Source organism: Schistocerca piceifrons, chromosome 2, assembly GCF_021461385.2.
Source record: "Schistocerca piceifrons isolate TAMUIC-IGC-003096 chromosome 2, iqSchPice1.1, whole genome shotgun sequence".
In the NCBI taxonomy this organism is placed as follows: Eukaryota; Metazoa; Arthropoda; class Insecta; order Orthoptera; family Acrididae; genus Schistocerca; species Schistocerca piceifrons.
In genome coordinates this window covers 276097599-276241777 of record NC_060139.1, presented here as the reverse complement: position 1 = coordinate 276241777, position 144179 = coordinate 276097599, and the positions used below count along the sequence as shown (strand labels likewise).

Below are 144179 nucleotides of genomic sequence, written 5' to 3'. Positions count from 1 at the left end.
ACATTTTACCCAAGAGGATGCCATCATCATTTAACCATACAGTAAAGCTGCATACCCTCACGGAAAATTATGGCTGTAGTTTCCCCTTGCTTTCAGCCGTTCACAGTACCAGCATAGCAAGGCAGTTTTAATTAATGTTACAAGGCCAGATCAGTCAAGCATCCAGACTGTTGCCTCTGCAATTACACTTCAGGAACCACACGTTTATCTGGCGTCTCAATAGATACCCCTCCATACGGCTATCTGTATCCCTGAGGCACGCAAGCCTCCCCACCAATGGTAAGGTCCATGCCTTGGTTTGGGGTGGGGAGAGGGGGGGGGGGGGGGAAGTTTACCTATCTTGCACCACAGAATGGAAGCCACACAATGTGTTGGTCCTCTTAGCTTGTTTGAACGGCATTATGTTTTCGTTTCCTTGAAAGTGTTGATCTAATATCATGGATAGATACATTCTGGTGACCACTTTCTTTTGGTGTGGTGGAAATTATTGTGAAATGACTGATGGAGCAGCCATGGGTTCCAGTGCCACCTTCCGACCATCATGCTTCTTCATATATATTTACGATGCAGTGAGACGATGCAGCAATTCGTTGATCATTTTAGCAGTGTTCATTCAACTTAAGATTTGCAGTGGACGTGGAGGGGAATGGGAAATTACTTTTCTTAGATGTGTACAGAAATGGATGTATACAGGTCTCTGTCTCAAGAGACGTAGCTTTCACCATACAGACCAGAAGAGACCTACGCTGAACACCTCAGTACACAGAGCCAGGACTATTTTGAACAAGGACCACCTCGGTTCCAAGATTAAACATCTGACAACAATATTCAGAAGTAATGGGTATTCCGTCCATGATACTAGAGCATTGCTGTCAAGGAAACTAAAGATGTAACTCCATTCAAACAAGCCAATACAACCAGCACACAGTGCAGCTTCCATTCTGCAGTGCAACTACTAGCAAGATAGGGAGAGTTGTAAAAACAGGCAAAGAATCAGACCAGTTTTCTGGCCACCTTGAAAAATTAAAGAAATTTTGTGACCAGTTAAAGATAATTTTGGCCTGAGAGTTCTGGGAATTTTTAACATTCCTTGCGAGTGTGACAAAAGTTTTGTGTGCTAGTCTATACAGACTGTCGCCGATTGCTGCATCGAGCATCAGCATCACCTTAAATGCAGGTACGTAATAAATCAACAGTTGCAGAACACAGACTGTTATATAAGAATAAGATTTTTTTAGGACAAATGAGAATGCTTGGTCATGCATCAACCTGTTGGGACCTGTAATTACAGGAAACAGCTGAAATTGGATTTCATGAATATTGCTTCAATAAAGACACTGGCTACACACTAATCAATACATGGAAGTATGCACTTGATGCAGGAAAAGCAAAGAGGAAGACATTTTGCAGTTTACTGCCTGATACGATGAATGGTGCTGCAAGCAACATTGGATAGAGACCACAAACAAAATCTGTGGACGTAAGGAGTGCCATTCAGTGAATGCCATTTCCTTGATATCATCATGACATGTTCAGTCAGTCGGATGCCATCGTGAGGCTTAAACGTGGGAGCCTTGCCATAAACAGAATTTTCAAGGATTCTGTCACAAAAAACTTTGTAATCATTTAAGTATCTTTCTTCACAGTTGAAATAACAATATGAACGATGCAGGAAAGATATATTGCTACTTAACTGTAAACATGACCTGTTATGTTCCAGACAGGCACAATTAAAAAACACTTACACGTAAGCTTTCAGCCACAGCCTTCATCAGAGAAAGAAAGAACACACACCAATCAGTCAAACAGGCCAAGCACACCCTACGCACACATGACCGCCACCTCTGGCAGCTCAGACCAGAATGCAACTGTCACATGGAATGGAAGCAGCAGTCTGGAGGGAGTGGTGAATGGGAAGGGATAGCAGTGTATGGGTTGGGAGAAAGAGGAGTGCTGTCTGGAGGAGTGTGCAGGGACTAGACTGCCAGCAGGTGCAGCATTGGGGGGTCATTGGACAAGGAGGTGGGGAAAACAGAGCAGAAAAGGACCATAGCGGAGAACGCTGGATGGGTGCACTGGTAGAGTGTAGCACACAAAGTGGGGTGCAAAACAGAATGCAGAGAAAGTGATAGGACAAAGGGGTTGGAAATTGCTGGTTGGAGGATGTAGTGGCAATATGTTACCATAGGTTGTGGCCATGATAATTATTGAAGTGGAGAACGTGTTTTAAGGATAACTCCCATCTGCACAGTTCAGAAAAGCATGTTGTGGAGAAGAGAATCCAGACAGCTGGGGAATGAAACCATATAAATCAAGCAAATTATGTTCAGCTGCGTGTTGTGACAGATAGTGGTCTATTTTGCTGTTGGCCACAGTTTGGTGGACAGCTGGTTGGTAGTCATACCAATATAAAAAGATGTGCAATGACTTCAGCAGAGCTGCTATATGACATGGCTGCTTTCACTGTTGGCCTGGCCTCTGATGGGGTAGGATAAGCCTGAAACAGGATTGGAACAAGAAGAGCTGAGTGGATGGATTGAGAAGGTCTTGCACCTGGGTCTTCTACAAGGATATGATCCTCGTGGTAAGAGGTTGGTATTGGAAGTGGTGTAGGGATGGACTAGGAGGTTGGCTGGTCCACAGAACACCAATTTAGGAGATATAAGAAGGATCTCTGGTAGAGAGCCCCTCATTTCAGGGCATGATGATAGGTAATCAAAGCCCTAGGAAAGGATGCGGTTCAGTTGTTATAGTGTGGAGTGGTACTGAGTGATGAAGGGGTACTCCTTTGTGGGTGGTTTTTGGGTGTGGTGGGAGGATTGGGGGTGTGAGGTGAAATGGTGCAGGAGATCCTGTTGCGCACTAGGTCTGGGGGATAGTGCCTATCTGTGACGGCCTTGATGAGGCCCTCAGCATACTGGGCAAAGGAGTTCTTGTCACTGCAGATACACTGTCCCTGGGTGGCCAGGCTGTATGGGAGGGATTTTTTGGTGAGGAAGGGATGACAGCTATCGAAATACAGGTTCTGTTGGTGGGTATAATGTGGATAGAGCCATCAGAGAGCAGGTGGTCAACATCTAGGAAGGTGGCACATTGGGTTTAGGATGACCAAATGGAGTGGATGGGAGAGAAGCTATTCAGGTTGTGAAGAAATGAAAATAGGGAGTCTTGCCATGAGTCCAGATCATGAAGATATAATCAGTGATCCTGAGCCAGACTAGAGTTTTGGAATTTTGGGAGGCTAGGAAGATCTCCTCTAGATAGCCGATGAACAGGTTGGCAGAGGAGGGAGCCCATGACTGTGACATGGATTTGTTTGTATACTGTCCCTTAAGTGGAGAAAAGTTAGTAAGGTGTATGAGGAATGAGTCTGGAAGTTGGGAAATGTAGTTTCAATAGTGATAAGACAATGGCCATGACAAATGTTGGTGTACAGGGAGGTGTTGCCAACAGTGATGAGTAGGGATCCAGGAGGTAAAGGCATGGGTGTGATGGAGAGTCAGTGAAGGAAGTGGTTGGTATCTTTGATGTGGGAGGCTAGACTATGGTCAATAGGTTGAAAGTGTTGGTCAATGAGGTTTAGAATTATTTTAATGGGGGCATGATAACCAGCCACAATGGGGCACCCAGGATTGTTGGGTTTCTGGATTTTGGGGAGCATATAGAATGGGGGTGTCATAGGGGTGAGGAGAGAAATGGATTCAAGGGGGAGGTTCTGGGAAGGTTGTTATGAATCACAATGGCTGCCTGGTGCAAGGCCTGTGCCAGTTAAGATTCCTCCACCTGTAAACTCTTCCAGTGTGATGCCACCTCAGAAGTCCAACACAACCTCCAGTTCCTGCTTAAAGCCATAGGCCCTCCCAGAGCATCTCCCCTAAATTGATGTCCCTCCTCACCCCAAGCCCGCCTTCTACATGCTTCCTAAAATCCAACCTTACAATCATGGACACCCCATTGTGGCTTTTTATTGTGCCCACACTGAAAGAATTTTAGCCCTCACACACCAACACCACCAACCTATTGCCAGTAATCCAGCCTCTCACGTCATTTACTCCACTGACACTCTACCACCCCCACCCTTTCACCACCTGGATCTCTAGTCATCACTGTTGATGATACCTTCCTGGACAACAACATACATCATTCCCATTGTCTTACCGCTATTGTACACTACCATTCCCAACATCCTTCATACACCAAACCCACTACCCCATTCCTCATACACCTTACGGACTTTATCCTAACTCGCAATTACTTCTCCGTTGCAGAGAAGGTATACAAACAAATCCATGGCATAGCCATGGGCAACCTCCTGTGCCAACATGTTTATAGGCCATCCAGAGGAGACCTTCCAGCCTCCCAAAATACCCTAGTCTGGTTCAGCTTCATTGGTGATATCTTTATCATCTGGATCAAGAGCAAAGACACTCGATCTTCATTTCTTCACAACCACAACACTTGCTCTCCGCTTAACCTTGTCCTCATCAACCCAGTGTGCCACCTACCTAGATGTTGAGTTTCTCCTCTCTGATGACACCATCCAAACCTCTGTCCACATTAAATCCAACAACCATCAACATACTTGCGTTTTGACAGCTGTCAGCCTTTCACACCAAAGTCCCTCCCATACAGCCTGGGTACAGCTATCTGCATTGACGAAAACTCCCTCACTGAGGGTCTCACCAAGGCCTTCGCGGACAGGCACTAGCCCCCAGACCTAGTCTGCAAACAGATCTCCCATGCCATTTCCCGTCACACCCCCAGTTTCCCCACCATCTTCAAGAACCAACCTCAAAGGAATGCCCACTTCATCACTGAGTAACACCCCAGACTGGAACTGAACCACATCCTTCGCCAGGGCTTTGATTACTTATCATCATAGCCTGAAATGAGGGACATCCTACCTGAGATACTTTCCACCTCTCCTAAAGTGGTGTTCTGTTGTCCACCCAACCTCCACAACATCCTAGTCCATCCCTATGCCACTCCCAATCCCAACCTCTTGCCACAAGGATCATATCCCAGGCGAAGACCCTGATGCAAGACCTGCTCAATCCATCCACTCAGCTGTTCTTACTCCAGTCCTCTTACAGGCTTATGCAGCCATGTCATATACCAGGCTGCAGTCATTGCACAGCTTTATATATTCGATTGACTACCAACCAGCTGTCCACCAGGATGAATGGCCACTGCCCAACTGTGACCAAGAGCAAAGTAGACCACAATTTGTCACAACATGCAGCTGAATATAACGGGCTTGATTTCTATGGTTTCACCACCCGACCCATCTGGATCCACCACCTGCTTTTTTGAACTGTGCAGATGAGATTTATCCTTCGCTCCTGCAATTATCCCTGTCTCAACCTACGGTAACATACTGTTCCCATATCCTCCACCCAACAGTTTCCGACCCCTCTGTTCTGTCACCTTCTCCCCATTCTTGTCTCCTACCTTCTTTGTGTGCCACCCTCTCCCAACATACCCTCCCAACTTTCCCCGCTGCTCTTTTTGTGTTCAATTTTTCCTATCTCCCTGTCCACAACCTCCTCACACTGGGACTGCTGACAGTCTAGTCCCTGCACAATGCTGCTCTGTCCCCCCACCCATACACTGCTATCTCTTGTCCTTCTCTACTTCCTCAAGATTGCTGCTTTGATTCCATGTAACAGTTGCATTGTGGTCTGAACTGCCGGAGTGGGCAGTCGTGTGTGAGAGGAGTGCTTGCTTGTGTGAATGAATGATGTGTGATTCTTTTTCTGACAAAGGCTGTGGCCAAAGCTTATGTGTAAGTGCCTTAATAGTGCCTGTTTGCAACTTACATTTACAGTAAGTAGCAAACTATGTTTTCCTACATTGTTGATATTCCAATCTGAAGTTTCCATTGTTTTGAACAATAATATGAGTTGGATAGATTGCTATTCACTGCATAAAAGAAGTGTTGAGCAGCAGACACACATTTAAAAGTAAACTGTGAAAATATCAGCTTCTGGGCAAAGTCGTTCATCAGATGAGAGACAAAAACGTGTGGCCACTGTCACCTCCAGGTGCTTTGGCACCACTGGGGTGGGTAGTGAGGGTCCAGAAGAGGCATGGAGCAGGGAGGAAGAGGAGGGATAACAGTGTAGGCATGGGTGAAGATGCTGTAGTGCTGCTTGTAGGAGTGTGCAGAGGCATGGGGTGTAAGGATGACGGGCTGCTAGCTGCAGCGTCGAGAGAGTAGTGTGTTTGTGTATGTGGGGGGGGGGGGGGGGGGAGGGGGGGTAGGAGAGAGAGGAAAATGACTGTGCAGGGTATAATGTGGGGGTACAGAAGGCATGTGCAAGGCTGCAGTAGGATTAGGAACGAGGACAAAGGCAGGCAGGTGAGTGGGGGAGGGGACAAGTAGCAGAGGTTGAGGCCTGGTGGTCACAAGAACTAAAAATATATGAAAAGGTGAGGTCCCACCTGCACAATAGAGAAAAGCTGGTGTTGGTGCAAAGAATTCAGCTGTCGTGGACTGTGAAGCAGTCGTGGAACTTGAGCACATTGTGTTGCTTGGCATACTCAGGAACAGGGTGGTCCTGCTTTGCAGTTCAGTACTCAAAGTACTTGGCACCTTGTGGAGTGATTTAACATTCATTGAAACAGTTTCAGTAGCATCTAGTTCTATTCACAGCCTTATGATACAGCTCCATCAAGAACAAATTCCATAATAACAAAAAGTCAAGCTGAAGTAATCCTACTAGTTTCATACATGTACAGAAACTAGCGACCATCTGCATTGTGAATCTCAGTACTATGTTGACACTTGGGGAAAACTGCGTTGTCCTGATAGTTTTGATGATGTGTGTCAAAATACCAGTACTCAACAAGCTTCCAGGCACTTGAATATTCAAAAGAGAAGAAACATTCTCAAATATTTTATCTTACATTGATAGTTACATGTCTAAATGTGTGACACACACGTAAACTTGCACACACCTGGTTACTGTTGTCTGCAGGGGATAGCAGTGTAGGGTTGGGAGAAGATGCTTTAGTGCTGTCTGTCCCATACTGCAAGTCACCTAAATGTGTTTGGTGAAAGCAACCGTAGTGGAATTTAAATGATTCCTAAACAGTGCCTGAGGTGTGTGTTGATTTAAATAGACTAAAGTACGGACAGCTTTGGCAGCACAATTACGGAGAACATGTATGAAATTATTCTATGATTTTTTTTTTTTTAATGGAAATCTGTGTGTATTATATTTATGCAGGGTTGCTTACAATACTAACTTTCTCCACGAAGTTTGTTGGAAAGAATGAATAATATTAAATTGAGGTTTCTCTCATGTTCTTGTATTTCAGATACATTTGTATATTATCATGGAATGAACTATGAATGGAGGTACAGTTTGATGTGCATCTTTTGTAGAGGGATACTGCTTGCTGCATCTGTAGCATTTGATAAGCCACTATAGTTGAATTCTTTTATCTTGGCGGCTCGCGCATGCCCGCCCAGACACGGGAGATTGCTGCGTTGCCAGTTGCACACGACGCACGCGCCAAGAGAAGCAGCGCCATAGTATAGTAGAGTTCGCAAGCTTACGTTTAGGGGGGAGCGTGCAGTTTATGAAGTAAAGCCACCACGGCCGCATTAACCCTTTCGCTGCTACAGATACGTGCTCCCCGCATTCCGCGCTGTGCGCGATTTTGTCACTGCACTGCTCGCCTGTGCTGACACGTGGTGTTTCCGAGTGCTTTGACACACTTATCATTCGATTCCACAAAAACTATTTGCCCCAAAAATTAGATTTTTTCACATCTTCTTGACTGATACCTTCCCCCCCACTTCCTTTGACTGATTGAAGTGCTTTAAAATAAAGCCAAACGCGCCCGGTGTAAATAAAACTTTTATTACAGTCGCGAAAGACGGAATATTTCTCAATATTTCATACGACACCTATGTGGTACTTAAATTAAATGAGATTGTTATACAGTAAATTTTTTATGAAATTTAGGTACCTTGTCCACATTTCATTCTCAACATTGTGGCAACTAAAATCGACCATACGGAAAGTATACGCTATGGACTTTTACCTCTGCAAACTCTTCAAAATTTCGTGCAATGGTTTACTGCATTTAATGCTGCACAATAACTGGGTTGAACATCGAAACAAAATTAAGTCATTTATGGGGGGAAGGTATCAGTCAAGAAGATGTGTAAAAATCTAATTTTTGGGCAAAATAGTTTTTGTGAAATTGAGTGATGAGGGTGCAAAGCAGTCGGAAACACCATGTGTCAGCACAGGCGAGCAGTGCAGTGATGACAAAATCGCGCACAGCGCGGAGCACGTGACTGCAGCAGCGAAAGGGTTAATGAAGAGACAAAGCACAAGAAATTTCAAAAAATTGCATTCAAACGAATAAAATTTGTGAAGTAAGACACTTCGATATTGTTTTTAAATAAATAAAAGATTTAGCATTGCACAAGGTTTGATCTCGTTACCTTTCGCTTTCTAACCCAACGCCTTCACCGTTACGCTAGCGCAACTCGTACTGCAGTGTATCTTCATAAGGACTATAACAAGTCACGCAAAATGCTGACAAACACTGTTGGTATGCCTATGAATTACTCGCACTTCGTCGAAGCACAATAGGAAATAAACAATTACCGCTGTTCTTTATTGCGAAAAAGCGGTTCGTGAAATTGATACAAACACCTTTCCTTGCTATCGCCTGAATTAAGAGTCTTATTGCTTGTTTGGTTTAATTAATTAATAGAAAATGAAGCAATTGGTATAAATAATGGTTTTTCCAAACTTTCAAAAAACTAAGTCTGCTATCAAGACATTGCTTTTGTTATATTACTTTATTTATGACTGAACGTTATGACTGAACGTTTCTAAAACTGAAGACACTCGTCCGTGCTCTGCTCTGCAGTCGAGATCTGGCAACGTCGTTCTCTGTTCATTGGCTGACTGTATTTTTTGACGGCAGATGCACAGAACGAACCTAAACTCGGCCGCCAACATAAATGACGCGCACTTTAGTGGCTCATTGTGCTAAATTCTATGTGCTTCTTGGAACTCTTAGTGTTAGCTGGATACAGGCTTGCTGAACTGATGGCTGCTATGTGTCACAGTCCCATATAATGGCACACTCCTTTGACGTCATGCTCTACCGATGGCAGAATAGTTTTTGTGATAAGGATTGAAGGATCACAGCTTAACTGTCCAAAGGGAATATTTTAATATCTAAATAGCTTATGAGATATAATCTCTGAGAACAAGTATGAATGCTAAACCAACACCACAAACAGAAACCTAGAAGATTGCTCAGGATGAGACTTGAGTAAGTTACAAGAAAGCCTGAACAACGTGTCAGAATTGAAGGTACAGACAAGTGCCAGTGCCGGTGCCACCACCAACAATGTTGTATCAGTTTTGAGCTCACCTGCAAACATCAGTCATTTGTTACATCTCTCTCCCCCCCTCTGGTTCAGAGGCCTTCAGCATCATTATTACTATTTCAGTAATTTAAAGTTCTCGTGTATATATCATCCTGGCTGTCAGTTTTTAGGACTAACAGAACAGTGGTTTTATATATGTTGATGTTTGTCCAGTGTAACAGGACTTGAGATATGCTTGTATTTTCTTCGTAGCAGGCTTGCAGGTACTTGAATCTCTCCAATGATTTGGAACATTAAAGTACCTTACCTCACCTTGTGTCAAACAATGGTGGTGCCTCAGATCTCTAACTTCTGGGACTCAATCATAAAAGAACTGTTGCAATAGAATTGGAAGAAAGCTTTTGAAGCCTTCGAGGGACTGCACTGGGTGACCACCTCATCTTAGTGAGACAGAATCCATTTCCCCATGGGTATGAATGACATGCCATCATTTTTCAAGTTCCTCACTTGAAAACCCCATCTTCACATTTCTAATTCCATACTTTTCACCAGAATATGTTGTACAAGGCTGATTGAAACTTCCTGGTCGATTAAAACTTTGTGCAGGACCAAGACTCGAATTTGAGACCAATCCAGCACAGTTTTAATTTGCCAGGAAGTCTCATATCAGCACACGTTCTGTTTCAGAATCTGATTGAAGTTGTTCTGCAAGTCTGAAATCTTCGCAAAATCATCTGTGTTCATGCTGTACACAACCATAGGTATCCTCTTCTGACACTTTTTCAGACCTCTTCCCATTCCTTGGGTGAGAATACATACTGACAATGATTCTGAACATACTTCCCGGCACCAAAATCGTGAGCAGAAGGCAACATTGTACACCCTACTTGCAGAAATGTGCGTGAGATAGATTCGAATCTGTCATCTGCTACAAGCTTCAACAATGGTCCACTTGTTTTGGCCTCTGCTATTGCCAGATGTGGCTATCAACTTCTCTCCCTGAGTGGCATGTCACTCTAAGTGCTCAGTAAACAACTGCCAATTTCATCTGCTCCTGTGCCACACACATAAATACCCTTGTTTTTCTGAACAAAAGCAGCAGTGGTACGTTTGTACAAAGGAAGCAAGATCCTGAAAGTGTAGTTAGTAGAGTTTGCTGGAACCACAGAAGTTTTGGTGCACAGGCCACGAGATGCACATTGCCTTGTTCATTCCCAAATGGCTACAGCAGTCTGCAGTAGGCACGGCACTAGAATGCCAGAGTAGTGACAAAGATACAGGCATTACAGCAACAGAGATGGTGATGTGATCTAAGGCAACCAGGATACAACACTCAAGATTGGCACAGTCATTCAGGGGGATTCTTTGTACATATACAGATGTCTAAGATAGCTTGCCCACTTGCATTGTCACATTGGACAACTGACCAAATGGCGCCGAGTGAGGATCGCGAGTGTGTAAAGTCCGGAAAAAAGTGTAAAAATAGCGAGGAAAAGTGTTTATCGTGCAATATAGTCAGTGTGTATTGAGAAAACTTGTGCATGCGATGCTACATAATAAAAAAAAGTCACAGAAATAAAACTGTGGAACCACAAGAAGTAATAAGGAGAATTACACATGTGGAGCATCTACATCGTCTTTCGGGGAAACAAGTGTAACATTAGGTTCAGATCCCTGCCACTGCAAAAAACCAGAGACGAACCTGTGCAAAAACTTAATAAGATGGATTGCACAAACAATATCATTGCAGAGTTAGTGGAAGAGAGACGCATTTTACAACACAAGTGCAACAAATCCCCACAGCTGAACACAACGGTCGTAAATAAATCGTTCAGTGAACCTCTCTCAGGAATCATACACTATAGTAGCAAAAATACAAGACATAACGTGTGTAAAAAGTACGGGAGAGTAGGCGGTAATGGTGTATGCGAAACAGTTTCGTTCTTTGTGTGCTAAAGTTGATCCATTGCTGAAAACACACGAAAAATCAGCGTCAGAATGGAAATATGATACCAATGTCTACAGGGTCAGACTAAACCCACCTATTCAGCTACTAAACAGGTACGAAGTGCTAAGCGAAGTAAGTGATGATAGTGCTTCAGAAAATATTTTTGAAAATACGCATGTACATGTTTCAGCTGTTGCTGCTCCCGCTGCAATCCATGTCAACATAAGCCTAGGTCACAGCAAAAAATACATAATCACATGGGAAAACTGCACATTTTAGCTGATAGCCACGGATGCGCAATAGCCTCTCTTGATAATGAGGCATCAGTTGTGATATCCACGAGTTATGTCAAGCCTGGGGCTTCCCTTTCGGAGGTAATTAAGAATGTTTACAGTGATGAAATTATCAAGTTGACTTCAAAAGACTTTGTAGCGTTGTTTGGTGGCTCTAACAATGTGTATAAAAATGAAACCTCTACAGCCTGCTCAGAATTGAAAAAATTCTCTTTGTCAACATTCCACATCGCTATGATCTGCCACCCTGGTCTTGTGTGAACAAAGAGATTAGTATTGCTAATGAGAGTTTTTCCAGTATATGCAGTCAATTCGAAAATGTTTGTATTGTTGATAGTAGTGGCATTGGTTGGAGATTCCACACTTCTCATGTTCTTTACTTGGATGGCCTAGGGAAGAAAATTGTAGCACAAAAAGTAGTGGATGAAATAAAAAGGCACCAGCAAACATCTGCAGCACCATCGACAACAGTAACATCACAAAAATCAATAATAGCAGGTTCATCCCAGGTAGCAACAACAAAAGCAATAGCATAATCAAAATCATCACCAGTAGCAGCAGTAAAATGATCACAAATGGTCAAACCACTGTCAGCAACAGCAACAAAACCATCGGCAGAAACATCAGCAAAACCAACAGATACTACAACAACAAATCCACCATCAACAGAAATAGTGCCAATAAAAAAAAAAAACAAAGGCAGCAACTGGATGAAGAATCCTGTCAGCACCACTACCACTACCACCTCTGGCTGCAACAACAACAACAATAGCAGCTACACAGCGCTGCTTAAGGAGGAGTCAAAGACAAGGTACATCTACATAATTAAATAAGGATTTTTTTATGGCTTCAAACAAAGAAAAAGAAAAAATTGTGACAAACCAGCAATAAAATTTGCAGATAAGTCACAACTACTATGGAAAAAGCAGCACATTACCAGGTAATGACAAAAGAAAAAAATACTTGCAAACCAGTTAGGATAATGTGTCAGAATATTCAGTGCCTCAAAAACAAAGTGCTAGATCTAGAAATGGCTTTAAACAATCTTGCTGATGTCTCTTGCATTTGTTTATCTGAACACTGGTGCAAGGCTAGTGAATTAAGTCTCATAAATATAAGCAACTTTAATTTAGCATCGCATTATTGCCGAAGTGTTTTTAAAGATGGTGGGGTATACATTTACTCTAGAGTAGGACTGCAGTTCAAAGTGAAAACAGAATTGGACCATCTAAATACAGAAAAACATTTTTAATCATGTGCCATAGAGTTAAAAACTGAGGAGAAGAGTGAAAAACTAGTTGTCATAACAATATATAGATCACCAGTGGGTGACAAAAACATATTCTTAAAAAAAAGAAAAAAAAATATAGAAGCAGCACTAAACACTTTTTATAGTAATGAAGTGAAATTATTGTTATGTGGGGATTTTAATATTAACCTGTTAATTGAAAGTGATGAAAAAAGACAGCTTTTGAGTATACTAAGCAGCTTTCACATGAAACCAGAATAACAGAACTGTCATCTTCTCTCTTAGACAATATTTTCACAAATATGGATAATGGTATCACAGGCATTAAACGTAAACTTAGGTCTTTTGGATCACAATACACTAATAGCATACATAAATTCCTCTGTACCCAAGGCAGTAAAATATAAGTGGGAGTACAAAAGGCACTTCTATACGGAAAAAGTGAATACTTTCATCCAGTTGTTAGCTAATGAAACCTGGGAAGATGTCTTTGCACAAACAACAACTGAAGAATCTTTCAATGCTTTTTCTAGTACATTCATGTCCCTATTTGAGATGTGTTTTCCACAAAAGCTCACAAAGTTCAATTTCATGCCTAAGAACACAAGCCAGTGGATAACACCTGCTATTAGAGTATCTAGTCAAACACTAAAACGTATCAGTCAACTCAAAAAAGACAACAAAGATGAACACTTCACAGATTTTGTTAAGACATATAAGAAAATTTACAGGAAGGCCATCAAAAAAGCCAAGACAGTGCACAATGACAGTGTAATTGCTGGGTCAGCAAACAAATCGAAAGCTATATGGAATGTAATTAAAAAAGAAATAGGCCCAAGCAAAAATGTTAGAAATCTAGATGACTTTGTTTTAAAAGATGATCAAGGTGTGCTAGTCAGAAATCTTACTTTAGCAAATTACGTTAATGACTACTTCATGAATAGTCCAATCAATCTGAGTAAAAATTGTTGTAGGATTAGTAGAACATCAATGCTAGGAGAACAAAGTGTTAATTCAATATTGCTACCTCCCATGAACGAATAGGAAGTTAATTGAATAATAAAAACAATGAAGAATAAAATGTCCTCAGGGATTGACGAGGTACATTGTTCAGCCATGATGAGATGTGCTACAGTCATATCAGATCCACTCTCACACATCATAAACATATCATTGTCAGAAGGAGTCTTTCCGCAACGTCTAAAAATTGCAAAAATAAAACCATTGTATAAAAAGGGCAATATACATGAAGTGGGAAACTATAGACCATTAGCATTATTATAAGTATTTTCAAAAGTAATAGAGACAGTCATGAAAAACAGAACGGCAAATTACCTCGAGAAATTCAATCTATTGTCTGTAAACCTACACGGCTCTCGCAAAGGAATGAGTGCAGAGTCAGCCATCACCCAATTCATTGAAAATATTGTAACAGGGCTAGATAGGAACAACAATGCAACAGGAATAAACTTGGACTTATGAAAGGCATTTGATACTGTCCAACATGACATCCTGCTAGACAAATTACAATATGTCGCTATACGAGGAGTGGCAAAAAAGTGGTTTCAGTCATATCTCCCTAATAGGAAACAGGTAGTAGAAATTGCAACAATAAACAGTAAAAACCATAGTATTGTTTACAGATCAGATAGTCAGACTGTGCCAATTGGGGTACCACAGGGGAGTGTTCTAGGACCTCTCCTATTTCTTCTTTACATAAATGATATCAAGATTCCAGTAAATGGTACTCACATAACCCTGTTTGTGGATGACACAAAAATTGTAGTAACTGACATAAACCGGGTATTGCCAACATCTGCAACCAGAGTTATAGAATATTTGCAGAATTGGTTTGAAATGAACAAATTAACCATAAATATCTCTAAAACTAATTATAGCCATTACAGGAAAACAAATTCACACTCTGATCTGGATCTCAGAATACAAAATAAAGAAATTGTGAGAGTTGCTACCACAAAATTCGTAGGTATACATATAGACGAAAATTTAGACTGGAAATCCCACATCCTGTATCTCTCTCATAAGTTAAGCTCTACTTGCTTTGCATTACGTGTTATTAGCTTTGTATGTAGTAGGGAATGTAGCAGAACTGTTTACTTTGCTTATATACATTCTGCTATTACCTATGCCCTCACCTTCTGGGGTCATAGTAGGAAAAATCTCAAAACCATCTTCACTCTACAAAAACGAGCTGTTAGAATAATTACCAACAGTTCAAGGCTAACTCCTTCAAAGCAACTATTTCAGCAGCTAAATATTCTACCCCTACTGTGCCTCTATATACAAAGAAGCGTAGTTAATGTAAAAAGAAATATTGACAATTTCCAGTCCAACTCGGATCTACATACTTACAACACAAGAAAGTGCAATGACATTCATATTAAATGAGTTAATAAGGCTTTGGTTCAGAAACAAACAAACATACAAGGAAGTAGATTGTATAACAAACTACCAGTAAATATAAAAGAAATTAAAAAAATTGTGTTCATTTAAAGAAGCAGTATTCTAATTTTTAATGATCAACTGCTATTATAGTGTAAACGAATACCTAGAATAGCTTCATACAAAACAATTAGATCTATGTACTCTGTGCCAATAGAAATTGTTATCCTACTGTTGCTAAGACCTAAATAAATAATATGTACAAAATTGTTAGAATTATTATGTGTTACATCTAAATATCAACTATGTATTCCATGTGAAAAGTCTTTCTCATACATTAATGTAATTAATCAAAATTGCACATGCTATTTCAATGTGGTCTGATGTGTAGTCTACTATGCACATTTGTATTGTGTAGAGCATTGTTCATCCTTTATGTGTGTATATATACACTTACTGTGTATTTTTTGACAAAATCCATGCAATGTACATTGTCTCTGGATGAATGAACTACTACGACGACTACCACTACGACGACGACTACTACTACTACTACTACTACTACTACTACGACTACGACTACGACTACTACTACTACTACTACTACTACTACGACTACTACTACTGCTACTACTACGACGACTACGACGACTACTACTACTACGACTACTACTACTACTACGACTACGACTACGACTACGACTACGACTACGACTACGACTACTTATATGTGACACACAAGGGCACAAATCAGTTCTACATGATCGATTTTGGCTCAGACATTAGTGTACTTCTGTTGGAGCAGAAACAGTAAGAGGCAGTAGTTACAACACTCAATGTAAACGCCCCTAACAACTCACCCCATGGGGATGTGTGGGGAGCAGAGGCCATGGATATCACATCGAAGAAGAATTTTAAATGGAGATTCATGCATGAACCAATTCTTGAAGGAGTTTTCATATTCCGCCAAAAGCTGGGATTACAGCTAAGCCCAGCACAAGTTTGGTGGAGAATTGAAGTTGTGTTGGGCATGATACGTAGGCGCTGCATTACCAGAAGAAGCAGTCTCACATGAGATAAAACAGAAGGTAGTATGTAAAACTGTGCATCATATTGAAACTGCTGTGGGCCAACCAGTCCTCCAATGGTTTGCTGAGGTGAAGGTGGAGTTTCACAAAATGTTGCAGGTAGGAATTGTATGAAGGTTAGATAACCCGAGTACATCACCACTGCATCTTGTTAGAAAGAGATGGCACATGGAGACATGATAGAGATTACTAGGTGCTTAATGCAAGAACAATACCTGACAGCTATCTAGTGCCAAACTTGTGGGATTTTACAATAAACTGCAAAAAATAGTATACTCAGATTCTGGTCACAGAAGAAGACATTCCCAAGATGGTCATGATAATACCTTTTGGACTGTCTGAACTCCACCATATGCCATTTGGATTGAAAAATGCAGGTGAGACCTGGCAGAGATTTGGAGATGAGACTTGAGGATATGGTTTCTGCTGTGTTTATTTTGATGACATATTAATATTCTCTAGGACATCTGAGTTGCATGAAGAACACCTTAAAGCAGACTTGACAAAATAAGGAAATTCTGCCTAGTGGTACATGAAACAAATGACATTTCTCAGGCTCAACGTATCAGCTGTGGGTATCCGCACTATCAAGGAAAAGTTGGAGGTGCTACATGATATTCTGTGACTGACAGATTTGCAATTGCAATGATTCCTAGAGATCAGCAGTTTTATAGGTGTCATCTACCTGGGGAAGGATAGTGGGCAGGACATTTCTCATTTCAGGGCAAGATGAGAGGTAGTTGAAATCCTGGCAGAGAATGTAATTCAGTTGCTACAGTCCTGGGTAGTACTGACTTACAAGGGGAGTGCTCCTTTGTGGCTGGACAGTGGGATTGTCTGCCACCCCACCATGCTATCCCTCCCCCTCCCACCCCAGCTCACAGTGTGAAGTTAATGGCCTAAAGTATTATCAGTTAAATCATAAATAATTGTATATTGTTTTTAAAATCGCTGTCACCGGTACTTAAAATGTGAATTATGCTCATCAATATTTTCTTTCTAAAAAGTTGAACAATTTCAATAACATTTTTAATGGAGTTAAATAAATTACCATTGTCACAAAAATCTGTGTGGAGTTTCAATTTTATAAAATATTTTTACAACATCATGTTCATTTGTCAATTTTGTATTTTATGTGGAAGCACCAGGATAATTGTCATAAAAGCATTGAAAAAAAAATATTTTGGCATCTTGCACAATTTATGAGGGGCGATTGTTTACAGAAAGAACGTTTTTTATTTAAAAAAATGATCTGTTGAAAAGTATTCTTGGTTGGCATTCCTGAAAACTTCTCTTTCATCAGAAGGTCTGGGAGCATACCAGGCATATTGGATCATTTCCTAAAAAAATGATTGCATTTTATACAGTCTTCACGAGAATTTATTTCCCTATTACTTTCAATAAGACAAGCGCAATTCAATTTCGTTTATGCTTTATCAGATTTTTTTACTTGTGTGTAAAAGTAGATGTCACATGACTGAACAAGTGGAGTACATTTCAGAGGAATCACTTTATTTGTGCAGGCTTGTGATTTCCTGTAATGCTGAAAGATTTTGTCGTATAATTCAGGCTTTGCTTGTCCATCCCAAGAGTCAATAATTGACAGAAACTGTTCTTGACTCGCATAAGACTTCAAACACCGGTTGAGAAAATCAGTATACAGTTCTGTAATTAGCTTCACACATTTGGAAGATGTTATTACAACGTTTTTATAATTCTGCTCATATTCTTTCGCTCTTTTTTGAACTCGGGGACCAAAGTTACCAGTTGCCTCTTGCAAACAAAAGCTTGAAGTAGGTGGTTTCCAGACAGCGTAAGAGCATACTGAGCGATGTATGTATGCGTCACTTTATTGCTGTGGTGTCTTTTGACGAAAATAGTTTTGCCTTTTTTTGGCAGCCAGAGTCCTGTTGTACAGTAACTCATACTGACATCCTGGAAAGAAAAACAACCGAAATTTCAATATTTTGTTAGAGAATCTCAAAAATAGAGAGCAAAATGGATTTTTGGATACCCTTCAATAAATATCTGTCTGGTCAGTGTTGATAACAAAATCTTTGTTGAAATTCAGTATCAGTTTTAACGTTTGGGTTCAAAAAGTGTCTGCAGCAGTCAAGATTTCTTCGATCGTCATTATTTCTCTTCTTGAAACAAATCTTGTCACTTTTTGCTGCCGAAGTCCATGTATTTCTCTCTCAATCTATGAACCCAGCTGTCGGAAGCTTTAAATTCAAAAATATGTAAACTCTTGTGCTGTTGCTAATTGTAAATTCCGCGTAGTCACTTGCTGATAATTCTTCCGACCTTAAACAAAACGATCATACGTACAGAAACTGATTGCTGCATACCAAATCGATTACCTCCTTTTTTATTTCTCCTTCCCGTTGGGATTAATATTCCTTCTTTCTTAATCGGCTGCACCCTCTTTTTTGTAGTTCCACGTGAGGTGAGCCATTGCGATATGAACAACATCAATTTTGTAATCCAAAGAAAGATGCCCTACTTCTCTTGCTTTCTTTTCTTCAGTTTCATACACTCCTGGAAATTGAAATAAGAACACCGTGAATTCATTGTCCCAGGAAGGGGAAACTTTATTGACACATTCCTGGGGTCAGATACATCACATGATCACACTGACAGAACCACAGGCACATAGACACAGGCAACAGAGCATGCACAATGTCGGCACTAGTACAGTGTATATCCACCTTTCGCAGCAATGCAGGCTGCTATTCTCCCATGGAGATGATCGTAGAGATGATGGGTGTAGTCCTGTGGAACGGCTTGCCATGCCATTTCCACCTGGCGCCTCAGTTGGACCAGCGTTCGTGCTGGACGTGCAGACCGCGTGAGACGACGCTTCATCCAGTCCCAAACATGCTCAATGGGGGACAGATCCGGAGATCTTGCTGGCCAGGGTAGTTGACTTACACCTTCTAGAGCACGTTGGGTGGCACGGGATACATGCGGACGTGCATTGTCCTGTTGGAACAGCAAGTTCCCTTGCCGGTCTAGGAATGGTAGAACGATGGGTTCGATGACGGTTTGGATGTACCGTGCACTATTCAGTGTCCCCTCGACGATCACCAGTGGTGTACGGCCAGTGTAGGAGATTGCTCCCCACACCATGATGCCGGGTGTTGCCCCTGTGTGCCTCGGTCGTATGCAGTCCTGATTGTGGCGCTCACCTGCACGGCGCCAAACACGCATACGACCATCATTGGCACCAAGGCAGAAGCGACTCTCATCGCTGAAGACGACACATCTCCATTCGTCCCTCCATTCACGCCTGTCGCGACACCACTGGAGGCGGGCTGCACGATGTTGGGGCGTGAGCGGAAGACGGCCTAACGGTGTGCGGGACCGTAGCCCAGCTTCATGGAGACGGTTGCGAATGGTCCTCGCCGATACCCCAGGAGCAACAGTGTCCCTAATTTGCTGGGAAGTGCGGTGCAGTCCCCTACGGCACTGCGTAGGATCCTACGGTCTTGGCGTGCATCCGTGCGTCGCTGCGGTCCGGTCCCAGGTCGACGGGCACGTGCACCTTCCGCCGACCACTGGCGACAACATCGATGTACTGTGGAGACCTCACGCCCCACGTGTTGAGCAATTCGGCGGTACGTCCATCCGGCCTCCTGCATGCCCACTATACGCCCTCGCTCAAAGTCCGTCAACTGCACATACGGTTCACGTCCACGCTGTCGCGGCATGCTACCAGTGTTAAAGACTGCGATGGAGCTCCGTATGCCACGGCAAACTGGCTGACACTGATGGCGGCGGTGCACAAATGCTGCGCAACTAGCGCCATTCGACGGCCAACACCGCGGTTCCTGGTGTGTCCGCTGTGCCGTGCGTGTGACCATTGCTTGTACAGCCCTCTCGCAGTGTCCGGAGCAAGTATGGTGGGTCTGACACACCGGTGTCAATGTGTTCTTTTTTCCATTTCCAGGAGTGTATTTATCCGATGATCTCTGGTCTTCTTACTTTTCGATAGGTTCACCTTCCCAGTTTTCATTTTTTCGTGAGCAAGTTCATCCTCAGTCAAAAGTATTTTTCAGACAACATGTCCATAGTACGTCTGCAGATATCTTCAACCATCAACTGTCCTTCACGAGAAATTGTCGTTGAAGATTCCGATGCAATCAAATAATTTGCAGCAAGCAAGCTTTCGTAATAAAAAACAGCATCTTTTAACATTGCTTCCGACTCTTCACTGTATACTGAATCTGATGCGTCTCATACTTGCGCGATGTCTTCAGTGACAGATATTTTTAATCCACAATATTGTAAAAATTCTGATAATGTTTCACAGTACACAGCGCTCCAGTCTCTGCGAAAATCAGGAATGAAGTGGCACTATAGCAGGTAAGGCCCATTCTACAATTAATTCCGTGCGGTCCTTAACACTTCCTGACCGTCTGCCTGTTTGTATACACATAGGGGAACAGCTATATTTTGCTCTTCCACAAAGACACCGCCGGTCCCTCGAATTTACAACTAATATTTACATTTCCACGTCTTATAATATAGCCCAATTTTGTAACAACATTGTAATGACAATGATTAACGCTTTAATCCACCTCCATTAAAATGCATTCCAAATTGTTCAACTTTTTAAGAAAAAAGTATTGACAAGTGTAATGCATATTTTAAGTAGCGTGTGACAGTCATTTCATAAACAATATAAAATTATTTATGATTTAAGTGGTGATATTTTAGATAATTAACTTTATCTAAAAGTTGTTACAATAAAACAGTTAAGAAAACAAGATAAAATCGATTCGCTGTATGACATTCTGGCATGTAACTGACTGAGTCATTTGACCTGCATGATGCAGTGCTACTTCTGACCGTATATGAGGTCCTTACTGAGCTGCACTTAAAACTTTATAGCCCTTTTTCTCGGAATTTTCTGGACAGTGCGCTTTAAGACTTCAATGAGTGGCTATTGGAGGGATACTGTTAATTGTTAATGGCTGTGAGCAGGTATATATGCTGGCCAGAAGTGATTCTGGATGGGGATATATCAACAGAGACGACAGCAAGGACATTCTTGACTACATGGATTTCGAAATTCAGTTGTCTCACAGATTTCACAACAGCCTGGGGGTGACAATTTGAATCAACATTATTTCTGGGGCCATCTAGATTATGTGAATACCAACATCACCATACCACAGGTAGCGAATGGTGGAGAGATGGCGTAGAACTCTGAAGGTTCCACTTCTGTATCATGATAATTGTTGGACAGCAGCACTGCCACTAGTTTTGTCAGGGCGATACATAGCAGTTAAACTGAACTTGGGGCTTCAACTGATGAAATGATGTACAGAGATAAGTTACGTCTGCCATCAAAGTTCTTTCCAGATAAAACAGGTGTCTATAGGACCAGAGCTGCTGTACGTGTTTCAGCAAGTGAAGCTCCAAATAGTCAAGCTACACCCGACCCCACGTTGTGCAATTCAGAAGGAGCCTGTACACAGGAACATTGCGACGTGCTCACGTGCAAAGCTGCGAATCAGTGCTGCAAGTGCACCGCTGCAACCTCCATACTCATGACTATTCTGGGTGTTACGATACAGTGAGCATACAGTTCAAGTAGAGTGCAATGACTAGCCATTGGCAGTGTCCTGGGAATGGGTTAAGTCTTCAAATGTTCTCTCTACCGACGTGCCTACGCAATATAGTGGCCGGCACGAAAATACGGCCTCAAGGTCATCTCGCCTATCTTACAGCATTGCCAGTTTTTCTTTTATAGGAAGAATTTAAAATGTACGTAAAAAATAAGGAAAATATTGGGCAACTATATTTTTACTCCAGAATATGATGGAGTACTTCCTAAAAGAAAATTCTCACTAGCTGCTAGGAAAAAAAAAATGAAATCTAATGTTAGAAGAAATTTAGGAGGAAAATAATTTTTTACTTCAACCTGTGGTAGTAACAGAATCACTAATGTAAATAGACTGAAAAAAATATATGAACATCCTCAAAGTTTACAGATGCATATGCTGGTCTTTTATTTCGTAAACATAAAAGTATTCTGAGAGAAAAAATAAAATATTACGTAAGGTGTGAAACTGTGCCGACTGCATAGCGAAAAATGTTGTCGCTGATGAATTTTCGCGCTGTAGGACTGCGAAGAAATTTCGCGAGAGAAAATTGTTAGGAAAACTACAAAATTATTTTTGATGACATTTCAGATATCATTATTGTATCATATCACGTACAGAGGCAAATTACTTCCGCGATATTCCGTACGCAGCAGCACGCCAGTCGTTGTAGGCTGTCACCAAGAGTACGGCTCGCTTCAATATGATCGAGAATATTCTCTACTTCCCGAAAATGTTTTACTGGCAGTTAATACATAATCTACGTCATTGCATCATCACTCAAAACGCCAATATAGGCTAAGAAAAAGTTGTTGCTATTGTGGTCTTCAGTCCAGAGACTGGTTTGATGCAGCTCTCCATGCTACTCTGTCCTGTGCAAGCTTCTTCATCTCAAAGCACCTACTGCAACCTACATCCTTCTGAATCTGCTTAGTGTATTCATCTCTTGGTCTCCCTCTACAATTTTTACCCTCCACGCTGCCCTCCAATACTAAATTGGTGATCCCTTGATGCCTCAGAATAAGCCCTACCAACTGATCCCTTCTTCTTATCAAGTTGTGCCATAAATTTCTTTTCTCCCCAATTCTGTCCAATACCTCCCCATTAGTTATGTGATCTACCCATCTAATCTTCAGCATTCTTCTGTAGCACCACATTTCGAAAGCTTCTATTCTCTTCTTGACCAAAATATTTATCGCCAATGTTTCACTTCCATACATGGCTACACTCCATACAAATACTTCCAGAAACGACTTCCTGACACTTAAATCTCTACCCGATGTTAACAAATTTCTCTTCTTCAGAGACGCTTTCCTTGCCATTGCCAGTCTACATTAAATATCCTCTCTACTTCGACCATCATCAGTTATTTTGCTCCCCAAATAGCAAAACTCATTTACAACTTTAAGTGTCTCTTTTCCTAATCTAATTCCCTCAACATCGCCCGACTTATTTCGACTACATTCCATTACTCTCCTTTTGCTTTTGTTGATGTTCATCTTATATCCTCCTTTCAAGACACTGTCGATTCCGTTCAGCTGCTCTTCCAGTTCCTTTGCTGTCTCTGACAGAAATACAATGTCATCAGCAAACCTCAAAGTTTTTACTTCTTCTCCATGAATTTTAATACCTACTCCGAATTTTTCTTTTGTTTCCTTTACTGCTTGCTCAATATACAGATTGACTAACATTGGGGATAGGCTTCAACCCTGTCTCACTTCCTTCCCAACTACTGCTTCCCTTTCATGTCCCTCGACTCTTATAACTGCCATTTGGTTTCTGTACAAATTGTAAATAGCCTTTCACTCCTTGTATTTTACCCCTTCCACCTCCAGAATTTGAAATAGAGTATTCCAGTCACCATTGACAAAAGCTTTCTCTAAATCTACAAATGCTAGAAACGTAGGTTTGCCTTTCCTTAATCTATTTTCGAAGAGAAGTCATAGGGTTAGTATTGCCTCACATGTTCCAACATTTCTATGGAATCCAAACTGATCTTCCCCAAGGTCGGCTTCTACCAGTTTTTCCATTCGTCTGTAAATAATTCGTGTTAGTATTTTGCAGCTGTGGTTTATTAAACTGATAGTTCAGTAATTTTCACATCTGTCAACACCTGCTTTCTTTGGGATTGAGGTCGTATTTTCGTTCCGGCCACTATATTGCGTAGGCACGTCGGTAGAGAGCGCATTTGAAGACTTAACCCGTTCCCAGGACACTGCCAATGGCTGGTCATTGCACTCTACTTGAACTGTATGCTCACTGTATTGTAACACCCAGAATAGTCATGAGTATGGAGGTTGCAGCGGTGCACTTGCAGCACTGGTTCGCAGCTTTGCACGTGAGCACGTCGCAATGTTCCTGTGTACAGGCTCCTTCTGAATTGCACAACACGGAGTCAGGTGTAGCTTGACTATTTGGAGCTTCACTTGCTGAAACATGTACAGCAGCTCTGGTTCTATAGACACCTGTTTTATCTGGAAAGAACTTTGATGGCAGGCGTAACTTATCTCTGTACATCATTTCAGCAGTTGAAGCCCCAAGTTCAGTTTGACTGCTGTGTATCGTCCTGACAAAACTAGTGGCAGTGCTGCTGTCCAACAATTATCATGGTACAGAAGTGCAACCTTCAGAGTTCTACGCCATCTCTCCACTATTCGCTGCTTGTGGTATGGTGATGTTGGTATTCATATAATCTAGATGGCCCCAGAAATAATATTGATTCAAATTGTCACCCCCAGGCTGTTGCGAAATGTGAGAGACAACTGAATTTCGAAATCCATGTAGTCAAGAATGTCCTTGCTGTCGTCTCTGTTGATATATCCCCATCCAGAATCACTTCTGGCCAGCATATATACCTGCTCACAGCCATTAACAATTAACAGTATCCCTCCAATAGCCACTCATTGAAGTCTTAAAGCGCACTGTCCAGAAAATTCCAAGAAAAAGGGCTATAAAGTTTTAAGTGCAGCTCAATAAGGACCTCATATACGGTCAGAAGTAGCATTGCATCATGCAGGTCAAATGACTCAGTCAGTTAGATGCCAGAATGTCATACAGCGAATCGATTTTATCTTGTTTTCTTAACTGTTTTATTGTAACAACTTTTAGATAAAGTTAATGAAGTCTGAGGGTATTTCGCCTGTCTCGTACATCTTGCTCACTAGATGGTAGAGAGTTGTTAGGCCTGGTTCTCCGAAGGCTATCAGCAGTTCTAATGGAATGTTGTCTACTCCCGGGCTCTTGTTTTGTCTTAGGTCTTTCAGTGCTCTGACAAACTCTTCTCGTATCATCATATCTCCCATTTCATCTTCATCTACATTCTCTTCCATTTCCATAATATTGTCCTCAAGAACATCGCCCTTGTATAGACCCTCTATATACTCCATCCACCCTTCTGCTTTCCCTTCTTTGCTTAGAACTGGGTTTCCACCTGAGCTCTTGATATTCGTGGAAGTGGTACTCTTTTCTCCAAACGTCTCTTTAATTGTAGGTATTAAAATTCATGGAGAAGAAGTAAAAACTTTGAGGTTCACCAATGACATTGTAATTCTGTCAGAGACAGTAAAGGACTTGGAAGAGCAGTTGAACGGAATGGACAGTGTCTTGAAAGGAGGATATAAGATGAACATCAACAAAAGCAAAACGAGGATAATGGAATGTAGTCAAATTAAATCGGGTGATGCTGAGGGAATTAGATTAGGAAATGAGACACTTAAAGTAGTAAAGGAGTTTTGCTATTTAGGGAGCAAAATAACTGAGGATGGTCGAAGTAGAGAGGATATAAAATGTAGACTGGCAATGGCAAGGAAATCGTTTCTGCAGAAGAGAAATTTGTTAACATCGAGTATAGATTCAAGTGTCAGGAAGTCGTTTCTGAAACTATTTGTATGGAGTGTAGCCATGTATGGAAGTGAAACATGGACAATAACCAGTTTGGACAAGAAGAGAATAGAAGCTTTCGAAATGTGGTGCTACAGAAGAATGCTGAAGATAAGGTGGGTAGATCACGTAACTAATGAGGAGGTATTGAATAGGATTGGGGAGAAGAGAAGTTTGTGGCACAACTTGACTAGAAGAAGGGATCGGTTGGTAGGACATGTTTTGAGGCATCAAGGGATCACAAATTTAGCAGTGGAGGGCAGCGTGGAGGGTAAAAATCGTAGAGGGAGACCAAGAGATGAATACACTAAGCAGATTCAGAAGGATGTAGGTTGCAGTAGGTACTGGGAGATGAAGAAGCTTGCACAGGATAGAGTAGCATGGAGAGCTGCATCAAACCAGTCTCAGGACTGAAGACCACAACAACAACATGCTGTATGTAGTAGCTTACCCCCATTCCTATTTTCCTATTCATTATTAAACCTACTACTGCATTATCCCTATCTGATTTTGTATTTATAACCCTGTATTCACCTGACCAGAAGTCTTGTTCCTCCTGCCACTGAACTGCACTAATTCCCACTATATCCAACTTGAACCTATGCATTTCCCTTTTTAAATTTTCTATCCTACCTGCCCGATTAAGTGATCTGACATTCCAGGCTCTGATCCGTAGAACGTCAGTTTTCTTTTTCCTGATAAGAACGTCCTCCTGAGTAGTCCCCGCCTGGAGATCCAAATGGGGGGACTATTTTACCTGTGGAATATTTTACCCAAGAGGACGCCATCGTCATTTAACCATACAGTGAAGCTGCATTCCCTCGGGAAAAATTATTGCTGTAGCTTTCCCTTGCTTTCAGCCGTTTGCAGTACCAGCACAGCATGGCTGTTTTGGTTAGTGATACAAAACCAGATCAGTCAATCATCCAGACTATTGCCCCTGAAACTACTGAAAAGGTTGCTGCCCCTCTTCAGGAACCATACGTTTGTCTGACCACTCAACAGATACCCCTCCATTGTGGTAACACCTATGGTACGGCTATCTGTATCGCTGAGGCACGCAAGCCTCCCCACCAATGGTAAGGTCCATGGTTCATGGCGGGTGGATGCAAAAGCAATTGTAGTTATTTTGAAGCCAATATTTTCACTGAAGTCGAGCAAAATATTTGTTCAAAAGGTTTTGTGAAACCCAAGTTTTATCTAAATTTGCTGTAAGCCTATTATTCTCAGCACGCAATATGTGCTTGGTACACAAAACCTAGTTCTTGCTACTGCAATGTCCCTGTCGTGTGTTACAGATTTCGTCCATCATTACAGTTTCTTAATTAAAAACCAGCAAGATGGTGGCGAGTGTAAAAGTAAATCGTGCTTCTCCACGGAAAAAAGTAAATTTCAGTGGTAAAAAGAAGACGTGTGTAAATTGCAAGGACGACATTTCAACGTTTAATGAACGTATTTCCAGTTTACAATTTATAATCGGTGCTTTAAAACCGGACATGAAGAAACTTCAGTGCCGAATATGTGAGACGCTGATGAACAAAGAGGATTCGTCATCAGGAAACAAGTGGAAAACGGAAGAAAACTGTTCCCAGGAAGTGCAATCTTCACACTGAAACTTCCATGTGTAAAAACAGTGAAACCTTAATGCTTAAAAACAGCCTATCACAAGTGCATAAAAACCTTACTGTGTACACTGCTGAAGATTCATTGAAGACGTCAGTCGGAGCCGAAAAGTTTGGAAATGAATCGCATAAAGTAAACGTACCTTTGCTAATTGATCCCCTGAGTGTGAAAATTGGAAAACGCGAGATTAGGGGATAGTCACACCCGGGGAATTTCCGCAGTGTTAACGGAAAAATACAACTTCAGGGCATCTGGATCCGCGAAGACTGGGGCCCCATTACGAGAAGTAACAAACCTAACAAATTCTAATGAAGTAACTAGCTTGACTAAGGAGGATTTTGTTGTTTTGATCGGAGGAGCTAATGAAGTTTATAGAAATGAATCGTACAAGGTTATCACACAACTGAGAAATTGTCTAAATAATTGAACTCATACAAATGTTCTCTTTGTGAATGTCCCCACAGCGTCATGACTTACAGAGTTGGTCATGCGTAAACCGCGAAATTTAGTGTTGCTAACAAGAGTTTCGCGGAAATATGTACTCATTTCCAGTATGTTGATGTTATACACACAAACATTTTAGAGCGGATGTTCTATAGAGCTCACGGTCTTCATTTAAACGCATCAGGAAAAGAGGTTCTTGCAGATAAAATATTTACTAGTATCTCGACTGACAATAAAGAAACCAGGACAAGTAGCAATCTAAGGCAAATTACAAACAGTTTTTGGTGAGCAGCATACAGTAAAGCCACCAACGACATCATCAACAAAAACAGTGACAACAACAGAAGAAAGAGCAATAACAACTAAACCTAAACCAACAGCAGAAGAATCATCAGTAGCTGAGGAAAACCAACACCAGTTACAGCAGCAGCCCCACCTCCAGCAGAAACAGTGTGAGTAAAAAAAGCAAACACAGTCACCATAAGAGAAAGCATGTCACCGACAGCACCAACAGCAGTGGCCACTGAATTTCCAACAACAGTAGCAGCTGATCAACACTGCCTGATGAGGAGCCAAAGGCTAGGTACAGCTGCTTCACTTAGTGATGATTTTTTATGACACCAAACGAAGAAAAGGAAGAGATTGTGACAAATCAGCCTGAAAAATTGCAGGTAAGTGGCAAAAATCAGCGACAAAGCAGCACTTCACCAGGTATTGACAAAATAACAAATACTTGCAAAACTTTCAAGATAATGAGTCAAAACATTCAGTGTCTCAAGAATAAAGTGTTAGAATTAGAAGTCACCATAAATAACTTTATAGATGTATCTTGTATTTGTCTATCAAAACAGTGGTGCAGGGTCAGTGAATTAAGTCTTATAAATATAAGCAGTTTTGAATTAACATTGCCTCAGTGTTTATAAAAATGATGGAGTATGCATAAATACTAGAGCTGGGCTGCAGCATAAAATAAGATCTGAAACATACCATCTAAATATTGAGAAACATTTTGAATTATGTGCCGTAGAGCTAAAATCTGAGAGAAGCGTAAAAATCTAATTGTCATATCAATATACAGGTCACCACTAGATGACAAAAACAAATTTTTTTAAAATTTGGAAGCAGTGCTAAACATTTTGTATAACAATGAAGTGAACTTATTACTATGTGGGGATTTTAACATCAACCTGGGATTTGAAAATGAAGAAAAGAAGACAGCTTTTGAGTATCCTAAACAGCTTTCACATGAAACCACTCTTCACAGATCCCACAGAATAACAGAGTCATCTTTGTCCCTATTAGATAATATCTGTACAAATAACGATAATAATGTTACTAAGACACAAAACGTAAACTCAGGTCTTTCAGACCACAACACACTACTAACATGCATAAATTCTTCTGTACCTGAGGTGGTTAAGTACAAGTGGGAATATAAAAGGCACTTCTACCCAGTAAAGGTTAATGTTTTTACCCAATCTTTAGCAAAACAAACCTGGGAAGATGTGTACTCAAAATCATCAACTGATGAATCATTCAATGCATTTTGTAATACTTTCATGTCAATATTTGAGATGCGTTTTCCAAAAAAACTGACAAGAATTAATGTCATGGCAAGAAACAGCACCCAGTGGATAACATCTGCTATCAGAGCATCCAGTCAAAAGAGAAAACTTCCCAATCAACTGAGAAAAGACAATCAAGAAGATCACTTTGCGGAATATGTTAAGACATATAAGAAAATTTATAAGAAATTAATTAAAACAGGCAAGACAATGCACAATGGCAAAGTAATCATAGGGACAGCAAACATATATTAATGATATCAAGATCTCAATCAGTGGTATGCACATAACTTTGTTTGCTGATAACACAAATATTGTTGTAACAGACATAAATATGGTTTTGCCAACATCTACAACCAGGGTTTTGGAATACATACAAAACTGGTTTGAACAGAACAGGCTAACCTTAAATATTTCAAAAACTAATTATATATATTACTGGAAAACAAAGTCTCATCATGATGTGAACCTCAAAATCCAAAATAAACAAATTGAAAGGGTAGCTGCCACATAATTCTTAGGTGTGCAAATTGATGAAAATTTAGACTGGAAAGCCCACATTCTCTACCTCACTAACAAGTTAAGCTCTGCTTGTTTTGTATTACGCATTATTAGTACTGTGTGTAGTAGAGACTGTAGCACAACTTTCTACTTTGCTTACATCCATTCTGCTATCACCTATGGCCTAACCCTCTGGTGTCATAATAAGGCAAACATGAAAACCATCTTCACCTTCCAAAAACGAGCTGTTAGAATAATTTCAAACAGTGAAAGGCTAACACCTTCCAAACAGTTATTTCAACACCTAAATATTGTACCCTTACCATGCCTCTATATAAAGAAAATGTTGTTAATATATAAATGCACATTGACAATTACAAAGCCAATTCAGATCTTCGCTCGTACAATACAAGAATGTGCAATGACATCCACCTAAAAAGAGTAAACAAGGCTTTAACACAAAAACAAAGCAACATTCAGGGTACTATTTTGTACAAAAAACTTCCAACTCAGCTAAAAGAAATAAAAACATTATCTACATTCAAGGAAGCAATATTTAAATTCTTAATGACCAAACCTTGTAGCACGTAACTACACTCATTTACTATATGTTAATAGTACCATGAATCAAATGCTTGCCACAGCCCCAATGTTAATTTTTCTGAACAAAAGTGTTAAAACAATTATTTACTTGTAATGTATTTCATGTAAAAGATCCTTCTCATACTTTTATATTATTACAGTAATCAAAGGTGCATTTCCCAAAAATATTGTGATGGATACAATGAACCGTTGTATTTTGTAGGAAACTGTACTCTCTTATCTTATTTTTGTTATACTATGTTCTTTGACGAAATCCATACAATGTACAACAACAACTACTACTACTAATGGGCAGAGAAGGCAGTGCATTGAAGTGACTGTTCACAATAATCTCAGACATTACCCTGGATTTCTCTAGCCATCAGATACTATCCTCTGTCATACTAAAGTAATACAATTCTACGTTTTAGCTGTTTGTAAAAGTTGTCAAATATAGATTTCTATGCTCTTCACGGAGAATCAGAACAGATGCTTGGTCTGTTCTGATGTTACTGCACTGTTTATATATACAGTCGATACAGAATCACCACAACGTTTTGTGATGTTATGAACTGCATTACCCTTACTACGAAACAGCCAGTAAATCCTTCTATGAAAAAAAGAGTTAAATTTCGAATGTACAAGTAAACCGAATGCAGTAAGATTATATCCGAATGTAATGACATTTGACACAGTTTTTATGGAAAAAAATGTTAATTAATGCAGAATTGACAATCTTACTTTAATTGACAATTACTGGCGAGTAATCTAATCGCCACCACTTGTGATAAATTTATCAGACGTCTACTGTAAGGGAAAAACATTCGCAGTATGTCCTCTATGACTGAAATGAATAGACAAACATTTAAATCAAGTCAGCTTTTTACATAGACGGCACTTACCTAAACTGAAGGATCTTCTGGCTCTGTGTCTTCAGATTCACAGTCGCTTGTTTCAGCCAGGTGTATAACAGTTTCTACTTTATTATTTCTGAAACCCTGGTTCAAGAAATCAATTTCTTGCAATGCTTCTGCGTGTTTTATGGCCTCTCTCAGTCCTGCTGAGTAACATTGACAAGAGCTTTGTGTGTTAGCTTCTCGACATCATCAAGTTTGAAGAGAGTATTTCTTTTCGCTACTTCTCGCTTTACTTGGGCCCATATCAATTCAATGGGATTATACTGGCAGTGATACGGTGGTAGACGTACCACTTTGTGTCCCATTTCGTTTGCCAGTTGCTCTAACTCTTAAGTCTTTTTGGCACCTACGATTTCGTCCTTAGACAGGAGTTTAGCCTTCGTTTCATCGACTCAAAATGAAACATTCTTTCTCTTTAACCATTCCATAATATATCTGCCGTGCGCCAATTTGAACGTGGCAGCTTTTCTATCTGAATGGAGTGGTAGCTGCCGTTATCCGTCACGATAATTGACCCTTCTTCCAGCGCAGACAACTGTGGAAGAAACCAATTCTTAAAAACTTCTCCATTCATTTCTGAATGGTAATTGGATTGACAATAACTTTTCCCACCACGAAAAACAAGTTTGGCCTCTGGTATGAAGCCTGTGGTTGATGAACCAGAGTGGGTGATTAATCGGCCACCTCTACCAGTAGGCACTTTCAAACCGCTGTTTCCTTTGCAGTCGTGCCATATATACTTATTGGCATGGTTCTGTGAAACCCAGTTTCATCGAAGTACATTACAGGCCTGGTGTCTTCAGCATGCAAGAAGTGCATTGTACGCAAAAACTTCGCTCTTGCTGCTGCAATGTCTCTGCGTTCAATTAAGAATCTCCGTCTGTCATTGCACTTCTTGAATCGGAAACCAAGGGAGCGGAGAAGACAAAGAAAGGAGGTCTCTGAGCCCGAGTAATTTTTTTTTTTCACGAAGGTCAGCCTGTATTTTTTTAGCTGTTGGATACTCTCCTCTGTGATAATATCCAAGTACAGATTTATGCACGAGCTCTTTGCTAAAATCGTCAAAGTTGGTTGATTTCCGTTCACGTTCATATCCCTTTCTTGGAGAATCGAAACACTTATTCATGTCTGGAGATTCTGCCAATGACTCAGATTTGTTAATATGGCCTACAGTTGGAGACACCACTCGTTTTAGCATTAATTTTAAGTTATTCCTCGGTTCTTCATTGTCGGCCAGATCAGTAAAAAACTTGATTACATTTGACATAATAATTTTCGATTGTTTACAAGTGTCTTTCCGCTTTTTACGCACACCAACCGGAGGAGTACTACAAGTAGGCCGTTGCTCCTGCATTGTTGTTCACCACTAAACACACGTCAAAGACCCTCCTAGACAGTAAGACACTGAGATCAGTGCACAGTAACACTGAGCACTGCTAACAGAACCTACATGGCAACAACGCCGATAGGTGGGTGAATCACAGCCCGCAGCCCCTGCTGGCAGCAGGCAGCGGCTTTGACCTTGAGGACTCTACTTCTGTGCCGGCCACTATAGCAGGGGGAGAGGTCTACTGCATTGGTGACTGCAACCTCACCTAAGAGGCAGAACAGCTGACAGCCAAGCCAAATACGACAAATCAATCATGGTTGCAAAGAAAGACAGAGGATACAGTGATGCATACAAGAGCAGGTTGACAAGTATGACATAAGTTCCTGCACATTCCTGGAGCTCGACTCTACGCCAGGAAGGCATAGGGCTGAGTGGGAGATGCCAGTTAAGGATACAGGGTACTTTTGAGGCTCAATATTATGTAAAAATCAACAACTATTTCTTTCAGGCACTGTTTATAATGTACATGTTTTACAGACGATTTTGTTGATATGAGGTAATGCAGCATACTTTCTAAACAAATTAGAAGTATTTTGAATGTTTCTGAACCTGCTTAGGGTTATTAAAAAATTACAAAGAAATTGATGCAAATTTTTTCCAAAATTCTTCCTCAAATTGAGGTACTATTTAATCCAATGTTATACATTTGAAAGAGACCAAATTTTTAGCATATACGCATGACATGATCGCTAGATCTATTTAATTCCACTTATTGTGTATATTACAAGGATAAAAAATATCACATCTTACATTTGAATTTTTATAATTTTTTCTTAATAAAAATGTTATTTTTTCTGCAATTTTGTTGACTGTGCAATAAAGCTTAGGTCTACTGCATAAGCATAGACTATTGCAAGCTACAGAAAAAATAGACCAATGTTTTATAAACTTTAGGAAATATTTGTACCTGAATTTTGAAAGATACAACTTGCTGGAAATAGTGAATGAAGACATGAGTCCAATTAAACTGTGCGTCAGAACAGCCCTGAAGCATGGTCTTCATTCTGCAGCGTTTCTTCATCTTCAAGCTTCCTCTTGGCATTCCTTTTAGCACTTCTTGTGTCTTTGCTAACTTGAAGAGCGAATCTTTCAGCTTCATACACCTGTTGTCTGTGACATGCAAGCACTGATCTTTCATATTAGAGCCACATTTTATGCCTAAATTTCTTAGGACTTCCAACCTCCCTATCACTCCATCATTGAAACATATCACTGCATCTGGTACACTAACTTTTAATGTATTTAGTCCTACAAAGACGTTCTTGGGTAATCTTTCCCATATGCAATGGTTGAAACTTTCATTTGTATTCTGAGTGCCCCCATGAAGACATTTACTAAGCAAAACAGGGTTACTCAGGTCTCTAAAAATTGGTTTTATTTCATTCATAACAGGCTCAGGAAGAGAATGCTTATGATGGTATATTTGACCACGTCCTTTTGCTTTTTGGTAACCACACCAAGAATCTGCTCCTTTAGGGCAAAGTCTGTGAACAGGGTGGTCATCTGTGGACAACTGATGAAAGCTGGTGGGCCATACAGCTTTTCTCATTGCTGTAACGTCACTCAGAGGTGCAGTTCGTCTAATGGCCAGTCTGTAAGAACTCTGAAGAAGGTCTACTTCAGTTTCCGTCAATCTGCCTCAGCCAGACAGAGATTTTCCATCAGGTAGCAACTTTCCATTCATTTCTCTTCATAGCTTTCTCAATCTAGCATCCGTCCTCTTTTGCACATGTCCCCAACACTCCAATTTTGTTACCAAGGTATCACCATAAATATTGAACTCATTAACTTTATTGATAGCTTTGAAGTCATCATCGCCTAGGTACTTCGTATATCTAACATTATAAATGGGCACCGACCTCTGAAATATTTGTAGAGCTCCATCATACTCCATACCTCCACTGTAACCATCATAATTCTTAGAACACTGATGTTCAATATGTCCTTCAGTGTAACCATGGCAGGTGTGGTAGTACTTAGATAAGAACTCAACATCAACAACTTTTTCATTGTCCAGAGAAGTAGCACTTACAACACCACTCAAGGAATGATGTCCTCAACGTTCCCATGTCCCATCAAGTGCAACAGTAATGTTCTTGGTTCCACTAATATTTACAGTTTCTTCTACTGCAGGTTTCATAGATGCTTTAGACACAACCATCAAGGCACCTAAAAGTATTTTTATTTACTTGCTGAAACTACTGGGAGGAGTAGGAAGGTCCATCAAACCACAAAACGTTTGAGCAGCCTCTTTTTCCTTATCCTATTGCAAGCAGTGCATACAATAACTTCAAATTCACATCATATGAATGTCAGAAAGTCATTTTCGAGGTAGATCTATTGTACACATAACTAATTTTGATGCTAAACGCTTCCTGATACTTTGTTGTTCAGTTATTTCCAGACAGCCTACATCATCACATTGTTTGCATTTCTCCACTTCCTTTATCAAAGAAGATAAGATGCCCACATTAACAACAACAAATCCACTACAAACATCGTCATTGTTAACACAAAAATTTGAATCACCAGGAGGTGTGTCATGTGGAAGTTTCTTCCCTGAACAACTGTAGGTTACTTTCAACAATGTGGCTCGCTTGCTTTGTGAACTGGTTACCATGGAATTTCCTTTTAATGAATTTCTTGATGTGTGGCATAATTCGTATTTATTGCACACTAAAGGATATGTACACTACTGGCCATTAAAATTGCTACACCAAGAAGAAATGCACATAATAAATGGGTATTCATTGGACAAGTATATTACACTAGAACTGACATGTGATTAGATTTTCATGTAATTTTGGTGCATAGATCCTGAGACAACAGTACCCAGAACAACCACCCCTGGATGTAATAACAGCCTTGATACGCCTGGGCATTGAGTCAAACAGAGCTTGGATAGCGTGTACAGGTACAGCTGCCCATGCAGCTTCAACACGATACCACAGTTCATCAAGAGTAGTGACTGGCTTATTGTGACGAGCCAGTTGCTCGGCCACCATTGACCAGACGTTTTCAGTTGGTGAGAGATCTGGAGAATGTGCTGGCCAGGGCAGCAGTCGAACATTTTCTGTATCCACAAAGGCCCGTACAGGGCCTGCAACATGCGCTCGTACATTATCCTGCTGAAATGTAGGGTTTCGCAGGGATCGAATGAAGGGTAGAGCCACAGGTCGTAACACATCTGAAATGTAACGTCCACTGTTCAAAGTGCCGTCAATGTGAACAAGAGGTGACCGAGACATGTAACCGGTGGCACCCCATACCATCACGCTGGGTGATACGCCAGTATGGCGATGACGAATACACGCTTCCAATGTGCTTTCACCGCGATGTCGCCAAACACGGATGCGACCATCATGATGCTGTAAACAGAACTTGGATTCATCCGAAAAAATGACGTTTTTCCATTCGTGCACCCAGGTTCGTCGTTGAGTACACCATCGCAGGCGCTCCTGTCTGTGATGCAGCGTCAAGGGTAACCGCAGCCGTGGTCTCCGTGCTGATAGTTCATGCTGCTGCAAACGTCGTCGAACTGTTCGTGCAGATGGTTGTAGTCTTGAAAACGTCCCCATTTGTTGACTCAGGGATCGAGACGTGGCTGCACGATCCGTTACAGCCATGCGGATAAGATGCCTGTCATCTTGACTGCTAGTGATACGAGGCCGTTGGGATCCAGCACGGCGCTCTGTATTACCCTCCTGAACCTACCGATTCCATATTCTGCTAACAGTCATTGGATCTCGACCAACGCGAGCAGAAATGTCGCGATACGATAAACCGCAATCGCGATAGGCTACAATCCGACCGTTATCAAAGTCGGAAACGTGATGGTACTCATTGCTCCTCCTTACACAAGACATCACAACAACGTTTCACCAGGCAACGCTGGTCAACTGCTGTTTTTGTATGAGAAATCGGTTGGAAACTTTCCTCCTGTCAGCACGTTGTAGGTGTCGCCACCGGCGCCAACCTTGTGTGAATGCTCTGAAAAGCATATCACAGCATCTTCTTCCTGTTGGTAAAATTTCACGTCTGTAGCACATCATCTTCGTGGTGTAGCAATTTTAATGTCCAGTAGTGTACTTTTATAAATACATGTAGCACTTGAGCAACAAACATTCAATAACCCGTGAACAAACTGCTTCAGGGAAACAAAAGTAAATACTAGCAAAGATAATCATTTACAGACACTAGCAACCTGCACTGTTACCAACATATACAATGTACCATAGGTATAATCGCTGGAAACAGAAAGTTCACAGTTCTTTTCGAAATAATACTGGTTTCTAGAACAGAATTAAAGGGGGCGTGGTGGCATACATGACCGCAACTTTAAACTTTGCTATGTACAGGTCTTTTTCATTTGAAAACCTATATTCAATGTAATGAGGAAAGATGATGGAATTTAATAAAATCATAAAAAATTTCGATTTTTCCATCATTTATAAGTGCCGTATACCCTTAAGGACAGAAAATGAAATGTTGATTATTCTTTTGCCAAAGGGCTGAGATGTTTGCACTTGTGCTTTGACAATAATGTCCTACACAGAGGTATTTATCGGTTGTCAAGTAGAATTTGGCTTGTGAGCAAATGTAATAAAGGTAGTTACTATTTGGCATTGGATAGCGTTTCCATTCATAGGCTTAGTTATGAGTAACACTTATAAATCTAATACACAAAAGTCAGCGACCTTAATCGAGAAACAGCAGTACGCAATGAAAACAAGATTAATTAGTAAGCAACCAAGCTGTAAGAAATATTACTTCAATAATAACTCAGTCTTTTGCATATTAACTCTTAATACTGTAGTTACTAAGCCATTGTATTATCAGAAATGCATCACACTGAATCTAACGAGGGAATAGTCCAATCTGGCATGTCAAAACCTACCCTGAAATGTTTCTCACAGGATCAATACATAGAGTTCTCTCATCAAGTTTTAGCTGCTAAGGTGATCTGTAGGTACTTTTCAGAAATTGGCAAAGCCACTTATTTTTTCCACAAAAAGAAGTTCTTGTGCTAGTGGTTTGTTCAGCCCTTCCTTTCTAGTAAGTCATTTGGTGAATAAGCAGATTTAGTCAGGATGATGATGTAGTGCTGCACATGCACACACAAGTGCATTTTAAGCACTTAAACCAAGCATGGGCTGGGCTACTTGGGTGACATGCGAGCCTGATTCACATACTTTTTTAAGCTTACGGGTCATCTCGCCATTTGAAGTGACAGCAGCATTCCTACTGCAAGAAGTCAATGCTATAACATCAGTGACATTAACATTTGTGGGGTAAAGCCGGTCTCATATGGAGCATTGTTAGCCGTAAGTTTGGTAGATGGCACACTAGACTGTTGGCTAGTAGGGAGGGGTGATGGCTACCTCAAATACTGTAACTCCGACACTGTGTGTGAGATTTCACATGGAAGCCAGCAGGCTCACTTGATTGAGTGAACAAGAAAGTGCACAAGCCAGTCGATCTGCATTTATCCTCAAACGATTGTAAAGAAACTGTTTGGTGAAAAAATTGGTTCTCGCATGTCTCACAGCTTAATTTGTCAGCTTCATGATGTACTCCCTATCATTTCGTTAATGTTTGTAGTAGGTGTGATATTTCAATTAAGTAAACTACTGCAAGAATTTTGGAAAGTTTGTACTCTCCCTGCCCAAGTGCCCACCAACCACCCTGCACTCAATGAGACTGCGATGGGCTGCATCTCCTCATGCTGCCCTACACCTCCTCCACAACTGTTGTTCTCAAAAATGGTTCAAATGGCTCTGAGCACTATGGGACTTAACTTCTAAGGTCATCAGTCCCCTAGAACTTAGAACTACTTAAACCTAAGTAACCTAAGGACATCACACACATCCATGCCCGAGGCAGGATTAGAACCTGCGACCATAGCGGTCGCGCGGTTCCAGACTGTAGTGCCTAGAACCGCTCAACCACCCCGGCCGGCACCTATTGTTCTACCCTGCAGAATTTTCTTTTGCGAGTTGCAGCCCCAGCCGCATCACACCTCACCCAGCACGCTCTCAGATGTGCAATCTAGTGTAACGTCCTGCCAATCATCTGTTGCATGTTCTAGACATGCTGCCATTCATGACACGCCATCATCGCACGCTGCTGTCGCCTTTGCACCTCCCCGGCTGCCAGCAGCAGCGACTTGCTGTTTTCCCCTACGACACTCTGCAGCGCCACCCCTTCAACATGCTGCCTGTCACATGGCGGCTGTCAGGTTGCCCACATCTCACCCATCGCCTGCCAATGCCACTGCCAATGATGCTCACCTACATTAGCATTTGGAACTCTGGAACTGCATTTGGCATTGTTACCCAATGTCCACCTTAAATTCTGAAATTCTGCAAGGTGCTCAGCCTGCCCTAGTGGACGACTCCCCCCTCGCAGATGCACCTTGTTGCTCTCCAAGCACTCACGCCATAGTGGACACCTACTAACTGGAATGTCTTCCCCCCACTACAGCAATCTGCCTGTCGGTGCTTCCACCTGGAATTCCCATCCTCGTGCAGAGCAGTCATTCTTTCTCCTCGTTTCCCGCCTTCACCTTCTTTTCCCCTTAATTTCCCTCCCCCAACAGCTGTGACATACATTGTGCAGTGAAATATTTTCGTTGCAGCCAGCATTACAACAGCAACATGAGCAGGCTTCCGAACTATCTTTTTTAGGTAGTTGTCTCAGAAGACATTTAGTAACTGTATCAACCTTCTGTTGTTAGCGGCCACTGCCAAACTACAGTTTGTAAACTTTCCAGCCTACTGGAGAGGCAAAATGAACACAGCGTTGATATTTAAATTAACGACCTGCTCAGACCCAGTAGTGGGAAGCACTGACTTCTTACCTACTTGCAGGGGATCCCTAATTAATTAGGAGACAAGAGTGAGGCGGAAACGGGTTACAATTCGAATTTAAAAACAGGTTAAAAATTAGCAGTGAGGTATATTTTGTTGATTCACAAACTTTAATCAAGAGCAGACTTCACCTTCGTTTTAGCAATACAGGGAAGCACAATGTACTTTGACAGAGACGTTAACCAGATAGTATTACTAGTATTGTGTTTGGGAGATAATTCATGAATAGATCATTTTGTGCTAGAGAAAGAGTATGGAAGCTCTGAGATCACGAACAAGGTGACAAAGAGGGTGGTTCAGGTGACGTCTTACCAGGTGGCTGGTGCTTTTAGGTATTCGACTGAAGTGCCGCGTGTGAACAGTGACGTTCTTATGTGAGCGAAATTACGATATACTGCTCGAAATCATGTACAGGCTATCTGGCTAGCTGCATGTCAGCACATGCCAGGAGCAAAGTACGTTCGGCGGTATCAACTTGTAGCAGCTGTTAGCTCAAATGCAAGCAAACAGCATGGGGCTGGGGCTGTCTCAGCTCAAGGGTTTTTGAGTTTGATGTCACTGCACTTAAGTAAGCTTCTGTTCCTAAAAAAAATAGGACGATCGCCAGTTATGGGGAGGAGCAGAGGACAATGGCAAAGACTACCTGCTGTAATAGTACAGGTATAACAGAGGCTTTACTTTCTGCCTCAGTTTCAATGGTCAAAAAACAGCCCTCAACGTATCCCTTTGTGCCCCCATGAGAAAGAAGAAGCTATTTGAATCTTTATATCATTTTTTAGAGCTTGTCATTTTTGAGCAAGTTAACAATCCTCCTCAGTAAGACCATAATGGAAATCCGATTCAAGATTCCATTTCCTCAGTTCTTCAGTAGTCTGTGTGGTCTCTTTTTGTTTGGAAATTTTATTAAGGGGTTAATTCACAACTGAAATTTAAGCAATCTCAATATGAAATTGACAGCCACGAAATGAATTCGCCCTCTGGTTTGATCGTTAAGAAAAGGTCCACGTTTTGTAATTAGATGGATGGGCTATTAATTATTAAGTGTGTCTCTCTCTCTTTTTTTAAAAGCCTTCCATAGCAGCAAGCGTGACGAAGTTGGGAAGAGTTATTGTTACTACATAATGTTTCGCAGGATGTCGTACCGCGCTCATAATTTACGAAACTTTAATTTTCTTGATCAATTGTGGGATGGTTAAAATCTGTGGATCATAAGTAGCAATGAACTAAGGTTTACTCTAAAGTTTTTAGTTAGATATGGGGGTGAGTCTGATCGTTGATAAATAGCATCAGTTGTAGGTTTATGCTGACTCTTGTTACTGAGACTTGCCCAAACAATCTTGCTTGAAGTTTCAATTTCTATATTGGCAGAGCTAAATTTATGGTCTGCTGCAACATATACACCACCTCCATTTCCAATTAGGGTGCCCTTTCGATATATACTATCTCATCGGAAGTACCCAGGCACCCTTATGTAAGACAGAATTTACCACTGGATGTCACAAGAGGGGACCTGCCAGTATAAAAGGAGACAGGGAGCATTGTGTTGTCAGTGAGAAACAATCACAGCAGAATGGATCCGTCAAAAGATCTCAGTGACTTCCATTGTGGACTAGTCAATGGATGTCACCTGAAAAGGGAAACTTCCCATCCCCTCACGTTTAGTGGTACGTTGGCCCATTCAATAACCCTTCAAAAACTGAACGCAGATCAAACATGAAAACAGAAAGAAGGTATACTGAACTGTAGAAAAAAGAAGCAAAATACAAACAGTGAACGGTCCACATTTAATATCGAACACCGTTTATGGCAGTCGCGCCGTGGTTGTGTGGTTACGGTGTTCGACTGCAAAGGAGATATCCAGGTTCAAGTCTCCATCGTGCTCCATTTTTTTTCCAGAATTACGAACAGTCCGTCTGCTCATTGGCGTATCTGTTCGCTGTATTCAAATTTGTGTATGTGTCGTGGCGTAATGTCCGTTTGCAACAGCAGCATGTAATGAAGGGACCTCCAGACGTACATACTTCCTATTTGTTCTACACAGGTGCCATATGTTATGCTTCTTGTGTTCCGTTTTGGAAGTTTTGACTCTTGTATTCCTTCACTGTAACACTGTTCCATCCATTTATTCGCTGTTTTAATTTCTGTGAGAGGTCTATGTGGCATCTCGCCTACTCTCACCTTTCATCACAGAATATGAGACTTGTGGTACGAATATATTACCGTTTCAAGTAAATTTGATGGCCAGTGAGAGCACACAAGACACCGCGTAGACCTCTCACGGATATGAAAACAACGAATAAACGGTTGTGAACTATATTACAACAAAGAAAGTCAAGAGTAGAAACTTCCAAAACGGAATGCAAGAGGCATAACATGTGGTACCTGTGTAGAACAAATAGGAGGTACGTACGTCAGGAAGCCCCTCCGTTACACGTCGCTGTTGCAAGCAGACATTATGCCATGACACATACACAAATTTGAATACAATGAACAGACATATCAATGACCAGACGGACAGTTCATAACTTGTGAAAAAAAAAAGAACAAAGAAAAGGTAGACGATGGAGATTTGAACCTGGGTGTCCCGTGTCGCAGTCTAACACCGTATGTAACGTCAGAAATGCATATCCTCCTATTTCTATCTATTGTACTATAAATTTTTTTCCTTATTTTGTTACCTGAAGATACGACATTTCTGTGCCTTTATATGTTTTAATTGTTTATATATATATATATATATATATATATATATATATATATATATATATATATATATATATATATATATATATATGTCGATGTATAATTGGTTTGTTTTGTAAATACTATTTGTATTTTTATGCTGGGTCTTGCCTAGGGAAAACTATGCTATCGAACAATTACATCGATAGGTCGTGTGGAGAACCAAAGTGTTTAGGCTCTTTGGTAGTGTTAACTCTGCTGCGTGGAGCGTGGGCAGAGCAGAGTCTGGCTGGAGTAGGGCAGTGGAGCAGGTGTGTGTTGTGATGCTCCCGCGAGCTGCCGCGCTTTTGGGGTTTGGCAGCATGTAATTGCGCTCGACTTGCTATGATAGTTCCTGACACGGTGTCGCGGACGGGAAGCATTCATTAGCTGGCGAATATCAAGAGCCCATTTTACCTGGTGGCCGTCTCGAGAAGAAGGCGTGCCAACATCCAGCTTGTGCAACAGCGATGGCCGTCAATGAGTGACTGTCGCCACCTCCTTGATTGACGACTTCAAACCTTCAATCAACTAACAAGGAAGACAAAAAGCACGTAAAGTTTTAGAACTGTATGGCAGACCTCAGATTTTCAAACTGTTGCACCACAAAAATACAGCAACTTAGCATGAACCTTTGTTGCACAAAAATACAGCAACTTAGCATGAACCTTTGTTGCTCATTGTCCCAATTGCATTACCAAGCAGGGTCCCTCCCTTTTCTGGAATGAACCCGAGTTTCGTTGAAATTCATACGCCAGCATTAAGGTAATATCATTCGATTTCACTGCTTTAATTTCAAAGTTCAGTTAAACTATTCATAGCTGGCTACAATATTTAGATTACATAAGCACAAATTAAGAGTGAGAGTTTTGTTACCATATTTTAGCTTACCTGTGACTGCAGCTCAGCTCGGTACGTACTAAATTTTACTATTGTTAATTGTTCAGAATCATTTAATTCAAGTTCAAAGTTAAATATCTTATTTCTAAATTGCGTAGATTCAAGTAGCCTTTGAAATGATTGTTGAGGTAGCCCAAGACTAACCTAATTTTACTGAATTTCGTAGTGCTTCAGAAACAAAGTTCACTATTAATTTCAGTCACTAAATTAACTTTCAATTTTCCGGTTTTATTAATTCTTTTGCTAAATTAAGTCAGAGTGTAGCGAAATTTATTACTTCTGACGAACATTCAGTTTTCACACAACACATGTCAACCTTCAGTTGCCACGCTTTTAGTGCTAATTATATGTGCATTAATCTTTCATTTTCAGTTATTATAGTAGCTGTCCATAGGACTGGCGACTGTAATTTTCCCCAAATCTCAAATATCTAATTAACGCCAGTTAATTGTTAATGTAACGACTGCGCATTCACTTTCTTTATTAATTTTACATTTTTCTCAAAATTAATTTCCACCAATTTCATTTGCTTTTTCCTTTCATTTAGATGTAACCCTTTCCTCCCTCTTTACCGACAAATAAACTTCGGTGACGATTGCTTTTCCCAAATTTCCATTAGGTGCACGCGGTTTAATTTTTCACTGTCATTAAGGTCGATAAGTGAGGGGGAGGTTACACGTATACACACAATGACGACACAACCACAGTCTAACATAACAGTCGAGACACTCATTGCTGCAATAGGTGTTACCGTATTACAGCTGGAGCGACACTAGTGCTTCAAGCTGTGAGAAAGGAGAACTTCAGATGCGTCGTAAGTATAATGTTTGTTTTCCATTCTTCACCTACGTGATTTACGAAATATTTAAATTAATTTTTTTGCCTCCAAGAGTTTGTGTGATATCAGAAGATAATAGATATTTCTAAAAACGAATCTAAAATACACGCAAGTAGGGATAAAAATCATGAAACCAGTGGCAAGTTAAAACACGTTCGTGAAGAAACACTTGTGGCGTTGGATAGAACTGCAGCTTACCACGTTGATACTAACGGAATATAACCAAATAAATTCACATATAAGAAGCACAGACATGTACCTCCACATGCAAAAGTGATCGACGCCCCATTTGTCGTTCCGTACTCCCCAGGCCTACGGTGTTTTAGTGATTGTCGCCTGTTGCCACAAATGCGACCTTCATCTTTATATTATTCTAAGTGAGACAAGCAACTGCCAAATAGTGGGAGAAATTTACTATGAGTGTAAACCCCAAGCCCTCAAAGCCAATAAGGCTGTCAGAAGTGCTGCCATTATGCACTTTCGTCCACGAGACTCAGAGGGCCATAGACACGGGTTCCCAGGTAGATGCCGTGTTTCTCGACTTCCGCAAGGCGTTCGATACAGTTCCCCACAGTCGTTTAATGAACAAAGTAAGAGCATATGGACTATCAGACCAATTTTGTGATTGAATTGAAGAGTTCCTAGACAACAGAACGCAGCATGTCATTCTCAATGGAGAGAAGTCTTCTGAAGTAAGAGTGATTTCAGGTGTGACGCAGGGGAGTGTCGTAGGACCGTTGCTATTCACAATATACATAAATGATCTTGTGGATGACATCGGAAGTTCACTGAGGCTTTTTGCGGATGATGCTGTGGTACATCGAGAGGTTGTAACATTGGAAAATTGTACTGAAATGCAGGAGGATCTGCAGCGAATTGACGCATGGTGCAGGGAATGGTAATTGAATCTCAATGTAGACAAGTGTAATGTGCTGTGAATACATAGAAAGATAGATCCCTTATCATTTAGCTACAATATAGCAGGTCAGCAACTGGAAGCAGTTAATTCCACAAATTATCTGGGAGTACGCATTAGGAGTGATTTAAAATGGAATGATCATATAAAGTTGATCGTTGGTAAAGCAGATGCCAGACTGAGATTCATTGGAAGAATCCTAAGGAAATGTAATCCGAAAACAAAGGAAGTAGGTTACAGTACGCTTGTTCGCCCACTGCTTGAATACTGCTCAGCAGTGTGGAATCCGTACCCGATAGGGTTGATAGAAGAGATAGAGAAGATCCAACGGAGAGCAGCGCGCTTCGTTACAAGATCATTTAGTAATCGCGAAAGCATTACGGAGATGATAGATAAACTCCAGTGGAAGACTCTGCAGGAGAGACACTCAGTAGCTCAGTACGGGCTTTTGTTGAAGTTTCGAGAACATACCTTCACCGAAGAGTCAAGCAGTATATTGCTCCTTCCTACGTATATCTCGCGAAGAGACCATGAGGTTAAAATCAGAGAGATTAGAGCCCACACAGAAGCATACCGACAATCCTTCTTTCCATGAGCAATATGAGATTGGAATAGGAGGGAGAACTGATAGAGGTACTCAAGGTACCTTCCGCCACACACCGCCAGGTGGCTTGCGGAGACCTTTCATCCAATGACATATGTATTAGTTTATCAGTATCAGAGAAATGCTGAACCTTCTTCTTTAAAAGGAGGAGCTTATTATCACATATCCCACATTTTATTTGTATGCCTTCCACATACTTCTAATGTACGCACTGGTGGAAACATAAAACTTTCTAACAAAACATGGATGCCTGAGTGCTGTAATACAATAAATTTAGAGCAAACAGCTTATTTTCGTCTTTCCATCTTGCAGATGGCATGCTAATCTGGCTTAACAACAAGTCGAGGGCATCTTTATTTAACTTTCAACATCCTATAGTCTTCAAAATTTGTTTGTCCTTCTACACTTGATCCTTCTGATACAGCTTCTATTACTGGCTGTACTTAAAATAATAGGCACTTTCCTTGTCCCATAACACTTTTGCACGAAGTCTAGCGATCTGCACATTCTGATAATCCACAAGCTTTTTCTAGACACAAATAACTACACTTAATTTTACCACTTCATCATCAAAGCAGATCGGTGTTGACGATTCAGATGAATCTGGCACTGATGTATGGAGAGTTGAACTGGCTGCTTCTGCTTAATACTGCTCAGCAGTGTGGAAACCGTACCAGATAGGGTTGATAGACGAGATAGAGAAGATCCAACGGAGAGCAGCGCGCTTCGTTACAGGATCATTTAGTAACCGCGAAAGCGTTACGGAGATGATTGATAAACTCCAGTGGAAGACTCTGTCTCTATAGACAGATTGTCGAACCTTTGTGGCAGTTTCATCTTCATCTTCAGTTGTGGCTTGTTTGGAATGTCAAACAATGTGTTTATAGTCCGTGAGACGAGTGATTGGCACTGACAGTTCCGGCGGGCAGACGGCGCTGTTGCTGAACGTGGCTCACAGCACGCGGCGCCCTGTCTGCTACACGCATTCTCTAGCAGCAGAAATAAAAGCGAGACAAAATACAAGTCGTATTGGTACGCGTGAATTTATTTAAAGTTGATGCTTGAAATATATTAACTCGAAAATTGATAAGAGCTATTTAGTACAAGTATCTAAGATGCTGAAACATAATAAAGTTATTTGTTAAACTTCACAACTGAAATGAAAACTATTTTCGCAAGTTGTTGAACATTAGCAGTTTTGGCTTCCATTGTTAAGTATTAGCATTATTAATTTGTTCTACTACAAGCTACAGAATAATTGGTCAGTGTATTAAGAGTTATAATCTGAAGAAAGTACTCACAATATGATGATCTGGTTGTAGATCTATAGCAAACTCCCTCCTTACATTCCTGAATACGTTGTAGTTATGTAATGGAAAAACACCACTCACATCACTGTCAGAATCTGATTTGACATTGTCTTCCTCAGCACTACTCGAACTATCACTGCTCTCTCCCAGATGTATAATTAAATTTTCGATGCCTTCTTCCACAACGCCTTCGGGTTTGGCCGCCTCTCTGATGGCACTTGCAGTGCTGTTTACAATTTTAGCGCACGTCTCGCTTGTCACTTTATTGATAGCTGCTGGAAGGAGAGTTTCCACTTCAGAGATCGTGAATTTTTTATTGTTTGCAGCAATGTAATTTTTTTATCTGCGCCCACACTCCTTCAATTGCATTGAAGTGACAGTGGTATGGAGGAAGCCGAACGATTTCATGCCCGTGCCTTTTAGCAATCTCGTCAATTACATATGTTGGAAATTGGGGTTTCTTTTGTGCCACAATTTCGAGCAGTTCCGCCTTCCTTAAATCTTCTCTGAAATCTACTTTTCGCCGTTTCAACCACTGAATGATATCGTTTTTTTTTGTTGCCAAGGTTGGTGCCTTATCGTGAACAACGGAATGATAAGGCGCATTGTCCATAACAATCATTGATGGACTTGTCAGATTCGTCATAAGCGATGTCTCGAACCATTCTTGAAATACTACACTGTTCATTTCTTCATGGTAATCTCCCGTCTTTTTTGACCGAAACATTTTCAAGCAGTTTGGCACAAAACCTTTCGATGTTCCTGCATATAAGACAATAATACGCCCTCCTTTGCCAACAGGCACTGCCATTGTCCCCTCGGGCGTTCCATCATTCCAGCCTCTACGTAAAGAATGGCTGGCATTGACCCAAGTTTCATCTAACCACACTATACTTTCGAATTCCACACCCATGATCCTGCGCAGAAATCTGCACCGCCATGCAACTACATCTGTCCTTTCCATTAATATTTTGCGTCCGTTAAACAGTGAATAGCTGAAGCCTATGTCTTTCAACACTGTACGCAATGAAAATTTGCTCCCTTTAAAAAGATTGTCTTTCTGAAGCGACACCTGTAATTTAGACAGAGTGGGATGTTCCCTTCTCTTATAATAGCTGTATATATGACGACGAATAGCGTCTTTCTGAAAATCGTCCAAAGCTGTCACCTGCTTATTTCTCGGTCGCTTCTTTCCTGGTGTGTGCAGCTTTGTTGTGCCACTCTCGTCACAATCTACACTATACTGTTCTTTCCCTATCTTTACAACAGTGTTCTTACTTATTTTCAATGCTGCTGCAGTTCTCTTCACAACCTGAACAACAGGAATTAAGGGCCCACCTTTGTCCTTTTCTTTCTCAAAGTAATTCCTCACAAAGCACACGAATTCACGGGCCTGGGTGTGTAGCACACTTTTTTTCCTCCGTTTCACTTCTTGTGTTGGGTTGGTACTACCCGCCGCACTAGACATTGTTTACAACGAAACATAAACAAAGAAACACTAAAAACAACAAAAACGAAATAAACTGCGAATTCAACTTCAGACAGACGACGAACGACCGCACCGCCTGCACGCGAAACACTGGTAAGTTTCATAAGCGCGCGCGACCGGGTTTCAGAGCGGCAATGTGGCCCTTGCTACCCGCTCAAAGTCAGGCCGTCATTGGCTGCCTGCCTGCGGTCGCTAGGCAACGGAAAGACGCTACCGAGCTGTCAATACCAAAGACTCGTCTCCCAGACTATAATTGCGTTCCAAAGGAGTTTATTATTGTCTGCATTCATGAACTGGTTTTGTTCAACGTGTAGTGGACAAAACATTATTATAAAGGTAAAAAGTGTCTATTTTCGTAAGATCTTCTCATCTGTTATTCATCACCTATTTTCTGCTCCTAAAACATTAATAATCAATATACATATAGTTTGCAAGCGAACCCTGACGATACAGTTTAGTAACATGATGGTATATACCTTACAGGATCCTTAGGAAACCTACAAAAAGACAGATGAGGTATCTTCTTCTTGCTGTTGCTGCCATCTATTGCGCTATGCTACGCTTCCATTTTTAAAAGCCATTGTACAAACCAAAATAAACAACTACTATTCGCTTTCGTTTTCACGATCGCGTCGATCTCAACAGTTTAACGTGCTGGCCGCTTGGCGCGCTGCTGGCGCAGTAGGCAACAATTTCGAGGCGAAGTGTCGTGACTGTTATGGTAGACTGTGACAACTGTCTTAAACGACGGTTGACACTGCACGTACTAAACATGGGCCGTTCACTGTTTCTATTTTGCTTCTTTTTTCTACAGTCCAGTATACTTTCTTCTTGTTTTCACATTTGATCTGTGTTCAGTTTTTGACAGGCTATCCAATGAGCCAACTTACCACTAAATCTGAGGGGGTGCGGCGATCGGGAGTTTCCCTTGTGAGTAACAAATCCGTTAAGGCCATTTAAACTCTTCTCAAGCTGCCTGGCTCGACTGTTGGTGATGGAAATATGAAAACCACAGCTAAAACAAGACCATGTGGACCTTATGTACTGACAGACAGTGACTGTCGAGCGTTGTGCAGGGCAGTCGTAAAAATATCTCATGAAGTCAATAGAAGGAATGACTCATGAATTCCAAAGTGCTACCAGCAGTCCAACTAGCACAATGACTGTGCACAGAGAGCTAAAAAGAATGGGGTGCAATGGTTGGCTGGTTCATTGATTGGGGTTTAAGAGATCAAACAGCCAGGTCATCAATCACTTGTGTCAGAGATGGTCCATTCGGACCGATAAAAGGTAAAAGGCTAAAAAATGTAAAAGTGCAGTCGTGTTGTCAATGGTTAAAACAATAGGAGGGAAGTCAGCAAGTGGGCAACCCCAAGTCTATGCTAGAGGCAGGAAATATCCCACCTCTGATGCAGTGCAGGCAAGACCACCTGCTATTCAAAAGCGTTTAACCGCTAGAATGTAAAAGTGCGTATTCTAAAAGGAGACTAACCAAATCTAAAAAGCGATAAAAAGAGAGTAAAAGGGAGAGAAAAGAGGATCTTGGCCATGGAGGGTAGTCAGGAATCTCCAAACACAGCTCACAGTGGGATACACCCTAACCCTCACCGCCCTGCCCCTGCTACAGAGGGAGATTAAAAAAATTAGAACTGAAAATAAAAAACCACTTTCACGGAGGGAACTGAAAACCAGTTCAACCATCTGGGAATCGTCTGCAAATATAAAAGGTAAAGTGCGGGGAAGTCTGTACTTAGTACACAGAGCCAAAAGAAGGGGGCATTCCACCAAAATGTGGGTTACTGACTGAAATGCTCCACAACCACAAAGTGGGGGTGGCTCATTACACAAAAGAAAACCATAGGTCAGCATGGTATGGCCGATGTGGAGACGACACAGAGTGGTCGAGTCCTTTCAGGAGAGGTGGAAGGAAGAACGCCTTGGGACAGGTGTCACCTTAATCACATGAAGACAGGGAGGTAGCCTCCCAAGAGTTGGTCCATGATTGTGCGAAGTGGGATTTGATATGAAGCCGTAAATCCGCCGCAGGAGGAGTTATAACAAGCTCATTACCTGGGATACCCACATGGCCAGGGACCCAAAGGAAGTCAACAGAACAAGCAGCATGGTGAAAATCGGTGAGACGGTCATGGATGGCTGAGACCAAGGGATAGTGGGAAAAATACTGGTCAATTGCCTGAAGGCCACTCATTGTGTGCAGTTGGCAGATGATGATTTTCCATGCCAACAGAGGACGAGAAGGCATATCCCACACAATCAGCAGATTTAGAGCAACTGGTGTAAAAAACAACAGCATCCCGAAACTTCCATAAAATTCGGCGGAAAAAACAACAGAACACCATTGGGGGAGTGGAATCTTTCAGATTTCGGCGGAGATCCATCCAAAACTGGGACCGAGGAACTAACCAAGGGCGGGGGTGTTGAGGAAGGAACATGGGAGGCAGGAAAAAGGAGGAAGCTGAAAATCACGGCAAAGATACGCAAGGCGGAGCCGAGGGGGGGGGGGGGTATCAGGTGGGGGACGTCCTTGGTCTGGGAACAGGATAGAATAGGAAGGATGAGTGGTAGAGGAACAGACAGCGATTGCATAAGAGGCCAGAAGCTGGGACCGCCAAACAGAAAGGGTTTGGGGATCCCAGCTTCAACCAGGAGACTATCAACAGGGCTAGTAAGGAAGCCACCAGTGGCCAAACGGATACCACGATGCTGGACCGGATCCAGGAGGCACAGTGTGGAAGGAACAGCTGAACCATAAACTTGACAACCATAGTCCAAGCAAGACGGCACTAAAGCCCAATAAAGGCAGAGAAGAATGGAACGATCCGCACCCCAAGAGGTGTGGGCGAGGAAGCGAAGGACATTGAGTTTACAGAAACATCCTTTCTTCAGAAGTCTGATATGAGGCAGCCAAGTGAGCTTGTTGTCGAAAAGAAGACCCAGGAAACGAAACTGTGGGACCACAGGTAATTGTTGTTTATTGAGGTGGAGACCTGGCTTGGGGTGGACTGTAGTAAGGCGACAGAAGTGGACTGTCAGCGATTTTAAAGGAGAGAATTAAAACCCATGTGTGAGGGTCCATGGAGAAGCACGCCGTATAGCACCCTGGAGCTGCTGCTCTGCAAAGAACATAGAAAAGGAACTAACCCAAAAGCAGAAGTCAACCATATACAGAGCAGGGTTGATCAAAGGACCGACGAAGGCCACAAGTCCATCGATAGCAATGAGGAAAAGAAGTACACTCAATATGGAACCCTGTGGGATGCCATTCTCCTGGGTCCATCGAGAACTAAAAGCAGTATCAACCCAAACCCTGAATGACCAGTGGAACAGAAACTGACGGATAAAAATCGGGAGTGGGCCCCGAAGACCCCACTTATGAAGTGTAAGTAAGATATGATGGCGCCAAGCTGTACCATAGGCCTTGCGAATGTCGAAAAATGCTGCAACCAAATGGTGGCGCTGGGAAAAAGCCTGCCGAACTGCAGATTCCAATCGAAGTAAATGATCGATCAGAGACTGTCCCTCTCGATAGCCACACTCTTGTAAGGGGACAATAGATCCAGAGATTCGAGGACCCAAGTGAGCTGACAGGATACCATCCATTCAAGTAACTTGCAAACACGGTTTGTCAGACTAATTGGCAGATAGCTTTCGACAAACAGGGGGTTCTTACCAGGCCTAAGGACAGGAACCATGATGCTATCCCTCCATTGAGAAGGGAAGTCACCCTGGAGCCAAATACAGTTAAGCACCCAGAGAAGATGTCATCGTTGTGGAGCACTGAGATGTTGAAGCAATTGGTTATGAACAGAGTCGGGGCCAGGGGCTGTATCATGAGAAGAACATAGTGTGGAAAGAAGTTCCCATTCACTAAAAGGTTCGTTGTAAGATTCTGACTGACAAGAGGTAAAACATAACGCAGAAGCTTTGGCCCGCTATTTCTGGTGAAGGAAAGCAGCCGGATAGGAGGCTGATGCTGATGCTGCTGAAAAATGGGTCGCAAGATGTTCTGCGAGAATCAACGGGTCTGTGCAAAGGCCATCTGGGAGGGCAAGGCCTGGGAGGGTAGACTACCGACGGCAACCTTGGAGAGAGCAAAGTGTAGCCCATAACCATGAAATAGATACAGTAGAACTGAAGGAAGAAACAAAGTGTTCCCAACACACCCATTTGCTCTGTTTGATTAAGAAATGGACTTTAGCACGAAGGCGTTTAAAGGTAATAAAATTGGCAGCGGATAGGTGCCTCAAAAGGTGTTGCAAAGCTCAACGGCAATCACGGATGGCAATGGTAATGGCCTTACTCCACCATGGGACTTGCCAGCGGCGAAATGGTCCAGATGAGCGTGGGATAGCAAGGCTAGCAGCGCGGACAATCACATCAGACACGTCACGTAGGACGTCATCAATGTAACACGACAAAGAGGTAGAAAAAACGACCTGTGCAGTATATAGAGACCATTCGGCTCGTTGGGAAGACCAACGAGGTAACCTGTCCATCGGGGAGTGGGAAGGGAGCGAGAGAATCAACGGGAAGTGGTAACTATCGCAAAGGTCGTCGTGTGGCGACCAGTGTAATGAAGGGAGGGGGGGGGGGGGGAGAAAGAGAAAGATCAGTAGCAGAAAAGGTACCATGAGCGCCACTGAAATGGGTAGGGGAGCCATCATTAAGAAGAAACTGGTATATGAGAAGACTGCGACAGGATGGAAATGCACTGCCCGCAAAGGATGATGAGCATCAAAATCCCTGAGAAGGAGGAAGGGAGGAGGAGGTTGCTGAAGAAGGGCAGTTAAGACAGCTGGTGTAAGAGTCCTGTCAGGAGGGAGATAAAGATTGCAAACAGAGTCCAGGAGGACCCTAACACCAACTGCCTCCAATGTAGTTTGAAGAGGAATCCACATGCTAGCAACGTCCGTTCAGACCAACGTAAAAACGCCACCAGAGGCCCACTGGGGGCCGACTCGATTTCGACAGAGAGCATGGAACCCATGGAGCGTTGGTGAGTGATCATCAGTAAAATGAGATACCTGTAGAATCACACAAAGGTAAAACGAAATAATGGATTTCAACTCTGTTAGGTGATGGTAATATCCATTACAGTTCCACTGGATAACCACAGAACGATGATTCAAATGGGGGGGGGGGGGGGGTGACAGGCTAAAGCCAATCATACTGCTGGGTCACCACCCATCACAGACAAGGAGGGGGCGACATCCATGAACAGCAAGTCAGAGTCAGGTTGTGAGGGTGGGAATGGGACCCCTGGTGACACCAGAGGCTCCTTGTCCCAGGACTTATGTTTCTTCTTCTTTTCTGTTTGAGATTGAGGAGGGCTGTGATGCAAAAAGGAGCCAGCTGCAGCAAGATCTGGAACAGAAATAGAGTGGGCGACCTGGGGCCCAAAGACCATGGTTCTCATGGTCGCCATGTTAGCATCAGATCTGTGGCCTGGAAGGTGCCAGGAAGGGGATTCCTGGGAGGGGCACCCTTGACCAGCAGATGCCAAAGAAGTGAGACCCTTCTCCGGCTGGGGAGAGGGAGTGGGTCCCAGAGGGGAGGGTGTGGGAACCGCAGGGGAGTGGGAGAGGAGAGGGTTTCGGGACTGGGGTAAGGAATGGGGAGGAAGGGGATGAAGATATAACTAAAGCGTAGCTAGACGTCATTGACACAGGCTGAAGACTTGCATACTTCTTACAAGGATCAAGGGACTTGTACTCCTGTATCTTGTTTTCCTTCTTATAAGCCAGACAATCCAGTGAAGGTAGAGAATGATTGCCATGACAATTAACACACACAGGAGGGGGAACTCAGGAACTCCCCTCATGGAGTGGACGCCCACAGTCACCACAGAAAGGGGACTGCAAACAGTGGGAAGATGGGTCCAAAGCACAAGCACTTAAAACATCTCATAGGTAGTGGGATGTATGGCTTCATGTCACATCGATAAACAATAATCTTGACCTTCTCAGGGAGGGTATCCCTTTCAAAGGCCAGGATAAAGGCACCAGTACCAACGCAATTGTCCTTCGGGCCCTTCTGAACATGCCAAACAATGTGAACACCCTGCCATCCTAGATTGTCCCTAAGTTCCTCATCAGTTTGAAGGATGAGGTCCCTATGAAAAATTACAATCTGAACCATATTCAAAGACTAGTGGGGGGTAATGGACATAAGAATTGTGCCAAGATGGTCACAGGCATGAAGGTGCGCAGACTGGGCAACTGAAGCAGTTTTGATCAACAACGAACCCAACCGCATCTTGCTCAGAGAGTCCACTTCGTCAAACTTATCTTCAATGTGTTCCACAAAAAATAAAAGTTTGGTATTGGTGAAAGTATCCCATCAGTCCTGGTGCAAACCAGATAGCAAGGGAAAGGTTTAACCCCTAGCTGACAAGTCTGACCCTCCTCCCAGGAGGTAGCCATGGAAGGGAAGGCTGAACTGGCAGAAGAAGCAGCACTAAAAGAATCATTACCTTTCGAAGAGACAGCCATAGAAGAACGGCCAGAGTTCTGGGCCCGTATGCATTTCATTTGCATAGCATCTGCCCTGATATCAAGCACTCCGATAAGGGGCTCTCCCCATGGGCACCAACCAGCCACAGTAAGCATTGTCTGGGATGGCGCCCATTGCTGGGAGTTCCAATGCTCCAAGATGACAAGCAACCATTCCTAGGCTTACATGAGGTGGTCACAGCTCAGCTATCAGAATTGTGATCCCTGTGTTTTCAGGGGAATCAACCAAAAGGGTACAGAACTACCCCACCACACAGGCTGGCTACCGTGCTGGAGATGTACCCTAGCATCAGACAATTCCATGAAGGAAAAGGGGTAGGGAACTAGGAGGCACACGCTGGAGACGCTAGGTAAGGTGCTTTTCCCCAAATGGATCACACTACGGAATAGAAATTTAGTAATGGAGGTAAAACCCCAGATGGCGACCAGAGAATGCAAAAAGGATGAGGTAATTACTCAACAAAACCAAATCACAAAGCCAACATATCCAGGAGGATAGTGCAACCAACATAAACAAGGACACCAAGAGTGGGAGAGGAGAGAGCGGAGGGGAAGGAGCAAGGACAGGAAAGGAGGGGGAGGGAAAGGAAATGCAGCCCGGGAAAGAAGGAAGGCTGCAATAGCTTGGGACCCTGTGCTCGCCACGCATGTACACATGAAAGGACAATGAGGCCCCTGGGGGGCGGGGGGGGGGGGGGGAGCCAGTAGGCCACGTGACCCCAGGACCCAACCCAACCTCTGAGACACCATACGTTCCAGCAGCTTACAAAGAAGGTTGGTGAGGCTGATGGGCCTATAGCTATTCACATAAAGAGGTTTGAGCACTGGAATGATGGTGCTCTCCTGCCTTGCGATGGAAAGACGCCAACGTACCGGTCTGGTTGAAAATGATGGGGAGATGTTGCTTGTAGTCAGATGAGAGATGTTTCATCATCTGACTGTGAATCCGATCTAGTCCAGGAGCTGTGTCAGGGCAATGTGCAAGGGCACTGAAGAGCTCCCACTCAGTAAATAAGGCGTTATAGGATTCATTGTGGCGTGTAATAAACGAGAGGAATTTCCCTTCCAGCCACCGTTTGAGAGTGCGAAAGGCTGGGGCGTTAGTTCTCCGATGCAGAGGCTCGAGCATAGTGCTCAGCAAAGTGCTCGGCAATCGCGTTTGCGTCGGAAGATAACACGCCATTTATGTTAACACCGGCAACACCCGTTGGGGTCTGGTACCCGAAAAGACGTTTGATCTTTGCCCAGACTTGGGAAGGTGACGTATGGCACCAAATGATCGAGACATATTTCTCCCAACACTCCTGCTTCCAACATGTGATAAGGTGGCGAACGCGAGCACGGAGCCGTTGAAAGGCTGTGAGGTGCTCCAGGGAAGGGTGCCGCTTATGCTGCTGTAGAGCTCGCCGACACTCCTTAATTGCTTCACAGACTTCCGGCGACCACCAATGGACTGTCTTTCGCCGGGGCTCCCTAAGGAACGAGGGATTGTGTTTTCTGCCACGGAACGATTGTTGTAGTCACCTGCTCGACCATCACATCGATGTTACCGTGTAGGGGAGATTCAGCAGTGACAGCAGAGGTGAAACTTTCCTAGTCTGCCTTGTTTAATATCTGGGCAGGCGTCTGTGGGCTTGATGCCGGGGGAGTGACAGGAAGATGGTGAAGTGGTCACTACCACACAGGTCCTCATGTGCTCTCCAGTGTATAGATGGGAGAAAATCAATTGTCGAATAACTACCTGAAGCCACACTGAAATGTGTGGCGACCCCAGTATTTAAGAGGCACAGGTCGAACTGAGACAGTAAAGTTTCGACATCTCTGCCTCTGCCAGTAAGCATGGTGCCACCGCACAAGGGGTTATGGGCGTTAAAATCTCCCAAAAGTAGGAAAGGTTTAGGAAGCTGATCAATCAGTGCAGTGAATACATTCAGGGATACTAGACCATCTGGAGGAAGATATACATTGCAGATACTTATTTCCTGTGTCGTTCTTATTCTGACAGCCACGGCTTGATAAGGGGTTTGAAGGGGCACAGGTTCACTACAGACTGAGTTTAGGGCATAAACGCAAACTCCAGCTGACACTCGACTACAGTCGCTACGGTTCTTGTAGTATCCCTTGTAGCTGCGGAGGGCAGGGGTCTGCATTGCTGGGAACCAGGTTTCCTGGAGGGCAATGCAGAAAGCAGGTGTAATGCTTAACAGTTGCCATAGCTCAGCCAGGCGGTGGAAAAAGCCGCCGCAATTCCACTGGAGGATAACGTCATCGTGAGACTGGGAAGGCATGGAATATTCAATGAGGCAGTTTACGCCTCAGGGTCACCTGCTGCCACCAACTTTTCGCCTGAGTAGTCTATATCTATTGCATCTGAGGGTCTGGGGAGATCTAGGTCCTCAGCGGACGCCAGAATCTCCACCTTATCCTCAGACACAGAGCTTGTAGGTAGGGGTGTTGTGGGTGCCACTGCCATACCCTTGGTCTTGGGGGTCTTCTTTTTGGATTTCTCTCGCTGCTCCTTGGGTTTCCCTGGCTGGGAGGACTTCACTGATTCAGTCTCCGGGACTGAGGATGAGCGTGAAGCCCTGCGACCAGCTGCTTTTGGGCTTTTCAGCCACTGGTGGGTGTCATCTTTCCCACTAGAAGAAACCTGGGAAGGGAGTCTGCATCTACATTTATACTCCGCAAGCCACCCAACGGTGTGTGGCGGAGGGCTCTTTAAGTGGCACTGTCATTACCTCCCTTTCCTGTTCCAGTTGCGTATGGTTCGCGGGAAGAACGACTGCTGGAAAACGTCTGTGCGCGCTCGAATCGCTCTAATTTTACATTCGTTATCTCCTCAGGGGGTATAAGTAGGGGGAAGCAATATATTCGATACCTCATCCAGAAATGCACCCTCTCGAAACCTGGACAGCAAGCTACACCGCGATGCAGAGCGCCTCTCTTGCAGAGTCTGCCGCTTGTGTTTGCTAAACAACTCCATAACATTATCACACTTACCAAATAACCCTGTGACGAAACGCGCCGCTCTTCTTTGGATCCTCTTCTATCTCCTCTGTCAACCCGACCTGATACGGATCCCACACTGATGAGCAATACTCAAGTGTAGGTCGAACGAGCGTTTTGTAAGCCACCTCCTTTGTTGATGGACTACATTTACTAACGACTCTCCCAATGAATCTTTACCTGGCACCCACCTTACCAACAATTAATTTTGTATGATCATTCCACTTCAAATCGTTCCGTACTCATACTCCCATACATTTTACAGAAGTAACTGCTACCAGTGTTTGTCCCACTAGAATATAATCATACAATGATGGGTCCTTCCTTCTATGTATTAGCAATACATTACATTTGTCTATGTTAAGGGTCAGTTGCCACTCCCTGAATCAAGTGCCTATCCGCTGCAGATCTTCCTGCATTTCGCCGTAATTTTCTAATGCTGCAACTTCTCTGTATACTACAGCATGATCGCTGTTTCCGGAATCCATGTTGATTCCTACAGAGTAGATTCTGGGTTTCCAGAAATGACATGATATGCGAGCAAAAAACATGTTCTAAAATTCTACAACAGATCGATGTCAGAGATATAGGCATATAGTTTTTCGCATCTGCTCGACGACCCTACTTGAAAACTGGGACTACCTGTCCTCTTTTCCAATCATTTGGAACCTCTAGAGACTTGCGGTACACGGCTGTTAGAAGGGGGGGGGGGGGGGGGAAGTTCTTTCGCGTACTCTGTGAAGAATCGAATTGGTATCCCGTCAGGTCCAGTGGACTTTTCTCTGTTGAGTGATTTCAGTTGCTTTTCTATTCCTTGGACACTTATTTCGATGTCAGCCATTTTTTCGTTCGCGTGAGGATTTAGAGAAGGAACTGCAGTGCGGTCTGCCTCTGTGAAACAGCTTTGGAAAAAGGTGTTTAGTATTTCAGCTTTACGGGTGTCATCCTCTGTTTCAATGCCATTATCATCCCAGAGTGTCTGGATATGCTGTTTCGATCCACTTACTGGTTTAACTTAAGACCAAAACTTCCTGGGATTTTCTGTCAAGTCGGTGCATAGAATTTTACTTTCGAATTCACTGAACGCTTCATGCATAGCCCTCCGTATGCTAACTTTGACATCGTTTAGCTTCTGATTGTCTGAGAGGTTTTTGCTGTGTTTATATTTGCAGTGAATCTCTCTTTGCTTTCGCAGTAGTTTCCTATTTTTGTTGTTGAACCAAGGTGGGTTTTTCCCGTCCCTCACAGTTTTACTCGGCACGTACCTGTCTAAAACGCATTTCACGATTGCCTTGAACTTTTTCCACTAACACTCAACATTGTCAGTGTCGGAACAGAAATTTTCGTTTTGGTCTGTTAGGTAGTCTGAAGTCTGCCTCCTATTACTCTAGCTAAACAGATAAACCATCCTCCCTTTTTTTATATTCCTATTTACTTCCATATTCAGGGATGCTACAATGGCCTTATGATCACTGATTCCATGTTCTGCGCTTACAGAGTCGAAAAGTTCGGAGCTGTTTGTTATCAGTAGGTCCAAGATATTATCTCCATGATTCGGTTCTTTGTTTAATTGCTAGAGGTAATTTTCGGATAGTGCACTCAGTATAATATCACTCGATGCTCTGTCACTACCACCTGTCCTAAACATCTGAGTGTCCCAGTCTATATCTGGTAAATGGAAATCTCCACCTAAGACTAACATGCTGAGGAAATTTATATGAAATGTATTCCAGATTTTCTCTCAGTTGTTCTGCCACCAATGCTGCTGAGTCGGGAGGTCGGTAAAAGGAGCCAATTATTAACCTAGCTGGATTGTTGAGTATATCCTCTACCCATAATAATTCACAGGCACTATCCACTTCTATTTTACTACAGGATAAACTACCACTAACAGCGACAAACACGCCATCACTGGTTGCATGCAATCTAGGACCCCATCCCAGCGAGAGTAGCCGAAGAAGTTGTACGCTTCTACAGCTTGGAAGTGGGGACAGACGTCCCTGATGGTTGGGGGTGTTCTCCTGAAGTAGGTGGTGCAGGACCAGCAGGGAGAGAAGTGGCCCCCCACCATCAAGGGAGCAGGTGTAGTCTTCTGGCTCTGAGAGGTGACTGGGGTTGGCAGAGCTGATGGGGCTAGAGCTGTTGTAGCAGCGGCATAAGACGATGTCATGATACAGGATGTAGGCATTCAAATTTCCTCTTAGCCTCAGTGTAGGTGAGTCGGTCCAGGGTCTTTTACTTCATGATTTTACTTTCTTTCTGGAGAATCCTGCAATCTGGTGAGCAAAGCGAATGCTGCTCTCCATAGTTGACACAGATGGGAGGCGGGATACGTGGAGTATTGTGATGTGATGGGCATCCACAATCCCGACATGCGATGCTGGAAGTACAGCAGGAATACATATGACCGAACTTCGAACATTTAAAGCACTGGATAGGGGGAGGGATATAGGGTTTTACGTCACAGCAGTAGACCGTCACCTTCACCCTCTTGGGTAATGTAGCCCGCATCTCGTGGTCGTGCGGTAGCGTTCTCGCTTCCCACGCCCAGGTTCCCGGGTTCGATTCCCGGCGGGGTCAGGGATTTTCTCTGCCTCGTGATGGCTGGGTGTTGTGTGCTGTCCTTAGGTTCGTTAGGTTTAAGTAGTTCTAAGTTGTAGGGGACTGATGACCATAGCTGGTAAGTCCCATAGTGCTCAGAGCCATTTGGCTAATGTATGACCCTCGAAGCTCAAGATGAAGGCTCCGGTGGCAGCCTGATTATCCCTCGGACCCCAGTGGATATGCTGAACGAAATGTACAACTCGTCGTTTAAATTGGCTCGCAGCTCACCAATTGACTGCAAAAGAAGGTCCCTGTGAAATATGATACCCTGGACCATATTTAAGCTCTTATGGGGCATGATGGTTACAGAAACGTCCCCCAGCTTGTCACAAGCGAGTAACGCCCGTGACTGGGCAGAGGATGCTGTTTTGATGAAGCATGACCCAGATCTCATTTTGGACAAGCCCTCCACCTCCCCAAATTTGTCCTCTAAATGTTTGACAAAAAACTGAGGCTTCATTGTCACGAAAGATTTCCCATCAGCTCTTGAACATACAAGGTACCACGGCGAATAATACCCACTGCCATCCTTAGCCTGACGTTCCTCCCATGGTGTGGCCAGGGAGGGGAACGACTTGGGGTCATACTTCTGTGCATTGAATTGAGCCCATGAACGCTTAGAAACTGCTGGGGTTTGAGCACCAGCAAGAGATGATGTGCTATGCTTCATCGCTTGTCATCCACCCTGACGCCACCCACTCTTACCAGGGGCCCTCCACACGGGCGCCGCCCAGCAGCAGCAAAGGCCACAAAGGCCACCTGGCAGGATGTCCATTGCCGGGATTCCTGATGTCTCAGGGTGATGGCCATCTACTCCATGGCATATGTGGGTAGTTAACGGCGCAGACATCAGCAGAGTGATCTCTGTGTGGCCAGGGGGCTACAACCAACAGGGCACATGTCAGCCCCACCACAACGGACTGGCTACTGTGCTGGATATCAGGTGCAACCAAGCAAACAAGTCCATTAACATCATCAGCATAGAAAATGATACTGCACAGATAATGGAAAAATAAGACCCAGGAGGGTGACCTCACCCAACAGTTGGAGAATGAGCGGATGTGCAGATCCACTTCGACGAAGGATGCCTTCCCCAATTGGCTCGTTCTTTGGGAAAATTTTGAAAAATCGCCGTCAAACCCTGCAGGGGCCATCACAAAGGCCGAAACGTGTGAGACTCCTTTTAGTCGCCTCTTACGACAGGCAGGAATATCTCGGGCCTATTCTAACCTCCGGACCCACAGGTGGAGAACATAGTGACAAACATGTTCAGTCAAAAAAATGAGGGGCCCGAGATTGTGCCTTGTGCCAGTTCCTGCCCTACGTCAGCAACAAACAAATAAAAGACACTTATTTAAAAAAAAAAACCATCGTGACCACCCTTAAAACACATACCACGTCCCGCCACTGGTAAGCACCCACAGAAATTTTGGGAAGTCGGCGTCCACATCTACATCTACATCCATACCCTGCAAACCGCCGCGAAGTGCGTGGCAGTGGGTACGTCCCATTGTGCTAGCTTTTAGTGTTTCTTCCTGGTCCATTCACGTATAGAGTGCGGAAAGGAAGATTGTGTGAATGCCTCTGTGCATGCAATAGTTATTCTAATCTTATCCTCACGATCCCCATGTGAACGAAACACCACTATTTCTCAACACCACTGACACTAATACCTGTTTCATTCATCTTTTCAGTGGTACGAGGGTTAAATTGGGGTCTTTCTCCTGGGTTTTCCTTTGTAAAGGAACGTTTCAAAATGGAGTTATGCATGTCTACTTTTGTTTTGCTTTCCTCAGTTTCAGCTCCTATCTCATTGACTAGGGACTGGAAATTGGAAATTTGTGGTAAGTTCCTATGCGACGAAACTCTTGAGGTCATCGGTCCCTAAGGGGAACCATCATTCGCCGTGCGTTTGAACTGCCGACGATTAATAGACCACTAACCTTTTGTGTTTGCCTCAACACCAGCCTCCCCAAAACAGGTGAAGCGAGTCCCACTGGCTCAGTTTCAGGGAAAGACAGCACCTCAAACTTGTTGGTGATGGGGGATCAGCGCAACACTCCAGTCCTCCCTGGTCCCTCTCCACCCTGTACAGGACATCTAGATCTACCACTGAAATGCCACTCACAGTGAAGTGCATGAGTAATGGCAGATACTGACCCTTCTGCGGAGGAGACAGGATCCACTGGAAGGGCTAGTACTTGCGGTACCTCTGGTACAGTTATCACAAGTACGCGACTCTCGGAGCTCTTCCAACACAGTTTGCCGCAGCTGTCAATAGTACGACAGCAGTCAGGGCGATTTCCAGCTGCTTATGTACGTCAGCGAACTCATTCCCTGTTTGAGAACAGCATTCAAAGTTGGCCTGCATTTTGGCTGGTGCAGTGTAGTACAGGAAAGGACAGAGAAAAATAATTTTAAAGTAAGCCCGCTGATTATTTTTAATCCGTTAAGCTAAAAGTTGCTGATTCCCTATTTGAACTGAAGCAAATACACAAAACGCGATTTCTATAAAGGCAACAGAAAAACCTTCGGTAAAAATTACTGGTTTCCTAAATCGTTTTGGGGTTAATTATAGTTATTAGCAAACTCGAAAACGGTCAATTTACGAAAAATGTAGATAGTATATAGGGTTACTCCTCTTTAAGGGAAAACTAGATTTAACACAATATGTTAGATTATGTGTTATAGTAACGAAACCACGAACGCCGATTTACTACAAATTACTCAGAGTATGCAAAGGACAATGGTAGTTTCCCAAAATTCTCAAAAAAGGACGTTTGTTTGCGTTGATATACAATGAAATTCAGGGTTGATGTATTCTTTGGCAGGAACTGTAAACCACAAACGTTGATTTGCTATGAAAGAGGTTACATATCCAAGACACTGGTACCCATAAATTTTGTAAGCGTCCGAAAATTCTCAAAAATAACCTATTTCTCGCGTAACGATTGTGTTTAACGACAAAAGCCATACTGCTCTCCAAAATTTTGAAAGAGCACAATTAAGTTTAAGCCTACAATTGACGGTAACAGCAAGACTTTATTGCAACCCTCCCAAATTTACGAATTTTCACAATTTATCACAATACATACAGGTACTGATACAATCAGTGATACATTACGCAGAAGTGACGCGAACAGTAAAATATGCTAATCTAGAACTTCAAACATAAATACACTTGGTCTTGCACAAAGGAAGATTGCGAAATCGGCTTGTATGTAAAACTAAATTGGCCCATTGCACGTATTTTTCACTGTCTGTGCACGCATCTTCACTGGCGTGCCGAAGACGAACACAGCAACGTGAGTTTATCTCCATCAAAGTAGCTAAAAGTGCACCACCAACAAAGCACGTCTTCTGCTTGTTGCAGCTAACAATGGAATCCATGTTTATGAATTATATGGCATCCGTCCAGCTTCGAAGGATGACGGTGGAGCATAGTTGGTTCAGACTGTGCAACATCTGCTGTGGCTGAGAAGTCCCACTTTTAGAGTGGTAGTCTCTACTGCAGTTTGGGCACTTCAAATGTGAAGGCCTTCAGGTCGCTCTCTCCATCCGTCGTACACCCTTCCTCATGTCTTCTTGCATGCGATCGTTCTCTGCAAGCTCAACCCCCTTGCGCACAGCTTGTCGCCACTTGACACGGTCACCAGCTGCATTTTCCCACTGACCAAGGCCACTTTATGAATAGGCATTTACTTAATAGTGAACTTTGTGTCCGGATCAAAATGGCGTGGGAATGGAAGCACTCATATGACTATAAAAAGTGATCCTCAAGATCCATTCAATGCGTTATACAATATCTGTAAGAATTATTCATATTCTGAAACTTAATTGAAGAAATTCGATGAAAATTAACGAACGATGAGAAATATTTGTCACGAAAAAAATACTTCCGACAAACGACAATGTATGTTTAAAAAGCAAATGTTTAAGTTGTCAGACAAAAAATTAACTTAACGCCTTCCGATGGCGTTGTGTCTGCATTTACCGAAAGAGTGTTACCGGTGAGAGGTGCAAACCGGCGGGAAGAGAAAGACAGAGCTACTATGAATTTAAATAAAAAAGTAATTGTTCATTTATTTGAACACTAACTTGACGCCCGCTGCTTCGTTCGCGCAAACTGCATGTTCTGCCCTCTGTAGGGATTTTTTTTGTTTTTCTTTAATCGAATTTTTATGTTGTTCACAAATTTCAACTCCTAAAGTATTCATGGTAACTGAAGACATGGAAGCATGGTCCGAACGCACTTCTGAGAAAAAAGCAAGTCAAGTTTTTAGTTACTCATGCTTTTCCGTTCTTGCAGTGATATTTCCACAGAAACTTTCATTCCCTAACACATCTTTCTTTGTATCTAACCGAGAAGTGAAATACCAATTTTCATAGCTTTAGATTTAAAACTTTTTTAATATAACGAAATGTTTTCTTAAAAGTTTTCATTACATATTTCACCCCTTACGGGTTGAATTTTCAATAACAGTGAAATCCATATTCTTTTATTTCTAACCGAGAAGTCAAATACCAATTTTCATAGACGTACCATTAAAAATGCTTCAATAATGATTTATTTTCAAAATAACTTTCACCCGCTATTTTACTTCCTTAGTGGTTGAGTATCCAAGAATACTGAAACAAGTATTTCTTTATTTTTGACTTGGAAACCAAATACCAATTTTCGTAAGTTTCAGAACTGCCTTAATAGCGACATATTTTTCAAAAAACTTTCATTCCCTATTTCACTCCGTTTGGGTGGAATATCGGAAAATCTCTTCTTAAACGAGACCTACAGTATAATATCAACACCCTCTGCAAATTTCAAGTTCCTTTTCTTAGTGGTTTGGGCAGGGCGATGATGGATCAGCGAGTGAGTCAGTCAGTCGGGATATTGCGTTTTATGTATAGAGCTAAATTTACGATGTTGCACTACTTACTAACTTTTTAAAACCAACGATAAGTCCATTTTGAATGCCAGAAGTACGAAAAATTGGTATTTAAATAACTAAACATGTAATTTTTGAAAATATTCATTATTTGGAAATACACTTTTCATTCATATCTCCTTGAAATAATACACCTTACTCGTCTCTAAAAAGTTTGCAACTCTAGTCAGGGTTCACGTATAACGAAGAAGGCTGGAAAAGTACAAGTGAAATCATTCAAACCCGGAGACTGAGTGAAAACATTCATATTCGTAACGTAACCGACACACACTTGTGTCAGTCGTTTGCCTCACATTAAGTGAAAACACTCAAACCTGGAGACTGAATGAAAAACATTCATATGGCCGACGTGGTCACAGAGACTAGTGTCATTTGATTGTTTCATTCGATTGAAAAAAAAAAAAACGACAGAACGAAAAAAAAAAAATCGACTGGCCAATCGGTTGCTAAAACTAGTTGGTTCTCCCATCACTAGTACGAGAAGTACCCTCTGCCACACACCGTCAGATGGCATGCGTATATCTATGCGGATGTAGACCATTGTATTAGACGATCGAAGAAGAGTTAATGCTGAAACGGCATATAAAGTTCTGTTTGCCGCAAGTCATAAATGAATTCAGGCAAAGCAACCGAAAACCTATCATTCATCCTGAGAATGTCAGCTGTCACACAAAGTCAAACGGTTCATTATTTGACAAACATGGAATTAACCTTCCATTTCCCGTATTCACTTCATGCGTCACATAATGACTTCCTGTGGTCCCTTAAAAAAGGTAAAGCTTTCAATAACTCGAAGGTTGGTTTGAACATCAGAGTGCTTTATGAGGCATGAGATGCGTTGCTTTCCACCGACCGTTGAACTGACTTACAGTTTAACGCTGACTCCGAAGCACGATGTAATTCGGCAGTTTTCACACTCACCAACATTGCCAGAAGTGAAAGTGACATATGAAACCCGCGAGACAGCATGGGGATCGAAACCGACTCAGTTAGCTCTGAGGCTTGGCACTTTACAGCTGAGCCACATTCCCCTTATTTCAAGAAAAATTAATAAAAAAAGTGTGGGCAGCGCTTTCCATCATCTCAAGAGGCTGTTGCATGCTTTAAAAACCGAGTTATTGGAGGAACCAATATCAGGTAATGTTTCTAGAATTTTTTCAAACGCCTACAGAAAAGTGTACAGATTTTAAAGGTGAATATTTTGAGAAATAATAAAACGATGTTTATAATAAAATGTTTTTCTTTCACTGTTTTTACTAAAACTTCAGAGGTGGCCCAGATTTAAAAAAGAAAAAGCTTGCAACGTGTCGTCTTCATTGGACCACTCGCTTCATTTGAATACCCTCGCATATGGGAGCATCCACCGACGACGTCACTGATCTATAAAAGGTGGCAGTTTCAGGAAGAATCAACATAAATCAAGGGCTTTACTTTTAGGCACAGGTAAAGATAAAAGCTGTAGGTACTCCTAGAAGCAAAATAACTCTACAAACACTTCAACAGCAGACATTACGCCCTCATCGTACCATATGCCAAACCAGCCTTCAACGAAGCAGAAGTTCCACCACAATTATTAAGCGTGTGATTCAAATACAACAATCATTCCTCTCTTTCAACTGCACGAAATGGAGGTCACCTCTAACTGCGCGAGTGATAACTTTCCTTTTGCGGATGCGTCACATGTTTGCGTACAGGGAATAGAAAGTCATCAGTTTTTCGTTTCACTCCCTACTTCGATAGCAATTCAGATGGACTTCCTAACGAGAAACGATATTCCATGGCTCACGCTCGTTCTCTATCGGAAACCTTAACTACGTGACAGACTCATCTGAGGTGCAGTCCGAGGTCTAGGTTAGGTTGTTAATAATAATACTGTCGTATGGCTCAACAGCCTGGTGCAAGTCTTTCAACTGGACGCCGCTTCGGCGACGCGTGTATAGTTTGAAATGGGAAACTTTGGTTGTGAGTTGGAGAAGTCAACGGGTGCGATGCGAAATAAAGATTGTAGTAACGGACTGATCGGTAAAATAGCCCATTGTCTACGTTCGCACCATATATAAGGCACTTGTTAGCGAATTTAGGAAAGAGCTAATACATAACAGCCATTACACCGAGTATTTTAGTGTGTTACATAGGGTGATTCTATTCTAATGTTACAAACTTTCGGGGATGATGGAGAAGCGAAAATGTATCAATTTGAAGTAAGGGACCCTGGTCCGAAAAACCACCGACTCGAAAGTTATAAGCGAACATTGTTCTGGTACCTCTGACAGTGGAATACATGTAACGGTACCGTTGTTGCTAAGATTGCATGGTAGGCAACTTTTGGAGGTGGTAGTATGGACCAAGAGACGAGAAAAATTCTAATAAACATTGGCTCTAAAATGCATGCCTTAAGAGCTGTTAGCATTTATTCATGTTCGATACTGTGTAGCAAATCTCTTCTACTGCAAGCTCTTTGGTTTCTACATCTTTACAGGAGATAGTATGGACCAAATAAATTTAAAAAAAAGGTGCATTAGATGTGGGTTCTAAAATGCATACCTTAAGAGCTATGAGCATTTGTTCAGTAGAAAAGCTGTGTTTCGCAGTAGCGAAAATGAAAATGTGCTTATAGCTCTTAGGGCATGCATTTTAGAGCTCATATTTACTACACTTTTTTTTCTTATTTCGGTCCATACCACCTTCTCCAAAAGTTGCCTGCCCCACAGTAGTAGCAACAACAGTACCGGTACGTGTATTCCACTGTCAGAGGTATCAGAACGATTTTCGCTTATAAATTTCGACTCTGTCGTTACCCATTCAGGATCCCTTACCTCAAACTGATACATTTACCCTTCTCTGTCATCCCTGAAAGTTTGTAACATAATCGCTGAATCCTCCTGTGTAAAACTTCAACTATGGAAACCTGTCACTCTTGTAATGATATTCTATGTTGTTACAACAACACCAAACATTTTTACATTATTCTACTGAAACTATACCTGCGATTATGGCCACATTATCGGAAGAGTTTCGTTTACGCAGTCCACAAGGGCTGTCAACATATGACAGGTGTACCTTTGCTGGTGTTTTCCTTGCGTTGGCAGCATCGGCGCAGCGTGAAGGCATTGGAGGTGTGTCAGGCAGTGGAGCTAATCACGAAGCGCATCTGCTCAGACAACAGAAGAGTCTGCCAGTGTTTTCCGATTGGCCGCCCTCCTATGTTGACACACAGTATGTACGGTGCGTTACGTTAAGCGCGCTCTACAGCTGACAACAGCATAGTATCCCGGCCCCGTCGACGGATTCACTCGACAGCTAGAGATCTGGCAGTGTCTGTCAGTTCCCACTATGTCCCACCCGACCGACGCTGCCGACTTTTTGAGCTGCTTGCCGCTAGACATCGCCATTAACATCCTGAGGTCAGTGCTCACTCGAACCTTAATCTGTTAATTATCGAAATTAACTTTTCGAGTAAGGGATTAACTTTCAATTTTAAAACGTCAACGGAGTCTTAAACTTCCGCTAACCTCGGCTCCGTTAGCCGTTAGTTAGATACGTACTATTCATGACAAAAATGATGCCTCGCCGCATGCGAAAAGCGCGTTCTGTCAAGGTAGGGCCATGTAGGTGCACGGCTACGCCGAGATGCACGCGATTGACGTAAACAATCGAGTGGGAGCGGAAATGGCTACATGTTGACTGTTTATTGTTGTTTACCGAGTCCGCGTGAAGTACTACTCTTCTTTTAGTGGCCTGACTGTGGAAAGTAAATCATGAAATTTGACTCTAGCTCCACAACTGATGAAAATCTGTTCCCGCATTTAAATGATTACTTAAATTTCGTATGCAGATCAGGAGAACAAATACTTTTGCATTGTAAAATATGCTTGCATAGAAGTGCGGTTCACACTTCGAGCCTAACTGTATGAAAACGACACATAAAGAGAGCGTATGAATCGCGGTATGTATAGTTTGAATAAACAGTGAAGGTAAGGTCCGGTCGAGGAATCCCAAAAAGTAAAATCAGCCTTGGGCATTCAGGTATCGACAACGTAGCCAGTAGCAGTGAAGCGGTTAAAAGAAAAACAGAAGCGTTGGAGAGTCCATTGGCATTGCAGCATTGGGAGCGGTTTCTCTAGCTAGTGTGGGCCAACGCATAGTAATCTGTTGCAAACATGGTTCCTTTACGTGTCGTCGAATTGAAGTACTCTGAGAAGCTGGTAGAAACTTTAAGCTCCAGCAAATGTTCAATTTAGAGAAGAGCATTGCGCAGACGCCTCGTTGACGGGCGTATTCGATTAAAGGAATATCTTACAAAGGGAAATTCGCACCGAGAATCAGACGCTACCGTATTCTCCTGTATTTTAATCCTCCCGTGATTTAACGTTCATTACTGAATAACTGCATTGTTTATTTCAACTAGTTCTTAAACTCGTTTTAGAGTACCCAGTTTAGTATAGTTTAAATTGCAACCTCTGCTCTCTGTCCAGCCATGGCTGGTGAATAACACACAACTAGTAAGTTGTGGTAATTATGAAATTAACGGATTAAATGATAAAACTGTTTAAGTATCTTCGATGCCCTACCTAAACTCCCCGTAACAAAACAATTTTATTCAAGCAACGGAAATTCATTTGATTCATTCGCTCATTTCACTACATCCATAAGGTAAAGTGTGCTGTTGAGAGTTAACGATTAACTTTAACTTCCGATAAATATCCTGTAAAGTAACGCTTTAACGTTTAACGAAGTTAACTATTTTGGCAACTGTTTAATGATTAATGAAGTGATCTTCCTGATTAACGTCTCCCAGGAAACCATACTTACTCTAACAAGTAGGGCTGTTGATTTTATAAGGCTAGTGCATTAATCCATTGTTAGTTTTTGGAGCCACACATGAAAACGCCTTGAAATACTGTTGTCTAGTAGCACCCACGGAGGCTATTGGAAGGGAAAACCGTCGATAATCAGAAATGAATAGCAAAGAAATCCTTACTTCAGACTGGATTGGCGAAGATGTTCCACTACAGGTGCACCCGAATACGCTCGTATGACAAACAGCTGGAGGCGTCATAGTGACGATTTTTTTCGCCCTGGCTCCGTTCTGTGTATCAAATGGGTTTATTGAAGTTAACGATACGGGTCTATGGAGTAGTGCGAGCCATTCGTGTATTCTTTACAGTACGTTTCTTGTAACGTAGCTGGCATGTTTGTGTGTTTCAGTTTTAGTATCGTTAGTTTAACAACGTTTAATTAGTGAGAGGTAGCTTAGTCTTGTAAACAGTAATTACTTGGGTCCAGTGGAGATGGCGAGTGTATTGAAGACTGTGGAGTGATAATGTGCTCTGCGCTTTTTTAATGGCTTGAAAAAGGTGTTTAGCTTTATAGTTACTTTGTTTTATTCGTCGCTTTAAGGATTTCATAAATTCAATTTATTTAGTGAAATTTTTTAAGAGTCATAAAGTTTCTCGTCTGTCTGGGAGTTTTTCATGTTCCATGGATTATTCGCACGATAAATAGTAATGTCTTGTAAAAAGTCATTCTACATTCATGTCATAAAGTAATTCGTAAATATGGCTACATGCTGAACACTTAAAAGTGTATTTCTAAAATATACAGATGTGACTGATTTCTACCAACCACTTTTTACACTTTACAATAATAAATTCTTCTACACAGTAGATGATGTCAAACTTTTTCAGTTTGTTTTCAAATTTTATTTTGAAGTATGTGAACCATTTTATATCACTGGGTAAGTTATCAAAAATTTTAGTTGCAGCATTGTGCAATGCCTTTTTGTGCTAAAGACAACATTAACGTTCAGTAATGAATATCATTCGTCCCGGGGGGATTCGTTGTAGGTTCATTTTAGAAGAGCCACGGGGATTGTCAGTTAACTTCGGTGGTAGACTCAAGAGGTGTTGTGCATTACAGTGTGGTTTACTATTAAAATTCTGTGAGCTTACGTTCTTAGAAGAGACAACTAAAATGCCACTGTCGCCTACGCATATCTCGGGAAAAGACCGTGAAGACAAAATAGTTATAGGCACTGAAAGCTGCCAGAGATAAGCTCAGCGGAAATTTTTGCGAAGAACCTTACGGTGTTCCGAAAGGATAGACTAAACACGGTTGGCAGTGGCGTCTTTGTTGCTGTTAGAATTAGTTTTACCGAGCTAAGTGCCGCAGTGGTTAGCACACTGGACACACATGCGGGAGGACGACGGTTCAAACCCGCGTCCGGGCATCCTGATTTACGTTTTCCGTAATTTCCCTAAATCGCTTCAGGCAAATGCCGAGATGGTTCCTTTGAAAGGGCACGGCCGACTTCCTTTCCCATTCCTTCCCATTCTTTCCTAATCCGATGAGACCGATGACCTGGCGGTTTGGCCCACTCCCCCAAATTAACCAACCAAGTAGTTTCTCTCGTCGCGAAGTTGAAGTAGATGGTTCCTGTGAGTTAGTATGAGCACGGGTCATTGTTGGCAACTGGAATAAAATAATAATTGGAGCCTTCTACCGACCTCCCAATTCAGATGATACAATTGCTGAAAGGTTTAAAAAAAACTTCAGTTTGATTTCAAACACGCGCCCTACTCATACAATTATAGCTGGTGGCGACTTTAATTTATCCTTGATATGTTGGCGAAAATACATGTTTAATTCCGGAGTTACACACAAATCTTCCAGAATTGTGCTAAACGCATTCTCTGAAAATTATTTCTAGCAGTTAGTTCATTAGCCCACATGAATAGAAAACTGTTGTGAAAACACACTTGACCTCTTAGCAACAAATAATCGTGAGTTAATAACGAGCATCAACACGGATACAGGGATTAGTCACCAAAGGCTGTCGTTAGGAGATTGAATACTGAATCCTCCAAAAATAAACGAAAATATATCTATTCAAATTGCAGATAAAAATTCACTTGACGCCTTCCTGAGAGACAACCTCCACTCCTTCCAAATTAACAATATAAGTGTAGATCAGATGCCGCTTGAATTCAAAGAAATAGTATCGGCAGCAGTTGAGAGATTTATACTAAATAAACAAACGACGGAGCTGGTCCTCGGTGCATAAAACGGGTCAGAACGCTGTTGCAGAAACAACGAAAAAAACATGCCAAATTTAAACAGACGCAAAATCCCCAAGATGAGCTATCTTTTACAGAAGCTCGAAATTAAGCGCGGACTTGAATGCGAGATGCTTATAATAGTTCCCACAACGAAACTTAGTCTCGAAACCTGGCAGATAATACAGAGAGATTCTGGTCGTATGTGAAGTATGCTAGCGGCAAGACACAATCAATGCCTTCTCTGCGCGATAGCAATGGTGGTACTATACAGGGTGGTTCATTGATAGTGACCGGGCCAAATCAAACGAAAAAACTGCAAAGAACGAAACTCGTCTAGCTTGAAGGGGGAAACCAGATGGCGCTATGGTTGGCCCGCTAGATGGCGCTGCCATAGGTCAAACGGATATCAACTGCGTTTTTTAAAATAGGAACCCCATTTTTATTACATATTCGTGTAGCACGTAAAGAAAAATGAATGCTTTAGTTGGACCACTTTTTTCGCTTTGTGATAGATGGAGCTGTAATAGTCACAAACGTATAAGTACGTGGTATCACATAACATGCCGCCAGTGCGGACGGTATTTGCTTCGTGATACATTACCCGTGTTAAAATGGACCGTTTACCAATTGCGGAAAAGGTCGATATCGTGTTGATATATGGCTATTGTGATCAAAATACCCAACGGACGTGTGCTGTGTATGCTGCTAGGTATCCTGGACGAGGACATCCAAGTGTCCGGACCGTTCGCCGGATAGTTATTTAAGGAAACAGGAAGTGTTCAGCCACATGTGAAACGTCAACCACGACCTGCAACAAATGATGCCCAAGTAGGTGTTTTAACTGCTGTCGCGGCTGATCCGCACATCAATAGCAGACAAATTGCGCGAGAATCGGGAATCTCAAAAACGGTGTTGAGAATGCTACATCAACATAGATTGCCCCAGGAATTGCATGGCGACGACTTTGAACGTCGTGTACAGTTCTGCCACTGGGCACAAGAGAAATTACGGGACGATGACAGATTTTTTGCACGCATTCTATTTAGCGACGAAGCGTCATTCACCAACAGCGGTAACGTAAACCGGCATAATATGCACTATTGGGCAACGGAAAATCCACGATGGCTGCGACAAGTGGAACATCAGCGACCTTGGCGGGTTAATGTATGGTGCGGCATTATGGGACGAAGGATAATTGGCCCCCATTTTATCGATGGCAATCTAAGTGGTGCAATGTATGTTAATTTCCTACGTAATGTTCTACCGATGTTACAACAAGATGTTTCACTGCATGACAGAATGGCGATGTACTTCCAACATGATGGATGTCCGGCACATAGCTCGCGTGCGGTTGAAGCGGTATTGAATAGCATATTTCATGACAGGTGGACTGGTCGTCGAAGCACCTTACCATGGTCCGCACGTTCACCGGATCTGACGTCCTCGGATTTCTTTCTGTGGGGAAAGTTGAAGGATATTTGCTATCGTGATCCACCGACAACGCCTGACAACATGCGTCAGCGCATTGTCAATGCATGTGCGAACATTACGGAAAGCGAACTACTCGCTATTGAAAGGAATGTCGCTACACGTATTGCCAAATGCATTGAGGTTGACGGTCATCATTTTGAGCATTTATTGCATTAATGTGGTATTTATAGGTAATCACGCTGTAACAGCATGCGTTCTCAGAAACGATACGTTCACAGAGGTACATGTACCACAATGGAACAACCAAATAAAATGTTCAAACTTATCTACGTTCTGTATTTTAATTTAAAAAACGTACCCGTTACCAACTGTTCATTTAAAATTGTGAGCTGTGTGTTTGTGACTATTGCAGTGCCATCTATCACAAAGCGAAAAAAGTGGTCCAACTAAAACGTTCATATTTCTTTACGTACTACACGAATATGTAATAAAAAACGGGGGTTCCTATTTAAAAAAACGCAGTTGATATCCGTTTGACCTATGGCAGCGCCATCTAGCGGGCCAACCATGGCGCCATCTGGTTTCCCCCTTCAAGCTAGACAAGTTTCGTTCTATGTAGGTTTTTCGTTTGACGCTTATTTCGTGAGATATTTGGCCCGGTCACGATCAATGGACCACCCTGTAGAAGGCAGTGCTGCCAGAACAGAGTTGCTTAACACAGCCTTCCGAAACGCCTTCAAAAAGACGAAGTAAATATTCCAGAATTCACATCAACAACAGCTGCCAACATGGATAACGTAAGAAGTAGATATCCTGGGAGTAGTGAAGCAACTTAAATCACTCCATAAAAGCAAGTTTTCTGGTGCAGGCTGCATATCAATTAGGTACCTTTCAGAGTATGCTGATGCGATAGCTTCATACTCCATATGTAACCGTCCGCTCGACGAAAGATCCGTACTCAGACTGGAAAGGTGTACAGCTCACACCAATGTTCAAGAAAGGTAGTAGGAGTAATCGACTAAATTACATGCCCATATCATATTGTATTCGAACATAATGAATTACCTCGAAGAAAACTGTCTATTGACATAGTCAACACGGATTTAGAACACATCTGTTGACAAGGGATCTCAAATTGATTCCGTATTTCTTTATTTCCGGAAGGTCTTTGGCACTGTACCAGACAAGCGGCTTGTAGTGAAATTACGTGCTTATGGAACATCGTCTCAGTTATGGGAGTGGATTCATAATTTTCTGTCAGAGGTCACAGTTCGTAGTAATTGACGGAAAGTCATCGAGTAAAACAGACTGATTTCTGGCATTCCTCATGGTAGTGTTTAGGCCCTTTGCTGTTCCTTAACTATATAAACGATTTGGGAGACAATCTGAACAGCCATTTTAAGTTGTTTCCAGATGATGCTGTCATTTGACTAGTAAAGCCATCAGAAGATCAAATTGCAAAACGATTAAGAAAAGATATCTGAATGGTGCGAAAATTGGCAGTTGACCCTAAATAACGAAAAGTGAGGTCATCCACATGAGTGCTAAAAGGAATCTGTTAAACTTCCGTTACATGATAAATCAGTAAAATGTTAAGGCCATACATTCAACTAAATACCTAGGAATTACAATTACTTGAAACTTAAATTGGAAGGATCACATAGAAACTGTTGGGAGAAAGGCTAACCAAAGACTGCGTTTTATTGGCAGGACACCTAGAAAATGTAACAGATCTACTAAGGAGACTGCATACAGTATGCTTGTCCGTCCTCTTTTAGAATACTGCTGTACAATGTGGGATACTTACCAGATAATGAGTGACAGAGTATATCGAAAACGTTCAAAGAATGGCAGCACGTTTTGTATTACCGCGAAATAGGGGAGAGTCACATTGAAATAATACAGGATTTGGGTTGGAAATCATTAAAACAAAGGCGGTTTTCGTTGCGGAGGAATCTTCTCACGAAATTTCAATCACCAACTTTATCTTCCGAATGCGAAAATACTTTGCTGATGGCGAGCTACATAGGGAGAAACGATCACCACGAAAGAACAAGGGAAATCAGAGCTCGTAGAGAAAGATATAGGTGTTCGTTCTTTCCGCGCGCTAGACGAGATTGGAATAACAGAATTGTGAAGGTGGTTCGATGAACCCTCTGCCAGGCACTTAAATGTGATTTGCTGAGTATCCATGTAGATGCAGATGAAAATGACATTCAGATTCTTACGGAGGCTTACCAGCAATCTTTCTTCGTGCGAACTGTTTGCGACTGAAACAGGAGGAGGAGGGAAGTGACAGTGGTACACAAACTACCCTCCGCCACACACCGTAAGGCGGTAGTGGACTACAGATGTACAGAGAAGTAATCTGTAGCATAGCCTGATGTGTAGCTTAGGTGGGGAGGCGTCTTTATGACTTTGTCCTCTGATCATTCAACAACAGTACAGGAACCGTCATACGTTGCAGATATAATTTATACATATACAGGATGATTCACGAAGGCATGCAAATATTTTATTATGTTATTCTACAAGCAAAACTAAAGAAAAAAGTTCGTATAAACATAGCTCCGCAAATGTTTAGTTATGGAGTTACGGCTAACATGATTTTGCTTGAAGTTGACTAACTTCGCTAATATGAATCCATCGCAAAACTGTACGAGGTTAAATTGAAGCGAGATTTCCATTTGTTATTGGTCTGGTGAATCTAATGAAACATGTTCCAAACGTGTATCTTCAGTAGTTTCCAGAACATCCAGAGAAGCTAAGGTTAGACAAGTAAATTTGTTTACTTTCCATCAAGAATGTATAGTCGTTTTTCATTGTTGGCAACCGTTAGAGGTTCCGAATGCACGAACTATTGGTGGAATATTTCGAATGTCACGGGAGACAGGTTCTCTACTTAGCATTCATAATCAGGACGAACGCTCGATACGTGAAGACGATGATGAGGATATTATGGATGCTGTTAAACATAGCCCGGGTACCAGTACACGACGCATCTCTCAACAATTAGGCATTTCACAATAAAAGGTATGGCGTACTGTAGGGAAGCAGCCTACTCACGCTGTAGTAAATTCACATCAGTTTCCATTGTGTGCCAGCCAGTCTGCTGTAACTAGCTCTGACGTCATAAATGTTGCACAATACCTTAAAAATCAAGCAAAGAACCTAACACTTTTCTGGCATGTCAGAAGTAATACTAAATTAATATGTGTTAAATATCAGTTCGATAACTTCAGCCATTTTCGAAATTTGGACGTTTTTCTGAAAAAATCATTGGCGCAACAGAAAAGAGCTAGAGACTTCAAAATTTATATTTAGATTCATCTTTCATAATGATTTAATAAAAACAGTACTTTGGATTTCACAAATTAAGATTTTAGTGGAAATTCATGATTTTCTGGTTTTCATCTCAAAACTGAAGGAAGCAAGATAGATTAAGTAGGCTAATACATAAGGCTAGGATGTTTAGATTTAAATAGGTTGGAGGTCCGCTATGACTATGAAGATGTGTAAAGTTTCTTTTGAATACCTATAAAATTATAGCGATAGCGGATCTCAAAAGGGCCAGTTCAGAGCTCATCTACTGCGTACAGTGTAATTTAATTAATTCTCTCGCCCAGAATATTTAACTTAGCCACGTCAAAATTTTATTATCAATACTTACCTACGTGCTGAATGCACGTTCAAATTAAGAGCTTCTTCGGCCATCAGCAAAAGAAGCTATAAATTATTATGTAACTTGAAGTGGTGCGTTACTAGCCCAGCGGCTAGTCGGGAGAGCCGAAAAGATCAGGCGTTCCCTTAGCCGTCCGCACCGCGGCTTTATATATAAGAACGCTGCGCGAGGAAGGAAGGCCCCAGTTCTCTCCAGACGCTGAATGACACGCCATCTGTGTCGGGAGTCGCGTCGCATCAGTGTCACTGCTACAAACAGCCTCGGGTGCCGTATTAAGTTACTAGAGATACGCGGAACCATGAAAACATTTCTTGTGAAGTGTTAATTCTGGGATGATTTTCATTATCTAGCTTCAGTTTGCGTATTGTCGTATTTTCACGTGCCGTCGCGGGACAGACATTCTACCAAATATTTAGCGTGGCGTTTGATGAAGTATTTTCATCAAATTATGGCGAGCATTCCTTTTAACATTTAATTCGGACATTTATAGTTGCATCAGCGCATTAGACTCTGAACTGCTCTGTTAGTTAGGTTGTAGGGATACTTGTTTTTTATCAGTGAATTTCAGAATATACTCAACTATTTTGGAAAACCGTTTTTGATTAGAAATCCCAGACAATCTCCTAATTCCTCAGAGCTATAAGCTGCAGCTATAATAACATTCTCAGATAAAGTGGGCACTAGGATCTCTAATTACTGGTTCCATGTTTTATTAAATCACTTTCTGGGTGCCAAAAAGTAAATAGAGAGCCAGTGTTGAGAACAGCGAAAGACAGCATTAACAACATTCTAAAAGCCAGAAACTGATTCAACACGCAAGCATTTATCCAGCAATTTATTTTTACAACTTATCCGCCGCCCCACAGTACACTGAAGTACAATAATCTGTGTCCTTACCACAATCAAAAAGTGCATCATTTACATTCGGGAGATCCTGCCCTTCGCTTGGAGTTGCGCAACTGGTTAAAATACTAATCGGCAGTTACACCAATACATTTTATGTACCCAAAGGCACAGTTTACTCGAGAGGTATAAACAATTTATGTAACGAGCACGCATGGTCTGAAGCAAACCCACATACAACAGCGCAACGCAATTTCCAGTAGCGATTTGGCATAAATGTGTGGTGTGATATAATCAACACACGTTATTGGACCATTCACTTTCCCAGGACGTATAACTGGCGAGACGTACTTAAAGTTCCTTCACGAAGAAATGCCCCACTTGCTACGCGATTGAAAATGTACTTTCAGTAAGACGGCGCCACGGCAATTACTGAAATTTAAAATGAAAATTTTCCCCAGAAATGGGTTTGTCGTGGTGCTACACATCTGTGGCCACCCAGATCGACCGATTTAACACCAATGGGTTTTTGTCTCTGGGGATAGATGAAAGACAGTTTATGTGGACAAACTTGCTCGCGTTATAAATGCAACAGACGAAATTACGAAGAAACCTGTGAAAATGAAACGAGCAAGGAAATCTGTGCATACACGTGCAGCTGAATGCACTGACCTCGGTGGAGACATTTTTGAACATGTATTGTCAAATTGTATGTACACTGTAAAACTTCAATACTGAGCTTCGGTTTTTTTCGGTTTAACATGAATTCGTGTGCTATGGTATTAATAAAAGCAGTTTAAGTAATTAAAATCATTTTTCCAAAATTAAATTCTCGAAAACTTCTGTTGAAAACTTAGTGCAATTGTCAGGAATTTTAAAAACAAATTGGGCCATTTAAAAATTTTACGAAATTACTTCTTTGCTTGATATGAAACTTTCTGGCAGATTACAACTATGTACCCGACAGACTCGAGCTCGGGACCTTTGCCTTTCTCGGGCAAGTGCTCTACCAACTGAGCTACCCAAGCACGGCTCACGACCTGTCCTCACAACTTCAATTCTGCCAGTATCTCGTCTCCTACCTTACTTCACAGCTCTTCTGCGAACCTAGAACAACTAGCACTGCTGGAAGAAAGGTAATTGCGGAGATACAGCTTAGCCACAGCCTAGGGGACGTTTCCAGAATCCGATTTTCATTCGGCAGCGGAGTATGCGCTTGCCCGCGAAAGGCTAAGGTCCCGAGTTCGAGTCTCGGTCCGGCACACACTTTTAATCTGCCAGGAAGTTTCATATCAGCGCACACTCCGCTGCAGAGTGAAAATCTCATTCTACCTCGTTTCCTATGTTTATATGAACTTTTTTCTGTAGTTTAACTTCTCGAATAACATAAAAAAATTGCATATCTTCATAATCGCCCCGTATAACAATTGTAAGAGCTTGGAGAGAATTGGGCAGCAGTGGTTCAGAAAAGCCGGTCATGGCCTTTTTAATGGAACTATCCCTACATTTACCTTAGTAGCTTAATGGAACCATAAGAAACGTGAGTCTGGATAAATAAATGGGGATTCGAACCCGAATGGAAGTCCATTTTCCGAAAACTGGCTCAGCAACTTTGCTCAGTCTATTATTTCGAAAGAAAACTGTCAATGAAACTTACATCTGGAGCCTACAATTAGCTTGTGGCAAGCATAAGTATAAACATTATCTCTAGAACATGAAACTTAGTTATGTTACATTTCTGAAAAGCCGCCTTGGGGGCTCAGCATTCCTTTGCTGAGTACAGGTTTGGCGACCCCAGGGTTCCTGAGCTGGAAATTGGCAAGTGCCACCAGTCCTCTGTCACTGTAAACTCTGGTCATACTTCAGCGACCACTGTGCAGCGCAGCAGTGGATGTTGTGTGCTTTGGAGAACGGGGGTCTTGTCTTCACCACCTGCACCGTGAGGAATGTACACACCTCTTTAAAAAAAACCTCACCCTCAAGGTGTGCCACGTGCTGATGAAGTGAATCCCCCCCAGTTGCATAAGGCTTGCTCAGGCATGCAGGGCTCTGCCTGGGTGAACTGTTGCTTCTCTAGTGTCTCGTGGATCCGTATGGAACGGTCTCATCAAACTACTACTCCTGACGGGATGGGTGTACCGTCAGGCAGTACCTACAACCTCTCCTCAGAGAGCTCTGTTGGTCAGTCCTCCTGAAAAGAAGTCTCACAATCATAGTAACAGGGCATTAGTGTGGCATAACACTATCATTGTAATGAAATGAATAGAGGGAACCTTCGAGAAGATACTCCCTTTCTATATTCCCAAGGCGTTGAGAGGTGGCTCACGTTTTAGCTGAACACTTCTTTATTTTTACGTCATCCAGACAAGCTCCTGCTGTTCAGGTATTCTGTAGGACTGCAGAGATGAGGAAGCTCAGTTTCTCCTCGCGCTCAGTTTCTTCTCGCGCTCAGTTTCTTCTCGCATAATGAGGAAGTCTACAACATTCCATTCTCCATGTGGGAAGTGGAATCAGCTTTGTCTGCAGCCAGACACACCGCTCCAGGACCTGATGGGGTCCATAATGCCATGCTTAATCTGTGCCCTGAATCAAAACGACAGTTCATCTCGTGTTTCAGTCAGAACTGGTTTGATGGACAGTACCCCACGACTTGGAAGGAGGAAATATTAATTCCATTCTGGAAACCAGGCAAGGAATGTAGAGCTCCTAACAGTTATCGAAGTGTCGCCCTTAGCAGTTGTATGAGTAAGATTCTTGAACGCATGATCAACCATCGCCTCGTCAGGCTGCTCTAGTCCGGAGGTTACCTGAGTCGCTACCAGTGCAGTTTGTGGCGCTGCTGTTCTACCCTTGACAACTTAATTCTACTGGAGACGGAGATACAAAAGTCCTCCTTACGCCAAAACCATTTGGTTTGTTTTTCTTGACCTCAACAAAGCATATGACAGTACTTAGAGGTACAACGTCCCTCGCCACTTCTGATGCAATCCTTTCTCGAGGACTGGCGTTTTCGTTACAGCATTGGTCATGCTAAGTCCGACTGCTACATTCAGGAAAATGGGGTGCCTGGGGCAGTGCCCTCAGTGTCGCATTGTTTGCCGTCGCTATCAATGGCATTTCCTCCGCAGTCAGGAGCTCCATCAAATGATTTTTGTTTGTGGGTGACTTCGCAATCTTCTAGGAGGCAGCTGCGACATCGACGAGGCAGCTACAGCTAATCATTAAGAGGCTGGAAACTTGGGCCCGGACAACTGGTTTTCGGTGCTCACCAGAAAAGACCCTCCCCAGGGGGCTCGCCACTCTTTGGTGGGTTTGTGCTTGGCTACCACAGGGGCCCATCCTTTGCAGCACTTTTTCCCTTCCATGCTGTATGTATCTCCTCTTGCTATTCTTTTTCCCTGCCCTTGAGAAACATGTCCGGGGTAATGTTCTGCATTCTGTCACTGACCTGCGAACAGTCTCAACTTTTTGGCTCCCGTTTCCTTTGTTTCCTTTCTCCTCTCGTTCCTATGTTTTAGCGTTTGATGATTCTCTTTCTTTCTCCTTCCTCCCAGTGCACGGGTGAAGGCCGACCCATGCATCTGGCACGTAAAAAGTGATTGGGTAACGCGTAATTCCCAGCCCTGGGACGACAGGTAGGGTTGGCGTGTACCCCCTGATACTGGCCAGGCCCAGGGAGACGTGATTGCCTGAGCTGTAACCTTCCCAAACTGCCAATTGGTCCTGGTCCCTCAGTCAGGTGTTCAGGAGGTGGACCTGAAGTGTGAACAATCACCTACGGTGGCTGCACCCCCTTGTCAGCAGGGCCCCCAGTTGGAAGGAGCGCGCCATCGGAGATGCTGGCAATCGTGGGAATTTCCTCGCAATGAGTCGCTCATCCTCTCCATCGACATGGACGAAAGGTAAACGTAATGAGGCTACTGATCCAAAGACCCTTCCTGCTGCACCGCAGTTCCTTGTGGTATCATGTACTGAAGATGGTCAGTCCTTTGCCACGGTCAATCCGTTTATTATTCAGAAAGGTGTTGATGCTATTACTGGCCCTGTGAAATCCTTCTCTCTTTAACAGAATGGCACTTTGCTTTTGGAGACGGCTTCTGATTCTCAAGCACAACTACTACTTGCTGCCTAGCTTCTCCATGGCTACTCTGTTCGTGTCGAGGCACATAAAACTTTGAATTCTTCCTGTGGTGTAGTTTACACCAGGCTGCTCGACAGTCTAACGGAGCCAAAATCCAGTCTTACCTTTCTGATCAGGGTGCCATTGCCGTCCATAGTGTAATGAAAAAGGTAGATTCCTCCTTGGTGCCCCCCCTGCACTCTTTTCCTCACCTCTGATAGGGTGGTGCTGCCATCCAAGACTAAAGCAGGCTATGAAATAATTACAGACCGGCCGTATATTCCGAATATGATGTGCTACTACCTGTGTCATCGGTTATCACACTAGAACGTCTTCTCGACACCCAATCAAATGTGTAACCCGTGGCAGGGACGCATACGAGGGTGAATGTCCGCCCCCCTCCTCCCCAATGTATCAACTGCAATCGTGGCCACACCGCCTCCTCCCGGGATTGTCCAATGTATCTAGAGGAGCGGGCTGTTCAAGAGATTCGGGTAAAGGAAAAAGTGCTGTACCCAGTAGCTCGCAAGCTACTGGCTAGTCGCAAACCTATGTGCTCCCATCTGGTACCTATTGTTCAGTTCTTGTTACCCCTCCCTCCATGAACGACATGGCCACGCAGACATGCGACCTCATATTTGGCACTGACGTTGTGAAGTCGCCTGGTATCAAGGTAGCATCGCCGTCCACCCATCCTGCTGTGCAACAAACTGTCAAACTCTCGCCTCAAGGGGCGAAGCTACCCACTACATAACCGGCAGGCAGGAAAGGACAGGAGGCTTACTCCCGAGAAGACTTCCTCTGTCCCTCCAGCCAAACAACATCCAAGTCTTCCTCTAACCAGAAGGGCTCGAAGAAGTCCGCTAAAGGCAAAGGGTCTTCTCCTTCACCAGCTCGAAGATCCTGCTCGACGGTGTCGTTACATGGTCACTTAACCCAGCTGGCATCTGTCTCGCTGGTGCTCACCACCAACTGTTTTCCAGTGTTGCACTCCACAGACCAATCACACAAGCACGCCGATGCTTCTGTGGATCCCATGGAGCAGGATCCTTCTGCTTCTGTGCCCTGTAGAAGTGACTCTCCACTGCCTGTCTCTCGGCGGCCGCCGAGTTGACACCCCTACATGTCTTCTTCATCTTGACTGTCCTCCAAGGGAACGTTCGTGGCGTTTGGTCCCACAAAGAGGATTTAAGGCTGCTTCTAGCATTGCAGCATCCCTTTGTATTCTTCCTTCAGGAAACGAAATTTCGCCCTTAATACCGCTTTGAGCTTTCACATTACTTACAGATTCGTTTTGACCTTCCCCATGAAGTATGCATCCCATCTCATGTGGATGTCATGTTGCTCATACGAGATTACCTTCATAGTCAACCCATCTCCCTACCTACTCGTCTTCAAGCTGTTGTTTGCCTTTTCCTTCACCACCTGACTTTCTTCCTCTGTACTGTTTATGTACCTCCATCCTTCGATGTCACCAGGGCAGACTTCTTTCAGCTTATCGGGCAGCTAACTCCCCTGTTTTTGCTACTCGGTGACTTTAATGTGCATCATCCCCTTTGGGGTTCTCCCCAGACCTACCAGAGAGGTGCCATCTTGGCTGACTTTTTTGCTTCTTGACCAACTCAACCTCTCCTGCCTTAACACTGGATCACCTTCTTTCCTTTCTGACTCCTCATACACCTAGTCCCATTTGGACCTATCCTTTTGCATGCCCAGCTTGCCCATCGCCTTGAGTGGTCCATTCTTTCTGATGCCTACTAGAGTGACCATTTCCCATGTGCTATCTGCTTGCTGAGCTCCCCCACATCTGTGTGCCCACCCAAATGGCAGCTTACTAAGGCTGACTGGCAGCTTTAGTCTTCCCTGGCGACCTTCAAAGAACAAAATTTCCCCAGTTGTGATGACCAGGTGGAATGTCTCACAAACTTCATCCTCACAGTTGCAGAACGTTCCATTCCTCACACTTCCTCTTTACCACGTTATGTCCCAGTCCCTTGGTGGACTGAGGAATGCCGCAACGCAATTCGGGCACATGCTCTCCGCGCTTTTAACCGCCACCCTACGCTAGAAAACTGCATTTCTTATGAACAGATGCGTGCAAAGTGTCGTAGAGTTATTCAGGTTAGCAAAGGAGCTAGTCGGATTTCATTCAATAGTTCTTTTAACAATTCCACACCTTCCTCTGTCGTGTGGGCCAATCTCCGATGGCTCTCTAGAACCAAGATCCATTCCCCCCATTTCTGGTCTGACAGTAGGTGCCGATGTCGTCGTGGGTCCTGTTGCTATCTCCAACACCTTGGGCCACCATTTAGCAGAGGTTTCGAGCTCTTCCCACTATCACCCTGCCTTCATCCATTGGAAACGAGTGGAGGAGGCTCGGGCGATACCATTCTCTTCGCAGAATCTTGAGTGCTACAATGATGCCTTCACTCTGAGGGAACTAGATCGTGCTCTCAGTTCATTCTGGTCCTCCGCCCCAGGACCAGACGCTATCCACATTCAGATGTTGCAGCGCCTCTCTCTTGTAGGCAAATACTTTCTGCTTAACATGTACAACCACATCTGGGCTAAGGGCACATTCCCTGGACACTGGTGTGAAGCCACCATCATACCGATACTTACGCCCAGTATGAACAAAAACCTTCCTTCTAGCTACCGCCCCATCTCTCTTACATGGTGATGGAAATTGATTCGTGCCTGGCTGGTGTGGTGGTTTCAGCTCGCCATTTCCTCACAAATGCACAGTGTGGATTTAGAGTGCGGTGTTCTGCAGTGGACCATCTTGTTACTTTGTCCACCCATGTAATGAATGGTTTTCTGCGGAAATCCCAGACTGTGGCCGTGTTTTTCTATTTGGAAAAGGCCTAAAACATCTGCTGGAGAACTGGTATCCTCCGCACTCTTTACACATGGGGCTACCGTGTGCGCCTGCCCTGTTTTCTTCAGGCATTTTTACAAGACTGACTTTTCAATATGCGTGAGGGTTCTGCCTTGTCAGCCACCTTTATTGAGGAAAATGGTGTGCCTCAGGGTTCTGTCCTGAGCGTCATCCTCTTTGCTATCACCATTAGCCCTATAGTGGCATGTCTCCCGCCAGACGTCTCTGGGTCCCTTTTTATCGATGTTTTTGCCATCTGTTTCAGTTCTCCATGGACCTGTCTCTCTGAGCGGCGTCTTCAGTGATGTCTTGATCGTCTTCACTGCTGGAGCATCGCCAATGGCTTTCGATTTTCCACTGACAAAACCGTTTGTATGAATTTCTGATGCCGCAAATGGTTTCTCCCACCATCTCTACATCTTGGGCCTGTTGCCCTTCCGTTCGTTGACACTACGAAATTCCTGGGGATCATCCTCGATTTGAAACTCAGCCCATGTCTCTTACCTGTCAGCCCACTGCACACAGTCCCTCAATGTCCTACATGTCCTCAATGGTATTTCTTGGGGTGCCAATCGAACCACTCTCCTTTGTTCGTACCAGTCCCTTGTCTGTTCGAAACTCGACTATGGGTACTTAGTTTATGCATCTGGATGACCATCCCTTTTACGCTGTCTCAACACTATCCATCATGGCATCCATTTGGCCACAGGTGCCTTTTACACTAGCTTGGTTGAGAGTCTGTATGCTGAAGCTGCTGAACTGTCACTGTCCTACCACTGACTTTCTCCTCAGCAGGTATGTATGCCGTTGGTCTGCCATGTGTGGCCACCCCTCCTACGCCGCCTCCTTCGATGATTCCTTAGATCGTCAGTATGGAGCTTGTCCCTCTTCTGTTACCTCCCGGAGTCTGCTTTCACCACTTGCTACAGCGGCTTAACTTCATGCTACCTGTAACTTTTCCAGTTGGTGTTGAACCCTTCACCACCTGGGTTTCGTGAAGCGACCCATGATAACGTTGGCGTTCATTCGTTTCCCAAGGACACTACTCCACCTCTGGTCTATCGCCTTCAGTCACATGGAACTTAGCGATGGTACCTCTGTATACACGGATGGCTCTCGGACTGACTGTGGGGTTGGGTGTGCCTTCGTCATTGGCAACCGTGTCTTTTGATATTGGCTTCTGGCACACTGCTCAGTATTTACAGCCGAGCTTTCCACCTTGTATGAGACCACAGAGGACGTCTGGTGACACATCCTTCCCAACTGTGTTCTCTGCTCAGACTCAGCGCTGTACACTGCTCATCCCTTAGTGCAGTGGTCCAGGAAAACTGTCACTTGCTCACTCTCAGCGGGGCCAGTGTGATGTTTCTGTGGGTCCCTGGTCATGTCGGTCTGCCAGGAAACGAGGCTGCTGACGCTGCTGGCAAAGCTGCAGTCCTTGTACGTCAGCCCGCAAGTGCCTATATTCCCTCTGATGATCTCTACATCGCAGTCTGTCAGGAGGTGGTGTCCCTATGGCATCGCCAATGGTCCTCCCTTCATGGGAATAAACTTCGGATTATTAAGCCTCTCCCGACGCCTTTGACGACCTCCTTTCGGCCCTTCCGCCAGGAGGAGATTATTTTAACTCGGCTGCGTATTGAGCACTGCCTTTTTAGCCATCGTCATTTTGCTCAGTGGCGCTGCCCCACCACTTTGTACGCATTGCGCCCAAATTTTAACTGTCCCCCACTTCCTGTTGGAATGCCCATCTTTTTACCAATTTAGTTCCGGATTGGGTTTGCCATATGATTCATCAGCTGTTTTAGTGAATGATAAGGGGGGGCTGCCGACCGCGTTTTACTTTTTATCCGCCACAGCAATTTGGCGAAGGCCATTTAATTTTTAGTTTGGGCCCCCATTTTTGGATGGTGTTTTCTTATCCCTTTTTCCACATGTTTTTTTAGCTATCTCATATTCTGTCCATTGGGGGTGACATCTAGTCGTTTTCCTCGTCTGTGTTCTATAGTTTTGACTTGGGTGCATTTGACCCCAGTTGTTTCTTGTGCTCTAAAACAAAACAAACAACCAGAAAAGACTGTCAATTTTAACCGTGCTCGTCGGAGTTTTAACCAAGCAGTGCTTTCAATGGGGGATAATATTTAACGTTTTCAAGACACTGTGCACGTTTTGGGTTTATTGTTTGACTCGAATTTAATTTGGCTCCCACACCTTAAAGATCTACGAACAAAGGACTTAAAGTCGTGGAATATTTTTAAATGCCTTACTGGAAAATCAAGGGGAGCTGACAGGTCCCGCCTCCTGCAGTTTTATAGGGCATTTGGTCGATCACGCTTAGATTATGGCAGTGCGGTCTACAGATTGGCCTGTCCTTCCAACCTCAGGATATTAAATGCTGTCCACCATAAGCGCATTCGGAAATCGACAGGAGCCTTTTGGACCAGCCCAGTTCAGAGTCTGTGTGCAGAGACTGGTGAACCACCACTCTGGATTCGGCGAGGTATCCTTTGGGCTCGACAGACGCTGAAAGTCTCTCACCTCAGTCATTATCGTCTAGTTCAATGGTCCAACCCACCTTTGAACACTGTTCAGGAATCTGTCCCAAGCAACCAAGCCATTTGGTATCTGTGCTACAGACTGTCTCAAGGATCTGGATCTCTCGGGCATCAAAATACACACCCAGGGAAGGAATGCACTGCCGCCTTGGCATCTTCAGAGGCCCAAAGTGATTTTAAGCTTAACACAGTACAAGAAAACTTGCACTCCAGATTCCGTTTTTACAATTTTCTTTTCGTCTATTTTAAGTATGTACCACTGTTTTACCGTTATTTATACAGAGGGATCCCAGCAGGAGAAGGCTCTGTAATTCTGCTGTTTTCCCTGATCGGATTTTTTGAGTTACTTCGATTAATTGACGTTTTCGTTAGATGATTGTAGTGGACATGATGTCCAATTAATTGCACGATTGATGATGGCTTGCAAGCTATTCTCAAGGTGATTTGAAGCATCTCCGCTCGCCCCCCCCCCCCCCCCCAGCACGTCCGGGAGTTAGAATAGGCCTGAAGTATTCCTGCCTGTCATAAGAGGCAACTAAAAGGAGTCACACACTTTTCAGCCTTTATGTGATGGTCTCCCTGTAGGGTTTGACCTCCATTTTTCAAAATTTCCCCGAATAGCGAGCCAATTGGGGTAGGGCATATTACATGGTTCATAGTGTCCATCATGCACTGAGACCTCTCACATCCTTTGTCGATGTGGTTCTGCACTTCCGCTCATTCTCCAGCTGTTGGGCCAGGTCACCCTCCTGGGTGCCATTTCCTCCACCCTCGGTGCGGTATCACTTTCTGCACTGTCGACCATAATGGACTTCTTAGCTCATTTGCGCCTTATATCCAGCACAGTAGCCAGTCTGTTGTGGTGGAACCGCCATGTACCCTGTTGGTTGTAGCCCCCTGACCACACAGAGATTGCTCTGCTGATGCCTGCGCAGCTAACTTCCCATGTATGCCAAGGAGCAGATGCCCATCACCCTGGGGAATTGGGACTCTCAGCAATGTCCATCCTGCCATGTGGCCTTTGCTGTGGCTGAGTGGCACCCATGGGGAGGGCCCCTGGTCGGAGTGGGTGGCATCAGGGCAGATAACACACCATGAAGCATAGTATGTCATCTCTTGCTTGTGATCAAACACCAGCAGTCTCTGAGCTTTCACAGGCTCGATCAAAACACAGAAGTACAACCCCAAATCGTTCCCCTCCCTGGCCCCACCATGGGAGGAACGTCAGGCTAAGGATGGCAGCAGCTTTTATTCGCTCCAGTACCTTGTATGTTAGAGTTGATAGGGAATCTTTCATGATGATAAAGCCTCAGTTTTTTGTTGAGCATTTAGAGGACAAGTTTGGGGAGGTAGAGGGCTTGTCCAAAATGAGATCTGGGTCGATCTTGATCAAAACAGCATCCTCTTCCCAGTCACGGGCGTTACTAGCTTGTGACAAGCTGGGGGACATTTCTGCAACTACACACCCAATAAAAGCTTAAATAAGGTCCAGAATATTATATTCCACAGGGACCTTCTTCTGCAGTCTGAAGATAAGCTGAGCGCAAGTTTAGAAGGTCGAGGTGTTCATTTCATCCAGAGCGTCCACCGAATCTGAGGGATAATCAGGTTGCCACTGATGGCTTCATCTTACCTGAGAAGGTCAAGTTGATGGTCTAGTGCTGTGACATAAAGCCATATATCCCTCTCCCAATGCAGTGCTTTAAGTGCTGGACGTTTGACGTTCGGCCATATGTCTTCCCACTGTACTTCCAGCATCACCTGTCGGGATTGTGGACGTCCTTCACATCCCAATACTCCCTGAGCCCCGCCTCCCATCTGTGTCATTGGCAGATAGCATCATTCGCCTTGCTCGCCAGACTGTAGGATTCTCCAGAAAGAAAGAAAAATAAACTATGGAATAAAAGAACCTGGACCGACTGATCTACACTGAGGCTAATAAAATGAGAGGCTACATCCTGTGTGTACAATGTCAACCTACACCGCCGCTACGACAACGATTCTACCAACTTTAGCTCCACCATGTACAGTTGGCGCTGAGCCGTCAGACTCCACCTGCCCCTTAATGGTGGGGGCACTTCCCTCCCTGTTGCTCCTTTACAACCTACTTCAGGAGCAACACCCCCGAACCATTGGGGACGTCAGTCCCCACTTGTAAGCTGTGAGAAGCGCAATTCTTCGTCAGCTCACTTCTCAGATTCTTACCAGTAGCAGAGCTGACACGTGACAGTGGCTGAAGCAACCACATGTAGCTGGTCATAGGGTTTCACGGTCCTCCTCACTCTCTGAGACTGAATCAGTGAAGCCTTTCCAGCCAGACCAACCTAAGAAGCAGTGAGACAAAACTAAAAAGACCCCCAAGAACCAAGGCACTGTGGGGCACCCACACCCTCACCACTACCTACCTCGGTGTCTGAGGATGAGGTGGAGATTCTGGCGACCTCTGAGGACCTAGATCTCTCTGGGCACTCAGACAGAATGGATGTCGATCGTACAGGTACTCACCTGTTGGCAGCAGGTGACCCTGAGGCATAGACTGCTTCATGGAGTATGTGGCGAAATAAATAAAAAATTAAATTTATTGATTTTTTGAAAAGAGGAAAAATTATGTATATGGAACTGTAAATTTAGAAATTTTGAAGGCCTTTTTGACGTACTGTACTGATCGGCTTGAATGCAGACAAATTCAGTGCTGTGTGAAATTTGCCTGTAATATAATTCACAATTCCGATTAATTACAGTTTTGAATTCTACGTCATTGTTGATTTAATCAGAGTTTTCACCTTAGACGTAGAATTAGTCCTTCTGCCACAATATTAATTCATTAGTCGCCATCGATGTTTTTCTCTTTGTTGACCGTGTGTACCTTCCTGAGTCAGCATCGGTTCACTTCACGAAAACGGTGGAAACCAAGGAATAGAATGCTACGTCACTTTAAATAATTCTCGTAAAACTTAGATACTTCTCACTATTTTTTATTCACAACACAATGACTTGCTGTGCTCGTCGCACTAACCATAACTATATGGCTGCCTTTCCGCAAACTCCAATAATACGTCCAGCCTTCACAAGGCAACAATCGAAAGTGTCTCTTAGCTCCTTCTTGGAGTATGAAACAAAAGAGAATCCAATGTGAACATTACAAAGATTATAATCTACATGCCTCTCAATTTAATCTTTGGCGCAGCCTTTAAGGTATTGTATGTCTCTGCGTCGGAATGTGTCATTACAAGTGTTTCATGGCTTCCCAGTCTCACAATCACGTAATCCTCCAGTGGAATTGCGGCGGTTTTTTCCACCACCTGGCTGAGCTATGGCACCTGTTAAGCTTTACACCAGCTTTCTACATTGCCTTCCAGGAAACCCAGTTCCCAACAATGCAGACCCCTGCCCTCCATGGCTATAATGGATATTATAGAAACTGTAGCGACTATAATAGTGTCAGGTGGAGTTTCTCTGTCCTGAACTCAGTATGCAGTGAACCTGTGCCCCTTCAAACCCCTCTTGAAGCTGTGGCTGTCAGGATAAGGACGATGCAGGAAATAACTGTCTGTAATGTATATCTTCCTCCAGATGGTGCAGTACCTCTGAAAGTACTGGCTGCACTGATTGATCAACTCCCTAAAGCTTTCCTACTTTCGGGAGATTTTAATGTGTGTAACTCCTTGTGGGGTGATGCCATGCTTACTGGCTAAGGTAGGGAGGTCGGAAATTTAATGTCACAACTCGACCTCGACCTCTGCCTCTTACATACAGGTGCCCCCACACATTTCAGTGTGGCACATGTCACATATTCGGCCATTGATCTCCCAGTATGCAGTTTGTCCCATCTGTCTATTGGAGAGCACATGACTACCAGTGTGGTAGTGACCACTTCACCATCTTCCTGTCACTCCCCCAGCGTCATGCCCACGGACGCATACCCAGACTGGCTTTAAACAAGGCACACCGGGAAGCCTACACCTCTGCTGTCATCGTTGAATCTCCCCCACATGGTGCCACCGATGTTGGCTTTAAGCAGGTCACTACAACGGTCGTTTCTGCGGCGGAAAACGCGATCCCTCGTTCTTTAGGGTGCCCCCAGCGAAAGACAGACCCTTGGTGGTCGCCGGAAGTCACTGAGGCAATTAAAGAGCGTTGGCGAGCTCTACAGTGACATAAACGGCACCATTCCCTAGAGAACCAAGTAGCCTTTAAGCCACTCCATGCCCGCTTTCGCCAGCTTATAAAACGACCGAAACGGGAATGTTGGGAGAGGTATGTGTCGACCATTGGGTGCCATACATCACCTTCCCAAGTTTGGACGAAGATAAGACGCCTTTTTGGGTACAAGATCCCGGTATTCAGATAAATGGCGTGTTATCTACCGACGCAAACGCAATTGCCGAGCGCTTTTCTGAGCACAATGCTCGAGCCTCTGCAATAGAGAACTACCCCCAGTCTTTCGCACTCACAAACGGTGGCTGGAAAGGAAAGTCTTCTCGTGCACTACACGCCACTGTGAACCCTATAACGCCCCATTTGCATAGTGGGAGCTCCTCAGCACCCTTGCACATTGCCTCTACACAGCTCCTGGACCAGATCGGACCGACAATCAGATGATTTAACATCTGTCGTCTGACTACAAGCGACATTTCCTCATCTTCAACTGGATCTAGTGCAATGACAGGAGAGCACCACCATTACAGTGCTCAAACCCGGTAAAAACCCGCTTGATGTGGATACCTACTGGCCCATCAGCCTCACCAACTTTCTTTGTAAGCTGCTGGAACGTATGGTGTGTCGGCATTTGGGTTTGGTCCTGGAGTCACGTGGCCTACTGGCTCTACCACTGATAATCTTGTGTTCCTCGAGTCCACAATCCGAGTAGTCTTTTCCAGACGCCAACATCTGGTTGCCATTTTTTTACTTACGTACAAGATATGACATGATCTGGAGACATCATATCCTTGCCACATTTTATGAGTGGGGTCTCCGGAGCCTGCTCCCGATTTTTATCCAAAACTTTGTTCGCTCCTTACTTCCATGTCAAAGTTGGTGCCTCCCGTAGTTCCCTCCCATATTCAGGAGAATCGCGTTCCGCAGGGCTCCATATTCTCTCTATTTTTAGTGGCCATTAACGGTCTAGCAGCAGCTGTCAGGCCCTCTGTCTCACCTTCTCGGTATGCGGATGACTCCTGCATTTAGTACTGCTTCTCCAGTACTGGTGTTGCTGAGTGGTGCCAACAGGGAGCCATCCACAAGGTGCAGTCATGGGCTCTAGCCTACGGCTTCCAGTTTCAGCCGCGAAGTCGTATGTCGTACATTTGTTGGCTTTGAACCGTTCATCCAGAACCAGAACTTTACCTTAATCACGATCCATTCACTGTAGTAGAGACATATCGATTCTTAGGAATGGTTTTCGACCCCCGATTGACTTGACTACCTCAAGTTTGTCAGCTTAAGCGGAAGTGCTGGCAGCACCTCAATGCCCTCCACTGTCTGAGCAACACCAACTGGGGTGCAGATCACTCTACGCTGCTGCATCTCTACAGAGCCCTTGTTCAGTCCTGGCTTGACTATGGGGGTCTGATTTACGGTTCGACGGTGCCCTCAGCGTTGCGTTTACTCGACTCAGCCCACCACTGTGGCGTTCGCCTAGCGACGGGAGGTTTTAGAAAGTCTGGTGACCGGCGTCCTGATGGAGGCAGAGTCGCTCCATTGTAGGCTAGGCGTGCGCAGCTGCTCGCCGGTTATGTGGCACACATTCGTAGTTCCCCTGCACATCCGATTTACAGTCCGCTTTCCCCAACCACGGCAATTCATCTCCCGCATCGGCGGCCCAGGCCAAGGCTTAAGACAATGGTTCGCGTCCAGTCCCTTCCGTCTGAACTGGCGTCCTTCCTGTTACCACTTCTCCTCGAGGTCCATTCACGTGCACCTCCATGGTGTACACCTAGGCTGCAGATTCTTCTGGACCTTTCACATGGCCCTAAGGACTCCGTTAACCCTGCAGCTCTCCACTATCACTTCCTCTTGATTCTCGACATGTACCGGTGCCATGAAGTGGTTTACACAGACAGCTCGATGGCTGATGGTCATGTAGGCTTTGTGTATGTTCGTGGAGGACATATTGAACAGCACCCCTTGCCAGGTGGCTGCACTGTTTTCACTGCAGAGCTGACGGCCATATCTCGTGCTGTTGAGCACATCCGCTTATGGCCTGGCGAGTCATTTCTCGTGTGTACTAACTCCTTCAGCAGCCTACAAGCTATTGACCAGTGCTACCCCCATCATCTTTTCGTAGCGTCCATTCAGGAGTCCACCTACACCCTGTAATGGTCCCATTGTTCAGTGGTTTTTATGTGAACCCCAGGACACGTCAGAATCCCAGGCAACGCTCTTGCTGGCAGGCTGACCAAACCGGGTACATGGAAACCGATTCTGGAGATGGACATCTCCGAAACTGACCTGCGTTTTGTCTTACACTACAGGGTTTTTCGACTTTGGAAAATGGAATGGCATAACAGTACACACAACAAACTGTCATTAAGGAGACTACAAATGTGTGGAAGTCTTCCATGCTATCCTCTCACAGGGAATCAGTTGTCCTCTGCCGGCTCTGCATTGGCCATACGTAGCTAACGCATGGTTACCTCCTCTGTCACGAGGACCCACCTCAGTGTCGCTGTGGTTCACATATGACTGTCGTCCACCTGTTGCTGGACTGCCCTCTTTTAGCCGCTCTGCGGCGGACTTTCAACTTTCGCAGCACCGTACCTTGGGTGTTGGGCTCAATGCCTAAACAGCAGCTTTAGTTTTACGTTTTATTTGTGAGGGTGGGTTTTATCATTTGATCTAAGTTTTAGCGCATGTCCTTTGTCTCTCTGTGTCCTCCACCCTAGTGCTTTTAGGGTGGAGGCTTTAGTGTGTTGCAGGCTTCTCCTTTTTATTCTCATGGTCAGCCAGCCATGATAATCTGATCTCTGGTTTTGATCTCTTCTACATGTTTGTTCTGTCTCTGGGGTTTTTGTGTCCCATTTTGTCCGTTTTAGTGTTTGTTGCCCTTCTGTCATTCTTGTGGTTTTCTTTTTTCCAGCTGTGTTTTGTATGTCTCTAATATTTTACTCCCACCCTTGCAGAATTATTTTAATCGGAACGAGGGACCGACGACCTAGCAATTTGGTCCCTTCTCCCCTCTTTCAAACCAACCATCTTAGCTCACGTAAATCTAAAATCTAAAGACGTCTCAATGCCGAAGTTCATGGCTGTACATAGTGTCATAAATCGCATACAAACAGGTTGCTGTAATTGATCTCAAAATGAGTGAACAAGACGTCATGTACTAAGGCCCTTCACAACCATTCGAGAATGACATGCAAGCCGAAATCGATTGTGGAATAAACTGGAGATGACATTCCTTACGAAGGTCTGGCGAATTTGTCATTTCTGGTAGCACTGAAGCATGGGATCCTACCAGGCGTTTTTGTATGACGACCCTTGAGGGGTAAGTAAACTGCGCGATACCACACCGACAGACCAGAGACATTAAGACGGAGATACGAGCTGCCCAAAAAGTACCAATAGTTTGTCTGTAAAACCAAAAATTAGCAAATCAGACATGGTAAGGGAAACTCCCCGAAAAATTGTTTTTGATCGTGGGTATTATTAACACTGTGAAACATTAGAAATATGGAATATCAAACCACGAGGAACAATATTTTTCACCATGGATGGTATTTTAACTATGAGCAAGAAATGTATAAAAAAAAACATCCTACGACATGTTCGTTGGCTTTAGCAAGTAACAACTAGTGTCTTACTAAACTCTTACTCATATTTGTGTCCAAAGATATTAGTCACGTTGGTGTCATACTTCATCATGCACTGCCAATAAAGTAAAGAGTCATCATCGCATTATCACGACAATTTGTTTCGTGTTACATTGCGTCACCATTATACCCTGGCATCATTCACATTCAAGGGTGACTGTGTTGTAACTGTAATATAAAATCGTCAAACGAGTTTTAATAACTATATTTTATAGCAAATCCTTGTTTATTGCCAGTTGTTTTTAAGTAAAAATCGTCACTATCGTCCACCTGTGTACTTTTAACGAAATACTTTCTTATTGTCATCTTTTATGTTTTAACCATTTTTAAATACGGTTTTTGCAACCTTTGGCTGAAGAGGGGCTTTGTCTGCTGCCAGGCTGCCCCCATTGTGGGGAATTGAAAGAAGAAAAAATAAATGAAGAGGCTGGAGAAGGAAACAGCTTTTAGAGCAATAGTTAAACACAGTTGTTCTTAGAGTATTTCTACAACGTGACCGAGCGAGGTGGCGCAGTGGTTAGCACACTGGACTTGCATTCGGGAGGACGACGGTTCAATCCCGTCTCCGGCCATCCTGATTTAGGTTTTCCGTGATTTCCCTAAATCCTTTCAGGCAAATGCCGGGATGGTTCCTTTGAAAGGGCACGGCCGATTTCCTTCCCCGTCCTTCCCTAACCCGAGCTTGCGCTCCGTCTCTAATGACCTCGTTGTCGACGGGACGTTAAACACTAATCTCCTCCTCCTCTACAACGTGAGTGAATGTTAGCTTAACAGAAATACTAGACCATCTTTTATTATTGTTGACAACATTCTTTATCTCATAATAGGTACCTTCTTCGGCGTGCGTATCTTCGTACAAGATTGTTTCTGCTTTTGCTAACAAGTTTTCTGTTGCATATCCCGTTACAATACACTATCTCAGTGAAGGTAACCAGTTACAAGAACAGTTGTGCGCTTACACTTTTCAGAGATGATTATTATTATTTGGGTTCAGGGGGCGCTCGACATTAGTCATCAGCGCCCTGACGAAAGATCTGCATGCAAATCTCATGGGTGGGGGACAAAGGCTGTCCCCACATTCAGAGCAGTTTATAATGTATTAAAGTTCACCGCCTTTCCCCGCCAGTTTAAGGATGATGCCTGACAGTTCACAGAATCTCATCACTCTTGTAACATGGTATCGATATCTGCGAGGATGGTGAGCAGATCCCCAACGAGACTGAGGGCTGCCCTTAAATCAGTGTATAGGCCACACGTAGCCACAATATGCTGAACTGAAAGTGGCGCTCCATAAACTTTAGTGGTGGATCGTTCCACTGTAGGAGGAAGCCGCGTGTTAAAAAGCTATGCCTGATGTGCAGTCTGGTAAGCAAAACCTCCTTCCAGCGTATAGGCTGACACGGTCTGGCAAGCCTTCGTGGTCGATTTAAGCGACCGTAGTTTGTCACCTGTAACCATTCAGTCTCTCACTGACGCATGATGCATCTGTCAGGAAATGAGATGATAGCGTGCAACGGGATGGGACACTGATCGACAGCAGTATCCTAACATGCTTCTGTGGCGCCTTTGTCGACCATGTCGTTGTCCTGCAATCCAAATCCGGCCAGGTACCCAGCAGAAAATCATCTCCTTGCCACCGTGTTGGAGCCGCTGTAAGGAGTCATGGATGAGCTGAATCAATGGGTCTACCAGATACATTTGGTGAAATTCGTGCAGTGTACTAAGAGTGTCAGTACAGGCAAGAAACCTCGTACTCCAGAAGGCCATGCCAATACAATGTATTTGCAAGGATTGATTAGAATCCATGCGAATGTAAGTTGGCTGTGGGCTAAGTCTGGCCGTATACGACTTTGGTGCAACCATAATTTATCTTCAGTTGATCAAAATGACTAATTCTTAGATTTCTCGCGAACTCTTAAGACCAATATGTATAAATAAAATTTCCTAGGAAAAAACCCCTCTGCAAGCACAAAAAGTTGGTTTACATCGTTAAATAGACAAATAATGACAATCTTACACGTCGCTGTGGCCAACAGTTTAATCATATCCAGTTTTAGTTTAGGGATCCTTGCCTGATCGAATTTCAAGCAGGCTGCAGCTGATCTTTCCATCTCTTCACAGATCGCCCAACATTTCCCTTGAGGTGTATATTGTATATTAATTTAGATATTCGTTCAGCTGGCATCCTCTGAATATGTTCATGCCATTTTCTTCTGTAATCGTCTGTTTTGCGAAGTATGCTTTTTACGACCAGAGTATTTGTAAGTTCAATATTTTTTTCCTCCGATCTAAGAGTTTTTATCTAGCTAGCAATATTAAGGATCATCACTGCTGCTTAAATTCTCCTCCGTCTGTCAAAAGCTTTGACTCATGCATTAGAACTGGTACTCCCATCATATAAAATTTCCTAACTTCGTCGAGGATAGTGCCATTTGTAATAACTATCAACCACAGAAATTTTCTCAGTTTTAATTCTTGATCGTTGGATATAATAGATCTGACACTCCACGCGTTTAAAAGAATTTTATTTGTTCTAACCGTTTGTTTTCTTTTAAATACTTCTTACCTTGGAATATCTTTGCCTTACTTTTATCTTTAAATGCTATCATATCAGTTTGCTACCTTGTAAAAGGACGAAATTACTCTGTAATTTATCGCCAAACTCCGCTAAGATTATGTGCTCATCTGTGAACAGGAGTATATTTACAGTTTTACTATCAAGCTTTTAATGATGTACCACTTAATTGTGCCAGGTCTTGGCGGCGGCGTCTATGTATATATTAATGTACAATGCAGAGGGTAAGTAATTGAAACAAGGGGTTCAGGACGAATTTAATGGAAAACACAACATTTGTGAAATGTTAGAGAACAATGGAGGACTTGTCATAGTGTGTGAATACGGACAAGGAGTACGATGTAAACTTCTTTATATGAGGATTCAAAGCCACAGCGAACCATTTAAAGAAACCTTAGTTTCGCCAAAGCTGTAAGCTCCATATCATAAATTATTTATTATTGGTACAACTCGACAGGCTACTCTCGAGATTAGAGGGGATTTTAAGAATCGTGAAGATTTTATGATTGTTAGCCAATGCATTTGATAACTTCTTGGGTATGATTTGAAAATTAGTTCTATGGCTAGACTGCTCCCTCGTGACGTTCCAGTAACTTTAACTTTCGACAGAACCTTAAAGCCCGATTGACACCGTGGTTTCACCCTTGACTAAGAGGTTGATGCCATTGACACAAAGCAATGTTCCTCACATTAGTAATCTGGACTACTGTCTCTGTAAAGACATCTTATAGCAGATGATTTTGTCTCCAAACTGTGTGTACAGCCTAGTTTACACACCTCCCCCTGCAGGTCTGGGGTAAGAATAGGCCCGAGGTATTCCTGCCTGTCGTAAGAGGCGACTAAAAGGAGTTTCAACCATTTCGGCCTTAAATATGATGGTCCCCATTGGGGTTTGACCTCCATTTTTCAAATTTCTACAGAAGTACGAGCCTTTTGGGGGAGGATACCTTACGTGCTGTATCACCAGTCCTCAGTGCACTAAGACCTTGGCACTCACCATCGTAACAGCGTCGTAACTGCACCCAATGTTCATCAATTTGGGCCTAAAAACCTGATGGGTTGCACAAGTTACGCCCACAGTGCGTCCCCATCTGCACCTACGATCATGATGGACTTTCCATGGCACCTGAAATCCAGCAAGTAGCCAGCCCGTTGTGGTGGGGTCGTCATGTACCCTCTAGATTGTAGCCCCCTGTCAACACAGGTATCATACTGCCGATACCTGAGCTGCACCCTTCCCACATAAGCCAAGGAGTAGATGCCCGTCTACCTGGGGCATCAGGACTCCCAGCAATGGTCATCCTGCCAGGTGGCCGTTGTTGAGGCTGGGTGGCGCCTGTGGGGTGAGCCCCTGGTCGGAGTGGGTGGTATCGGGGCGGACGTTTTGCAGATGAAACGTCAACATGCATCAGGTCGCTCTGCGGCTGCGTCTTCTAAGAGGAAAGTTTCTGTCTGTCTGTCTGTCTCTGTCTCTAGTTCTGGTACTTCTACCTTCCCCCCCCCTTGCTCACTCCCTGGGAGGAAGGACAGGCCCGCTGGCTTGGGGCGAAATACTTCTCCCGCTATTTAGTCTGTTCTCGGACCGATGGGGGGACGTTCACCACCTCCAAGCCAATGTTCCTTGTACAGCATATCGAGGATATCTTCAGAGAAATCGAGGCTCTGAGTAAAATGCGTTTGGGGGTCCATTCTCATAAAGACCACCTCCGCTACACAGTCGGCGGCGCTCCAGGCATGCGACTGACTAGGGACATCAGAGTGTCCATTGTTCCACATCTGGCGCTCAATAGGATGCAGGGGATTATTTTCCATCGGGACCTCCTGCTGCAATCTGATGAGAAGCTCAGGGCCAACCTGGAGCGCCGTGGCGTGCATTTCGCCTGGCGAGTCCAGCGCGGCCCCAAAGATCGTCGCGTCGACACTGGGGCCTTTATCCTCGCCTTCGAGGCGGATGTTCTCCCAGAGAAGGTAAAGGTGATGTGCTACCGGTGCGACGAGCGAACTTATGTCCCGCCTCCTATGCGATGCTTTCGATGTTTGTGCTTCGGGCACATGTCATCACGGTGTGAAGCTGAGCCCCTTTGTGGCGATTGTGAATGTCCTCTTCGTGAGGGACATACATGCACCCCACCACCTCAGTGCGTCAATTGTCCTGGCCTCCACTCGCCTAGATCTTTCGACTGATCCGCATATCAGAAGGAGAAGAACATAAAAGAATTGAAGACCTTGGACCGTCTGTCTTATTCTGAGGCCAGGAAAAAATATAACCGCCTCCATCCCGTGATGTTGACAATGTCGTTTGCTTCAGTCGTGTCCACTCCTTCTACAGTACCCTCACCCCTATCCTGTCCCCCCTCCACCTCCTCACCCCATCTGGGGTCTATGCCTCCACCTCCCAAATCCCTCCCTTCCAAATCCTCCTCCCTTGTGGCCCCTGCCCCCTCTGCCCCAGGGGCCACCCTTCCTCCTCCTCCTCCTCCTCCGCCGCCGCCGCCGCCGCCGCCGCCGCCGCCTGAGAAGCGATCCTCTTCTCAGGCATCCATCAGGGAAACGTTACGGACCCCGGCTTCCGAGGTCTGGCGTTCAAAAAAGGACCCCAAGCATGAGGACTTTCCAGCCTCCACAGCCCACCATCCCTGTGACTCATCAGTCTTCCAAGAAGGACTCAAAGAAGAAGTCTTTATCCCCCTCTCCACCCCGGCACATTTCGTCTGATGCTCCATCCGACAGTCGCTGCTCCTGGCTGTCCTCAGTTTCACTGGGATGCTCTGCTGCCAGGCGCTCAGCTGGCCTGTCGTCGGCGGACGATGCTGCCCCTCCTGTGCAACCCAGGAATGTGGCCGCAGCTGGTGACGAATCTATGGAACAGGATCCGCCTCCCGACGGTTGTAGCGATGTTCTCTCGCAACCCAGGAAACCAGGCCCTCCATGGCCGTCGAGGTGACCAGCTCTTCACCGGTTTCGTTCCCCCTTTCTCTGATTTGCGATGGCTCTGTTACATTGGAACATAAGAGGTATTCAATCTAATTGGGAGGAATTAAAACTGCTCCTCCACCTGCACTGTCCGCTCGTCATTGGTCTCCAGGAAACGAAATTATGCCCAACTGACCATATTGCTTTTACCCACTATATGTCCGAGCGATGTGACCTAACCCCTGTGGACAGTATTCCAGCTCATGGTGGGGTCATGTTGCTCGTTTGGGGCGATGTCTATTACCATCCCATGCCATTGATCACCCCACTCCAAGCAATAGCTGTCCGTATTACTCTTTCTGCCTTTACTTTTTCTGTTTGTACTGTCTACACTCCACCGTCATCCGCAGTTAGTTGAGCTGACATGATGCACCTGGTTGCTCAGCTTCCTCCGCCGTTTTTATTGTTTGGCGACTTCAATGCCCATCATCCCCTTTGGATTTCTCCTGCATCCTGTCAGAGAGGCTCCTTCTTGGTGGATGTTTTCAACCATCTCAATTTTGTCTGCCTCAATACTGGTGCCCCGACTTTCCTCTCGGACTCTACTCATACCTACTCCCACTTGGACGTCTCGATCTGTTCGACCACTCTTGCCCATCGGTTCGAGTGGTATGTCCTTTCTGACACCTATTCAAGCGACCATATCCCCTGTGTCGTTCGTCTCCTACACCACACCCCATCCCCACGTCCCTCGAGCTGGAACATACTGAAAGCTGACTGGGGACTTTACTCCTCCCTGGTGACCTTTCTGGACCTAGATTTTCTCAGTTGTGACAGTCAGGTCGAATACCTCACGGCTGTTATCATCAATGCTGCCGAACGTTCTATTCCTCATACTACCTCTTCTTCACGTCACGTTTCAGTCCCCTGGTGGAATGAGGCTTGCATAGCCGCTATCCGTGCTCGACGACGTGCTTTACGCACCTTTCGCCGCCATCCTACGCTGGCGAATTGTGTTAATTACAAACGACTCCGAGCGCAATGTCGTAGAGTAATCAAAGACAGCAAAAAAGCTTGTTGGGCCTCTTTCACAAGCTCCTTTAAGTTTTACTCCCTCTTCCGTCGTCTGGGGTGACCTACGCCGGCTGTCGGGCATTAAGGCCCACTCCTCGATACCCGGCCTGACTTCCGGTAATGAGGTACTTGTGGACCCTGTGAATGTCTCCAACGCCTTCAGCCGCTTTTTCGCGGAGGTTTCAAGCTCCGCCAATTACCACCCTGCCTTCCTTCCCAGGAAAGAGGCAGAAGGGGCTCAGCGACCTTCCTTCCACTCGCTGAATCTGGAAGATTATAATGTCCCCTTTACCATGCGGGAACTTGAACGTGCACTTGCACTGTCCCGGTCCTCTGCTCCGGGGCCAGATACCATTCACGTTCAGATGCTGGCACACCTTTCTCCGGCAGGCAAATGCATTCTTCTTCATACCTATAATCGCGTCTGGACCGAAGGTCAGGTCCCCATGCGTTGGCGTGAGGCCGTCGTTGTTCCCATACCCAAACCCAGGAAGGATAGACACCTCCCTTCTAGTTACCGCCCTATTTCTCTTACAAGCTGTGTCTGTAAGGTGATGGAGCACATGGTTAACGCTCAGTTGGTTTGGATTCTTGAATCTCGACGGCTACTTACCAATGTTCAATACTGCTTTCGTCGACGCCGCTCCGCTGCTGACCTTGTGACCTTGCCAACGTTCATCATGAACAACTTTTTGCGAAAGCACCAAACGGTAGCTGTGTTCTTCGATTTGGAGAAGGCTTATGATACCTGTTGGAGAAGAGGTATCCTCTGCACTATGCAATGGGGCCTACGTGGTCGCCTGCCCCTTTTTATTGATTCATTTTTAACAGATCGAATATTTAGGGTACATGTGGGTTCCATATTGTCTGACGTCTTCCTCCAGGAGAAGGGATTGCCTCAGGGCTTCGTTTTGAGCGTAGCCCTTTTTGCCATAGCGATCACTCCAATTATGGATTGTATTCCACCTAACGTCTCCAGCTCTCTTTTCGTCGATGACTTCATGATCTACTGCAGTGCCCAGAGAACATGCCTCCTAGAGCACAGCCTTCAGCATTGTCTTGACAGCCTATAATCGTGGAGTGTGGCTAATGGCTTCCAGTTCTCTGAAGTGAAAACGGTTTGCATCAACTTTTGGCGATATAAAGCATTCCTTCCACCATCCTTCCATCTCGGTCCCATTGTTCTCCCATTCGTGGAGACAACGAAGTTTTTAGGGCTCACACTGGACAGGAAACTTTGTTGGTCTCTGCATGTCTCTTATTTGGCTGCCCGTTGTACACATTCCCTTAATGTCCTCCGTGTTCTTAGTGATTCATCTTGGGAGCAGATCGCACTGTCTCGCTTCGCTTATATCGGTCCATAGTCCGATCAAAGCTGGATTATGGGAGCCTTGTCTACTCGTCCTCTCGGCCATCCCTCTTACGCCATCTCAACTCCATCCATCGGTGGGGGTTACGTCTTGCGGCCGGAGAATTCTATACTAGTCCCATCGAGAGTCTTTATGCTGAAGCTGCTGACTTACCATTGACCTACCAGCACGACATACTGCTTTGTCGGTATGCCTGCCGGCTGTTGTCAATGCCCGACCACCCCTCTTATCAGTCCCTCTTCGACGATTCTCTAGACTGTCAGTATGGGTTGTATGTGTCTGCCCTGCTGCCCCCTGGAGTCCGCTTTCGTCACCTGCTTCGACAATTGGATTTTGCCCTCCCTACCACCTTCAGAGAGGGTGAGCGCCCAACACCATCTTGGCTCCAGGCTCTGGTTCACATTCATCTTGACCTCAGCTCGCTTCTGAAGGAGGGTACTCTGGATGCAGTGTATTGCTCACGGTTTGTCGAACTTCGTGTGCAACTCGCCAGTAACACCTTTCTTTACACTAATGGCTCCAAAACTGACGATGGTGTCGGCTGTGCCTTTGTCGTCGGGGACGTCACCTTTAAATACTGGCTCCTCGACCAGTGTTCCAGCTTTATGGCCGAGCTTTTTGCTCTCGATCAGGCCGTTCAGTATGTCCGCCGCCACCGCCATTCTCCATATGTACTCTGCTCTGATTCACTCAGTGCTCTTCAGAGCCTTGGAGCTCCATATCCGGTCCATCGCAATGGATCCAGCAATCCCTCCATTCTTTTGCTGATGATGGCTCTCCTGTTAGCTTTGTGGGTTCCAGGCCATGTAGGAGTGCCTGGGAATGAGGCTGCTGATGCTGCGGCCAAGGCTGCAGTCCTCCTGCCTCGGCCAGCCTCCCTTTGTGTCCCATCGTCTGACATTAGTAGGGTTGTTTGTAAGAGGTTTGTCGAATTATGGTGGGATACTTCGTCGTCACTTCAAGAAAATAATCTCTGGGCCAGAAAACCATTCCCAACAGCTTGGACAACCTCCTTCCGACCCTCTTGGCGAGAGGTCATTTTGGCCAGGTTGCGGATTGGGCATTGCCGATTTAGCCACCGCTACCTGCTATCCGGTGACCCCGCCCCACAGTGCCCTTGTGGTCATGCATTGACAGTGCGCCATGTTTTATTGTCGTGTCCCCATTTTAATCAATCACGTGTTGTCCTGTCTCTGTCATCTGCCTTACAGGAAATTTTAGCTGATGACGCTCGAGTAGCTGCACGTGTTCTTCGTTTTGTTACTTTGACGGACTTGTCCAAAGACATCTAACTCTTTTAATTATTTTATCTGCGTCTTTGTAAGAACTTTGTGCACTTACATCTGTGACTGGGCGCTAATTACTTCAGTAGTTGAGTGCCCTAAAACCCCACAAAAAAATAGTTTACACACCAGCGAACGAGAATTCCCCGCTGTATACGGTAGGCGAACGCAAGCGAACTGCAGTCCGTCTTGTTGGGTTCGCATTAGCTAGCGTTTGCTCGCCTCCCTCTGGTTGTCAGTTTTTTAGCAAACCATCAAAGGAAGCTTCGCGTCCTTTCCGCTACGGTCCTAGTAGCACAGATGTCTTTCACGTCAGTGTCCACCAACTACTCACAAACACTTGAGCAGCTCTGCAAGACGAATGGGCGATATTGCATCAACATGAGACTTGACATCATTCACAAAATGTCCTGTCCTTTTCAGGCCTGTATTGGCGCCACAGGTGGTCACACCCCACACTGAGCACATTAACCAGTTGTCAGAATGTGTGTGCAAATCAGTTAAGTTGGACAAAAACGAACAACATTTTTGTCTACCTTTATGCACGTTGCAGTGATTACGTTCTGTATTCTTTACATAGTTTCTACTGTACTATCACCTGTTTATACTGTCTTGTGGAAAAATAAACGCAACCTTGCAAAATTTCGCTTTCTTGCATTAATTTCGGACACCAGTGCATATGCACTCACGAAATTTGTGATTAATAACCCACGTCAATCCGAAAATAATTGAAGGGCATAGCTGCAACACTAGAAGAACGGGTAATCTTCGCTATTCTGTGTTAAATCTGACTTCGGCACAGAAATGGATGAATTATGCTGCCACAAATATCTTCGGTAATTTGTCAAATAGCATTAAGTCTGACAGGTGGTCAACCAAAATTTAAAAGCAAATTAAAGGAATTTCTGAATGACAATTCCTATTCAATAGCTGAAGTGTTAGATATGAAGTGGTAACTGAAAAAGATGGTGTAATGAAAACTTATATTAAATGGAACAAGTATTAACGTAATGTAATGAGAGGGGTCGACGTGAAAATTAATTCATAAGAAGTGTAATTCTGCTTGCATTTGTACCTATAGCAAATAAAGTTGGAACTCCGAAACCAATGCTTGTTTCATCGCTTGTACTGCATCAAGTTAGTTACATTTCCACCTTTCAGCGAGCATGCACAGCATTTGTAGTGTTGACGTTTGCAAAAATTCTTACATATTCTTCGTTAGTCCAGTGAGCAATGAAGCAAGGCTTTCTATCATATCTTGTGCATGGCAAAGAAACGGAACCGCGTAGAGATAAATGTCCATGCAGAATAGAATTCTTGTTTCATTAGATTGGCAGTAAATTAGTCTCACTGCAGTTTACATATCTTCTGACTTTGAAACCTTACACATGTCATTCAGTGTGTGGCCAACAACAGCAATCTACAGGGTAAAAAAATATATAATTTTGTAAACATGTTTTTGCATTGTGCAATACTATAAATGTGATTAAGGGGAAGGTCTCAAACGCTTGTTGTTGTTGTTGTTGTTGTTGTTGTGGTCTTCAGTCCTGAGACTGGTTTGATGCAGCTCTCCATACTACCCTATCCAGTGCAAGCTTCATCTCCCAGTACTTACTGCAACCCACATCCTTCTGAATCTGCTTAGTGTATTCATCTCTTGGTCTCCCTCTACGATTTTTACCCTCCACGCTGCCCTTCAATGCTAAATTTGTGATCCCTTGACGCCTCAGAACATGTCCTACTAACTGGTCCCTTCTTTTTGTCAAGTTGTGCCACATACTCCTCTTCTCCCCAATTCTATTCAATACTTCATCATTAGTTATGTGATCTATCCATCTAATCTTTAGCATTCTTCTGTAGCACCACAATTCGAAAGCTTCTATTCTCTTCTTGTCCAAACTATTTATCGTCCATGTTTCACTTCCAAACATGGCTACACTCCATACAAATACTTTCAGAAGCGACTTCCTGACACTTAAATCTATGCTTGATGTTAACAAAATTCTCTTCTTCAGAAACGCTTTCCTTGCCATTGCCAGTCTACATTTTATATCCTCTCTACTTCGACCATCATCAGTTATTTTGCCCCCCAAATAGCAAAACTCCTTTACTACTTTAAGTGTCTCATTTCCTAATCTAATTCCCTCAGCATCACCCGACTTAATTCGACTACATTCCATTACTCTCGTTTTGCTTTTGTTGATGTTCATCTTATATCCTCCTTTCAAGACACTGTCCATTCCGTTCAGCTGCTCTTCCAGGTCCTTTGCTGTCTCTGACAGAATTACAATGTGATCAGCAAACCTCAAAGTTTTTATTTCTTCTCCCTGGATTTTAATACCTAATCCGAATTTTTCTTTTGTTTCCTTTACTGCTTGCTCAGTATACAGATAGAATAACATTGAGGATAGGCTACAACCCTGTCTCACTCCCTTCCCAACCACTGCTTCCCTTTCATGCCCCTCGACTCTTATGACTGCCATCTGGTTTCTGTACAAATTGTAAATAGCCTTTTACTCCCTGTATTTTACCCCTGCCACCTTTAGAATTTGAAAGAGAGTATTCCAGTCAACATTGTCAAAAGCTTTCTCTAAGTCTACTAATGCTAGAAACGTAGGTTTGCCTTTCCTTAATCTTTCTTCTAAGATAAGTCGTAAGGTCAGTATTGCCTCACGTGTTCCAATATTTCTATGGAATCCAAACTGATCTTCCCCGAGGTCGGCTTCTACCAGTTTTCCATTCGTTAATATTTTGCAGCTGTGACTTATTAAACTGATAGTTCAGTAATTTTCACATCTGTCAACACCTGCTTTATTTGGGATTGGAATTATTATATTCTTCTTGAAGTCTGAGGGTATTTCGCCTGTCTCATACATCTTGCTCACCAGATGGTAGAGTTTTGTCAGGACTGGCTCTCCCAAGGCCGTCAGTAGTTCTAATGGAATGTTGTCTACTCCCGGGGCCTTGTTTCGACTCAGGTCTTTCAGTGCTCTGTCAAACTCTTCACGCAGTATCGTATCTCCCATTTCATCTTCATCTACATTTACATCCTCTTCCATTTCCATAATATTGTCCTCAAGTACATCGCCCTTGTTTCGACCCTCTATATACTCCTTCCACCTTTCTGTTTTCCTTCTTTGCTTAGAACTGGGTTTCCATCTGAGCTCTTGATATTCATACAAGTGGTTTTCTTTTCTCCAAAGGTATCTTTAATTTTCCTGTAGGCGGTATCTTACCCCTAGTGAGATAAGCCTCTACATCCTTACAAATGTAAGCCATCCCTGCTTTTCCTGTTGATCTCATTTTTGAGACGTTTGTATTCCTTTTTGCCTGCTTCATTTATGGCATTTTTATATTTTCTCCTTTCATCAATTAAATTCAACATTTCTTCTGTTACCCAAGGATTTCTACTAGCCCTGGTCTTTTTTACCTACTTGATCCTCTGCTGCCTTCCCTACTTCATCCCTCAAAGCTACCCATTCTTCTTCTACTGTATTTCTTTACCCCGTTTCTGGCAATTGTTCCCTTATGCTGTCCCTGAAACTCTGTACAACCTCTGGTTCTTTCAGTTTATCCAGGTCCCATCTCCTTAAATTCCCACCTTCTTGCAGTTTCTTCAGTTTTAATCTACAGGTCATAACCAATAGATTGTGGTCAGAGTCCACATCTGCCCCTGCAAATGTCTTGCAATTTAAAACCTGGTTCCTAAATCTCTGGCTTACCATTATATAATCTATCTGAAACCTTTAGTATCTCCAGGGTTCTTCCATGTATACAACCTTCCTTCATGATTCTTGAACCAAGTGTTAGCTATGATTAAGTTATGCTCTATGCAAAATTCTACTAGGCGGCTTCCTCTTTCATTTCTGTCCCCCAATCCATATTCACCTACTATGTTTCCTTCTCTCCATTTTCCTACTCTCGAATTCGTCACCCATGACTATTAAATTTTCGTCTCCCTTCACTACCAGAATAATTTTTTTATCTCATCATACATTTCTTCAATTTCTTCATCTGCAGAGCTAGTTGGCATATAAACTTGTACTACTGTAGTAGGCATGGGCTTTGTGTCTATCTTGGCCACAATAATGCGTTCACTATGCTGTTTGTAGTAGCTTACCTGCACTTCTATTTTTTTATTCATTATTAAACCTACTCCTGCACTACCCCTATTTGATTTTGTATTTATAACCCTGTATTCACCTGACCAAATGTCTTGTTCCTCCTGCCACCGAACTTCACTAATTCCCACTATATCTAACTTCAACCTATCCATTTCCCTTTTTAAATTTTCTAATTTACCTGCCCGGTTAAGGGATCTGACGTTCCACCCTCCGATCCGTAGAATGCCAATTTTCTTTTTCCTGATAAAGACGTCCTCTTGAGTAGTCCCCGCCCGGAGATCCGAATGGGGGACTAGTTTACCTCCAGAATATTTTACCCAAGAGGACGCCATCATCATTTATCCATACAGTAAAGCTGCATGCCCTCGGGAAAAATTACAGCCGTAGTTTCCCCTTGCGTTCAGCCGTTCGCAGTACCAACACAGCATGGCCGTTTTGGTTAATGTTGCAAGGCCAGGTCAGTCAACGCTTCGACCCCGTTAAATGCATACTTTGTTGTAACACATACACTATGTGATCAAAAGCATCCGTACACCCCAGAACATGTTTTTCATATTAGGTGCATTGTGCTGCCGTCTACTGCCAGGTACTAGATATCAGCTACCTTAGTAGTCATTAGACATCGTGAGAGAGCAGAATGGGGGCGCTCCGCAGAGCTCATGGATTTCGAACGGGGTCAGGTGATTGGGTGTCACTTGTCATATGTCGGTACGCGAGATTTCCACACTCCTAAATATCCCTAGGTCTACTGTTTCCGATGTGACAGTGAAATGGAAACGTAGAGGGACACATGCAGCACAAAAGCGTACAGGCCGACCTAGTCTGTTGAGTGACACAGACCGCTGACAGTTGAAGAGTGTCGTAATATGTAATAGGGAGAGATCTATCCAGACCATCACACAGGAATTCCAAACTGCACCAGAATCCACTGCAAGTACTATGACAGTTATGTGGGAGGTGAGAAAACTTGGATTTCATATTCGAGTGGCTGCTCATAAGCCACACATCACGCTGGTAAATGCCAAACGACGCCTCCCTTGGTGTAAGGACCGTAAACATTGGACGATTGAACAGCGGAAAAACGTTCTGTGGAGTGACGGTCCATGTGGCACCCAATGGCAGGGTCTGAGTATGGCGAATGCCTGGTGAACGCCATCTGCCAGTTTGTAGCGCCAACAGTAAAATTCGGAGGAGGTGGTGTTATGGTCTGGTTGTGCTTTTCGTGGTGGGGGCTTGCACCCCTTGTTGTTTTGCGTGGCACTATCACAGCACAGGCCTGCATTGATCTTTTAAGCACCTTCTTGCTTCCACTGTTGAAGAGCAATTCGGGGATGGCGACTGCGTCTTTTAACACGATCGAGCACCTGTTCATAATGGTTACAGGACAATAACATCCTTGTAATAGACTGGCCTACACAGTCGTGAACTCGATCCTATGGAACACCTTTGCGATGTTTTGGAACGCCGAATTCATTCGAGGCCTCACAGACCGACATCGATACATCTCCTCAGTGCAGCCATTCCCCAAGAAACCTTTCAGCACCTGATTGAACGTATGCCTGAGAGGGTGGAAGCCAACACGATACTGAATTCCAGCATCATAGATGGAGGGCGCCACAAACCTTTGTCATTTTCAGCATGGTGTCCGGATATTTCTGATTACATAGTGTATGTAAGTAGCTTTTGATAGTAATAATAGCCTAATCTGTGTAACATACTGGCCTGCTCTTCTAAGAGTAGCGTATCTGCTTGTTTTCGCGGAATATTTCTCACTAGTAACGCTCAGTTCTTCGGGAAAAACCAAACATAAAAAAAAATTTACTTGAACGATTCCACTTACGAATGAAGTGCGATATTTTTAAACTTCAGGTTACGATTGGATCGATTAGTACACCTGTAAACGACGCAAGCTGGCATTTTTGGCTAAACAGCTACGTCTCCACACAATCAAAGCCCCAGAGGATCGATAGATACCCTCAACGGTCGAAACTGGGCACAGGCACATCTAATGACATCACGGGGAAGTATTATCACGGTGAAACATGGAGGTGTAAATGCGATGAACCTAATGTTTTGGGCTAATTAAGAAGGCGGACGCAGGCTTAAAGTTTGTGACACAATGACAACTCTCATCTTTTTTCGCCTCCATGGCTCTATTTGTTTCTGATGGTTGCTGCCCTTAAAGGGTTTTAATATCAAAGTTTTACATTGACCCAAACTCTGTAGTGTAGTATCTAGTGTGCCGATTATTAACATAATAATAAACCCCATGGAGGCCCGGGAAAAGAATAGGCCTCTGGTATGTTCTGCCAGTCGTAAAAGGCGACGAAAAGAACAAACCACTAACAGGGCTAAACCCCCTTTTAGTGTGATTAGATGGCTCAGGACAGAACTAAAGAAGCCTCGGACAAGCGCCGTCATGGTCGGGGAAGACGCTTGAACCCTATGCCCGTCCACAATGGTAACGACACTGCTAGACAACTGGAAAATGATTTAAATCCAAATAGAGATGTTTTGCAGGATATGCTTCCTGCAACCACCCTAGAAGGAAAACAAAGCAGAGGATGAGATGGTCAGGTAAAGTTAACCGACACCTCATGTTCTGTTACTACCAACAAACCTAGGAACCAACACAACTGGATACAGATCACAAGTATACACAAGATTTATTACTAGAGACCCAGAATTAAAATTTTTAACAGAACGACTAGCTGATCAGATCCGTGTAATAATAAAAAATAACAGGATACCCCAGTCAGAATTAGAAAACATCAAACAACAAGTACAACAAATGCTGGAACAAAATAATGTGCAATCAGAAGAAGAAAATACAGTAATGGACTCAAACATCCCAGAGCAAACAAAGAACAACATGCATCAATTAAACAATCAGAGGAAAACGAAATCTTAAGACAGCCACCAGAACAAGCATAAATAGAACACAAAGTGACACACATGTTAGATATAGAAGAAATATTTCAGCTGACATACATAGAATACAAAGACACAAATACAGACATTAGACCATTCTTGCATAGACCGCCAAATAACCCACAAGTCGAAACAACAATAAAAAGTATCAACACAGTCATACACAACAAAATAAATGAACACAACTATGGAAGAGTTACAACTTCTGGTTTATATAGGAGCACTCACTACACTAAATATACACACCAGGCAGAGACCAGAACCAACCAACACACAGAAGAAACCCACAAAATCAGCATGGTAACACAGGCTACAGATCAGAATAGAAAAACTAAGAAGACATTGGACAGCTAACACAATTTATAAGAAATGAAATGTCAGAAAAAAACCCGAAAAAGGTTAGGTAAAATCTCACAACAAGAAGTGATAGAGCAATTAGATGAAAAGAAGCAGAAATTTCGACCATTGGCCAAACGACTTACAAGATACAAAAAAGTGAAAATAGAAGGAAACAAAACCAAATATTCAACACAAACCAAAAGAAATTTTACCAGACAATAGATAACACACACATTAAAATGGACATCCACCAAACATAACAGACATGGAACACTTCTGGAGCAACATATGGTCAAACCCGGTACAACATAACAGGCATGCATGGTGGATACAAGCAGAAACAGACACATACAAGATGATACCACAAATGCCTGAAGTGGTAATTTTGCAACATGAAGTCACTCGAGCAATTAATTCTACGCACAATTGGAAAGCCCCTAGAAAAGATAAAATAGCAAATTTCTGGCTAAAGAAGTTCACCTCAACACATTCACATCTAACTAAATTATTTAACAATTACATTGCAGACCCACACACATTCCCTGATACACTTACACATGGAATAACTTATCTGAAACCTAAAGATCAAGCAGACACAGCAAACCCAGCTAAATATCGCCTCATAATATGCCTACCAACAATATACAAAATATTAACTTCAGTCATTACACAGAAATTAATGACGCATACAACACTGAACAAAATTATAAATGAAGAACAAAACGGCTGTTGCAAAGGCGCACGAGGACGTAAAGACCAACTGATAATACATGCAGAGGTGACATATCAAGCTAAAACTAAACAAAGGTCGCTACACTACGCATACATTGATTACCAAAAAGCTTTTGATAGTGTACCCCACTCATGGTTACTACAAATATTGGAAATATACAAAGTAGATCCTAAATTGATACAGTTCCTAAACATAGTAATGAAAAATTGGAAAACCACACTTAATATCCAAACAAATTCAAATAATATCACATCACAACCAATATAGATTAAGCGTGGATATACAACGGAGACTCATTAAGTCCTTTCTGGTTCTGCCTTGCTCTGAACCCACTATCCAACATGCTAAATAATACAAATTACAGATACAATATTACTGGAACATACCCACACAAAATCACACATTTGCAATACATGGATGATCTAAAACTACTGGCAGCAACAAATCAACAACTCATCCAATTACTAAAGATAACAGAAGTATTCAGCAATGATATAAATATGGCTTTTGGAACAGACAGAGGTAAGAAAAATAGCATAGTCAAGGGAAAACACACTAAACAAGAAGATTACATATTGGATAACCACAGCGACTGCATAGAAGCGATGGAAAAAACAGATACCTATAAATATCTAGGATACAGACAAAAAATAGGAATAGATAATACAAATATTAAAGAAGAACTAAAAGAAAAATATAGACAAAGATTAACAAAAATACTGAAAACAGAATTGACAGCAAGAAACGAGACATAAGCTATAAATACTTACGCTATACCAATATTGACCTACCCATTTGGAGTAGTGAAATGGAGTAACACAGACCCAGAGCCACTCAATACACATACACGATCACAATGCCACAAATATATAATACATCACATACATTCAGCAACAGAAAGATTCACATTAAGCAGAAAGGAAGGAGGAAGGGGATTTATCGACATAAAAAACCTACATTATGGACAGGTAGACAATTTAAGAAAATTCTTTCTAGAACGAGCAGAAACTAGCAAAATACACAAAGCAATCACTCATATAAATACATCGGCTACACCATTGCAATTTCATAACCACTTCTACAACCCTTTAGATCACGTAACATCAACAGATACAAAGAAAATAAATTTGAAAAAGAAAACGCTACATGGCAAGCACCCGTATCATCTAACACAGCCACACATCGATCAAGACGCATCCAACACATGGCTAAGAAAAGGCAATATATACAGTGAGATGGAAGGAGTCATGATTGCAATACAGCATCAAACAATAAACACCAGATATTACAGCAAGAATATTATTAAACATCCCAATACCACAACAGATAAATGCAGACTTTGCAAACAACAAATAGAAACAGTAGATCACATCACAAGTGGATGTACAATACTAGCAAATACAGAATACACCAGAAGACATGACAAAGTAGCAAAAATAATGTCAACAACTTGCCATACAACATAAACTAATAAAACAACACGTTCCCACATACAAGTATGCACCACAAAATGTATTGGAGAATGATGAATACAAATTATACTGGAACAGAACCATTATAACAGATAAAACACCACCACATAACAAACCTGACATCATACTCACCAGTAAAAAGAAGAAATTAACACAACTAATCGAAATATCCAGACCCAATACAACAAATATACAAAAGAAAACAGGAGAAAAATTGAAAAATGCATCCAGCTGGCTGAGGAAGTCAAGGACATGTGGCATCAGGATACAGTTGACATTATACCAATTATACTATCAACCACAGGAGTCATACCACACAATACCCACCAGTACATCAATGCAATACAGCTACATCCAAACTTATATATACAACTACAGAAATACGTAATTATTGATACATGTTCAATTACCCGAAAGTTCCTAAATGGAATATAACATATACCATACAGTTAAAAGGAAGTCACGCTTGATCAAGGTCTGCGTCACTTTCCATTTTTGACCAGACATAACGTCTGAGAAAAGAAAGAAATAATAATAATAATAATAATAATAATAATAATAATAATAATAATAATAATAATAATAATAATAATAATAATAATAATAATAATAATGCCATTCTGTTCCACTCCTTGTAGTCAGTCGTGTGCAGTTGGCACCCTGTTGACGAGAAACCACTGAGGGCTATGGTGTGGCAAAGCCTCTCCGTCGTTTGTAGATCCTCAGTTTCATTCATACATACATGGGTTTAACTGACCTTTTCTGTAGAACTCTTGGCGAGCTATTCAGAACTGTGATCGTAATTTTTTGCAAAATGGCAAATAATTTTTTAAAGGATAAACATTTCTGTGAGTACTATTTTCTTCACATAATTTTGCAGAATTGTTTAAATTTTGTACAGCAATTCTAGAACTACAGGATATCAGTCAAGAGCTCTGGAAAAGGTACATTTCTCGAACACAGAGTGCCAACGTCACCAGATATTGGTTTGCGTTTGTTTCTATTTGCTCCATTGCAAACCAGGCTTAAGAGTAGCTGTAGTGTGTGGGAGTAGTGGTAGTGGAGTACACGTGATGAGACTGATGTTTAGTGATGTTGGCAGCATGCTGGATGCACAGAGCCTCCTGATGGCGAGCCGCGTCAATAGAGCCTGGTTGAGTCTGAGCCGCGAGGCACTGCTGCAGGCGCATGACTACAGAGACACCTGGTGGCTGGACGCCCACAACTGGAAGCACCTCTCCCAGCTGTCGGCGATCCTCGCTGGTAAAGTATCGCAGTCACACCCATATAGTAGAAATAACTCTGGAGTGAGCATTCAGATACACAGAAGAGATCCCATACTTTCTTCCAAGAAAATGGGGTGCCCCAGGGCTCTGTGCTAAGTGTTGCACTGTTTGCCATTGCTATAAATCCAATTATGGATTCTCCTTTCTGATGTCTTGGGATCCCTCTTCGTCAACGATTTTGCGATCTACTGCAGCTCTCAACAGACCAGCTTTCTTGAACGAAGTCTTAAAGGACGACTCGATCGCTTCCACTCATGGAGCATCGAAACCAGCTTCTGCTTTTCTCCCAGTAAGACCATCTGTGTAAATATTTGGCCTCATATGGAGTTCTAACCTCCCTGGCTACATCTGTTCCCTGCTGGCCTTCTGTTCAGACGTCCCCAAATTCTTGGGACTTACATTTGACAGAAAACTGTTCTGGTCTTCCCACATTTCATATCTTTCGGCTCACTGTCTGTGATCCATCAACACCCTCCATGTACTGAGTGGTACCTCCTGGGGAGCGGACAGAGTGGTCCTCCTCCACCTATATCGCGCGTTAGTGTGCTCGAAATTGGACCATAGAAGCATAGTTTAATCCTCTGCCCGGCCGTCTATCTTCAGGGTCTAGATTCTGTTCACCACCGTGGATTGCATTTAGCGTCTAGAGCTTTTTACATGAGCCCCGTGGAGAGCCTTTACACTGATAATGCTGAAGGAAAGCGAGCTGATTGGAAAGCTCGCTTTCTTTCAGAGGCATTTACGCTAGTCATGTCTTCCATGCCTGCTCATCTGACCTATGCCCTTTTTCTTCGACTCCTACTTGGATTTAGGGTATGCAGGTGGTCCTTCCTCTCTACTGCCTCTGGGAGTCCACTTCCGTCAAATGCTACACTCACTTTCCTTCCAATTTCCTAAAACTTTCTTGACAAATGGGGGTATGACGCCACCTTGGCTTCGCCCCTGGACCTACCTTCTGTGACCTTTGTCAGCTTCCCAAAGATAGTACCCCCCCCCCCCCCCCATAGTTTATGAACGGGCATATGGGGGCCATATGGGAAGGGATGCCTTATGTGGCGCATGAGTGCCCTTAGACTTGATCTTTTAAATCTCTTGTAATGGCTTTGCATCTCCACCTGCGATTCAACTATTTGGGCGAGGACACTTTCTGAGGTATTCCACCTTCTTCTGTTGTCTCCTGTCCTCTTTCGCCCCATAACAATGTTTGATTTCTCTGCACCCAGTATCCAGCACTGTAGCCAGTCTGTTGTGGTGGGGCCATCATGTACCCATTTGTTTGGCGCCCTCTGACAACATAGGGATCACACTGCTGATGCCTGAGCTGTAAACTCCCCATGTATGCCAAGTAGTAGATGCTTGTCTTCCTGGGGAATCATGCCAGGTGGCGTTTGCTGGGGATGGGTGGCGCCCGAGGGGAGAGCCCCTGATTGGAGAGGGTGGCATCATGGTGGATGACCCATGATGAAGCAGACTGTCATCTCTGCTGGGGACTGTATGGCGCAAACAGTCTCTAAGAAGGGCAAGATAGAGTACAATGCTGACAGACATGACCCTAAATCGTTTCCCTCCATTGCTACACCATGGGAGGAACAAAGGGCTACCGAAAGGAGAGAGCCAAATTCGCCTCAGTATTTAGTCTGTAGCAGAGTGGATGGGGACTCCTTTCTACCTAAGAAGCCTCAATTTTTTGTTGAACATATTGAGGATAAGTTTGGGGAAGTGACAGCACTATCAAAGATGAGAAGTGGTGTAGTCTTGATTCAGACAGCATCCCCAGCCCAATCCTGGGCATTAGTCGTTTGTGACAGGCTGGGTGATATTTCTGTTTCCGTCACACCCCAAAAGGCCTCAACATGGTCCAGGGGATTATTTTCCATCGCGACCTCCTCTTGTACTCTGACGACGAGCTCCGCAACACTCTTCAACAGTGGATGTTCATTTGTCCCGGCGCTTTGTCCCGGCGCTTTGTCCCGGCGCTGTACCTCCTCTCCCTCCCAGCATTTCGCACCCTCAAAGTGTGGATGGAAAGGAAAGCCTTCTGGTTTACTGAACGTTACAGTGAACCCTATAATACTCCATTTACAGAGTGGGAGCTCCTCAGCACCCTGACAGAGCTTTTGGGCCAGATTGGATAGACAGATGTTTAAACATCTCCTGTTCTTCTTCAACTGGATTGGATGCGATAGCGTTTTTCCATCAGAATGGCGAGATAGTACCATCATTCCAGTGCTCAAACCTGTCAAACATCCATCAGCCTCACCAATGCTCTTCGTAAGCTGTAAGAATGTGTGGTACATCGGCAGTTGGCTTGGGTGCTGGAGTCATGTGGCTTGCTGGCTCCATGTCAGAGCAGCTTCTACCAGGGTCACTCTACCACTGATAATCTAGTTTACCTTGAGTCTGCCTTTCTAACAGCCTTTTCCAGATGCCAACACCTGTTTGACATCTTTTTTTAATTACGAAAAGCTTAAGACACGACCAGTTGACATATTCTTGCCACTTTGAGTGGGGTCTCCAGGTCCTGCTCCCGATTTTTATCCAAAATTTCCTATCGCTCCACACTTTCCATGCCCAAGTTGGTGCCTCCCATAGTTCCCCACCATATCCAGGAGAATGGGGTCCTGTAGCTCTATTTTTAGTGGGCATTAATGGTCTAGCAACAGCTGTTGGGCTGTCAGTCTCACCTCCTCTGTATGCCAACGACTTCTGCATTTTGTACTGCTCCTCCAGTACTGGTGTTGCATCCATCCACAAGGCTCTAGCCCATGGCTTCCTGTTTTCAGCTGCAAAGTCATATGTCATGCACTTGTGTTGGCATCATACCGTTCATCTGGAACCAGAACTTTACCTTAATGACTATCCACTCACTGCAGTGCAGACATACCTATTCTTAGGACTGGTTTTCGACGTCTGATTGACTTGGCTACTTCACCTTCGTTAGCTGAAAGGGAAGTGCCAGCAGCACCTCAGTGCCCTCTGCTGCCTGAGCAAATGGGGTGCAGATCGCCCTACGCTGCTGCAGCCCTGTGGAGCCCTTGTTCAATCCCACCTTGACTATGGGAGTGTGGTTTATGGTTCGGCGGCGGCCATAGCGTTGTTTATTCGTCCAGTGTACCACTGTGGCGATAGTGGCAGTTCAAGCTTTTAGGACGAGTCCGGTGACCAGCGTCCTGGTGGAGGCCGGAGCCCCACCATTGAAGGCTGGCGTGTGCAACTGCTCGCCAGTTAAGTTGCACACATTCGTAGTTATCCTGAGCATTCAAATTACCATCTCCTTTTCCCACCCTTTGTGGCTCATCTTCCGCATCATAGGCCAAGGTCAGGCCTTAAGATTGTGGTTCGCATCCGTTCTCCTGTCTGGAATCCTTGCCTTTACCACCTATACTCGAGGTCCAGTCATGTACAATTCCACGGTGTACACCTAGGCTGAAGCTTCACCTGGACCTCTCACATAGTCCTAAGGACTCAGTTAACCCTGTGGCTCTTCGCTACCACTTCCTCTCGTTACATCACATGTACTGGGGCCATGAAGTGGTTTACACTGACGGCTCAATGGCTGCTGGTCACTGTGGGCTTTGCATATGTTAATGGAAGACATTAAACAGCACTCCATGCCAGATGGCTGCAGCGCTGGTGGTCATTTCTGTTGCTCTTGAGTGCATCCGCTCATGCCCTAACAGGTCGTTTCTTCTCATACTGACTCCTTGAGCAACCTACAAGTTGTCAACTAGTGCTGCCCCATCATCCTTAGGTAGCGATCATCTAAGAGTCCATCTATGCCCTGGAATGGTCCAGTCATTCTGTGGTGTTTGTGTGGATCCCAGGCCATGTCGGAATCCCAGGTAGTGAACTTGCCAACAGACTGGTCAATCAGGCTACACGGAAACTGCTTCTGGAGATCGGCATGCTCGTAACTGACCTGCGATCGTTATTATGCCACAAGGGTTTCTGGTTTGGGAGACAGAATGGCATAATCTCATTATGCACAACAAATTGTGTGCCATTAAGGAGACTACGAAAGTGTGGAAACCCTCCATGTGGGCCTCTTGTAGGGACTCTGGTTCTCTGCCGGCTCTGCATTGGCCATATGTGGCTAACACATGGCTACCTCCTCTGTCGCATCACTGTGGCTCACGTATGATTGTCGTTCACATCTTACTGGACTGCTCACTTTTACCCGCTCTGCGGCGGACTTTCAAACTCCCCGGCACCCTACCTTCGGTGCCTCAACATCAGATTTAGTTTTACGTTTTATTTGTGAGGGTTTTTTTTATTGTACCATTTAAGGGTGGGCATTTAGCCTTCGCTCAGAGGCCATCACCCTCCCTCCATTTTGACTCCGTCGCACTTTCTTTGCATTTGCTTGTTTTGGTGTTCTTTTCACTACACGTGTTCACCTCGCCTTGTTTTTTTGGGGTGGACATTTTAATGTTGCAGAGTGGCTAGATAGTAAATTTGTTATGACATGGTTCAAATATGTGGAATGCCTTGTGCATTGAAGAAAATTGTGCAAAGAACTCTGCACCTGAAGTACAATCTACGGTACATGCAATGGTTAGCAAATATTCTGTAGTTCCAATCCTGGACACAGGCATTAAAGTTGTCAGCTGGCTTTTTTCATAAAATTTGACAATACAAAAAAAACCAACATTACCAGTGAATGGATGCTGGATCTTGGGTGCCGATAGTGCAGATCCAAACCAGCGAAGGGCACGTCCTGTTACAAATTAAAATATAGGAAATGAAATTAGAGCATCCGTTCGTTGTAGTAGACGGTTTAACGACCAGTTGTTTGGTAGGAATGGATTTTTGAGGCCAGAGGTGTGCTGGAATCGACCTTCGTGCTGGCCACCTACATTTGAGAGTACATCGTGATGACATTAAGAATTTGATTCTGTCATGTGGACCGTGGATGCTTTTGCCAAACAGTATAATTGTAATACATCGGCAAACTCACTAATAATAAACCACATTTGTACTGGAACCACTTGATGTGTGCCAAGCCATTGTACAGAAAGCTAATGAATCTGATTATCGCAGTGACATTCAGAGTAGACAGTTCACTGGTGTTTTGCAAGAATTTCAAGTAATATTTGTAGAAGGACCAGGAGGCATTCATCGGTATGAATGTAAACTGGATGTCCATCCTCAGAAAACATACGGTCATGCTTCCTACAGCAGCCCCCTGGCCAAGTGGTCAGCTATTACTACGGAGATCAGGAAAATACTACATGAAATTTTGGAACCCTCTAGTCTGTTATTAATAGTTTCCAAATCTGACTGAGGTGTCACATGTATTCTAGACGCCAGAGCAATAAATAAAATTCTTGTTCCTGTATGGACCTGGTCGGAAAACATCAAAGAAAAATGAGTTTCTGTGGTGTGAAATTCTTAACTGGCAGCATTCATGCTGGCAGATTTCCTTGGAAAAGAAGTCATGCAAGTACACTTTTACATTTGCCAGTCACAGTTACCAACTTCGTTTAAATGTTCACTGGTGGTTTTTATAGCCACTTTGGACACTGTTTTTGGTTGCTTGATCAAATCAGTTTTCATAGATTGCTTATTGCAACCTCTGTTGGGTGAGAATACTTTGCATTATTGCATAAGGTTCTACTACGATTCAAGGACTCAGGCTACCTTCAGAAGTCACAGTATCAACTCTCTGGGTCGTATTTCACCAGGGAATACACAACACGACCAAAGTAAACTGTGCTGTTAAGAACTTTCCTGTTTTTCAAGACTCAAACAGTTACTTCTCAGCCTCATATCCTTTCACCAGTGGTTTCTGCGGAATCAACTGCCCACAGTGCAGATTTGCGAATTTTTCAAGCTTTATGTAATGCAAACATTCTTCGCCAAGCTGACACCTGTCTAGCGACAAATACATATGGTCTCGGCCTTGACATATGTTCGTTTCAGATTCGTAAGATTGAAGGTAAATCAGTGGTACATATTATAGGTTTTGCCAGCTGTGAGAGGTCACATTGCAGCACTGAGCTAAAAGTGCTTGCCATTGTGTGGGCCTTTAGGTGGTTTTGGTATTACCTATACAGGCATTATACAAAACAAATCTGTTAAACTGTGAACTGCTGCACGCATGTTTGGCATGTTCGTTGTTAGTGATACAGGAATAGGACTTCGAAATTCACGTCCATGCAAATTCACTGTAGTAGCCATTGCAATTTCACATCTGTCTGAGAAATTTGATAAAGTGCCCTTGCATACTGATCTTGAAGTTTGCGTCAAAATACACCTTATGAAAGATGACCTTAACCGGCAATATTTCCTGAACTTGTGGAAGGACATGGCAGCTATGAAAGGTACTAACAAATGTTGGTAGGAAATAAAAGAAAAATAGCTAAACCTACGGAGTCCCTGACAGTGAATCATCAAATACGACCCTCCAGGGGGCTCGCCACTCTTCAGTGGGTTCATGCATGGCTACCATGATGCCCCAGCCTTTGCAGCGTTTTTTCCATTCCGTGCTGCATGTCTATCTTCTTGCTATTCTTTTTCTCCTCCCATGGGGAACATGTCCAGGATGTTATTGGGAATGTTTTGCGTTGTCCGTCGCTGACGAAGAACAGTCTCACCTTCGTTTTCGCTCCCTTTTCCTTTCTTCGTTTCCCTTCTCCTCTCGTTCCTCTGCTTCGGTGTTGGAGGTTCATCTTTTTCTTCTTTCTCCCTGTGTGGTCCTGAAGGCCAGCCCACGCGTCTGTCACATAACAGGTGACTGGGTAACACGTAATTCCCAGACCTGGGTTGACAGGTAGGTTTCGCATGTACCCCCTGGCACAGGGGTTACATGTCAGAGCTGCAACCTTTCCAAATTTCCGATTGGTCCCTCTGTCAGGTGTTTGGGAGGTATGATCTGAGGTGTGAACAATCACCTAAGACGGGTGCGGCCCCTTGTGAAGGGAGGCCCCAGTTGGAAGGTGCTTGCCATCGGAGACGCTGGCAATCATGGGGATTTTCTCGCAATGAGACAATCATCTTCCAAATCAACGTCTACGAAACGTAAACGTAATGAGGCTAGTGATTCGAAGACCCTTCTCACTGAACCATGGTCCGTCGTGGTCTCTAATACTGAAGACGGTCAGTCCTTCGCTGCTGTAAATCTGTTTATTATTCATAAAGGTGTTGACGCAATTGCTGGCCCTGTGAAGTCCTGCTCGCGTTAATGGAAGGGCACTTTGCTTTTGGTGATTGCTTCTGATTCTCAAGCACAAAAACTGCTTGCTGCCTCGCTTCTCCATGACTACCCTGTTCGTGTCAAGGCCCAGAGAACTTTGAATTCTTCCCTTGGTGTGATTTACACCAGGCTGCTCGACGGTCTAACAGAGGCCAAAATCCAATCTTACCTCTCTGATCAGGGTGTCACTGCTGTCCATCGTGTAATGGAAAAGGTAGATTCCTCCTTAGTGCCCACCCATACTCTTTTCCTCGCCTTCGTTAGAGTGGTGCTGCTGTCAAACATCAAAGCAGCCTATGAAATTGACACTCTGGCTGTAAATTCCGAACCCGATGAACTGCTACTGGTGTCATCTCAACCACACTAGCACGTCTTGTCGACTCCCAGTCAAATGTGTAACCTGTGGTAGGGATGTGCACGAGGGCGATTGTCCACCTCCTTCTCCCTGCTGTGTCAACTGCAATGGCGGCCATGCCGCCTCCTCTCGGGATTGTCCCTTGTATCTTCATTAGCGGGCTGTCCAATAGATTCGGGTAAAGTAAAAGTGCCTTACCCGGTAGCTCACAAGTTACTGGCTAGTCACAAACCCTGTTTTCTCCCGTCTGGCACCTATAGTTCTGTTCTTGTTATCCCTCACTCTGTGAAAGATATGGCCACGCAGACATGCGACATCAAATTCAATTCCAAGGTTGTGAAATCGCCCATAGGCAAGGTAGTATCGCCATCTCTCTGTACCGCTGTGCAACAAAACGTGAAACTCTCGGCTCCCAGGGCGAAGCCACCAGCTACACAACCAGTAGGCAGGAAAGGACAGGAGGAGAACTCCCGAGAAGACTTCCTCCATTCCTCCAGCCAAACACCACCAGTCTTCCTCTAACTGGAAAGGCTCGAAGAAGACTACGAAAGGAAAACAGTATTCTCAAAAATGGTTCAAATGGCTCTGAGCACTATGGGACTCAATTGCTGTGGTCATCAGTCCCCTAGAACTTAGAACTAATTAAACCTAACTAACCTAAGGACATCACACACATCCATGCCCGAGGCAGGATTCGAACCTGCGACCGTAGCAGCAGCGCGGCTCCGGACTGGAGCGCCTAGAACCGCACGACCACCGCGGCCGGCAAACAGTATTCTCCTTTGCCAACTCATAGATGCTGTTAGACAGTGTCACCACGTGGCATTCCAGCCTGGCCAGACTCTGTCTCGCTGGTGCACACCTCCAACCGTTTTTCAGCATTGGACTCCACAGATTGACCGCACAAGCCAGATGATGGTTCTGTGGACCACATGGAGCAGGATCCTCCTGCTTCTGTGCCCTGTCACTCTGCGATTGCCGAGGTGACACCCCTGCATCTCTTCATCCTCATGACTGTCCTCCAATGGAATGTTCACAGCCTTCGGTCCCACAAAGAGGATTTATAGCTGTTTTAACATCGCATCATCCCCTTGTACTCTGGCTTCAAGAAACGAAATTGTGCCCTCACGACTGCTTTGAGCTTTCATATTACTTACCTATTGGTTTTGACCTTGCTCTTGAGGTCGGCATTCCGTGTCATGGTGGCGTCATGCTGCCCATACGGGATGACGTTGATATCCAACCCATCTCCCTGACTACCCATCTTCAAGCAGTTGCAGTTCACTTTTTCTTTCCCCACCTGATGTTTTCCCTCTGTACCATTTATGTACCTCCATCCTTCGATGTAACAAGGGCAGCTTGTTGGGCAGCTACCTTCCCCATTTTTGCTACTCGCTGACTTTGATGTGGATTATCCTCTTTGGGGTTCCTCCAGGACTGTCAGAGGTGCCCTCTTGGCTGAACTTCTTAACCAACTTAACCACATCTGCCTTAACACTGGAATACCTACTTTCCTTACCAACTCTTCGCACACCTATTCCCATTTGGACCTATCCTTCTGCACTGTCCTGCTTGCCCATCGTCTCGAGTAGTCTGTTCTTTCATTTCCCATGTGCTATCCGCTTGATGACTAACCCCCCCCCCCCCCACCCACCCACATCTGTATGTACACCCAAATGGCAACTTACTAAGGCTGACTGGCAACTTTACTCCTCCCTGGAAACCTTCGAAGAACAAGATTTCCCCAGTTGTGATGACCAGGTGGACTACTCCTCCAACATTATCCTCACTGCTGCAGAGCGTTCCATTCCTCACACTTCCTCTTTATCACATCGTGTCCCAGTCCCTTGGTGGACTGAGGCATGCCATGACGCAATTCGTGCACAGATGTTTTTAACAGTCATCCTACGATGGCAAACTGCATTCACTATATACAGTTACGTGCAAAGTGTCATCACGTTCTTTGGGGTAACAAAAGAGCTAGCTGGATTCCATTCACTAGTTCTTTTAACAATTCCACCCTATCCTCTGTCAAGTGGGCCATCTCCTCTGACTCTCTGGGACCAAGATCAGTTCCCCCATTTCAGGCCTCACAATAGCAGACGATGTTGTTGTGGACCCTATTGCTATCTCCAGCATCTTGGGCCACCATTTTGCGGAACATTCGAGCCCCTCCCACTATCACCCTGCCTTCCTCTATTGGAAACGAGCGGAGGAGGCTTGGGTGATATCCTTCTCTTCTCCGAATCGTGAGTGCTACAATGCCGCCTTTACTATGAGGGAGCTAGATCATCCTCTCAGTTCATCCTGGTCCTCTGCCCCAGGGTCAGACGCCATCCACATTCAGATGTTGCAGCACATTTTTCTTGTGGGCAAGCACTTTCTGCTTAACATGTAAAACTGGATCAGTGCAGAGGGTACATTTCCTGGATGCTCGCTTGAAGCCACCGTCATACCCATACCTAAGCCCGGTAAGGACAAAGACCACCCTTCCGGCCACTTCCTCATCTCTTACCAGCTACCAGCGGCGTTTGCGGGGTGATGGAATGAATGATTCACGCCTGGCTGGTATGGTGGCTCAAGCCTCGCAATTTACTGACGAATGCGCAGTGTGGATTTTGAACCCAGCGTTCTGTAGTTAACCATCTCGTTACTTTGTCCACCCATGTTATGAATGGTTTTCTGCAGAAATCCCAGACTGTGCCCATGTTTTTATATTTGAACTAGGCATAAGACACCTTACATGTGAGGCTTCGTGGCTCACTGCCCTCTTTACTTCAGGTATTTTTACAAGACCGACTTTTCAAGGTTCGTGTGGGTTCCGCCATGACACCAGGAAAACGGTGTGCCTAAGGATTCTGTCCTGAGTGTCGTCCTCTTTGCTATCGCCATTAACCCTATAATGGGCTGTCTCCCGCTAGGCATCTCTGGCTCCCTTTTTGTTGACTATTTTGCCATCTATTGCAGTTCTCCATGGAACTGTCTCACTGAGCGGCGTCTTCAGTGATGTCTTGATCGTCTTTTCTCCTGGAACATCGACAATGGCTTTAGTTTTTCCACTGAAAAATCCGCCCATATGAATTACTGGCGACGCAAGTGGTTTCTTCCACCATCTTCACATCTTGGGCCTGTTGCCCTTCCGTTCATTGAAACTACGAAATTCCTGGGGCTCGGAAACTCTTGGTCCTCCCATGTATCTTCCCTGGCAGCCCGCTGTGTGCAGTTGCTCAATGTCCTACATGTCTTCAATGGTACTTCCTGGGGTGCCAATCGAATCACCCTCCTCCATTTGTACCGACCCCTTGTCCATTCGAAACTAGATTATGGGGTGCTTTATTTATGCGTCTGCACGCCCATCCCTCTTATGCTGTCTCAACACTATCCATCATCGTTCATCCGTTTGTCCAAGGGCGTCTTTTACACCAGCCCGATTGAGAGTCGATGCTGAAGCTGCTGAACTACCCCCGTCCTACTGCCGTGACTTTCTCCTCAGCAGGTATGCATGCTGTTAGTGTGCCATGTGTGGCTACACATCCTATGTCTTCTTCTTTGATGATTCCTTTGATTGTCAGTATGGGGCTCGTCCTTCTTCTGTTACCTCCTGGAGTCCACTTTCGGCAATTGTGCTATGGTGGCTTATCTCCACACTTCCTGCACCTTTCCCGCTGGATGTGAACCCTTCACCACCATGGCCTCCATTCGCTTCCCAAGGACACCACTTCATCCTCGTTCTATCGCCTTCAGTTCTATCGCCTTCGTATGGAACTTCACAATAATACCTTTGTTTACACTAATGGCTCTCGGACTGACCGTGGGGTCGGGTGTGCCTTCGTTATTGGCACCTTGTCTTTCGATATCGGCATCCGGCACGCTCTTAAGTATTTACAACAGAGTTATTCACCATGTATAAGGCCACTGACTATATTCGGCGACAGTCTTTTCAATTGTCTACTCTGACTCACTCAGTGCCCATCAAAGTCTATGTACGCTGTACACCGCCCATCCCTTAGTGCAGTGGGTCCAGGAAAACTTCTCACTTGCTCACTCTTGGTGGAGCCAGTGTGATGTTTCTGTGGATTCCTGATCATGTCGGTCTGCCAGGACACGAGGCTGCTGACGCTGCTACCAAAGCTGCAGTCCTCGTACCTCAGCCCGCGAGTGCCTACATTCCCTCTAATGATCTCCGTGTTGCCGTCTGTCAGGAGGTGGTGTCCCTTTGGCATCGCCGATGCTCCTCCCTTCACGGGAGTAATCTTCGGCTTATTAAGCCTCACCCAGCTCCTTGGACAACCTCCTCTCGGCCATCCCACCGGGGGAAGGTTATCTTAACTCGGCTGCGTATTGGGCACTGCCTTTTTAGCCATCGTCATTTGCTAAGTGGCGCTACCCCGCCACTTTGTATACATCGCACACAAGTTTTAACTGTCCGCCACTTCCTGATGAAACGTCCATTTTTTTAACATTTTATTTTCCCGTGTAGGTTTTCCGTCTGAGTTATCGGCCGTTTTAGCAAATGACGCGCCGTTTGTCGACGGCGTTTTACCTTTATCCGCCAAAGCACTAAGGCGAAGGCCATTTAATGTTTAGTTTTGGACCTCCGTTTCTGTATGGTGTCTCTTTTAGCCCTTTTTCCACGTGCCTGTTTTGAACTGTCTATTAGAACTGACTCATAGTCGTTTTTAACTCCTCTGCCTTCGTGTTCTATAGTTCTGACTTGGGTGCGTATGACCCCATTTGGTTTTGGGCTCTAAAGCAAAGCAAAACAAAGCATCAAATACTATAGGCTGTATCCTTATTTGCATATCGTTATGCAATTTTAAGTGTGCGCATGTATATGTGCACATAAATAGTGTTCAGCAACAATAATATCGCTTAATTTCTTTACTCGTTAGTCTGTTAAGCTAGTTTTGCCTTTCCTTCAGATCCTCTGTTAACATATTTTAATAAAAAAAATATTTCAGTGAATACTGGACAGAGTACTGTTTCATAGTACACGTTTGTCATGGGTTGTAACTGTCATAAACAGTTAACACTTTAGAGACTTTTAGATAGTGAGGTATGTAATGTAAACTAAGACAGTAAACCGTCATTCAGATAACTATATTGATGCATGAAGAGACAATGTATCTTGAACGAAGACACAGTAGACACATGCTGCGCTGAGAATGTAAAAAAAAAATCTTAAGTTTCAAGGCAAATGGACGCTACTAACTGTGAACAAAATCCGGTGAGCACCTTTTTGATTGGGAGCTGTACAGCAAATGAGCTGCCAGGTACATGACACCAGTGGTCTCTGGGCCCTATCCTTGGTGAATTCCACTGATGCCGCGAGAGGGCTCTGGAACATGTAAGCATCACTACGTGAACATCTGAGTGGGCTTTACCCGAAGTGCTTGATGGGCTGGTCATTCTGTCGCCGTGATGTGAGAACAGTGGCCGTCTTGCGACATCTCACGTGAACTGCTTTCGGTTCGCGTTGCTGCCTCCGGGTGTTTCCTCTGTGTACATGCTCTCATTGGTCTTCTGCTGATGACAAATGAAAGGTTCAATCGTGTCGCAACCACACCTTCAAAAGCGTGTGCGCGACGACTGGAAACTGCCAAACTCAGCCTCTGGCAATGTGAATGCTAGTAATTAAACTACGAGCTTGAAATAAAGAACGTTGTGTCCTGACCGAATATCGCAAGGACATGATTGTATTAGCTTCAGTTGTATTACTTTTTCTCATGTATTTTGTTCCTTTAGATTCCTCTGTCCACACCAGTTGATCAGTTACAATCTTGTGCTCATTCCAGTCCCCTCCAGGAAGAGCAGTGCGACTTCTTTACTAATGGCGGTCGTACGACCTGTTTATGAAACCTTTTATGTTCATCATCCTGAGCCCACCTTGTTTTTGGAGAGTTCACTCGCCCACACCCAGCTGCATGCAGACTGCGTCTTTGAAACCAAATATCCAATGGCATGCCGACCCATTCTGTGTTCTGCCATATTGTCCTCCGTAACATATCAGCAATGTAGGTATGAAAAACATCTTGCTCGGAGTTAGTTTGTTTTCTTAGTGGCCTCAGACGAATGCTGGTATGCGTCACATGCATGAGTTGTTGTTGTTGTTGTTGTTGTTGTGGTGGTGGTGGTGGTGGTGGTGGTTTTCAGTCCAGAGACTGGTTTGATGCAAGCTTCATCTCCTAGTACCTACTGCAACCTACATCCTTCCGAATCTGTTTAGTGTATTCACCTCTTGGTCTCCCTCTACGATTTTTAACCTCCACGCTGCCCTCTAATACTAAATGGTTGATCCACTGATGCCTCAGAATATGTCCTACCAACCGATCCCTTCTAGTCAAGTTATCCCAAAAATTTCTCTTCTCTCCAATTATATTCAATACCTCCTCATTAGTTATCTGATCCACCCATCTAATCTTCAGCATTCTTCTGTAGCACTACATTTCGAAAGCTTCTATTCTCTTCTTGTCCAAACTACTTATCACCCATGTTTCACTTCCACACTTGGCTGCACTCCATACAAATACTTTCAGAAAAGACTTCTTGACACTTAAATCTATACTCAATGTTAACAAATTTCTCTTCTTCAGAAACGCTTTCCTTGCCATTGTCAGTCTACATTTTATATCCTCTCTACTTCGACTATCATCGGTTATTTTGCTCCCCAAATAGCAAAACTCATTTACAACTTTAAGTGTCTCATTTCCTAATCTAATTCCCTCAGCATCACCCGACTTAATTCGACTACATTCCATTATCCTCGTTTTGCTTTTGTTGATGTTCATCTTATATCTTCCTTTCAAGACACTGCCCATTCCGTTCAGCTGCTGTTCCAGGTCCTTTGCTGTCTCTGACAGAATTTCGATGTCATCAGCGAACCTCAAAGTTTTTGTTTCTTCTCCATGGATTTTAATTCCAACTCTGAATTTTTCTTTTGTTTCCTTTACTGCTTGCTCAATATACAGATTGTATAACATTGGGGATAGGCTACAACCCTGTCTCACTCCCTTCCCAACCACTGCTTCCCTTTCATGCCCCTCAACTCTTATAACTGCCATCTGGTTTCTGTACAAATTGTAAATAGCCTTTCGCTACCTGTATTTTACCCCTGCTACCTTCAGAATTTTAAAGAGAGTATTCCAGTCAACATTGCCAAAAGCTTCTTCTAAGGCTACACATGCTAGAAACGTAGGTTTGCCTTTCCTTAATTTATTTTCCAAGATAAGTCGTAGGGTCAGTATTGCCTCACACGTTCCAACATTTCTACGAAATCCAAACTGATCTTCCCTGAGGTCGGCTTCTACCAGTTTTTCCATTCGTCTGTAAAAAATTTGTGTTAGTATTTTGCAGCTGTGGCTTATTAAACTGATACTTCGATAATGAACTGTGATGAACACAAATGTTGGCTGGGCAAACAGTTGGCAGCCACTGTGTAAAGCTCAAAGCATTTCAGAGCAGGTAATCTTTGTAATGTTGTATAAAAATGTTCAAACAATTGTGTAGAGAGTTAATTTATCGTTAGTGTCCAACCTGCTGCCATAGCTAGGAATTATGTAAAATACTGCCACTGATCTTTACTGGTTGAAGTACTAGATTAATCACTTTTCTGAATATTTACCTTGGAAAAACTTTTGGTCTCGGTGATACCGTTGTGTTGTGAACTGACTCGATGAGACACATTTAGCCACATAACTAATGACCAGTGAAGTTTGTGCAGCTAGTAGTTGTAAATTTTTTAATGTTCCTATGAAAAAATAAAGTTTGAGGCAAGGTAGCGTCCACTCCACCATGAACTTTGATATGGATGTACTGTATCTAGCAGCAGCTAGATACAATAAATAATAGGCCGCAGATAGTGATAAGGATTCAGTTTTTATTGTTGCCAGCTTTCAGATGCTAATCTAAGTTTTTCAGTACTATAGAGCACAAAGTTCATGTAATCTCTCTCCTGTTTTTGCCGTCATGGAGTATAGACGTGCCTACATGGTAATTCATGCGTATATGCAGGAATATTTTCATAGTATTGTATAATCGGGCGCGGATAATGGCTTCTGTATTATAACTGTTTTCACTATGGAAGAGAAATCTTTGATTAAAATGTAAAGGTAAATATCAACGCCATGGTCTGTCCATTGGAACCTCTATTAAGCGTCCTTCACAAGACACTTTCATATTTTGTGTTGCACATTCCTACAAAGAATAAATAATAAACAGGTAACCTGCATTTGTGATAAGTCTGTGCCGATTCTAGACACACGGCCAAAATATTTAATTGTATATGTGTGTCTGTGAATTCCTAAGGGACCAAACTGCTGAGGTCTTCGGTCTCTCGACTTACACTCTACTTAAAGTAACTTATGCTAAGAACAACACGCACGCACCCATGCCCGAGGGAGGACTCGAACCTCCGGCGGGGAGAGGCCGCGCAGTCCGTGACATTGCCCCTCAAACCACGCAGCCACTCTGCGCGTCTATATATAAGTATCCATAAGCAGTGAGTACGCACGTAAATAAGACACTAGAGCCCTTTCCACACACTCGTCTAGGCGAATGCTGGGCTGCTTTACCATTCAAAGAGTATTAGCGCATGATGATAAAATATTTTTAGCGAAAGAAACACATCCAAAAAGTGGCAGTATTTGCTTAATACGCAAGTGATAAAGATGCTGATCATTTAAAAGAAATATTATCCTACATGCTATCTGTTCACATCACCTCTGCATTTACCAAAAGAGAATTACGGGTAAATTATAAACGTAGTTCGTTCATTTTAATGATGAAATTCTGTTACCAATCGTAATTTTTGATGCAACGTATAAAAAAATCATGCTTGTTAAGACAATTTGCCCTTTGTACCCTAACACTGCCAAGAAGACTCTTCCATTGTATTATTTTCGACTGTTCAAAAAACTGTTATGCACTGTTTTGTAAAAAAAATTTTGTAAAAGATTGTAAAGTGATTTCCATGAAATGTTCTCAGATGAAATCGACAGCCTGATCACACTGTGATCTCCATCAGTTTTGGCGGGGTCAAGGTGGTTAGATTAGAATATATAATATATATGAAGAACGTTAGATTTTAACCGCAAAGTGTCCGATGGCTCCTATGACGCCTCTGCCTGGCGACGAGTGTTGCACTGAGGCGTTCGTTATTACAAAGATAACGAATGTATATAAATGAGCTATAATTGTTTCTCGAAAGCAGCATGGCGAGTGCTGTACAGTCCCTTCATTTTTTGGAATTATTTGGCAAGTTTTACGATATGAGTTAAAAAACGCTTTAACTTTGTGGGGCCACTTTCCTTCTCTCGCCGTGGATCAGCGTCAAATTGGGCCGCCATCTTTCAAGCTAACATGCTGGAATTGGTGTTTCACATGTTTATGCACTGATGCGCCGAAGAAACTTGTAGAGACATCTGTGTTCAGAGATATGTAAACAGGCAGAATATGGTGACGTGGTAGGCAACGCCTATAGAAGAAAAGTGTCAGCGCAGTTGTTAGATCGGTTACTGCTACAACAATGGCAGGTTATGGAGATGCATCGCACGAGCGATGGGACACAGCATCTCCAAGGTAACGACGAAGCGGGGATTTTCCCTTACGATCATTTAACAAGTGTACAGTGAATATCAGAAATCTGGTAAAACATCAAATCTCCATCGCTGCAGCCAGAAAAATCCTGCAAAACGGGACCAACGACGACTGAACAGAATTGTTGACGTGACGGGAGCGCAAGCCTTGCGCTAACTGCTGTAGATTTCAGTGCTGGGCCATCAACAAGTGTCAGCGTGCGAACCATTCAACGAAACATCATCGATATGGGCTTTCGGAGCCAAGGCCCACTCGCGTACCCTTGATGACTGCACGACACAGAGCTTTACGCCTCGTCCGGGACCATCAATATGGGACTGATGATGATTGGAAACATGTTGCCTGGTCGGACGAGGCTCGTTTAAAATTGTATCGAACGGATGGACGCGTACGGGTATGGAGACAACCTCATGATCCATGGATCCTGCTTGTCAGCAGGGGGCTGTTGAAGCTGCTGGAGGCTCTGTAATGGCGTGGGACGTGTGCAGTTGGAGTGATATGGGACCCCTGATACATCTAGATACTACTCAGACAGGTGACACATACTTAAGCATCCTGTCTGATCACTTCCATCCATTCATGTGTATTGGGCATTCCGACAGACTTTGGCAATTTTAGCAGAACAATGCGAAACCCCCCATGTTCAGATTTGCTACAGAGTGGCTCCAGGAACACTTTTCTGATTTTGAACACTTCCGCTGCCCCCCAAACTCCCCAGACACGAAAAAGATTGAGCATATCTGGGATGCCTTGCAACGTGCTCTTCAGAAGAGATCTCCGCTGCCTCGCACCCTTAACAGATTTGTGTACAACCCTGCAGAATTCATGGCGACAATTCCCTTCAGCACTACTTGAGACATTAGTCTAGTCGATGCCACGTCGTGTTGCGGCACTTCTGCGTGTTAGCGGGGCCCCTACACGATTTTCGGCATGTGTACCAGTTTCTTTAGCTCTTCAGTGTATATATCTTACGAAAATGTGTAGTTTCAATTATACATATGGCAATAAAGATCTATCCAATGCACGTTGTTTAGAGTACGGGTTGTAATGATACAGTGGTAAGATGTACCACTGAGGTTATCAGCACATAATGGTTAATGTATATGGTGAAAGTAGATGTTTCTGTATGATGCATTGATGAAATTTGTGTGAATAAGCAAGTATTATTTAATTAATCAAAGGCAGATTTGTGGTTTCACAGCAGGTAATATAGAATAAATACGATGAAAGTAATTGCAGTACTGGCATCATATTCAGATAATCAGACTATATTACTAGAAACTTGGGTGCTGTTTAAATACATACCGAGTGGATTTGACAAAGCAACAAGAATTGTTGGCAATATTATCCCAGATTGAGTGCTGCTTGTAGTAAAGGGGCCGGCTGGGGTGGCCGAGCGGTTCTGGGCGCTACAGTCTGGAACCGCGCGACCGCTACGGTCGCAGGTTCGAATCCTGTCTCGGGCATGGATGTTTGTGATGTCCTTAGGTTAGTTAGGTTTAAGTAGTACTAAGTTCTAGGGGACTGATGACCTCAGAAGTTAAGTCTCATAGTGCTCAGAGCCATTTGAACCATTTCTTTGTAGTAAAGGAAAAAAACCCAACTACAGTGTCCTTTAGTGCATGTGTATAAAGCGCAGCTTCCAAATTGGCATGGAATAAATTTAGTATTTCGTAGTATTTGGCGTGCATGAGTTTTTATATTAGTCCTTAGGGCATTGTAAGTAACATCCAAAACATCACACAAACTTCGAAACTTTGTTTTTCAGATAGTGGTATGGACTATTTATTGGAAAAAGACGTCAAATAGCGAAATTTTACTTCCTTTTACTTGAGTCAGAACTGCCATCTTCGATGTATCGGATTTTTTTAACAGAGCGAGAATAAAATCTCTGAAGGTTCTTGAAATTAGCTTTCGTTAACTCAGTGTTTCACGCATTGGGCTTCAGTTTTATTTTACATATTAGAGGTGACTGGTGATGACTTTGAAAAGCAAGATTATGAACACTGCGTTTTTTTTTTTTGTTTTTGAATTTTTGCAGACAACACTCAAGCCTCAATGACTTTCATTCAGCACACGCATGAAATATAAAGTTCAGAATAAGATACTCCTAAATACAGAATAAGATACACCTAAAGCACTGAAAAGTGTAAACACATGCATACACCCCATTTGTAAACCATTTCATGTAACAGAATCACCATCTTACTGACATAGGTGGACATTAGTTGTCTACAAATAATTATTACATCTTAACGTCGTTTCTACCACAATCCAAACTGGTCCACTGTAGTAGCTTCAAGCATAAGATACGTCGTTCTTGTCACCTAAAAAACTTATTTTTATATTTTATATGCAGTGACAGCAGCAGCTGCCACCACCTGATAATGTCGAGCAGTTGCATCGAGGAAATATTGTGCGAGTTACACAATACGATCCGGCGGCAAACCCGATATGCGTATTTGCAACGGATCCGTCGGGAAAGCATGAAAAGTCACATATTTTTATAATCTTTGCCTAGAATTTCGGATAAAGATTTTGCCTGCTTATGGTTTCCAATAAACCTGCGATTTCAGTCCACATATTCCGAACTATGTCCCGATTATGATGTTTTCATCCGCAGGATGCCACAAACTCCTCCTCTGACTAAGCTAACAAATTTCTCACAGTCCATGTTTCGTGTCGTGTCGGCTGATTCGACCAAACAAAAATAATTTGAATTTCACCTATTGTCATCCTAAATCTGTACGTTCGGACGATAAAATCGGCTACAGCGCGCACGTAGAGGCGTACTGATTTGAAGATATCGGCCGATGTCGTTCGGCGGCGGAGTCCACCGATAACAGTGCCACTACGAGCGCAGCTTTAGTCGGACGTCTCATGTTGTTACTCAGGCATCCGTCCACAGTGTTTTACTGTGCACCGACTCAATGAGCAGTCTGCACACCGATGCTACTCTAGTCACCCTTTGATCTCTATCAATGACCTTCTCTCTGTTCTTGGCTGTGCCGCCTGCTCAGTTGTCTTTATCTGGGGCCCAAATCATTTGGGCATCCCAGGGAATGGACTGGCTGTCCGTTTGGCTAGGGAGGCAGTTACTTCACCCCCCCCCCCCCCCCCCCGCATATCCCCTTTCGTGATTCCAGGTGCAGATATGCGGATTCACATCAAATCACTTTTTGTTCGAAAATGAAATGACAACTGGTGCGCCCCTGCTCTGAGTAATAAAGTCAGCAAAATCAAGAGGAGATTGCTACAGTTTGGCGCTCTTCCTTTCGCTCCTCTCGGAAGGAGTCCATTGTCTTACGCTGTCGATGCATCGGTCATGCTAGGCTCATCCATTTTTTTTCTTTTGCGTAACGAGCCACCCCCAAAATGTGGTTGTGGAGCTAGACTGATAGTATCACACATATTGGAGTGTCCCATTCTTTTGGCCTTTCATACTAATTATGTCCTTCCGAATTCCTTGTCTTTAATATTAGTGGACAATTCTGATGGCTGACCTGCTCCTCTGTTTCCTTCGTGAAAGTGGTTATTTTCAGTTATAAGGTTTTGCTTTACTCCAGCAGGGGCAGTGTGGTTGTGCTTGGGAACTAATCTTTTGTGGGGCTGGGACCCGTGACCGCTCTTTTATCCCGTTGTTCCAGTTTTTAGATTTGACATACCCTTTTATGCCTTCCACTGGGTATGTTTTTAGCTCCCTTGCGTTATAGTTTGACCCCTCTGACTGGACCCACCCATTTTTTCGTGGAAGCCTCTATCTTGCGCACGTAACTGTTGAATTGTGGGACTGATGACCACGCTGTTTAGTTCCATAACCCAATCAGTTAGTTAATCTAGTCTGTTGTCTGACATAAAATAAAACCACTCAAATCCCGAGAGTAAGAGAAACGTCCATATAGCTCATGTGGGCCCAGGACTAGTTTCATTCCGTTGTTCCATTTGATCGAAGAGAGAGAGTTGGCCAGTCGATTGTTAGTACTACACAGTTGTCCCAGTTGGTGGAAGCCGCTGTTGAATGCCAGCGCCGGTTTCCCAGGACGGGGACTGTCGATAATAGGCCAGACTTCACTTAATTCTGCTAGAATTGTGGTGTCCTGGCCCAACCTCGCTGTTTCCAAACGTGAGTGGTTTCAACACGATGGCTGGTTTTTCGTAACAGTTTTTGGAAGAGAAACTTCTTAGAGGTTCGGCAGGAAGCAGCACCTTATAGAAAGTACTGAGTGTTAGCAGGAAATAGCGTCTGAATGGACTTAAATCTGGAGCGTGTTTGGAGTTCACCCAATCGGGAGTCAGCAGGTAGCCTTCGTGAGGGTAGGTCGGGAATCGTCGGCCTGTGGGGCAGAGCTGATATTCTAAAAGCATTGAGCGTATGAAGTAAGGAGTGAGTGATCTTTGGTGAGTGATAAAGTTGTTTCCAGTTTAGTGAGAAAGGGAGTGACGTAAAGAGCGAGCATTTGCTAGGTAAAGATAGTATTTGATGACAATGACTATTATTTGGGGAGGTCCTGTACAAGACAAATTCCATTTGTTCCAGTGGAAACTTCCCATGTTAGTGTGTGTGTGTGTGTGTGTGTGTGTGTGTGTGTGTGTGTGTGTGTTGTTGGTGTTGTTTTAGATGCTGATTTTCCAATCCAGTGGTTAGATTTTGGGAGTCTTTACAGTACTGGAGTTGATACTATTATAGCTAATTATTTCGTGTGGCTCAATGGCCTGATGACTTCTTTCAGTTTTACACCACTTTCGAAAACATCGTGGATGCTGAATTCTTGCAACAAATGTCGGTTATAGTAAAACAAAAAATAATTATAGAGTTGATATATTTGGTGTGACAAAACTCTGAGTACCCTTGGTGTGGTTTGCGGATTACAGATGTAGATGTATTTGATAGTACTGAATCTGTGTAACTTGGATGTTTTGGGTACATCTGTACAGATCGAGGGAGTGAAGTGGGCGGGGATGCAGTTCAGCAGCGGAACACACCAGCGAGCGACACTGCCAGAGAGGAGATGCTGTTGGAAGTTGGGAGGCAGTTGGAGGAGATGCGGCTCAAAGTGCGGGGCGAATGGAAGCGTCTGGAGGTGGACATCTCGGCGCAGCTGGAGCTGGACCCGTGGTGCCCGCTGCAGCCGGATGTGTTCATAGGCCTGCTAAAGAACCAGAACAAAGGGTCTGCAGGGGCAGTACGCCCGCGGGACGCCTAACGCCACAGCCAGAGCCAAGGACATCATGTGCCACCACTGCACTGCGGCAGGCATGCGGTTATTTTGGGTTTCTCCACTGGCTTCGCCAAAGAAACAAAAAATAGGGTAACTGGTATAAATGGCACTCGAAAAAATAATGTTCATAAAATTGTGATTGTGGTGGTACGATTAAAACTAAGGAGTTGATGCTTCACTTCTTTGAAGTTACTTCCTACAACCACTACTAGAAATGTCACAACAAACCGTCTCCTCACTTTGTTTTCAAGTAGAGCACAGTACACGCATACTCCATTGTTGGACAACGTCAGTAGCAAATGTCAATTGTCGCTGATGAAACTAGATTCTTCCAGTACTAGCAGCCTGCTGACAGCCTCCAAGATAATGCCATAGCGCCACAAGAAAGATGTCAAAAAAACCATTATTTCTCATCAGAGTACAGTGTTGCCACATGTTAAGTTTCCAGTGAAAAACAAAACTGTAAAGAAAGTTATTCCGGTAGATAACATAGATAAATCACACAAACTCAAAATTATCAGGTAATGAGCTATAGCTGATACAGACCTTAGTGTTCCTAATGTCACCTCATACCTCTGGACACCTCAGGATACAACAACTTAAGGGGCGGGAGAAAGGTACAGTCTGGGTTTACAGAAGACCATTTGTTACTTCACAATAGTTGGTAAACCTTTATTTAATCAGATATACTGGTACTTAAAAACAACTATGACATATAAGTCGATAGTGACTGTCAGATTCCAGGATGGCGAACATATTTTTTCTTTTTCAGAGAAAGAATAAAACGTTCAACATTCATGAAAATATCGCTATAAAGCACTTTAGGCATACATAATATTTCAACCAAGCGCATATGACTTCGCTACTATTACAGAAAGAGCATTACCATGACAATTTTAAAACCACTCATTAGATAGTAAACTTCAAACAATGAAGGTGGCCCTTATTTAGAAAAAAATTGTACACATTCAGGATTACCATTGTATTGTATTGAACTGGAGATCTAGAAACGACAGAGAGGCTTTGTCTCCGCCATAGCCCTTAGTGGTACACAGCCCCACAATGGGCTACAGCAGTCCACTCACCCCACCGCCGCCCAACACCGAACCCAGGTTTACTGTACGGTTCAGCCTCCGGTGGACCCCCCCCCCCCCCCCCTCCACATGGGAACGTCCCATTCCAGGCGAGTGTGACCCCAATGTTTACGTGGTAGAGTAATTATGGTGTACGCATACATGGAGACAGTGTTCGCACAGCAATCGCTGACATAGTGTAACTGAGGCGGAATAAGAGGAACCAGCCCGCATTCGCCGAGGCAGATGAAAAATCGCCCTGAAAACCATCCACAGACTGGACCTCGACACTAATCCGCCAGGCGGATTCGTGCCCGTGACTGGTACGCTTTCCTGTCTGGAAAGCAGTGCGTTAGACCGCACCTTTAAAATAACTTGAGAGCGCTTGTGGCACTAGCAATTTAGCAACTTTTCAAACAGGAAAGTAACAGCATTCAAAATCTTAAAAGTTCAGCATTTGAAAATATTTTAAAATTTGCACGTCCAGCATTACAAGAAAGATTTGGAACGCCCTTTGGGCACCAACAATTTTGGAACAGAAGGTAACAACGATTTTAAAATTTGCGGCAATGTTCAACTAAGAATTGAAAGATCTTGAAGTCAAGCAGCAACACAACACAAGGCCGGATTAGCATAAGCAAGGCTTGGCTAGGATGGCTTAGAGCAGCAGAGACATTGATTTATACTTAAGTTCGAATGACATAAGATTAAGAACCTAACTTACAGAGATGTCGTCTTAAGTGTGGAGGCCGCGTCGCCTCAGTGGCTACCGCAAACAGGAGGCGGAACACCACGCCGCAAACACACATACAGCCGATGTGGACTAGCCACGCCCGCTGAATCGGCGGGTATTGAAGCACACACCTGGGCAGGCGGCTCCAACTTTAAGAATAACTCGAGAAACTGAGCGCAAACACACAGAGCTATAATTCATGCAAGATTGAGCATCAAATGCGTAAATTTCGAGGGACCGATACAAGAATGCCAAATGCAAGCCCTAAAGCAGACACCGACCAAAATCAGTGTTTACAATGACTGCATGATTAAAACAAAGATTAACCAGTTAATAGTTCAACAGTAATGACCAAACAGGGATTAATTTGATTAAACAGCCAACTCTTTAACAAGAGCTAAAAATATTAACGTATGCAAGCTTAAAAGTAAGTAGAAATGCTTGAGCGCTAATATCGAAGTACGAAATCACAGTAGTAATAAAATATACATCAGTAAACAATAAATTCCTTCAAAAATGCTAGATCCCACAAAGACCTCTCAATGTGAGCACAGAAAACGAACCAACATTCATTTTGCTGCTGTCGTTGGCTGGTCACGACCTTGCCCGATGTTAACAATTCATACTCAAGAACTTGCCACCCCAAACATCATGCTCGATATTCGAACTCAGTGGTCACTAACATACCCTAGAACAGATTACAACCAAATTAATTTCACACCCCAGCGATAATGGCAAGATCACCGAAATCACTGAACAAATTGCAATAAAATGAAAACGCAGTTTAAATGCACTCAAATACAGTTTATCATGCATAGGGAGAGTTCACACAGAGAGGGGAGGGCGAATTTCATAGATTGAGCAAGGAGTGTCGGAGAACAGCCTGATGGGGGTAGTGAGGTGAGGTAGGAGGGGCGGTTACCAGGGAAAAAAGTGATCACGACGCCCACATTTACTCGAAAACCCAGATAGTCTATCACGTGCACCAGTGTAGAGCCCAGTTCTTTCCATCAACACGGCCCCCATATAAATATCCACCCACTTAGACGAGCAGCCACCGATCAAGCGCTGTAATCGAATGTTCAGTTTGTCACCCATTCCTCTCTGCCACTGCCCCACCATCTGTCAACAACCTGCCTCCAACCAAAGAGTCAACTAAAAGACCACCAAAGCACCACCCAGTGGCATGACAGGGAAACAGATCACGCCAGTAAGCAATGATATAGCAGCTCAGAAAACGAGCAGACACGGCTCAGACATATCATAGAGAGAATACACCAGTTGTCTTTGCCAGATGAACTTAAGATCAACAAAACGTGAACGTAGAAACAGAACAAATTATGTACAATCGAAAAGCAACTTTCAGTTCATTATATAGTCTATCATCTAACAACCTATACAGAATTTCATTTGAATTTGACTATCTCTAACAAACACAGCAACAAAATCATCTTTCGACAATTCACACACAAGTGCATTCACACATTGGTTTGTCAATTAATATGGAAAATTACCCTAATGATATTTTGGTGTGTGGTAGTTTGTCCCTTTGTTGTATGATGAAGGAATAAAAATCTCCAAAGTGAGATGAGCTGTGGAACGCTTCATTCACTAGCTGCAAAAATACATAAGGAACAAACATGAGAAACCCCTGTGAATTGCGAAGTGGGCAAAGAACACAGAGATCAGTCTGAAAGTCAAAAAATCATAGTTGCTGCTTTTTTGGTAGACTGTTGGCCACAGACTCCCACCCCCACCCGGTAGTGTGGAGCATGGGGGAGGAACTGAACAGGAGGTGCTGTCTACGACAAAATCTTGAAGCCACATAGGTGGACAGACGAAGGTGACGTCCCATCTGGGAGCGAGGGGTTCTGTTGACTGGAGTTAGGTTGTGACTGAGAAAGCTGGAATAATTGTAATTCCCCTCTGGTTATGCCATCTGCTTCCTTAAATTCATTTTTTCATGTTCAACTAATTACCATTAATATACGTGGGTATAATCTGCATTTTCATAAGAGAAAAGTTGGCCCCCAGTTTTAAAGAATATATCACCAGATCTAATTTTGTACTTAGTTTTATGTATGTAATTGATTTTCTAATTTATTTTGACTACTCCTAGTTAATACTTTCATCAGAGGGCGAAATCAGTAATTGTTTCGTAACTTAAATTCTATTGTTGACTGATAAACAAATATAAATTCTGTGCTAAGCATAAACATTAGGAGGAACAGCCAATAGTATTCTTAAAGAATTAGGCTCTATTCGAAAACGTGTTAGCGAAGCCCAGCCCTTAAGTAATTCCAAAGTAATTTTCAGTTTTGTCAAAAGTATTGTTTGCGTTACGATATTTGTTAATTTCAAGATTTAAACAAATAATTCGGCCTAACCCTTGTAGTAGTAGAAGCTGTTGAAAAGAACCAATTTTTCGATGTATTCAGTTAATTTGAGTTAAGTTTTAATTGCAACTTCCTTAAATTAAACTTCGAACAATGTGTAGTTTCAGCACCTATTATTGTGATGATATATAAGGGCCCGATCTTTGGCCACGAGACAGTCAGTCCACCGCCGAGTTTGACGATAAACCTGTGTTGGTTAGAACAACAATGCTTCAACTTAACTGTGTAGTAAGTGTTAAACAATTAGGCCGTGTGTAAAAGCAATGACAATGTCTGTTTCATACGTACCTGATTCTTCCGAAAGAACAGTGAATTATATGGTTATGTTTTTACTGCTCGTAGATGTTCAATAGCAAACTATTGTAGCAGTAAGTGGAGGTTCGCCCGCTAAATATTAATGAGGCTTATGGAAAGTTTAAACAATAGTGCATTGGCCACATATTAAATCTGTATATGACGAGGTTGTTAAAAGTGAAAGAGAGAGACTGTGAAAGGTAACTGTACATCTGTCGGCTACATTATTTACCGTAGTCAGTGTCGGAATCCACAACCCATTTTTTCAGCCAGTGTAGCCACGCAGTACGTCGACACCTAGGACAACAAACGAAGAAAATAAAGCGGGAGGAACCACTGCAAGGTCCACGAGCTGCAGGGCAGGCAGGGAAAAAATAGAGGGGATGCCGTCACTCGAGATGTTGACCACTATGTGGTCCTGGTCGGTGTCTGGAGGGAGCTCGGAGTTACATAGCTGCATATGAGTTGCTGAAGTGTTTTGCTGCGTTGCCAGAGACGGGGAAGACAGTGCCGCTTCGAATCTCAGTGGAAAAGTCGTATAGGTTAATATCTGTGACGTCGGCAGTAAACACTGTATAAGGCGGGGGTGGGTGAAAGAGTAGAGGGCGTGTCACACAGAGCGGCAAAATCATGGCACACTTGGGCTTCGGAGATTACCTGGGGGAGTAGCTGCTACAAACTTGCGACTCTGGCTAAAAATGGGGGTGAGATGCGAATACAAGAACTCAACAAGAGAGTTCTCTTAGCCTCTCTCACCTCAATTCTCCACAATCCTACCTACACATGGTGCTCCCGTTAAGCTGAGCAACCCAGTGGAAGGTTGGGTAACCAACCCCAGCGGGAAACTGGGTCAGCGAGCCGCCAGGATGTGGAGGACAGTGGAAGGCAATGGGAAACCACCACTGGAATTACTTCCCTAGACGTTCATAGGATGGGTCGCTTTGTACAATATTCTGGAGGTAAAGCTTCCCCTCAATCGGATCTCTGGGAGGGGAATACAACGAGGACTCCACAGATTAGGGCAAATGGAAAAGGAAGGAAGGAGAAGGAGAGTGAAAACTTACTGAGGATTGGGACTTGGAATGTTTTAACTCTTCTCCAGGAAGGGAAATTAGAAAACGCCAAACATGAAATGACAAGAATCAAATTGGATGTACTTGGAATGTGTGAGGTGGGATGGAGTGGTTGTGGAGAACTAGAAAGTGATGACTTCCCATCGTACTACTCAGATGAAGGTAAAATTGGAATGTA

The 144179-nt window shown here is 43.6% G+C and overlaps 1 protein-coding gene across 1 annotated transcript; it reads left to right on the top strand.

Annotated features, from left to right (window-relative positions):
• The first annotated feature begins 68884 nt into the window (after window positions 1–68884).
• LOC124775323 lies at window positions 68885–138417 on the top strand. The gene is made up of 3 exons (XM_047250156.1): window positions 68885–68995; window positions 115886–116046; window positions 138149–138417. The coding sequence occupies exons 1-3, from the start codon at window positions 68925–68927 to the stop codon at window positions 138415–138417; spliced, it is 501 nt and encodes a 166-aa protein (XP_047106112.1). The 5' UTR covers window positions 68885–68924.
• Window positions 138418–144179: the final 5762 nt, after the last annotated feature.

Excerpts from the sequence above, each read along its gene's own strand:
- LOC124775323 (XM_047250156.1), top strand. The coding sequence starts at position 68,925 with ATGTCCCACCCGACCGACGCTGCCGACTTTTTGAGCTGCTTGCCGCTA. Across the intron at positions 68,996-115,885 it reads ATCGCCATTAACATCCTGAG|CATGCTGGATGCACAGAGCC; the intron begins GTCAGTGCTCAC and ends TGATGTTGGCAG. Across the intron at positions 116,047-138,148 it reads GCTGTCGGCGATCCTCGCTG|ATCGAGGGAGTGAAGTGGGC; the intron begins GTAAAGTATCGC and ends ACATCTGTACAG.